Below are 144,179 nucleotides of genomic sequence, written 5' to 3'. Positions count from 1 at the left end.
CTGCCTATTACACAAAATGAGATTGTTCAGGTATTTTTGTAAATTAGATGATGATGAAGCCCAAGTCTCTGTATTAAATCCCATCAAGTGGATTTTTAAAAGGGATCTAATGGTTTTATTTGAAGATGTCAATATTTGCAACATGCTGGAAAATTCATTCTCTGTTGCTATTTAAACACATATTGACAGATTTTAGAAGTCAATTTAAATATTGGAAGTTTTTTGTTTACATACCCTCTAACAAGGTTTTGAAAGAGTTTTGAGTAGTTGCCTAAACAAAATTAGGATTCCGAGAAGGCAGAAATGAGGACAGGACGCTGAGTATGGCACCAACAGTATCTACTAGATCTCTCAGAGAGCTCATAATACATTACTCTGGAAGCTCTCGTACTGCTCCTGCCCTGTGGGGGTTTTGACTCTGCCTGGTTTCAGTGCATTTACCTAACTCCAAGTAGAATACAATTTATGTAACAAAAAAGATCTTTAAAGGAGAACACCCTGATCCAAGGTACTGAAGAACTTCTAGTTCTGAGAGAAGGGAATCCTATAAAAATCTCAAAAGTATAATGTTACTGGTCAGTTAAAAATAAAACAAATAAAAATATATGTATGTATTTAGGATTATGTGGTGAATGCATAAATGTGTCTCAGAAGGTAATAGCTAACTATAGTTTTCCCTGATTGGTAGTCTTTTTTCCTTTTAAAGTTAATTTACTATACAGTTAGCTTTATGTTGGTGTGTAGTTCTGTGAATGTTAACACATGTATGGAGTTATCTAAGCACTACTACATTTAAGGTACAGAAGAGTTCTATCACCCCCCCCCCAAACGTTCCTTCTGCTGCCTCTTTGTAGACATAGTCTTCACTAACACTAACCCCTGGAAACTACTCTTTTCTCTGTCATTTTGCAATTTCCAGAATATCATTATCAGTAGAATCATACAGTACGTCATCTTTTGAGACTGGCCTCTTTCACTCAGCAAAGTGTCTTGAATATACTGGTGTATATCTATTCTTTCTAATCTGAGTCATATCCATTTAATGAATAAACCAGAATTATTTTTTCCATTGACCTCTGCTGAAGGGCATGTAGGCTGGTTCTGGTTTGACCATTAGGAATACAACTTCTGTAAATACTTACGCACAGGTTTTTGTGTGAACATAAATTTCCACTCCTGTAGGGAGAAAAACACCAATGGCATTTCTAGTTCATATGATAAGGATCTGTTTTACTTTATAAGAAACTGCTAAATGGTTTATCAGAGTGGCTGTGAAATATTTGTTAGAGTAATTTATGAGTGTTTCAGTTGCTCCACATCCTCTCCAGCACTTGGCAATGTCAATTTTTTTTTAATAAACACTTCTTATAGGTGAGAAGAGGTGTCTTGTAGTTTTCATTGGCATTTCCTCAATAGCCAGTCATGTTGAAGGTCTTTTCATGTGCTTATGTGCCAACAGTATGTCCTCTTGGTGATGTGTCTATTCAAATCTCATGGAAGTCTATGTTGCATGAAGCAGAGTTTGGGAGTCATTTTCTCATCCAGAGCAGAAGGAACTATGTGCCACAAAACAGGGCAAGACACCAGATTTGGTATAAAGATCCCGTGGCACTGGTCCCAAATAAACTAGCATTTCCTCCAGGTCTTTTGTGAATTCTTTTTATGAATTTAGCACTTATCCAGGGAGAAGAGGAGAAATAGGGAGAAAATTTAAATAACACATTAGATTATAATTACTGACATCTATATAACTATAAGGGCAATCTCTAAAATTTATTGTCTTGTTGAATCTTCATTTTCCTAGTGAAAAATATTGAAGCCTAGAGAACCCATAGCTGGTTCAGGGAAGTCTTACCTTCTTTAGAGATACATAATAAAGAAGAAACAAATGCATAGTCTATGCAAGATACAAGTAAAAAAAAAATAAAAAGAAGAATTAGGAAAAACTATGGTAAAAATTTAAAAAAACAATGTTACCATAGAGCTAGTAAAAACTGTGACCAAAAGTTTATGATTTTTTAAAAGAAAGAGAAAGAGGTGTGTTGTCAAGACTCAGGAAGGAAGTATGCATGCATATGCTAGGGAGAAAAGACATAACTCATCCCAGAAATGCAGAAGAAATTAGAAAATTCACAGTAGAATAGACTGTGCTGAAAGCACAATTAAGGATATAAATAGTAGAAATAAAGAAAGTAAACAACATTAAGTTGAAATAGAGAGAAGATGAAAGCAAGTCAGAGAGAGAATGATAGATGGTGGGCAGGCAAATTAAATCCAACATATGTATGATGATTGTTTCCCCAAGGAAGAAGAAGGAAATAATGGCCAGAACAAATATTTAAAAATGCAATTCAAGAAACTTCCTTGAAATGAAACTTGAATTTACATAATGATATGACAAACTCTGAAGAAACACAACTTTGGCAAAATTATAGAAGCAAGAAGAAAATGTGACTAAGAGGAACTGACAAAAATGCCATGGGTGTGTGTGTGTGTGTGCGCATGCATGGGTGTGTGTTTCTCTTGCTGGTTGGAGGGTACGGGGTGATGTCCGTACTGTGCGGCAGACAACAACTAGAGGCAGCAGAGAAGGCAAATTGGAAAAAAAGCTTTTGAATTCTAGGCTTGCTCTTGCCTCTCCCCCAGATTATTTTGAGGCAGCCATAGCCTCCCCCTTTCTTAGACAGTCACCTGTTGATGACATTGATGGTCACTGTTGTCAACACTGGGATAATAGGAAGTCAACACTTTCTGGGGTGAAGAGTTAGAGGAAAGTTGTGGGCTGGCTGTCTTCCATTGGGCCATTTCTCCATCTCCTCTTCTTCTCGAAACCTTGGCCCAGTGTGCTCTACATCCAATGATAAATCTTCTCTCAATTTATCTCTAGTGAGTTTAAAAATCAATCTGTGGGGGCACCTGGGTGGGGGCTCAGTTGTTAAGCATCTGCCCAGGGTCCTGGGATCAAGCCCCGCATCCGGCTCCCTTCTCAGCAGGGAGCCTGCTTCTCCCTCTCCCACTCCCCCTGCTTGTGTTCTCTCTCTTGCTGTCTCTCTGTCAAATAAAAAAATATATATATAGGGCGCCTGGGTGGCTCAGTGGGTTAAAGCCTCTGCCTTCCACTCAGGTCATGATCCCAGGGTCCTGGGATCGAGCCCTGCATCAGGTTCTCTGCTCAGCGGGGAGCCTGCTTCCTCCTCTCTCTCTCTCTGCCTGCCTCTCCGCCTACTTGTGATATCTTTCTCTGTCAAATAAATAAATAAATTCTTTAAAAAAATATATATATATATATATAAAATCTTTTGAAACAAACGAATTTGTGGTCACAGCAACAGCTTGATTGAAAAGCAGCAAATTGGAGGGACCTGCAATGATTCTCCAGTGCTTGGAGCTGTCTTTCTCCTCTCTCTTTCACCTCATAGACTAGGGCTTGAAATTCAGCCACTCCCTTCTACACGTTACTGGACAGAGTAGTTGTTGTCCTAGGAGACATGAGCTCTCAGGCCAAAATAGCTAAATATTTATGGAGTATAATCACTATACAACAAAGACAATAAATGGAAGGACATATACCATAAAAACCAGTAAAGCCAGAATTATCAGAATGGATGATGCTTTGGAACCTGTTTCTAGAGCAAGTGCTCCATAGATTCTGGTGAATATCTTTCCGTGTCTCCCTGCTTACAACAGTGGACTGCCTGGACATCTCAGTGTAACGACCTTGGATATCCTACCTCTGTCTGCCATACCCCACCTGATACCCCTAACACGTTGTCTCACATTCACTACCCTTTCTTGTGACTCTGCCTTGACTAATATGAAATGTGTCTTTCTTCCATGCTGGCTCCTGGATGAGCATCCCTCTTAGTACCTGTTGCCAGGGGAAGCAGATTCTAGTCACTTCCCCTGTTTTGTTGGGGAGTCTAGGGAAAGGCTCTTCTCCAACTTCTTCCTGCAGTACTGCTAGTCTTGTGGCCAACTCCCCATCTCCCAGTCTTGTCTGCCAAGAACATGAGATTTTATGTTGCGTCAATGCCAGCTGAGGTAAAGGCTGTGTCACAGTAGATCCGTCTGAGGCTGCAAAGAGACATGGTGAATAAAGAATATTTATTTTGCATAAAACAAAGTCTTATAGTCAACACATACCAGAACTGAGCATCTTTCTATAGACACTTGGGATGGTAGAACAGCAAACCCAAGCCAAGGATGAGGATTTCTCCTCTACCCCATCTTTCTTTCTATTTTATGTCATAGCCCTTGACACGGAGGCCAGTCTGGTGGGTAAGCACAGGGCATGGGGACATGTGGTCACCAAAAGCATGGTGAATCCATGACAAACTGTTGGGGGTTGATATCAGTGGAGGCAGGGGAGACCAGGGATGGGTATCTGGGGAGAGCCACACCCAGACATCTAGGCAGGCAGGTGGCATCAGGAGGAGTAGAAGATAGACATGCTCTGAGGGCTTTGTATAAAACTTCCCTTGCTCGGAAGCAGTCCCTGATGCCTCCTTAGCTGTAGGTTTTTGAAAATGGAATTTACTCTTGGAGGAGCTTATTTAATTTATTTATTTATTTATTTATTCATTCATTCATTCATTCATTTATTTATTTATGTTTGCAGAACTTAGAGTTCATTTGATCAAATAATGTTTCATGAATTGCTGAGATCTATTACATGGAGCATGGGTCACTGTGATGGAGAAAAGGCATTTAAGGGAGTCATGGAAGAGATCAGCTGGTGGATATTATGATGAATTACAAGGATTGCGTGCTGGGCTTTCTTTCAAGCTTGTCATGAATTAATTCTTAGAGCTTGTGTGAGATTGGTGACATTTCCAGACAGCATAATTTGAAGCTGATTGGGCATCTCACATCCTTCGGAGGTAGGCTCTTCTCTTCAAATGTTAAAAAATGAAACTGAAGAGCTCACCCAGTGAGAGCAGTAGAATAGTCTGGCTGCTGACACGTACGTCCATCTTGCATCCCTCAGGATGAGCAATGTGTCTGTTTGAATTGGTTTTGAGACACAGACAGTGAGATGGCCAAATTGTCAGCTGGCAAATTGGATAAGCTTGTGATTCTGCCTCTTGGGAAGGATGACATACATTTTAGTACATCTAAGACTTGTTTTTTAAAATTCTTGGTGCATTTAAAATATCAAGCTGGCTGGGTGGCTCAGATTGCTTAAACAGAAAAGATTCACTAAGCAGTGAGCTCACCTTCCCACCTGCCAACTCCTCAGCTACCAGCACCCAGTGCCATGGGCCATCAGGCAGATGGAGGTCTTGGCTGCCCCATCATCATGAGAGATCATGACACATGCCATCCATGCTCATCTAGACCATGGTCTTCTCTCTTCTCTAAAGGTCTTCAGTTCTTCTCTGAGAGATGCCCAGAACCACTGTAAGAGCAGATGCACATTGTGGTGTTCCTGGGGCTGGGGAGAAGAGAACACCTCCCTTACCATCTCCTACTCAGAATGACATTCTCAACGCCACAGGCCGGAATCAGATCTCAGCGTTCGTTTGTCCAGTTGAGCAGTTTCCTGATGACAACCTTCTGTCACTCTTTGAAGGCTTTTAACGAATTTAATGAGAGGATAGAATTTCTTTTAAAGAAACCTTTGGAACAATTTCAGATTTATAGAAAAATTGCAAAGAGAGTAGAGAGTTCCTGTAATTACCTGATTTTATATCCTGTAACTCCCAATTTTTCCTAATGTTATCTCTTAAAAATCTATATTTGATTTGTCAAAACTAAGAGAGAGTTATTGATGTACTACTGTTAATTAAACTCCAAATTCTATGTGGATTTCACCAGTTTTACTACTAATGCCCTTGTTCTATTTCAGGATCCCAACCAGGACACTATGTTGCATTGATGTTGTAGGTCTCCCTAACTTCCTCTGGTCCTTATTAGTTTCTCAGTCTTTCTTGTTTTTACAGCCCTGACATTTTTGAGTAAATAGTTAGGCATTTGGTAGGTTGTACCTCCATTTGGTTTACTCTGATGTCTTCCTTGTGCATATGCTGGATTATGAAATTTTGGGGACAATACCACAAAAGTGATGTATTCTTCTTGTCACATTATATCATGGGATACATGCTAACAACATGACTTATCACCAATGATGACAATTTTGGTTACTTAGTTACTGTAGTGTTTTTCCAAGACTCTCTATTGAAAGTTACTATTTTTTCTTTTCCACATTCTGTTTTTTGGAAGTCAGTCACTACATTCAGTTAGGGAATTAAACTTCATTTTCTGGATAAGGGAGTATCTACATATATTATTTGGAATTCTGGAAAGAAGATGTATCTCCTATTTATTTACTTAGTTATTTATATTAACCTGGATGCATGTATATTTATTTTATACTTTGAGTTATTATTCAATACTATGGTATTCATTTGGTTGCTTAAATTATTCCAGCTTTAGCCATGGGAAATGCTTGCAGGCTGGTTCCTATGTCCCTTTGATAAGATCTCATCCTTTTCTGACAAGACCCCATCCTTTATGTTATTTTGAACACTTCCTTGCTTTCTGGCACCGTAAGAGGCTCTAGGCTCATGTTGTATTTTCTCTATCTCAATGTTAGAATAAATCATTTCTCCAAGCAGTCCTGGTTCCTTTTATTGGTGAACGGTATTAGAAACCAAGATCTAGGCACAGATGTGCTTGTTGACATCAGGGTGTGCTCCTAGGCGCTCTTAGGGACAAAGCCAGGAAACTTATATATGTATATTAACCAATGTATACTCACGTATCTGTAATTGTTTCTGTGTATGTCTATCTATATGTATATTAAGCTAAGTGTGAGTTCAAACTGATATTTGACTATTCAAGTACCACATGGTTTGTGCTCTCCTTTCCCCCTTATTTATTTATAACATCTTTCTTTGACAATAAGAAACATAGCTCAGAAGATGAAAGATTTTGACAGCTCTCATAGTTTCATTATTTGTATAGGGAAGAATTTTGAAGGCAGCTATGCTAACCACTATACCACCAACGCTGTATATGGAAGAATTTTGATTCTCCCTGCATATATCCAAGTATTAGCAAGAGTAAAACTATCACTGGCTTATCCCAAAATTCTGGCTCCATAAGAAAGTGATAATTTATATACATATTGGTGACTGGAGATACAATGAAGTCCAATGTGTCCTCTAAAATATCACTAGAAAAATTTATAATCTGGTCAATGGAATCTTTAGCATAGTTTACTATTCTCAAATTCTCTGAAAATTAGTAAATTCTTAAAGGATGTGTGAAAATCTCAGTCAAGTGTGGTAGAAAGTAGGTGTAAATATTGAGTGAGCATCTAATTTAACAGCTTTGATATACAGTAAACTGCATGTATATGAAGAATTTGATAAACGTTCATGTATGTATACATCCATGAAGCTATCATCACAATCAAGATTATGAAAATACCTTTTATCTCAAAAGTTACTTCATGGATCTTGATAAATTTTAGCAAGCTGGTGAATTTGCAAATAGGGAATCTGTGAAAAATGAGGATCAAAAGTATTCGTCCATCTTTATGCCAGTACCATTCTGTCTCTGACTACCGTTTCTTTATATTAAGTCTTAAACTCAGGTAATGTTAATGCTCCTATTTTGTTCTTTTTCAAAGTTTTTCAGAGTTTTCAAATTTAACAGTATCCTACACATTTTTAGCTTTAGCGGTATCCCCCAATTTTTAGATGTTGTGTTTTATTTTACTTCAGTTTAAAATACTTTTTAATTCTGTTTGATTTCTTTAGTTTATGGGGTTTTGGGGAATGTGTTATTTAGTTTCCTAGAGGGTTTTTTTTTTGTTTTTCCAAAGATCATTCTGGATATCACTTTCTTGCTAAATCCATTGTATTCAACAGATATACTTAATATAACTTAAACCCTTTATATTTATTGGGGCTTTTTTGTGGTTTAGAATGTGGTCTATCTTGGTAGATGTTCCATGCATGCTTAAAAAAATGTGTCTTCTTCTGGGGTTTGGTGGAAATATTTGTGTCAATTAGGTCAGTTAGTTGATAGAATTGTTGAAATCTTGTATATTTTTATTAATTTTTTTCTGGTTATTCTATCTATTACTGAGAAATGAATATTGAACTACATACCTACATCAAACTATATAAATATAAAATTGTGGATTTTTCTATTTCATCTGAGACTACCAGTTTGCTTCATGTATTAGGTGCTCCGTTGTTAGGTATATCAGTGTTCAGAATGGTTGTGTAACCTTGGTTAACTTATCCCTTTATCATTATGAAATGACTTTATTTGTGCTTGGCAATATGCTTTGCTCTTAAGTCTATTTTAGATATTAATACTACATGCCAACTTTCTTTTCATTGATGTTAGCATGGTATATCATCTCCCATCTTTGTATTAGACCTTACCAACTATTTGTGTACTCACTTCTGAAGTTTATTACCTGAAGGCAGAATAGAATTGGGTCTTTTTTTTTTTTATTGAATTTGACAATTTCTACCTTCCAAGTGTGATATTTTGAGTATTTCCATTTAGTGTAGACCTAGCTGTAATAACTATCACCTTGCCATTTGTTTTCTACTTATCTATCTTCATTATTTTTTCTTTGTCTTATTTTTGATTAATTAAATATTATTATCTTTAATCTTTTTTAATTGACTGGCTATAATATTCTGTTGTTTTTTCCAGTGGTTGCTTTAGGTTTATAGCTTACCACTTGGACCACTGTCTATCATTAAATGATATTTTACTACTTCAAGTTAGTAAAGTGATGGGTACCTTACAAGTATAACCTAATTGCCCAGAACCTTCATGTCAAGTAGGTATTCATGTCCTCATTTTAACAATGAAGAAATGGAAACTTAGAAGAATTACAGTTTTCTAAAGATCAATCAGCAATTTTGACATATAGCTAGAATTTAAATTGGGGGAAAGAGAATGAGACAGTGTCACTATATTTTACCTTGACAGGTTTATAGGCTAATAAAGAGGAAAATGGCTATGTGTAGCATCTTAGCTCAGGAGACTTGGCTTTAAAGCTCCCCATCTGTTTCACAAATCCCTGAAGTTCAGGGACCATCTGAGAGAGTTAGTGAAATGTGCTATTCATTCATTTTTAAAATGAAAAATTAAGTCTCTTGACTATAAAGATCCAGCTAGATATGAAGGTTTTCAAAAAATGCAAGAGTGAACTCCATGCTGCCTGTGATGTCCTTCCTCTCCTAGAAGTTCTAATTCTTAATTTCTTTTTCTGTTCAGTGCTTCTTCATCTAGGAGTCAACTTTTTTCTCTATTCTGTTTGATTGTGATGTGAAACATATTCCCTCTGGAGGATACCAGGAAGCTTCCATGGTGGCTGGAAGAGCAGCTGAGTGTAGGCAGAGGTGACAGATACTAGTGTGTCATGTTTTTTTAGGGAGAGAGGACATTTTCCAATGTGTCCCATTTATAGGAAGGAAGAGCTTATCATCAGTTAATTAATAAAGGACCTCTCAGCAAAATTTCAATAACCTAAAAAAGTTCAGTTAGCCTAAATTCAGTAAGAATGGTTTCTATGTGAGACTTATAGACCTCAGAATAACTATTTTTTACTTGTGCCATTTAAGCACAGGACCACTCTCTTTTATGAAGGGCTTAACCATTCAACATTGAAAGAAAATCTAAGCCAGTAGCCATTAACTTGGGGTCCCTGGAACCCCTATAAGCCTATGAATGTGCTCTGGGTACACGTGTACATTGTCCAAGGTGAAGGTCCACGGTTTTCATCAGCTTATTAAAAGGGGTTGTAGCCCAAGAGAGCTTAAGAAATTTTTATTAATAATCTTTTTCTCCAATTTAAGAAAAAAATATTCACAATAGCCCAATAAAGGGACAAGACTAAGTCAATAAATGTAATCCAGGCACCATTTCTAATATATCCATGTGAAACTGTAAAAATGGTTGGATATGAACTTGGACTTGACTGGTAGGGGTTTTTAATGTTAAGGTAACATCAGATTCACACAATCCAGGAAAATGGAATAAAAATTTAATTAGTTAGAATCTCTAAGTAGCCAAACTATTTTCTGGCACTCAATTTTTTATGGAGGAGGCAAGTGACAAGAAGGAAAATTATTATTGATCAGTCACCACAATGCCTTTGGAATGTTTTGAGGTCAGGTGACTACCGTGTTGTTGGTTCCTCTTGCAAAGAACTAGAGATGGTCAGAAAAATGATCCTGAGGCATCATGTGATCAAAGCCTTCAAAGGTTAAAGTTTCAGAAGCAGTGCGGAAATAAGGAGGTTTCTGGTTCACTCTCAGAGAATGAGAAAGTTTAGTCTTTTGCTTCCAGAACAACATTAGCTGGTGGAGTTTTCACAATAAGAGGGTTTATTTTTATAGCTCTCAATATCTCACAAGAGTCTTCATTTACTTTTTTCAGTTCTCTTGCTGGCCCTTTGAGGATGGAAGGCATTTGATGAGGAGGGGATGATCTCATTTTAGAATCGGAGGCGAATGATTCATGGTGGCCTCAATGTCAAGAGACAGAGAGATGGTTTGCAGCAGCAGCAACCACCAACACAATAGGATTTTCTTTCTTTCTGTCTTTCTTTTCTTTCTTCCTTTCTTCCTCCCTCCCTCTCTACCTACCTCCGGTCCTCCCCCCTTTCTCCTTTCTTTCCTTCTTTTCTTTCTTTCTTTCTAGATTTTATTTATTTATTTATTTATCCGGAGAGAATGCATGAGTAAGAGAGAAATGGAAGGAGAGGGACAAGGGGACTCTGTGCTGAGCTCAGAGGCAGATGTGGGACTCCATCCCATGACCCCGAGGTCATGTCCTGAGCCAAAATTAAGGGTTGGACGCTTAACCCACTGAGCCCCCCAGGTGCCCCTCAATAATACTTCTTCCCTCATGACAGCATTTCAAGTGTGCTTCATACCAGACACCATGCTATATGCCTTTCCTCTTCAACCTCTAAATGAGGTTACTCGGTTACCATTTCCTTCCAATAGGGGATAACAGGTGTCATCCCATACTTTTCTTAGTTGGGGAGCACTCCAGTGTATTGGGAAGTTGGGGCTTCCTATTTTAGTTACAGGATCCCCCCTCAGAAGCACACATACAACCCAGTTTTCTGACTTTTTTCTTCTGAACATTTCAAAGTATGTGAGCTGGCCAGAATCACAGCATTTCTGCACACTCACTCACTTTCCTCCTGACACTCTTCCCTGGTCAACTAGAATCGGCATGCTTACCCTTTCCTGTCCTCTCTGGACATGGAGTTTTCATAATATTAACATTTATCGACCATTTTCTGTGTAGGACATTGTCTGAACAATGATTCACTTTCATTGTGTATATATTTGCTCTAGGAAGTTGGTTGGTTGGTTTGTTTTTTTACCAACTCCATTCTAGATGAGAAAGCCAAGACTTAGAAGGATTATTTGTCTTGTCCAATGCAGTAGAGCCAGAATTTTTGATTCTAGGACCTTCGCTCTTGTTTTTCTTCTTTTATACCTACTCTTTGCATCTTTCCTCCCTTCCTGCCTCTTTCCAGCCTTCCTCCCTCCCTCTCTCTCATAATTTTCTGCTATGGCAAGTGTTAACATTTTACAAAAACATACTAATTTAACAAACCATGTACTCTTCACTCAGCTTGAACAATTATGAGTTTCTGGCCGCACTCATGTCATCTGTAGCCTCAGGTAGCCGCTACCATCCCAGGCAGGCATATGGCATTTCATGTATAAATATCACAACATGAGTTTGTAGTAGCTCTTGGTGCCCTGTGTTGTAGGTGCTGGTCCACCTCTGATTTCAGCTGCAGCTGTGGCAGAATTTCTGTGAAATCTCAGACTCTCACTGATTGTGGAAGTGTTATCCCTCAAGCGTGTGTGGTGCATGTTCCCCCTTTCTGCCTCAGAGTCTTCTCTAAATGTGGACAGTTATCAACATTGGAATTATCAGCTCATCTGATGGGAAACGGCAGTGGGAGAGAATGTTCTGGCCTCCTGTGTGCAGAAGGGTGATTCTGGGGGGCGTTCTGTACACTTTTCAGGGGGCTGCACGGAATCTAATCGCCACGGCTCACTGCTATGACCTCAATAACATGCCCTTTGACTGGATTCTGTTCCTTCTCTGTTGTCCTTTCCCTGACGACTCCCTCTTGCTTCCTTCTTCCCCCACAGAAAAACTGCTGAACCCAGGTCCCTTTCTCTGTCTCTGCTTCTAGGAACAGCTCAATATTTCTAGGCCTTTCTAAGTCTTTTTAGTGAACAGAACTGAGAATTGTGTTCTATTTTGTTTGTTTGGTTTAAACTAAAATACATCCTGAATTCATACCAGTGCTTTCTTTTTTTTTTTTTTAATATTTTATTTATTTGACAGAAAGAAATCACAACTAGGCAGAGAGGCAGGCAGAGAGAGAGGAGGAAGCAGGCTCCCCGCTGAGCAGAGAGCCCGATGCGGGGCTCGATCCCAGGACCCTGGGATCATGACCTGAGCTGAAGGCAGAGGCTTTAACCCACTGAACCACCCAGGCGCCCCCATACCAGTGCTTTCTTAAACCAAAAGTTTTTGTTAAGATATTCCAACTGGGGCACCTGGGTGGCTCAGTGGGTTAGGCCTTCGGCTCAGGTCATGATCTCAGGGTCCTGGGATCGAGTCCCGCATCGGGCTCTCTGCTCAGCGGGGAGCCTGCTTCCTCCTCTCTCTCTGCCTGCCTCTCTGCCTACTTGTGACCTCTCTCTGTCAAATAAATAAATAAAATCTTTAAAAGAAAAAAAGATATTCCAACTGTATCTTTTTCTCCCACTCTGAAAATCCAGTTCTCAAGGACACCTGAAATAAGAGAATTAGCATATCACATAATTACTTATTTGTTTTATCTCACAATATGCATAAATATCTCAAAATGGCAATTTCAACTACATCATTAACAATACGATTACTGTAAACAGTTTAAAACTTAGATATTTTTTTCTTAGCATTTCTTTGTGTGTTTAGCATTTATCCTGCAAGGGATGAGCCTTTAAGAAGATACTGGTTTTTTTATGTACAAGGGAGCATGTGGTATAGAAGAGTCTCACCAGAAACCAGGTCTGTGAAACACACATGGCTGCATCCGTTTCGTGTTCAGGAACTCCTCCCGATATGCCAGCAGACCAGAGAAGCTCAGTTTGACCTTGATCCAGTGTGAAGTCCCAGCCTTTAGCAATAGCTACTCCATGTGTGAGCCAAAGAGATTGCCTATCAGTGAGGTGGCCCCTCTGTCCCAAGCTTGACACTTCACAGCAGAATCCCAGCTCAAGGAATTAAGGAATTCAGAAATTCCTTGTGTCAAAAGGTGAGGGAAGAGACATTCTCTCCTTATCTATTACTTCAGAGCGAGTCTGCTCTTGGAAATAGTCTCTAATAGGAAAACAAGTCTCCTGCACAGCTGATGGCTACCTTTATGTCCACTGCCTAGGCCCAACTTCTGGGACCAGGGAATCTAGAAACAACCTCTTATCTCAAGTTGTCAGACAGCTCCAGGCTAAGGTCTGTATCACCACCATCTTCTGTCTCTCTCTGTCTTACTCATGAAATCTGAGAAGCAGAGAGCTGTTCTGAAATGAGTGAGATCCCAGAGCCCAACAACTGGGCATAACCGCTGATTATCTGAGCCTCCAGAGATGAGGAAGTCAGAATCACAAGTGAACGGAAGGACTTCGAGCATCTGAAGAAGAACTGTGGGCCTTAGTGACTTCACATGGCAGTTCCCCGGACCATGCTCATGGACCATCTCAACAGCATGTTCATCCCTGCCTCACCCAGGGTTCATTCACTCTTTCTTCACTGCATAACTCTGACAGGCCCTGAAAGGCCATGTGGAGTTTTATGCTGCATGTCTCAAGGCTCAGGCATCCAACATCTCTGCAAGGACCGAGGAAAACATTGGGAGCTGTTTTGAGTCATGACATCTGTCAGCTAGAGCACATATGGAAAGCAGGGTCTGAGAAGAAGCATATACAGATTTTGGTGCAAAAAGAAAGGAAATAGAGGATTGGAATTTGGCTCATTCTGGTCGCTGTAGCTGGGCCAGGCTCTCTGGTGAGTGTGTGCCACGTATCTGCAGATGCCTTCTGACAACTCCTGTTTTCTGGTCTGGTCCCCTGTGACTATGCCATCCAGGCTCTTCATCAGGGATGTTCTCTGTAAGACCACTTAAATGATGAAACCACATCCCTAACTCTGAAATAGAGCTAAAGGAAAGATTTGGACTTGCTGTCTTTCTCCCTTTTCCTTTTCAGTATCTCATCTTGTCCTGTCTCAGCTCAAGAACCCATATGGCTTTCCTGCTGCCTAGGGGGTAGAGCCCAGACTCCACAGTTAGGCACTGAGACTTTCCAACCCTGACTGCCTACAGCTCCCCTGTGTGATCCTTCCAGACCAGCCAGATGGCAGATTTGCCACCCAGACGCGCTCTGTTCACATTCTCCTGCCACCACACCCTAACCTTGGCAGTGATTCTTCACAGTACAGTTTCAGGCCTATCCTTTCCTGATCACCCAGTCTACAGTGTTTATTCTTCCTCTGAACCACAACATGGAGAGTGTGTTCCATGCTTCTAGAATTCCCTAAGAACTCATAGCCTATTGACTTGTCTTACTAACATTTGTGTACACGCCTGTGTGTGTGTATACATGTCTGTGTGTCTTGACTTGTAACTAACTTATAAGTTCTCTAAAGTCAGGGAGATTGTCTATCTTCTGAAAATTCTGCAGTCACCAAGACTATATGCATTGAGTATCAGGTTGCTAAATGGAGCTTTTCCTATTATCTGGAAATTGAAAATTAGTACTTAAAAAGGGACAAAGTTCTGTACCCCAAGTTCTATAGTGAGCCTGAAACATTTGGAAGGCAAATGCCTCCTGGGTTTTTTTTTTTTTTAAAGGTTTTATTTATTTATTTGACAGACAGAGATTACATGTAGGCAGAGAGGCAGGCAGAGAGAGGAGGAAACATGCTCCCTGCTGAGCAGAGAGCCCGATGTGGGACTCGATCCCAGGACCCTGGGATCATGACCTGAGCGGAAGGCAGAGGCTTTAACCCACTGAGCCACCCAGGCGCCCCGCTCCTGGGGTTTTTAATAGCTCTGCTACCACATCTACCACCTAGTCACCTTCTTCCATTTTGTATAAACGTATGTAAATCTGACAACTGGGGGTGGGGGTGTGATGAGGGAAAGGACTCAAGAAAAATTGTTAAGAGTAGTCACTTGTCAATCTTTCTTCCCTTAGTGGGAATGGAAAAGGACATAATCATGACCAAAGTCGTACCAAGTAAGGGGGGGGTTTTGTTCCAGAGGAATCCCTCCTTCGTTGAGGATATTTCTAAGAGGGAGATAGGTGTCACACTTTCTGTCTGGAAATCTACTAAGTGCGGTTGATGAACTACCCTTTGTGTCTTATTTGAGCAGTAGGACAAAAAGATGAGTAAAAGCAAAAGTGGAAAGGTTAACATCAATACCGAAGCAATGAGCACAATCAAGTGTATGTGCACTTAGCACAGATCAATGAAACAGGGATGAAAGTGGGGGGCGTGACTCAGGGCCTCACCCCTCACCTATTCAGAAATTCCTAGTTTTATATTCTTTTTTAAAGAAAGGATTTTGTGGCTAAAAATGATTAAAAGCCATTGACCTAATTTCTGTCTCAACTCTATATCCATACCTGCCTGTCCATGAAGCTGTCATCACTCAAGAAGACTCTCAATGAAAAACAATCAGCTCCTATAAGTCAGGCTCTGTGCCAGACTCTGGGATACAGAGAATGAGGCATGATTAGCAAGTTGGTTCATGTAGAGTTTCTCTTCTCCCTGCTTGATTTCCTCAAGTTGCAGAGGCTGTCCCGAGACAGAAGATTATAAAAATGTTTGGTGCTGTTCAGTGATTCCATCTCTTTCCTTGATTTGTAAAATGAAGGCTGCCAGTGTGGTATGGGGAGGAAAAAGTATTTCAGATTATTTGGATTCCCCTGGCTTGTTTTCTTAGCTATGCATTGATAAGTGTTTTTAGAGGAGGAGATAGATTGACAATTTAACACATTATGTAATGATATCTGAAGGGGGCAGATAATTAATACTCATATTTACCACCAGGTACAAATTCTTTTTTTATAATTTTTTTTATTATGTTAGTCACCCTACAGTACACCATTAGTTTTTGATGTAGTGTTCCATGAATCATTGTTTGCATATAACACCCAGTGCTCCAGGCAATACGTGCCTTCCCTTAATACCCATCAACGGGCTAACCCATCCCCCACTTCCTCCCCTGTGAAACCCTCAGTTTGATTCCCAGAGTTCATAAAATCTCTCATGGCTCACCTCAGGTGCAAATTCTTGGAGGCTCTGATTTGCCTTTGATGTTACCCTAAATTTTTGTGTACTCTCCAAACCTTGACAAAGCCTACAATGAAACTCCTCTGATTGATAATGATGGACTTTCTCTTAGGTGCTTGGAATTTATGGCAGGTGAAATTGTAGGACATGAGAGAGTCTATCAATTTGATTTCTTCTGGAAAAGTAGTCCTGCTTGGTTGAGCAACAGCCAGCCTTGAAGGGACTGGACATAGATCGACTGAAGGATAGGATCCCCTAGCCACATATTTTGAACTGTAAAGCAAATGTACTGAAAAGAAAATAGAGAGCCTGCACTGGGAACCAGACATATTGACTTAGCAGTGTGGTATTAAATAAAGAAAAAAGAAAAAAGAAAGAATTTTTTTTTTTAAGTTCCCATTTTCTCCTTTGTCTCAGGAGGTTACTCTGCCCAGGGATAGGCAGAAGGAAATTCAGGCCATAGGAAAATGAATGATGAACTGGCCATCATCAGCTTGAATTCTTTCTTTTCTGTTCTCTGTTCTTTTACAGAAATTCAGAAAATGTCCATAATCTACTTTGCTGGGCTTTTCTTCTAGCCCTCTTTGTACTGAAGCCCACACCATGGTCACACTGACTTCCTGAAGTGTTCCCCAAACTGTGTATCAGTCTCTGCCTGGAACATCCTTTCCTCCTTCTCACCTGGCTAATAAGTCCTCATCCTTTAGGTCCCTGCTCAGACGTCACCCCGTCTGCGGAGATTTCCTCTCTGGATTGGTTGTTCTTCCAGTCTGTTTAGTAGTCCAACACCACCTCAAGACCATAGGCTCCTCAAGGACAGGCATGGTCAAGTTTGATGCTCTATACCCCAATGCCAAGTCCTACACCTGGATCATAGGAAGTGTTTATTTAGTTCAATTTGTTGAATGAAGGATGAATTATGAGAGAATGAGCATATGTCAGTTGTGAAGGCTTGTCTGAAAACAAACCATGATGACTATGACTTAACCCTCTGCCTGTTGTCTTTTATACAATTCATTAAGCAAATCAATCAGGTAGGATCTTCCAGGCTGCGGTTTGATGTTGTCCGGAAAGAGATGTTCTAGTCAGACCTTCTCTCCCTTGGATTGGTTGGATTCTACCTGCCTCGAACCAGCACCCATAATAATCTTCCTAGTGAAATCATCTGGCCATGTCTTGCCCCGGATTACCATTCCCCAACCACTGCCAACTGATTTGTGTCTCAGTGCCTTAGTGAAGCATCCAAATCTCTTTGTAGTTGTAACTCAAGTGGTCTTCCCACCCCCACTTTGTGCCTCAGCTCTCCTTTCTCCCAGAAATGCTTCTTTGACTCTAGTCACAGGTATTAAGTTCTTTTCTGTGCTAGAAATCTCTGCCTTCTCAGCCCAGACAATTCCAACTCTTCCTTTATGAACCAGTGGAAACATCACTCTCTCTGAGAAGTCCTTGTCTATTTCTTCAGACAGCTCTTCAGTTACTTTTCTGTGCAGCCATAACAGTTTGTCATGTTGACCCTAGTCTAGCTGGGAAGGTAGCAGTTTTAGAAGAGAAACCCTGCACAGTGTAATTAGTGATGCTTTCACATACTTGTGTTTTAGCCATTGTAGTACTGTTCCTTCCTTACAGCTCATTCATCATAGGTCTGCTGTCAATGCTTGTTGAAGCAGAATGGCAGACCAGCACCACAGTCTAGAGAGTGTTATTCCTTAGGGTCTATTGTTTCTCTAGGAGAAATGAGGAACATGGCTGAAGTCAATAAAGAGGCAAGTCTCCTTGTCATAGCTCTGGTTTCTACTTAGAAGGCATCTCCTTCAAGAGGTCTTGGTGAACATCCTTCTAGAGTCATCCCATTGCCCTGACATGTGTCTTCGTGACACACTGTACCATCTGAACTCATCTTCTGTGTGTGATTGTTTATATGGGCATGCATCCTATTTCTCCCCAGAATATGGCTCTATGAAGGCAAGGATTTACTCTTCCTCATTAACCACAGTGTCCCCAGGCATGGAGGCACTGCATGCTGTGTGATCCCATCTTTCCCAATTGGTAAATATCTCTTGGACAACAAAACAGTCAAGGAGGAACATACTTCAGGAATTATTAGAGCCAATTAGAAAAGCAGCCTCCGGGGCGCCTGCATGGCTCAGTTGGTTAAGCAGCTGCCTTTGGCTCAGGCCATGGTCCAGGGTCCTGGGATCGAGCCCCACATCGGGCTTCCTGCTCAGCAGAGAGCCTGCTTCTCTCTCTCCCTCTGCCTACTGCTCTGCTTACTTGTGCTCTCTATCTCTCTGTCAAATAAATAAATAAAATCTTAAAAAAAAAAAAAAAGAAAAGCAGCCTCCTCTCTTAGGGAAGCTTGTGGGATTATGGAGCTCTACACAGGACCTAAAAGTGACTGTAGGTACCTACCTGGGCTAACTTTCTACCTAAACAGATGCATCTCAGGGTAAAATCTGTGATGCTTAGTCTAGCATCCAACCATTTGACTGATAAGTACATCTGCCATCTGAAAGAGAAGACCACCCCCATAACTTGTAGGTTTCCATAACCTGCAAATATTCCCAATTTTGTGATATTTTTCTTTTCCAAACAAACCCCCAAACACATTAACCTTAAACTCCTTAAAATGAAAAATAGGAGTAGGATTGAGAGCAAGGGAAGGAGGAAGGGAAAGAAGGATAGCTATTTAAAACAAATGTGACTGCACCTTTTTATGACTATGTAAGTGATGTTGCAGGACGGTCCTGTTGGGGGCATTTACCAAGAATAAGTGTATTAGCTTAGAGAGAGAGAAAAAACTATATTTTTCTTACCCACCAAAGCCCAGCTCAAACGAGACCTCCTTCACAGCCATTTCTGATTATTGTCTTCTTTGTTTTGCCTTTTTTCTAATCTGAATTCCCTAGGAAATTGGTACCACTAATTGGTCCTTTAATTGAAGACTTTCATTAACGCTATTTTTTTTTTTCTTTTTCTGTCTCTGCAGTGGGTTCTGGGTCACTATGGATAGCTGTGCCTTAGGGTTAACATATTTCCACAGCAATAGAATGAGGCCAAGCTTTTCCTTTCACAGGGATGGTTGACTGATCTCAGAGCACACAGATGGCCCTGGCCAGAATACGGTATATATGTGGTCTCACTTAATTCTTGAAACAATTGTCTAGGTTATAGATATTATTTTAGAGAGGGAACATTGAGGGTCAATAAGTTTGAACCATTTGCCCAAAGCCACATGTTTCATAACAGGTGGAACTAGGATTCTAGCAGGGTTCATTCTTTGCGTTTTCTCCTACACCTGACTTGGAGAACATGCTTCTGGCAGAAGAATCCTCAAAGCCAGGCTTAGTGGCTGTTGATGGTGGAAATGGAATCTTGTCTCTGCAATAATTTCCTTTCTTAGTTCCGTACCTGTGTTGGTGTTTCAGGCTGGCTTCCAAGTACTAGCAACGGATGGCATTCTAGCTCAGGGTCTGTTCGGGGACACAAGTAGGGGGACTGTGGGTCCCTGTGATTGTGCCAGAATTCACCGGCTAGGAACAGGACAAAGGCTGTTGTGCTCTGCTGTGTTCTATCTTGGGACTCAGAGGAGCAGGGGGAAGGGACAGGAAGGGAAGGCTAATGAGGAGTTTGAAGCTCCTGCCAGCGGTAGACCAGATATATTCAGTCCCTTTCGTTCATCGGATATAGCAGATTACCACCCCAGGGGGGAGAAAAAAACATATGTTCTCCTAATTTTAGGAAAAGCCCTTTATTTTTAGATATCCCCATTCAAAAGTTCTTTCTTGGTCAGAAAGATCAGGTTTTAAGGTGTTTATCTTTTTCAATGAAGAACTATAAGGAAGAAAAGAAAAGTCACTTGTATAGGAAGTCACTTGTACAACAAATGTTACTAATAGTTATCTCTGTTAGATTATTTTTTAAACAGAGCAGGAATCATGCTTTATTTATATACAGCTTTTAATCCTGATTTATTCATTTAACATATCATAACTTTCTTCTCCTGTCCTTAAATATTCTTCATGTGCATAAATTTCAGTGACAGCATCATAATTACTTTATGGATATATTGTAATTTGCTGCCATTTTTTTAAAAGATTTTATTTATTTATTTGACAGAGAGAAATCACAAGTAGGCAGAGAGGCAGGCAGAGAGAGAGAGAGAGGAGGAAGCAGGCTCCCTGCAGAGCAGAGAGCCCGATGCGGGACTCGATCCCAGGACCCTGAGATCATGACCTGAGCCGAAGGCAGCGGCTTAACCACTGAGCCACCCAGGCACCCATCTGCCATTTTTTTTTAAACGTTGGACATTTAAATTCTTTCCAGTGTTGTTTCACTGAGTGCCTAGTAGTTGTGGTGGTGTTATTGTTTCTATGGTGGTCACTGGGAGGTCACCAACTTACTTATGATCCTAAGGCCATCTTGAATAGCCTTCCTAAATTTCTGTGTATTTGTCATAAATTGATACCTGAGTATCAGTTGTGAGTGCTGTGTGTTGTGAGTGCTTGGAAAACTCCCCCAGGAGGTCATTATGGCTGAACAATGGTCCACAAGGACTTTAAACATAGTCTTTGCACATTTATGCTTTCCAGGAAAGAGTTACCCTCCCCCAACGAAGTTTTCTGAATTAATGCAGTTCTCCAGGGAAGCCTATGGGGAAACCAGGTTTCTTATTTAATGATGTGCCATCAGCTCACTTAATGCTGATTTCCACATCACCCCACAGAGGTTTGGACACAATATTCTTTTGCTATTGTGTGTTTTCCTGTGGATGATTCCTATGGAATAACGATGGTAACACCTCCAGGAGAGTTGACATCCAAGCCCAAAGTGGGGACTGTCATTATTTAAAACATCATGATTATGCAAATCTAATCAAACTTTTCTTTTTGGCAAAATTGTTACCATCCTTTTTAGTTCATTCAGTGCCTCATTCTTACCACCACTCGAATAGAATAGGCTGGTGTATTCACTGCAGTCACATTGAGGCAGGGTGTAGAGGCAAGTAGATTTTTAAGGAGACAGCTATGAGATGGGAGAGGTTTGGTTGAGGTACCCATGAGCCTGATTCCTTGGTCTTGCAGGTGGCATGCCTCAGTCCCCTCATATTTCTGGTCTCCTAGGCTTGTCATGGAGAAGCACCACGTTCTTTGGATCTTCTCTATACCTTACAATTCCAAATGGAAATTATGGAGCATTCTGAGTTCTTGGAGCCAAGAATTGACCTGGGGATGCTTTGGCCTCTCCTTCATCCCCAAATTCATCATAAGCAGCAGTGACACACTTTGTAAGAAAGTAACATTACCACCAACATGGACTAATAACTACTATTTTCTTTGCTTGAGGTAATGCATCTTTAGAAAATTCTGCCCTTCCTATTGATCTGTGTCATATGGTATAAATAAAATGATTGTGCTAGGGGGGCAAATACAGCTTGCAGATAATCATTCGCCAGCCAGCATGCTGCCACCAAGCCCCTCCTGTGTGCAAATTCTGGATTTGCTTAAAGAAGTGGCTTTTAATTGACTTTTGGATTATGGATCCCTTTGAGACTCTGATAAAAGCTGTAGGTCCCCTGCACAGACACCCACATCTGTCACATGATTTTTTGGAGTCTGCTTTAACCCTAAACAGGTTAAAGTAAAATAAAATAGAATAAAATAGCAAAATCCTTCTGAACAGGCCCAAACATTCTCTAGAAAAGAAAACCAAGGTCCAGAGAATAAGTAGTCCTTTTGGGTCCATTTTGCAAGTATGTAATAGAGCTGGACTAGAATGGAAGTTAGTCAATATCACTTCCTCTGCATTTTAGTGACTTTTTCTTCTTTTTTTTAGTGACACATTACCAGGGGTTATATTCAACATATTGATCAACCACTATAGCTTGTGAACACAGCTGATTTGATGAATCAGTTGGTTCTCACTGTCACCTGGGGTCTTTGTTCAAAGGAACATGTTCTCTGTGATGGATAGAGTCTTGGGAACTATTGAAAGACTTAACAAGGGGAATTTCTAATGATGGCAGCAGACTGATGGGGCAGGTGGGGCCATGACCCTGCCCAAGGCAGCGGCTTTGTTTCCTGCCCACGGAAGGAGCAGGCATCCAAGATTGAATGTAAGTGAGGCCACCTGGTGTTGACAGCTTGACCATTAAGAACTTGAGCTCAGAGACAATTCCCTGAGTAATGTATAGTTTGAGGTCTGCTGGGATACAGAGCAATTGATTCTGGTTTTCGGGGCAAGGGCTTCAAAGTAGACAACTGAGTGTTGGGTGTGGTTAAACCCTAACATCCAGAAGGCACTGTGCAGTCTTACCAACTGTACATCAGCGATGTGGACAGTGCTGTCTGGGACCAGTTGTGCGGTTTGCATAATCTCTTTCTTGGAAGGGGCTTCCCTCCACCCTAAGCGAGACTTCTCAGTCTCCTTTTCTTTGGGTCAGTGAACGTTAACCCCGTAATGGGACCCAGAACTCACCGAATGCAACCCCCGCCCCAACTCCAACCCCACTATCCACCCTCCTGCCTCCACTTTATAGTTACAGAAGCAGAGTCTCAGGGAGGAAAGACATGAAAGATTCACATTTAGTGCGGAAACTCATTGTCAACTGCCCCACACTCACTGTCGTTCACAATATTACTCATGTATTGGGCCTTTAAAACAAGATTGCATCTTTGTTAATTTTTTTTCTTTAGTAACTTCCTAAAATGGATTCTCTTCTATCATTCCATGTATTTTCTGGCAAAGCAGATTATCAAAAGTCTCAAGTCAGAGCAGGTTCCTTGGGGCAGCAGTCTGACAGGGACGTCAAAGTTGATGTAGGAAAGATGTTAGGGTTCAGAGCTGATGGCCAAGAAGGAATTCTTGAGATGTCTCTGGTGCAGAAAGGTGGGAATTAAAGCACAGGGATGGGTCCCTTGGGCAAAAAGAGCTGCAGTGAGTCAAGGAATGGTCCGTTATGTACTTTTTGGTTGGGAGGGAGTTAGGGATGGTGTAAGCCTCCCAGGTATTTTGGAAACGAGGTTTCCAGGATCTTGAGAGGGCTAGCTCTTGTTTAGGAAAAGGTCATTTATTACTATTGAGTAAACCCTCAGTCACGAGACCCTTCAGATGTATTTCTGTGGGTCATACATTTGGGGAATGTTTGGCAACTAGTATCTTGGATGGGACGTGTAGAGATAAAGGAAGTTTCCAAAAGAATTTTTAAAAAATATTTTTATTTAATTATATGACAGACAGAGATCACAAGTAGACAGAGAGACAGCCAGAGAGAGAGGAGGAAGCAGGTTTCCTGCTGAGCAGAGATCCTGATGCGGGGCTCCATCCCAGGACCCTGGGATCATGACCTGAGCAAAAGGCAGCAGCTTAACCCACTCAGCCACTGAGGTGTCCCAGCCAAAGGAATTTTTTTATTTTTAAAGATTTTATTTATTTGCCAGAGCAAGAGGGAGAGCAAGAGCAAGAGAGAGTGAGAAAGAGAGACAGAGAGGGTACAAGCAGGGGAGAGAAAAACAGGCTCCTTCTTGAGCAAGGAGCCCAATGTGGGACTTGATCCCAGAACCAAAGGCATTATTGTAAGTTAAAGTAGACTCCCTCACAGGATCCTTGGAGTCAGACTGAGATTGCCTTTTGCCCTTCACAAAGTATTACCATCAAGGCAGCTGAGTTCCTAGAGGCATATCACTCTGCCTATTTCGAGGACTCGTCAATAGGCTGGAGAGAGTAAGGAAATTGAGTAACTTTTCTTCCGCCTTTGCTTCCCACATCAAATACTGCTTCCTGCAAACCAGTCTAAAGGGATTTTTCCAGAATCTGTTACATACAAAATTGTTTGGGGTTGGAAGTGAGCAAAGCTCCTGTGCCAGGGGTGTCTCAGCTCAGCGATGGTGCAGAGGATCATTCCACAGCCAGAGCCATAATTTTTTCCTGTGATACATGCTGCTCTGTGGGATTCCAAAGCATTTTATTGTAGCTTTTCATTGCCCTAACCTTTCCAATACCCTCCATGCTATTCCAAAGTGGGAAAGGAAACATTTCCTGCCCCTACTGTTTCTCAATGGAAGTATTAGCTTTCAAGGTTTTTATTCTATCTTACCCTCCAAAGAAATCTATTATTGAAACTTTGGAAATGGGGATAAATGAGCTCATCCTCCAATCTGTTTACTGTGATTCCCTTAATTGCTAAATTACCCCATGCTGTTTGTCTTTCTATGATATTTTTGAGCCCCAGTTGGGCTCTGGAATAGGTAAGGTTCTTTGGGTTGTGTCAACAGGATTATCACAAATCCTCTTTCTAATAGCTCTGCATGCATTGGCATACATCAAAGTACTAGTTTCAGCTGCCAGATTCTCCATATTCATGAATATCTGCATATAAAGATGAGGGTTTTATTTGCATATGGATTAAAACAGGATGTGGGCTTTCCTACAGTTCCTGTTCCCTAGAGTAGAGGTCTAAATGGGCTACTTTTTCCTTGCACTTTCATTCTTTCATTTTTACTTATGTTTGAAAACATAGTTTCTTTTTAAAATTACATTTCTTCTGATTATGAAAATAGTATGTGCTTGATGTGAAAATTGGAAAATGCAAAATAAGAATGAAAATTTCTTCCACAATCTGACCTTCCAATTGTATTTTTTAAAATTTTTTAATTTTTTAATTTTTATTTTTTTTTAAGATTGATTGATTAATTGATTTGACAGACAGAGATCACAAGAAGGCAGAGAGGCAGGCAGAGAGAGAGGAAGGGAAGCAGGCTCCCTACTGAGCAGAGACCCTGATGTGGGACTCGATCCCAGGACCCTGATATCATGACCTGAGCTGAAGGCAGAGGCTTTAACCCACTGAGCCACCCAGGCACCCCCTTCCAATGGTATTTTGATGTCCTTACATTATTCTAATGTTTCTCCCCCCGAAGCTGTCAGCCTATGGTATATACAACTTATCCTTTCCTATATATTTTTTAATTTTTGTTTTTTAGAGAAAGATCTAATTCTTGTTTCCTTTTCTCATAGCCAGGGATTGTTTCTGTCATCACAATTATTTTATTTATTTATTTATTTATTTATTTATCATGTTATTTTAGTTACCATGCAGTACATCATTAGTTTTTGATGTAGAGATCCATGATTCACTGTTGGGGTGTAACACCCAGTGCTCCAGACAATAGGTGCCCTTCTTAATACCCATCACTGGGCTCACCCATCCCCCCACCTGCCTCCTCTAAAACCCTCAGTTTGTTTCCCAGAATCCACAGTCTCTCATAGTTCTTCTCCCCCTCAGATTTTCCCCCCTTCATTTTTCCCTTCCTTCTCCTAATACCCTCCATGCTATTCCCTATATTCTTCAAATAAGTGAAACCATATAATAATTGACTTTCTCTGTTTAACTTATTTCACTCAGCATAATCTCCTCTGGTTCCATCCATGTTAATGCAAAAGTTGAGTATTCATCCTTTCTGATGACTGAGTAATTAATATTTCATTGTATATATGAACTGCATCTTCTTCATCCATTCATCTGTTGAAGGGCATCTCAGTTCTTTCCACTGTTTGGCTATTGTGGCCATTGTTGTTATGAACATTGGGGTGCATATTGACCTTCTTTTCACTACATCTGTATCTTTGGGTCATTAACCAGTAGTGCAATTGCTGGGTCATAGGGTAGCTCTATTTTAAACTTTTTGAGGATCCTCCACACTGTTTTCCAAAGTGGCTGTACCAGCTTGCATTCCCATGAACAATATAAGAGGGTTCCCCTTTCTCCACAACCTCTCCAATGTTTGTTGTTTCCTGCCTTGTTAATTTTTGCTATTCTAACTGGTGTAAGGTGGTATCTCAATGTGGTTTTGATTTGAATTTTCCTAATGGCTAATGAGACATATTGTTAGTGATACATTAATAGTAGGAGACCTCAACACTCCACTCTAAGCAATAGACAGATCATCTAAGCATAAAATCAATAAAGAAACAAAAGCTTTGAATGACACACTGGACCAGATGGACCTCATAGACATATACAGTATATTCCACCCTAAAACAACAAAATAATCATTCTCCAATGCACATGGAACTTTCTCCAGAATGACCACATACTGGGTCACAAATCAGGTTTTAACCAGTACCAAAAGACTGAGATTATTCCTGGAATAGTCTCAGACCACAGTGCTATCCTTTCCTTTAAATGTAATATGATATTTACATTTTAAACATCTTTCAGGTATTTTAAGATGGTGGCAATATACTTTTTTAAAGGCTGCATAATATTCCATCATGTGGGTGTGCCCTAGTTATCTAGGGGCTAGTTAAAATGCTTCCTTTTATTATTTTCATTGTTTTTGCTGCTATGGATAATACTGCTTTGAAGATTTCGTGCAGTAAGTGTTGGGAAATTGCCTTCAACTACTTTTCAGAAGCGGTAGGATTAGTTCATAGGGTTCTTTTTAAAATTCTTGTATAAATGACTGGTTTTCTTTCTAAAACAGTATCACTAGCATATTATGAGAAAGTTTATTATATCCCAACTTCACCGGTTCTGATATTTATCTATATCTATTCATATACATATGTATATTTGTATATATCTGATATATATATCTATATATGTTACATATTTGTATGTATCTCCCCATATCTTATAGACAAGAGTAGTTTCTCACTGTTATGTAAACTTAAACATCTTTGATTACAATGGAGATCAAATTTTTTCCCTACGGTTGTTAACCTGTATTTCTTCTTCTATGAACTTTATCCTCCCATCGTTTCATGCGTTGTAGTTAGGACCAAAGCTGAGCACCAGGAGAATGCCCTTGTGTGACACTTGTCTATACAGAACAGAATTAGAAAGACACAAGTACCTTTCTTCATATCAAGTGGACTCTGCCAGTCTTCCTTGGAGTTGCATGAGCTTGGGGCATTTCCTTGTATTTAAGTTGATATGAATTTTTCTGCCTAGAACTGTGGGGAGTGAGTTTTAAATGAACCCCTACAGAAAAGCCAAATGTTGGTTACGGGGTCTCATTTGAAATGACTGAAATCATGTTCTGTCATTAGCCTGGGGTCATTCTAAGAGGTGGGCATTCACTGGAGATGAGGACTGTGCAGTGGAGGTGGTCCTGAGCAGTTTACACTCAACAGATGCCTGTAATGAGATGTCTGTGCCTGAGGGTTCAGTTTAATTGGTATCTTCCTCCTCCTTCTCTGCTCCCGACATCATAAGGCAAATCAATTTGGGACATTTAAATGGTGCCTTCTCTGAAGTCTCCTGCTTAGTGTTATCTCCAAGAAATGGAAGCTCCATCTTGAAGGGCTTAGGTAACTAGAAATATTTGACACTTGGCATTTCCCAGGTTCATAGAATGGAATCAAAGAGAGACGAGGGTGAAAAGTGGTGATTGTCCCACGGTCATTGCCACCTTAGTGGAACAACACTCTGCCCAACTGGGTGTGTATATTTTTGGTTGAATGAATTCAGTCATTTTGTAGAGAACCAAAAAAGGGAAATGATTCAATATTAAAATCTAGAAAGTTAATGTGATCATTTCATCATTTCATTGCTTTCTGACTTACCCTGAGTTAAAAACAAATGTGTCTTGCTTTTTTTTTTCTGAAGATTTATTTATTTGAGAGAGAGAGAGTGAGTGAGTGTGTACACATGTGGGCCCATGAGTGGAGGGAGGGGCAGAGGGAAATGGAAAGAGAGAGAATCTAGAGCAGACTCTGTGCTGACCATGGAGATGGACCTGGGGATTGATCCCTAGGACCTGAGATCATGACCTGAAATAAAATCAAGAGTTGGACGCTCAACTGACTGTGCCACCCAGGTGCCCTGTGAATGTGCCTTTCTTATTATATTTATGCTGCAAAAAGCGACCCAGACATTTGCTGTCTGTGTGGTCAAACCAAGGTCTGAGAGGAGAATTAACTGATCTGGTTCATAAGAGAAGTTGAACTACTGGTTTTTATTTTTCTTTGCAATGCATTTTCCTGTACTCCCAGACTCTATGACCCCCCCCCCCACCCCGGCAGAAGGAGACATCCTTTGAATGGGTTTTTCATCTTGGGATCTCATTTCCTTATCATTTGTCACCTAAGTCCCCTTATGAGCTAGGACATTGTGTATCTGAGGTGGATGGCCAGGTTGGGGGTAAAATCTGTGACTTGGGAGCATTTCCCTCTTTGTGAGCCCAATAAGCCCGTGCAGCTCCCAGATGTTTGTTTGTTTTTTTGTTTTTTTTTTTTTTTTTTTTAGTTTCACATGCTAGCCATTCTGCTAGCTCAGGTACAGTCACTGTCTCTTTTGGACCCCAGCCCATGGCTGTGTATTTTGGGGCTCTATAGAGCTTCCATCGGATTCTACTTTAGATTGGTACCCCACACTAAAAGAAGTTGAGATGGAATTTACCAGTAAGAAGTTCTAGGAAGAGGAGCCCCATAAAGAGCTCAGATGATGGGGGCAGGTCAAAACAAAAAACAAACAAACAAACAAAATCTATGTTCTTCCACCTAGAACCGCAATGTGTGTGGGTTGGTTTCTTATGGGATAGAGTGTAGATTAGTAGATTAAAGCAAACAGCACAGCTGAAAACAAAATACTAAAAACTATAAAAGCCCTACATTATCCTTGTAAGCAGGGAATGACTTTGCAAACAAACATACCCTCATTGAACAAATGCTCTTTTGAGTGTCTTTATCTGCCCACTGGCAGTTATGCCAGACTAAGAACAGAGAGGCAAGATGGTGGCATGTGTTCTGTTTGGGCTTGACCTGGGAACCACGGAATTAAGGTAAGAGCTTCAAGAATAGGATAGGCAGAGGAGACACCTGGGTAGTTTGATGGTACAGATGGAGCAGAATTCTAGGTAGAAGGTACATATATTAGTTTCCTATGGTGTGACAAATTGCTGGCACAAATTGCCACAAACTTAGTGTTTTTTAATTCTCTTTCAGCTTGGGAAGTCAGAAGTTCTAAAATGGGTCAAGAGGGCTGCATTCCTTCTGGATGCTTTAGAGAAGAATCAGTTTCCTTGCCTTTCTCAGCTTTCAGAAGCTGTTTGCATTCCTTGGCACATGGCCCATCTTCCATCTTCAAAGCCAGCAGCATCATACCTTCTAATCTCTCTCCATGTCCCTCTGCTTCCCTTACATAGCTATCTGTTTTATAAGGACCCTTGTGACTACATTGAGTTCAACCGGACAATCCAGGATCAAGTTCCATCCCAGGATCCTTGATCACATTGACAATGTCCCTTTTGCCATATCAGGGACATATTCCCATGTTCTGTGGATTAGTGTATAGTCATCTTTGGGGGGCCATCATTCAAGCTACTGGAACGTAATAAGGAAATGGGATATTTGGGACATGAAAGATGATCTTTTAGTTATTTGTCTTTGGGGTAGGAGCAGGGAGAAGCAGATAGTGACTCCTCTCATGGTCCCTCTTGGTGTCTTTCCCCAGCCCCAAAACAGAACACACATGCTTGTTTCCAATAAGATTGCAGAGAAGAGATTTGTATGGGAAGGGGTGAAAGACAGGAATGACCACTGATTTACAGTTCTTCTTTTTGGAAATGTCTCCAGTCAGTGAAAGTGCCGTTTTTGGCAGGTCCACCATAAGCTCCAAATTATTGTAGAGGAAGGTATCAGGTTGACTGAAGAAATATGGGCGTTTCCTTCACAGGATTACCTTTGGTCTTGCTCTGCAAGGCTTGGAATACAGTCATTCAGGTCTCCTGCCATCAGGTCTGTGAGGTTCCTCCTGTCACACACATACACAAACACACACCCATGTGTACACACTCACACTTATACACATACACATGTTGTTGCTTTTTTCTCGATATATATTTTTAATTAATAGGCTATCTTTTTTAAGATTTTATTTGTTTATTTGGATAGAGTGACATAGCAAGAGACAGCATACAAGCAGGGGCAGTGGGAGAGGGAGAAGCAGGTTTCCTGCTGAGTAGGGAACATGATGCGGGGCTTGATCCCAGGACCCTGGGATCATGACCTGAGCTGAAGGCAGACGCCTAATGACTGAGCCACCCAGGTGCTCCTTAATAGACTATTTTTAAAGTGCTTCTGAGTTTACAAAAAAATGAATGGAAAGTACAGAGAGTTCCAACATACTCCCTGCTGCCCCTTCGCTCAACTTCCCCTCTGTTGACATATGCATTGGTATAGTACATTTGTTAAAATTAATAAGCCAATATTGATATTATTAACTAATCCTAATTTACATTAGGACTCACTCTTCCTGTTAGACAGTCTGTGGAGTTTTCCCAAGTGTATAATGGCATGTATCCACCATTAGAATATCATTCAGAATAGTTTTATTGCTGTAAGCATCCCCCATACTTATGCCTATCATTTAAAAAATTTCCTTTTCTGTGAATTTAAGTAGAATCTTGGATGCTTTTGCACTAATCAATGTGTAGCTTCCCACAAACCCTACGGCCCAGTGTTCTTGGATGCGCTATAACTTGTCATGATCTCAGATGGGATTAGCTTATAGTAGAAGCTTTGCTCTGGAGCCAGTGGTATGCCAGAGTCAACCTATCAGGACCCATGAGACTCCATCGTATGCATCTCTAACTGAACTCAGTGAGATCCACTAGATAACTTGAAGTCAACTGTGGTGGAAGTATTTACACCATGGAAATCAGCAAATGTTGCATATCCGGTCCCTCCCTTCCACACCCTCTATTCTTCACCCTCAAGTGAACCAGTTACTAAACACTGATCAGTACACCACTTCCTGTATTTCTCCCTTTGCCCCCTTTTCATGTCTGTGGGATGGCAAAGTGAAAGCATTTATCTAGGATCTAGAGATAGAAGCCATAGGTTGGGCATGGCTTTAGTGGCTTATGTCCTTGATAACTTCACAGGGCGAGTTAAGTAAGCCCAGACTGCTCAACTGTGGACTTACACAAGAGAGAGATAAACTTGTATCTCTTATGAGCTACTGTATTGTGGGATCTTTTTGATATAGCAGCTTATCTTATATTCAATCAATACAACCAGTTTACTTCTTGCCTCTCTATTCTTGCTCAATAGTTTCTCACCTACTCCCACCCCAGATTTAAAATGAGAATATGCATCTTAGATGCATCCATTCTGACCCTCTATAATCCATTTTGCAAATAAAAGCCAGAGTGAACTTTTAACAGATCATGCCATTTCTCTCACTTAAAATCCTTCCAGTGACTTCTCATTGGACTTAGACTAGAACCCAGAGAATGTTGGACTTAGACTAGAACTCTATACCATGACCTAGTCCCTCTCTATTCCACCAGTCTCCTCTTATGTCTTTCTCCCTCTCATTTACCGGGTTCCAGTCATGCTGGTCTGCCTTCTGTCCTTGGAACATGCCAAGATTGCCCACCTATGGCACCTGTGCACACCATTGCCCCTGCTAGGAGTGATGGCTGACTCTCAGTCATTTACTTCTCAGTTCTTGGATGTCTTCCCCTCGAACTGCTTTTTATTTTCATACCTCATTTTATTTCTTTATAGTACCATATAAAATTTGTCACACCTGAAAGGGTCTCATTTGTTGATTGGCTTGCTTGTTTAGAATCTGCCTCTCTCCATTTAGAATGTAAGATCCATGAAGGTAGGCAGCCATCTGTTTTGTTCACTTTTAGGTCCCATGAATGTGCTGATGTGCAACCACCATGGATGCTCTATAAATATTTATCAAGTGAACACATCATGTATTTATCCAACAGAGCAACAGCAGCCTTGTGTCTGTCCTCAGAGAGCTTACCGTCCATCTGCTGATGCCCTTGTAGCCAGGCTGCCAGCCAAGTTAGAGCCATTGCACATGGCGCACTCTGGGACACAGTATGCAGGGACAAGCTCCTCTTTAGAAATCGAGAATTAATTACAATACCAAAGCAACTCAATGCATTTATGCAAATTAATTGAGTTTGACTTAATTTCCAACTAGACTGTAGTCCTTCTTTTCCCCCTTTGGGGATTTTCCACTTCATAAGGTAAAACAGAAAACATTGTTCAGATTCTCATCAAGACGTGTGTTAGCAACCGGAGCTCATTCTGTGGTTGCTGATGGCAGCGTAGGGAGGGAAAGGAGGAAAGTGACGTTTCTGAGCCGATATCTAGTCTAACTCTGTTGTGTTTTTGATCTTTCCTGGTGTTGCTGAAGAGGTCTTCTTGTTTTCATCAGCTAGAGGGGAGCTAGCTGATCAGTCAGAATGTGGGACTGTGGGCAGCTGTTTCACAGAAAACGTCTGTTCCATCTCTTCCATCTCAAACTGCCATTGAGACTTAGAGGCCTGAACCTTGGAAAGAGTGAAACGTCTTTAGAAATATTTGCACTGTCTCTATTACTGCTGGTCTCTGGCACTCTGGTCTCAGATGCACAGGGAAACCTCCCCTTGTCCTGAACCCATGATGCCTTTTCCATTAGACTGCAGATCCCCACACAGTGTGCAGAGAAGTGGTTTCTTGAGGCATTGACTCCTCTCAAGAAAGGGAAAATTGCCCGAGCCCTCTCTCAAGCTGTCAGTGCTGGAGAACAGTGCTGGAGGGATGGATTTGCCAAATGGCTGTCAGAGCCTAGGCTGGGGGCAGTGTCAGCAGGGAGCCCAAGTTGCCTTTGGGGACATGATCTTTTCTCCTGCATATCGCTTCCTGTTTCCTTTGTTCTGAACCAATGACGCAGATCTCAAGTCAAGTGTCAGGGAACAGGTAAGTTACTCACCAGCTGGTTCTTCCAGTAATTGGTAGGAATGAGCAAGACCTCTCTTTTAAGGACCTTCCTGAACCTATTGTGGAAATGGGGGTGGGTATTTGAAGTTTGCTTCAAGGCTAGTCTTACTTACTTATTTAGGGAGTTGCCATGAGCCAAACTAGCATTTACGTTTTTCTCCTTTATTACCATAAAATAGTTCCTCAACATAGACCTGTTTCTCTCACTGACAAACCTGTCACAATGGCTCTCATGAAAAGGAAACAGGGACTTGGAGAGCCCACTGATTTGACACGTTGAAGGAAGTGCTCTAACTTTAGATATTCATGTTTGTGATTTATGCTATTGTTGGCAATGAGAAATGGTAATTGAAAATAATAATGCAACAGAGCTTCATAGGTATGTCTCTACTTGCATCAGAAATCTCACTTGCTCCCACTATTCCAAGCCGAGGATGGCAAGTCCTTATAGTACAAAGGTTTCAGGTCCTCTGCCACAGTAGACATTGCCGAATGGTTCCAGCATTCTGTCTTATTGAGCTGAAATGCAACAGGAGAATCCTTTTGGATACTGTGTTCTCAGCAGCCACTATAACTGATCAGCAATGTTATGCAAAATAACACTCATTGGCCAGCCCTGTTCTATGGTAATGAGATCCACGGTATGCCCGTGAGTGCAGGTGCCACTTGGAATGGCCTCAAGAGAAATACTTTCATGTTTTTAATTCCATTCCAGACTCATCTTTTGGCAAAAACAGTTTCCTGCCCAAAATAAATCAGCTTTCCTGTTTTCCACTGTTATCAATATTTCTGTTTGCTTTCACTTGCGTGTGGATCAAAGAGAAATCTTTTTGGGACCACCTCTTCCTATTGCCTTTAAAAGTCAAGCCTTGATTAAAAAATGAGTCCTCCTAGGGGTGTCTAGGTAGCTCAGTTGGTTGAGTGTCCGACTCTTGATTTTGGCTCAGGTCATGATCCCAGGCTCCTTGGATGGGTCCCCGAACTGGGCTCTGTGTTCACTGGGGAGTCTGCTTGGGAGTCTCTCCCTCCCTTTCTTTCCCTATGCCCCTCCCCCCACTTGTGTGTTCTCTCTCTTTAAAAATAAATAAATAAATCTTAAAAAAAGTAAAAAGAAAGAAAGGAGTTCTCCCAAAGACAAGTACATTGGAGGTTGGGTCTGGTCCTAACTTCATAACGAATCTGTGGTACACAGATCTGTCCTTGAGCTATTTTCTATAATGTTCTCACTGCAGTGTCCCATGACTGATCTTCTTATTTCAGAGGATTGTGTGAGTTTTGCAGCAAATTACAAGGAAGGTCTGGTTCCTAAAATCAGCTGAAGGCCAATTAAGGTTTCTTGGGGCCCTTTCCTTCAGCTACAATGTTATCATAAATGACTCTCCAGTGCAGGAGAGGGTTGACATTTTGTAAGCTAATACTATATTTTGGGAGTGATTAAAATCTTCATCTCGATCACCTGCCTGACCAACTGCCAGTAGCCACAAAACAAAAGGATTACGGTCAATTCATATCCATTAGGAAAATGACTTGAAACACTATTGGTTTAGCTTCAGTGGGGCTTAATCTGATTTCAGGAAGAAAGAAGAGATGTACAATTAAAGGAGAGAGGAAAGCCAGAAAAGAAAATCAAATGAGAATTTTCTCCAAAGCCCAAGGCCTTTTTGGTTTGTTCATTTCCATAAGGATTTATTAAGGACCTGCCTAGTTCTTCCTACTATGGTAGACCCTGAAAGGGAAGAAAGAGAAAACACTAGCAATGCCTGTCCTTGGAATCTGCAGTGTGGCAGGCAAGAAATACTGCATACTGAGAAGGTAGCTAGAGGATTAGTGGATTCAAGTTAGTAGGAATTAAAAAAATTTTTTTTTAAGATTTTATTTATTTATTTGCCAGAGATATCGAGAGCAAGTAGGTAGAACAACAGGCAGAGGTAGAGGGAGAAGTAGGCTCCCTGCTGAGCAGAGAGTCCAACGTGGGACTCGATCCCAGGACTCTGGGATCATGACCTGAGCTGAAGGCAGACTTTTAACTGACTGAGCCACCCAGGTGCCCCCAGAATTTTAAAATTATTTTTTAGGTGCCTGACACTGTTGGAGAAAGAAAAGAAGAAAAGTGAAAAGTGATAGTTGAATGACACTTAATATGAGCTTTACATTAAGTTTTACACGTATTAACTCAGCCTTCATAAAAACCCTACATACCATTGCTATTCCCATTCTACAGATAAGGAAGCTGAGGCCCAGAGAAGTAAAGAAGCTCACCCGAGGTCCCATCGTCCACAAGAGGAGGAGTTGGGATTTGCACAGAGGTCTTCTGGTGCTGGAATCTGAGGTTTTGACCATTATTCTATGTTGCCTCCCGAGGTAATGGGGTATTCCTGACCTTGAGGCTTTTCATTCTCCCTGGGAAGATGAGGTCTGAGTGTGGGAATAATTAAGCTAGAGGCAGAGGGTGAAACAATAGAGGTAGGGAATAGAGTGGTGACTTCAGAAGAACGGGTGTCCTAAGTGAACTCTGGACATGGATGTGTGTATGTGGGGTGAGGCTCTGCACAGAGAGGTAGAGAGGGTTCTAACCCAGAAAAAGAGCAGGAGCAGAGGGGACTGAATGAATGGCTCCAATTGGCAGTTAAGGGTGTGCAGCCACCCAAGAAGAGAAATCATTAAATCAAAAGCTATCTTCTCATTGAGACAGGGGTTTATGGTACTGCAGATGGAACAAGGATGTGGGCTCTGACAAAGTAGGTTTAAAGTTTGATTGTGTCATATGCTCCTCATGTGACCTTGAGAAGGGCATCAAACCTCTATCAGCCAGTTTCCCCAAATGCAAAATAGGAAGAGTGGCTATAGAAGCATTGGGAGAATCTTGTACCTTGTGAAAGAGTTCATTTATTTATTTCTTCAAAAATAATCGTTGAGTATCAATTACATGCCCTGTGCTATGCTAGATGTTGGGACACTGAACAAGACAAACATGAGAGCTGCCTTCTTAGAGCTTGTATTCTAACCAGGGTGGCAACCTAATAAATAAGAAGACAAGTAATATTAGAGTATGAGAGAGATTTGGAAGAGAACACAGGGTTGGGGCCAAGTGGAATTAATGGCCTTTACTGTGCCAAGAACAGTGTTTGTCAGGTAGGAAGCCATCAATGCATGGGAGCTTTCAGTCAACGTATCAGGTAGAGCCATCTTGAAATTCAACATATGAGAGGAAGCCAAGGCGTAGGATATTCTTCACAACCCACCAGGCATTTCTCCTTTCCCCTCATTTATAGACCTCCATTTAATCCAAGATTCATCTTCCAGCATGGAGAAGTGTCCCAGCCAGGCATGGCAATCCTGCTCACTTTGCCAGGGATTATTGTGGCTGAGATGTGATGGGACTTTTGGGTAGTTTCCTTGCTCTAAAAACAATCAACCAAACAAAAGCACATAGAGGACACAAGCTGTAGTCTCTCCTCTGGACACTTGCATGTAAAGGTTGAAAATACAGTAGTCTTCCTGGGGCCATGAAGGACATGGACCTGGAGGGCAAGCCAGCATGTTGGGTGGGGCAGAGAAGAAAGGGCAAGAAATACATGTTCATGATCCTTGTTGGGACACGGAATTGGTCATGTTGGAGCCACCCCACCACACATTTCCTAGTGAGATAATGAATGTGGTACTTATTTTTCAAGCTGTTTGGGGTTGAATTTTCTGTTATGGGGAACCATCACTGACCCAAGAAAATGATGGCTTATCACTTTTCACAGCATAGCAACCACGAGAGATCATAGGGCCAGGGTTCTTGTTCTTCCTAAGAGTGTTGATAATAGGTGAGGAAGAGAGATTCTGTGACTGATGTGTGACTTTGGAAGATCCAACCCCAGATTTTCCAGCACAATCCTCAGAGTCAAGTAGGGAGGTCCTGTTTGTTTCCATGGATTGCCAGTCTTTCCTGAGAACTCTGCTTCTCGAATGTGAGGATGCGTGCCCCCAGGAACCCCCACAGGTGAGGTGCAGGGGGTATAAGAAACTCAAGGTGGATGTGCTGCATTTCCAAGGAACTACCATTTTTTACCAAAATGTGAGAAGAAACTCTAGGATGCAACTTCATGAGGATGAGGGCTGCCATGTGTGTATGTTCACTGCTTTCCCCAGGTGCCCAGAACGGTTCCCAGCATAGAACAAAGGCTCAACAGATATTTGTGGAATTATTAAATAAGTGAATTGAGACAAACATGGATATATTTTAGAATTACACAAACACAGCATGAATTTTAAAATCCAAACCGGTAAACAATCCTGGGAGCACACCTTTATGTTTTCTACCACTAGTGACGTTTGCTGGAAATGTTTAAGCCCCTGCCTCTTAGGAATATCCGACTTGACTTTAATTTGAGCCTTAGCGTATTTCATGAAGACCTCTCCTTAGTGCTCTTTCTGGTGCGTGCTTCTGTGCAGACACCCCTAGTCCTCCAGGCCAGCCGAAGCTCCAAATGAGAGAGAACACCCTAGCATTTGCTTCCAGACTCCTCGACCCTGAGCCGTATCAACCTCCTCAGTCTGAGACAACCAGAAGAAAATGGGATCTTGAATGGCACAGTTCGGCAGCCTTTGTTTGTGTGATTTTTCTCACCTGATCTGGCCTCTTTTTGCTTAGAGCAACCTCTCTATCCCGCAAAGCTTGCCTGAAAACCCATTCAGCTTTTCCCACTTCTCTAGGCCCCAGTGAGTGGACTTTCATGTCTCATAATCTGCACAGGATAGTCTCTTATTTATCAAATGGCAGCACAGGACAAAGCCAGGCAGAGCCCACATCCTGTTTCTCCAACAGGGCATATGCTCTATGAGACAGAGGCGAAGTCTTCTGCTGTTTTGTATTTCCTGTGGTAATATCTCTGGGTCAAGTCCTGGTGATGTTCCTAAAGCTTTTTGAGCCTCAGTGTCTCCGGTTGTAAAATGCACATCATACTAGTAGCACTTTCATAAGGGTAGCATAAATCTTAAAGAGATAAAAAGTTTAAAGAGTCTCTACAATCCCAAGTACCAGTTCAAATTCAGAGATTCCTCTACTGTCATTAGCACATGGTCGGTGCCCCCTTCTTGTTAGAGGGTTTATTGAATACCACACTCTTTGATAGAGGAGAACAGACGGACTCTTCTTGCCTTACCTAGATGGCAGCCCTCTTGCTGTATTCGAAACCTGGAATTTTCTCAGATCCTGTTCTGAAACTGCCATGGAGGAGAGATGTGGTTTCAAGGGACAGAAATGCAGGGGAAGCTGGGCCAGCCTCCACTCTCCAAAGGTCGTCATCAGCCCCAAGACTGACAAGGCCACAGGACAAGGAGACAAAGTGTCGAGTTGCCAGAGGCTATTGAGGGTGGCAAGGTCCGCACCATCAGCAGTGTCCTCTGGAAGGTGGGGTTACCAGAGCCCAGAGTCCTCAGAGAGTCACACAGTGAAGAAGTCTGAGAATCAGCAGCCCATGGGGCGCCTGGGTGGCTCAGTCGTTAAGTATCTGCCTTTGGCTCAGGTCCTAATCTTAGGGTCCTGGGATCGAGCACCGCATTGGGCTCCCCGTTCAGTGGGGAGTCTGCTTCTCCCTCTCCCACTCCCCCTACTTGTGTTCTCTCTTGTGTGGTCTCTCTCTCAATCTGTTGAATATTTTTTTTTTTTTAAATCGTAAAAAAAAAAGAAAAAAAGAATCAGCAGCCCTTTGGGGGAAAGTGACTGATCCACAGAAGCCAATCCCTCCGCTTTGGTCATTGTTATCAGCCTCACTGTAAGACGGCCACAGGAAGGATCAGCCAGGAGGCTCGTGCTCACTCTGATTCCCCTGTCTCTGCTGAGATGGAAACCAAACTCCTGAAATACCAACAGCCAAGAACTCCTGACCCTGTTCACCTCTCTAGCTGGAGTCCTGGGCCAGTGGTGGTTAATGGACTGTAGGTCATGTTGGGTGATTCTTTAAAGGCCATTGGTGCCACATCCTCCTTGTCCAGATGGAGTAACTGAAACCACAGAGGGAAAGGGTCTTGAACAGATCACATGGCCCACTGGCATTAACTGTGGTCTTGAGTCTCCATCGTATGCGCTTTCCAACCCTAAATGTCGTTAGGAGTCCACTTCTGCTCTGAAGACAGAGAACAGCCTCTGACAATAAATGCTGATATTAAAAAACCAACCTAAGAATAACAGAATGCCTCAGCAAGTCTTTGGCCTGGGTCCAGAGACCTCCTGGACTGGGACGGGTTGGCTGGCTTAACTCTTACCCTCCCATCCTGAGCTCTTTGAGCACTTTTTTCTTTTTAATCAACTATGAGGTATGTAAGTCTACACATTTGATCCTCTCCTGTGATGTGGTTTCCATAAGAACATGGGCCAGCAGGAGGTTCACATGGCGTGTTTCATCAATATTACGAATAACGGTGAGAGTATGAAAGGTTGCAGGCGTGCTGACTGCATCAGCTGCCGTTCTAGGTCCCTTGCACGTATGAACTCATTTAATCTTCACGACTCCTATCAAATCAGTTTATAAATGAGAAATCTGGGGCAGAGGAAGGCTAACTAGCCAAGATCACCTAGTTTGAAAATGATCGATGTGGGATTTGAGGATAGCAAGTCTGGATCCCAAGTCATGATGTGTTGCTCTCCTGATTACAATGCGTAGCACTTTAGAACAAGGCTGTACTGTAATTTAAAAAAAAAGAAAAAGAAAAGAAAAGAAAAAAAGAAAATTATTGATTACAGATTCTGTCTCCCTGTCCTCAGGGGCTAGAGTTGAAATGGGCTCAGAAAGGCAGTATCTTCCCCCCTCCATCTCCCCTGCTTCTCCCACAGAGCTGTGGTCATTAAAACCCTGTCTTCCCTGCCCCCACCCCTTTCCCCCCCAGGTAATTGTCTGCTTCAGCACTCTCAGAGGCTCTCCTGCAGAGGCAGACGAGGTCATGACTAGCCTGAGTTTTTTATATTCCCTGGGGGCAAAATTTATAGATTCTTCATCTTGCAGTGAAAAACAGCCATGCGATCTCTTTCAGCTCCATATGAATCTTGTGAACTGGTCTTTGGAAGCCACTTGCATGATAGGAAAGGGGGTTCACTCCTCTTCCCCAGGGGAGGGGTCAGAAGCCAGGACTAATTCATCATGGCCCCCACCCCTGCTCACACACACACACACACACACACACACCCCAACCCTCTACTCTGCCAGTGGAACATTTGTGTTGCCTCTGAATTATGTGCCTTTGATTAATTTCTAAGGAAAATGATCAGCTTTGCCAGAGCCTATGTTGTGTTTTCTCTAAATCAGGGCAAATAACATTACTTCTGCAAATGTTGCCATTAGAATAGATTTATATTTACCTAGAGAGGCTGCTCCTGAGAGAGATGCAGGGAGAAGTTTATGCTACAGACAGAATAATCTGTCTTGCCGAAATGTGATTTGCTGCAGAGGGCTGTTGGGGGTTTGGATAAATGAGAAAGATAAACACTATGGCTGCTGGTGGTTTTCAGTAACACGATTACCCCTGGGGAATAGATCTCTCTCCCTCTTTCTGTGTCTCTCATCTTCTCTGCTTGTGAATGGACCCCAAACAAAAATTTTCCAAAACGGAAGCTTGAGCTGGTAAGGCCGTGACAAATGCCCAGGCCCACAGCCACACGGTTGCGCATGCCCACGGTCACGCCCACACGGCTGCGCATACCCACGGCCACACGTGCACACACACACACGCACCCAGTGGCTGTTGGACTTCAGCTTGGGCAGCCTGCTGGGCAGAGAGACCCTTTTTCTCGCCAAGGTCCTCTTTCCTCCACCACCAGGTGGAGCATATTGGGCCCTGGGGAAACTACCAATATACTGGCAGGAAGCAATTTGTCCCACAAGATGAAGCTGTGAAATTCAGACAAAGCAAAAGCCAACTTAGCTATAAAGCCCTGGAGTGCACAGAGTTTCACTTCCATGGTTTCAGGCGATGGAATGAAAGCGTTCCGTGGGTGTAGTTGGCTTTGCATTGGCCCTGCGTGTTTTGCAACTCAGAGTCAGAACTGAGCTGTGGCACCATGAGTTCTAGATTCAAGCTCGGTCCCCTGTCTCACCTCTGTGGCGCTCTCAGGCATGGGCGAGGTGGTTCTGGGTCTCTGAGGTGGAATCAGATACAGTCTCTGTCTCAAGGAGCATCAGAGCATGACCCCGGAGAAACTGAATAGAAGCTCAGAAAGTAAGAGGTACCAAGTGAGAGGCCCAGGGAAGCTGATGAGATGGGAAGACCCACCTCTGCCTGGGGCAGGAGGGGAGAGTGCTCATCTAACCTTTGAGTTGCTCATAGACAGGTTGGGAGACTTGGACAGAAGGTGAGGGAGGCAGGGAGGGCACTTGGAGCAGAGAGTGCAGCATAAAGGAGTGTGAGGAAGGCTAACAAGCAGGTTGCTCCCGGATATGGGATATGTAAGGATGTAGACGGGAGGTAAGTGAGTGGGCCATGAAATATCTGTTCTGTGCTGCCTTTCCTCCCTGTCTTCAGCCACTTCTCTTCAGTCAGTGGAGTTACCCCCAGACTGATCGGAAGCCCCTTTCCAGGTAACAATCACTCTTGCCAAGTACGGAACATAAGGGCTCTGTGCTCAGAACAGGGCACCAAAGTGGAGGGTTCTGGAAGGATGCCTGGGGAAGGAATCATGTCTTCCTTCTCCCTCCCTGCTGCCTTTGCCGAAACTCTTCTTTCTTTCCATTTCCATCTGTTCAAATTGTACTCATCCTCCAAGATGCAACTCAAATGCAAATTTCATGGCAAATTCCTCCTTAATGTTCCCAGCCAGAAGCAACAATTCCTTCTCTGGAACCTTGAAATCTTCTGGGATGTTGATGGGATTCTCCTGTAAACAGTGGAAACCCCCAAATGATTAGCTGTGCCCCAGCTCCCAGTTTGATATGATCTCTGTGTGTCGATTCCTGTAAAAAGTTCTTATTATGGATCTTAAGTCAACTGCCAAACTGGGACTCAGTAAAGCATAAAATGTGTAAAACAGAAGACTCAGGGGTCAAACACTGGAGCTCTGACCTTTGAGTCAGCTCATTGAAAATGTGGTCAGCCGAGTGAGAGCATGAAAGCACTGTCCCAGCTCTTCTGATCAGGGTTCTGGGAAGGGTCCCATCCATCCTCGGTCTCCAGGCCCTCCAGGAAGGCACCAAGAACAGGAGGTACTACCACTTGGGAAATGGGAAGTGAGAAGTCCTCAAGTCTCCTTGTTGATGAACCAGAAGGCCCAGCGTCTGTAGCCCCATCTGGATTTTTCCAACTTGCTCAAAACCTAAATAATTATCTTCCCTTTCCCAAAACCTGGCTTCCTCTCTCTCCTTGACTCTGAAAGCTGACACCAACACCATCCACACAATTGTGCAGTTCAAAACTAGCAGACACCCTTGGCCCCTTCTTCCCCTCACCCACCAGTCCCAGTTGGCTTTATGATTTCAAGTACATCATTCAAAACCATCTCCTTCTTTCCACCTTTCCCATCAGCACCCCAACCAAACCATAGTCATCACCCCCTCCCTAGATAAGTGCAGTGGCTCCTAACTACCCTGTGCTATCTGGCCCCACCCATGTCCACACGTCAGCCAGTTGGATGTCAAATCTATGGCTTGTCCTTACACTCACTGCTGCAAGCTGTCCAAGGGTTCCCTGCTGCTCAGAGAGGCCAATCCTGCAACCCAGTAGGTCGTGGCAAGGGACTGGAAACCAGTCACCTCTTTAGGCTCATCTTCCATGACTCTTTTTGTCTCTCTGAACTGCAATGTCCTGGTCTCTCTTCCTGGCATCTGTAGACTGCATTTTTCTCTGCCTGGAATGTGCTCCTAATTTTCCTTTTAGCTTAGTCCTTGATTTTCAGCCTGCCTTCCTTCATCCAACAAACTAGACCACAGTCTTGCCTTATGGGATCCAAAGGGCCCTGTGCCTCTTGCTCAGGCCTGTTGTCATGGTTTATAATCAGATGATAAACAATGGCAAAAATAAATCTTTTCAATCATAAGGTGATCTTTAAGGCACTTGCCAGCCTCATCATGCTGTCATTCTAACCTCAGGGTGTGGCAATGAGAACTCTTTCTGGCCTCTTCCTACTTCCCCAGTCCAACTGTAGCCAATCTGGCTCCCCCCACACACCCACTGCTGGGGGTGGGGGGCTTTTCTCTTTTCTGGCCCTCCAGCTTCCCATATTCACCTCCCCCATACAGAACTTCTGAGGCATAATTAAAATCCCAACCTTTCTTTGGTATGTTCTGCTTTTAAATGTGATCAGGTTTCTACATTAGTTAGGATGGGCTAAGTTGTGCTGCAACAACAACTGTTGTAACTTTGTTACAACAGTAACAAAGCCACCTCAAAGTGCAGTGGCTCACACATAATAGAGTGATTTCACCTCCATAATACATACCCAGTGCAGCTCAGCAGGAGGTTTATACTCCTCAAAGAAACTTAGGAACACAGGCTGACAAAGGCTTTATAACCTGAACTGTTTCTGGGGGAAAAAAGAGGATGTGGGAAGTTCATGTGTTCTTCTTGTTTCAGTCCAGAAGTGATACATGTCCCCTATGATCACAACCTCTTGTTCAAAATGAATCTCATGGCTCTGCCTAAATGCAAAGGGCCAAGGAGTTGTGGGCAGCATCTACGTATTCCACGAGCAGCAAATGCTTTCACCAAGGCAAGTACAACATTAGTATGTACTCAAGTCCCAATAAAGGGCTGCTCCTAGTACACTGCAGAACTAATTGATTTTCTTTCTATTCTGAACACAAACAATATTTTATGCTTGGAGATCTTATTAATTGATTAAAGGCCAGACTTTGGCCTTGCCTCGATATTAGCTCTGAATTATGTTTGTCTTGTTTTCCTTGCCAGAAGACAAATGCCTTTGAAGCAGGGACCCTTTCCAATATTAACAAATAACTTCCTCAAGCAGCAGGGATAAAGGAAAGAGCTCTGGTGTGAGTGGAGCTGTACCTCTGGCAATTTACATGATGTTAGGCTAATTATTTAACCTCTGAAGACAGAATAGCCTTGACTTTCAGAGCAAGAGTACAGGACTTCCTTTTCTTTCTTTCTTTTTTTTTTTTTTAAGATTTTATTTATTTATTTGACAGATAGAGATCACAAGTAGGCAGAGAAAAGAGAGAGAGAGAGGAAGAAGCAGGCTCCCTACTGAGCAGAGAGCCCGATGCAGGGCTTGATCCCAGGACCCTGGGATCATGACCTGAGCCGAAGGAAGAGGCTTTAACCCACTGAGCCACCCAGGTGCCTCAAGGATATAGGACTTCCTATGTTTAAATACCAACTGCATCACCTACTCTGTCTGCAACTTTGGGAAACAACATAATCTCTCAAAACCTCAGCTTTCTCATTTGTAGAAAGGAGATAATAAAGTATCTAACTTGTAGGGTTGTTGTAAAGATAATGGGTGTGGACCTCTTTGCCAGGTGCCTAGCACAGATTGAGCACCCAATAAATGTTCGCATAGGGGCTGATTCTCTGAACCTTGGTATCCTCAACTATGAAACAGGCATAATGAATCCTGCCATGCTTATCCCACAGCATTGTTTGGGTTCCATATCAAAATAAGCAGAAGAGAGCAAGACATTGTGAATTGCAAAATGCCACATACTGTTAGTTGTTTCTACTATTATTGGGTAACTCAGGCATAAATGAAATAAATTTCTAATGCAGGCATGGACACAGAATAGGTGACTAGCAGGTATTTGTTGAAATAAATTAAATATAATCATTAAGAACAGGAGGCTTTCGTAATTGCTTGGCACCCCAAAACCACCCACTCCCGGCCCCGTCCATACATTCCTGTTTGCATTTCAAGTGGAAAGTGCTCAGCACACTTCTTGGCACACACAGGGATGTCCCTCCTGGTGGTGTGGGACATTCTCCAGACCTAGGAAACTACCACCCTTTTGTCCCCCAGTGGTCATGCTTCTTGTCCCCCGTCCCATGATAGTCAAACCAGTGGTCCTGCTACTTGCTTGGTCCCATTGGGGTCACTGGAGAGAAACTACAGAGAGTGTCTTTGAAGGAGGAAATGACCCGTAATGTCATTTTTCACTTAAAGACAGGGCAGAGCAAATCATATTTTTCTCTGAAGTCTTTATTTTCCTGTCAATAAAAATCTTGTTAGCTGCCTGGCTGGGCAGGGTTTAACATTGGCCTGCTTATCTGGTCAATCCTGTCTCCATTCCTTTATTAATCCTGCTTTGGTGTCAGACCGTTGACATGCAGATACAAGCACAGTCAACACGCCAGTGCCATTACTTTGGTTTGGAGTCTTGTCCTCTCATTTACTTGACATCTAGCACTGATCCTACAAGGAACTGCGAGGGACTTAGAAACGATTTCGAGGTGTCTGGGGATATTCATAATGGGGAAGGATGTGGGTAGGAGTGCGTTCTCTGGAGTCAGATCTCCTAAATAAGAAATATGTCAACATCAACTTAAGACATTTGTCTGCCTACTGCTGCTCCAGGTTCCCCATTCCTCTTTTTGTTAAAATAATGAATGTAGAGTATTTGGCACAGTTCCTGGAAAGAAGTAGGCATAAGGTTCTAGCCTTGATATCAGTTATTCAATTCACCAAGGATTAAAAACATCTGTTCTGTGCCAGGGCTGTTTTGAATGCTTGGAGTGCATTGGAGAACAAAGCAAAAACCCTGGTCCTCATGGAGCTTACACAGTGAGGATGAAGAAGATGATTTTATTGAAGATGAAGATGAAGATGGCTTCTAACGCTGGGAGCTTAGAATCTATTGGGGGAAATAAAATGACTTCCCATGTGGCTATGGCCTTACCGTGGAAGGCTTGCAACCCAATAAATTTCCCCAGCTACACAGTGAGACCATTGAGAGTCCAACGAAGGCTCTACTCATTTCTGTACCTCTACTTTCTGGTTTTCTGAGAGTATTAGTGAGTCTCTTGTATTAACTGTTCAACCTCATGATAAGGTGTAGCCTATCATAGGTGAGAAGGATGGCTCATGGAGGCTCCATTAAAGCAGAGAAAATATGCGGGGCATTGTAGGACAGAGTTCATTTACTCATTCATCCATTCATTCAGAAATATCTTCTGAGCACCTGCGAGGTAGCAGGAGCAGTGCCACTGAGGGGCACACCAGAGCCAGTGACACACATGAATGACTGTTTCCCTAAGGTCAGTGTGCAGCACATGATGTCTCCATTTCTAGCCTGCATCCCCTTCCTCTACACTGGGACCCCTCCCTTAGGGAGGTGGGAGAGCCTGCTCCTGCTGGAAGCATGTTGGTGAGAGAACAACCCACTGGAACACAGACCAAGGAAAACTGTTCTGTCCTCTGCCATCTGACCGGAACAGCATTAACAATGTCAGTGTCTCTAGAGAAGAAAATCAATTATGTGAATAACTGACCTGTAATTCAGTGAGAAAGATCCCACCCCAGGTCAATTCCATCTATAATCAATGTTTTGAGAGTTTGTCGCCAGTGACAAGGCAGTGTTGATATTACAGCAATTCCAAGATCAATTGGTCACCCTGACATACCGTGTCTGTATCACGACCAACTCCTTATGTCATCTTGTCAGGCTCCTGCTGTGAAATACAGGATGAGGTTTCTGGGATGGAGATGACCTCCTGAGTGATGAGCATATGAGAAAGAAGAAGGAAGAGGAGGAAGAGAGGAAGAAGAGATGGTGGAACTGTACTTTTATAGTGCTGTTTGTTCTGTAGGCAGCTCTGCATGGTCCTCCAGACAACCCAGTAGAATGGACAGGAAAGGCATGTATCTCTTAGGTGAGGCAAGAGAGATTCCCAAGGTCTCAAAACTGGCAAGTTGTCAGAGGCATCTCCAGACTCCAAGCTTAGTGCTTTCCTACCAAACTAACTAGCTCTTGCTTGTAACATGAATTTGACCAGGGAAACTTCCGAATGATTAGATGCTTTCTCTAGAACACTAGTAAGATATTATTAAAGATATCATACACATGCACACAACAAGCATTTCTGTCAAATATGTCAGTGAGCTACTAGCATGAGGAAAGTTAAGTGGGTTTATTTACTGTAGGACTTCTCAGTGCCTTTATAGGCTCACAGAACAAGTGACTCCCTGAGATGATTCAAGATAGGGAGAAAGGATACAGTGCCTTCCCCAACAGTGGAATTCCTTTTTCATGGATTATTTTGTAAGGACTAGTTTCCTAAGAAATGTTTGCAGAAGCTCTGCTTCAATTTGTAATTTTCTTTTTTGTTCTCTCTAAAAACCTCAGAGAGGCACTTCTATAGTGGGACCCTATGGTAGCCCAATGATCCTATTTGTATATAGCCTAGGTAACCATCACATCCAGAACTCTGTTTTTACATGGGTCTGTCCTAAGACCTAATTTCCCCTTAGAGGAGGACTGACCTGGAGGTGAGGAGTCCAGGTACTACTACCCAGTGGTGTGACCTTAAGGAAGTCAAGTTCCCCTTTTAATCCTCAGATTCCTCTTCTGTAAAGGGTGCAAGAGAATCACCAGGACACTCTGTTAAGATGCAGAATCTTGAAGCCATTTCTAGAGATTGTAGTTCAGTGGCTTTGGGGCAAGGCCCTCAAAACTGTGTTTATAATTGCTGTGCCTGGTAATTTTGGTGAGAAAGTCTGTCTACACTAGGACCTTGGGGAGATTTATTGAGATCAGATAGGATCTCAGAGAAGCCTCTGAACATATGAGAGATGAGATGAGCCTTACATTTCAGGTGTTTGTGTCCATCTGTTGTCTCACTCACCGAGAAGATGGACACCCCCCAACCCACCTCTTCTTAACTGGACTTTTTTTCTTTTTTGATTCTCTCTAGTTGGTAATTTTTCACTAACAACATTCTTAGGGGAGAGAAGAAGAATCCTTTTGTTTATCTAGAATTCACTACTATATAAAGCATTAAAAACCACCCATAAATTATGTCACACTTCCAAGTGTATGTGCTGAAAATAACACCCATGGAGGTAAAAACCACTCACAGTCTTCTTAAAAGCTGTTTTGAAATGATGGTTTCTACCCAAGGACCCAGCTGTAGTGAAAAGAAGGGGCCCTGCCCCTCAATGTTTATAGCAGCAATGTCTACAATAGCTAAACTGTGGAAGGAGCCAAGAGGTCCTTCAACAGATGAATGGATAGAGAAGATGTGGTTCATATATACAATGGACTATTACTTAACCATCAGAAAGGATGAATACCCACCATTTGCATCAACATGGCTGGAACTGGAGGGAATTATGTTAAGTGAAATAAGTCAACCAGAGAAAGACAACTATCATATGGTTTCACTCATATGTGGGATATAAGAAATAGTGTAGAGGATCTTCGGGGAAGGGAGGGAAAACTGAATGGGAAGAAATCAGACTTTGTTGCTGGAGGGGAGATGGGTGGGGAGATGGGTAACTGGGTGATGGGCATTAAGGAGGGCACATGATGTGTTGAGCACTGGCTGTTATATGCAACCGATGAATCATTGAACATCACATCAGAAACTAATGATGTACTATATGTTGGCTAATTGAATTTAAATTCGAAAAAGAAAAGAAAAAGAAAAAAGAAAATAAATGATGGGTTCCAGAAGAGAAGTTGGCCGTTTTAGAAAGTATTTTTTTTCTACCAAACTGAGAGTTACATAATTCCAAGGTCTCTTTGGAGGCAAGTTGCCAAAAGTTTTGGTTGCTGAAAGAACAATAATTTTCCAATTTCACTTCAAACCAGACATGGTTAAGGACTTTAAAATTAGGGAGATTTTTAAGTGAACATAAATTTCTTTGGTAATCAAACATAAGTTATTGAAAAAAAAAACCAAAAAACAAAAAACTCCAGAAAAATGAAGCAAGGTTGGGAATATAAGACTATTGAAATCCTTTCCCCACAGGGCAAACTGGCAGAGGAAGTCTGCTGAGGAAAAGTTCTTGGTGGAAGTTCCCACTCCTGAAAACAAAATGTTTCTCCTTCACCGTCTTCACAGCTGGCCGAGGGAGAGGCATAGAAAGAGCCCAGGGGATACAGGTATACTTCTAGTTTCTTGTGTTTATTGTCCAGATACTTGTGTTCAAATTGCTCACATGCTCTTTACCTTGCCTTTTCCCGTAAAATTGAAACATAATTGTTACCCACATTGCTACAAATCCTTGTAACAGAATATACAATGGCTGCTTTGTTTCTACGGTACAAAAATACATTGTAACTCATTTAACCATTTAACTCATTTAACCATTTGCCCTCTTATAATTTGTTGTTTTCTTCTCTCTCTCTCTCTCTCTTCTTCTTCTTCATTTTTTTTTTTTTTTTTTTTTTTTTGCTTGTAGGAAAAAAATACTGTGATGAACTCTCCTCCGTATTTGGAATTATTCTCTTTGGAGAGACTCTAACATAGAGTGAGTTCTAGTACCACAGCAGTGTTGTGAACCTCTATTTTTCTTTCTTTGATTATTTTCTTCATTTCTCAAAATGTTAGGAAGAGATTTGAAGACAAGGTGGTCCGAATTCACAGCCTGGGAGAGGTATGAATTCAAAATAAATATTTATGTCCAGGAAAAAAAATATCTAAGCAAGCCTATATGTAAAATCGGGATGCTACTGACTACTAATTCATAATATTTGTGGTTTAATAAGAAAACTGTAGGTTGAGTTCTGTTTAATTCTTTCAGTCATTTTCTGCATAATAGCATGCTTTTTACTCACTTATTATAAAGTATCTGAGGTAAGTCACCTGTTTAACAATAGTCAATTTTATATAATACTGTTAAGTTTCATCATATTGAACTTGCACATTAGAAGTGAAAATATACAGAAACCTGTAATTTCTCTGTTACCATTACTGCCCATTAGGAAGTTGTTCAGTTATTATTTGGCCATTGTTCAGGCTGAAGAACCAAAACACAGCCCAGAGGAGGGACTTGTCTAAGTTCATGAGGCCAAGTAGAGACAACACCAGTCCCGGGGGCTGTGTTTTATGATTCCCAGACCGGCAGTTAATGGGAACACTTTATCACACTAAAGTAAATCAGTCTTCATTCTTCCATGTATCCCTGCACGTGGTAAGGGACTCAGTGATTGTACTAAGAGGGGGTTGAGATCTAGATGCTAGAAATAAAGCAGTGAAAAAAAAAATTGATTCCATTCTCAAAAGCCACAAAATTAGTAACGGGAGACTCATAAATGCCAAAGGATTACTCAGTTTGATTATGCATAGCTGTTACAGCAGCTAAATGCTGAGGGTATACAGAAGGCTTGTGACTAACAAGCGGGGAAGTGCTTTCCCAGGGCAGGGACACCTGAGATCATCCTTGACAGAAATATAGATGTAGAAGGCACAGAAGAGGTGAGTGCGTTGGGCAAGGACATTCAAGGGGGAAGGCAAGAGAAGGTCATAAACAGAGAAGTGTTAAAGGGTGTGGGCTGTTCTGGGAATGGTGATGTAAACTCAGTGCCATCGGGTCCTGGGACTTGGAGGGTGGTGACTGGATGCTAGAGGGCTTGTGGGTCATTCTGAGAAGCCTGACTTGGAGCATGGGCTGAAGAGACTACATAAATTCGTACAATTTATGTAGTGTGTGTGTGTGTGTGCATGCGTGTGCGTGTGTGAGAGAGAGAGATGGTGGGGGGCGGTTTGCAGACAACCTCAACTGTAGACGAGGGCAGGTCATATACTGGAGAGGTCGATACTTAAAGCCGGGAGATCATTTTACGAAGCGGTTGCAAGGCAGCAGGTGCAAGACAAGATCTAGTCGGAGCCGGTGATGGCCCCGTGGCAGGAGGCAGCCGGATGTGAGGGCCACCGGCACAACTGAGTGTGTGTTAAATGCGGGGAGTAAGAGGGAATTGGCAACCGAGGATACTTTTAAGATTTTTATTTAGGGAAAGTGAGTGGAAAGCGAGAGCTGGAGAGAAGCAGTTTGAGGGACGGAAGGTAAGAGCGTGAGTCACCTTCGTGGTGTTGGAAGGGAATCCAAGCAGAGGGGCAGGAACAGGAGGTGTGAGCCGGGGAGTTAGGGCAGGAGGCGGATTTGGAATTCGGCTCAAATGCAGTTTGTGTGGTTGAGGATGTGGAGTGGGGTGGGGGTGGGGGGTCACCCAGAGAGGACAAGAGGAAGAAAAGAAGAAAAGAGAAAGGAGCACATCTGGGAAATGCTGACCTTTATTAAAAAGAACTCAGCAAAGGAGACCAGAAAGAGCAAAGGGGCAAGAGAAAGCAGCAACTTGGCAACCAAGAGAGGAGGATTTGTTGTTTCTCTGCCTAAAAAAACTTCGTGTTGGAAAGAGGGGGGCTAGTTAAGTGTCACCCAGTTAAGACTCCGTCGTCCAGCCAGTGCTCAGCCGGACAGGACGGGGACCAGGTGGTAAGCCCTGCACGCTTGGGGAAGCCAGGGGTGTGCCGGGCCCAGCCCGACATCCAAACCTGAGGTAGACCGACTGTGTGGCCCTCAGGGAAGTGTCTCAGGAAGCTGCTTCGGAGCTTGGCCTTCCTCGTTTTCCAAAGCGGGTTGGTAGAGAGAGAAGAAAGAAGAAGAATCACCAGGGCGTTCTCACTGTCTCTCTGGGGCTCCATTTTCTTGATCTTATTTATTTCACCAACCCCACAAGGCAGGTAGGGGAGAGAATGGTATCTGATGGGGGACATCTTCCTCTGTCCTCATGTTTCCAGGCTTCCATCACAGACCCTTCCATCCTCTCTTTTACTTAAGGCCATAGGGTCCCTGATCCTCAGGTGACCTGATCTCCCATCTGATGCCCATCATCCTCTCCTTTGTCTCCAAGAGTCACTTTGGAGAGTGTAAATGGTTATGACTGTGGTGCTTTTGGCCGAATTTGGTTCAGTTTTGTTAAGGGTGAAATACTAGAAATGTTAGGAATTACCGGCTTCACGTGAGTCCAGGCTGCGTTCCCAAATCCTGATGTGCCGGTTATTAAACTCATGTTGACCCCTCAATTCGACTCATGTCTATTTTTATTTTATTCAGTTTCTTACTTGGAGGAGAAGAAAACCTTATTTATTGACCTGTTCAAACCCCAACATAGGCCCACTTTTTACATGGGAGGAAATTGAACTCATTCTGTTTGTAAATGACAGAGCAGGGGTTCAACCAGAGTGGACACCCAGCATTCAAGCCAGGCTCCTTGTTCTATTTCTGTCCCTCCACGCTGCCTCTTCAGGTTGAAATTATATTGACAGAAAGAAAAAAAGTATGCTGGTCATATTACGTGACTCCAGTTACAATGAGTTACGAATTACTTAAGCCAGCTTTTGATGTCCTGCTTGCTCCCAGGCCATGAGTTCAGGAAACACTTCCTGGTATATTCCCACGAGGAATGTTCTAAGATGGTCTCCTCATCATCCCTGCTGGGAAAGAACTGAATGCTAACACAGCAAACCCTCTTCCTTTTCCCAAAGATTCCACTTCTTTTGATCATGCCAATTTTCCTAATGGGGAAAAGGGAAAGGGTCCAGTTTCTGTACAGGACTGTTCAGGCTCTTTCCCAGGGCAGGCTGATCCTTGTGGAGAGTTAGGGGAGTTTCCCTGCAGGTTCTACCATGCTCCGCGCTGTAGAGAATTCTTGACGGTTTCCTCTCAGGTCAACCACTACCCCAGCACCCGCTTTGTGCCTCCTATCTCAGCAAGGGCATGCCTGTGAGAAGGCTTTGCATTTATTCCCCAAGTAAGACTGTATTATTTCATTTGCTCTCACAAGATCTCTGCCACTCTGTTTTCCCAAATGAGGAAACTGAGGCACGGAGAGGCAATGCAGCAGTGTCCCAGTGTCCCTAACTGGACATAGACAGGAACTAAGCTGGTGCTAAACACAGGTTTATGTCTCCTGACTTAAGGCCCACTTTATAAGTTGTAAGAGTGGGTGTATTTAAAAACTGCACCCCAACATATAAAACAGAAAGGAGGTGGAAGTGACTTGGAAAGAGTAGAAACTGGGAACACCTCGGATTCGGCTTCCCTTTTACTTCCTGGGGGTCTCTGGAAGCCCACCCCTGCAGCAAGCACTGACTCAGATTAGATTCTGGTGATATATTTTCTCATTTTTAGAGTGTGGATGTTTGGGCCAAGATAAATGCCTCAAGACTAAGAATTGTGGTGTACTGGAAATGTCTTTGGACTATCTCAGGAGTTCCAGGTTCAAAATTCTGTCTCCTAGCCTTACTTGAGTTGAAGCAACATAGTGTGAGAAGTAGGAGATTTGGAATTGAAAGACCTGAGTTCAAATCACGGCTCTGCTGTTTATTTGATGGGTGCCTTTGACATACCCCTTAATCTCGGAGTCTGTTTTCTCACTGATGAAAGGCACTTATTCCTCTCCACTTCATGGAGCCACAGGAAAGGCTGGAGATGACATATGTGGAAGTTTTGTAAAATGGTAATTATTCACATGGAGGTGTTATTTGTTACTGTCATGGCCACATCTGTCCTTTGAAGTGGCTGAGTTGAAGATATTTACAGATACCACCTCTCCTTCATCTATGTCCTTAAACGACTGTGTACCTCTGCATGCTAGGTACTGATCTAGTTGGTCTTTAGTTTGCATGATTCAAAGACAATTTAGAAAATAATGAAAAGCAATCAAAAGCAAATGGAGAAGGATGACAGGTATAAAGATTGTCACTGATCAAAGGCAAGAATCTGTGGGGTTTCCATTACTATTGTCTTTTCAGATATTCAGAAGTCAGAACAACTTCCACCCTCTTTGAAGGGCAATGAAGCTCACAGTGGAAGTGAGATGATGAATCTGTGATTACCCCAAACTCCCCAAGTATAATGAATATCTAACTTCACCCATGACTTGTTGTCTATGACAGATAGGTGCTTTCAGATCTGTGAGATGGGTTGAGTTGGGGACCATAATGACCCACAGCTGGTGGCTTGTTGATGAGAGAATGCTGAAGCCCTTGAAGCTGTTGCAGGGGCCTGGTCAATGTTCACCAAACCTCCTGGGCACAGGTGCTGCTATCCTACTTAGACTGGGGTGAGAGCTCTAGGGGTGGGAATAGGGTGAGGCATAAGGTGAAGTACTTAGTGATACCAGGGGAAGTCCTATTCATTCTGATACATTTTTGCACGTTGATAGATCTTTAAGAAATAAACACAGGCTAACAACCTCCAGCCAATATGATGTTATATTTGCATATCTTCATAAGATAATTTGAATATACCTAGGCCAAAGTCTAGTGATAACCCTGCACACTCTGTATACTACCTTGAGAAATAGATCAATGTCACATAAAATGTATTTTTAGTTTTTAAAAATAGTATTTAAAATAACCCAAATTTAAAATATAAAAATAATAACTTTTTAAAAAATAAAATTAAAATAAATCATGAGTGAAATCCCCCTATTTCTCCCATGCAACTGGAGTTCAGGAGAAAGAGGCAGACCTGGAATTCTCTACAGGATGATCAATGCACCTTTTTCATCTTATTTTTAATGACTATATTTTTCTTTGCTTACTTCCAATGTGGAAATGCTTGAAACACAGAATGTTTGATGTGAAGATAAGGGGTAAAGATTTAGTTTGGTTTGAAATCTAAATTGTGGATTCCTTGGCATTTATTTGTTCAAGTGAAGATGTATGGCCAAACACATTGTTTTTCAAACTAAGCCTTTATAGGAACAGAAACTTAAAATATAAATTATCTGGTGGAGAATATGTGGTTTAACAACTTTTCAAATTAATGGAATAAATCTGTTTCTTGATTATTAGGAATTTCCTCATTAGGATGATTTTTTTAAAAAAGAAAAAGTAGAAGAAAGGAAAGAGAAATCACAAATCATCTATAGAGGTGGGCAGACAGGTAAACGCTGGACCCTCCAAACCTATTTTACTTTCTTATTATTCAAAGGATGACATGAGGACCAGCCCCATATCCCACCCCCAGTCACTCAGAAGTCCACTGGAAACGCTGAGACTTAGACTCCGGCCCAGAACTTCGGAACCGGAAGCTGCTGTTAACAAGATGCCCAGGTCATTTCGGTGCACGTTACAGTTTCTGTGGATTTGGTACCGTTAGTTCTCAGGGCTGAATCCGGGGACAATCCTAAATTAGACCCCTAGGGCCACAGGGAGAGAGACTGCTGATGTTCTGAGTGACAGTTGAGTTCCCAGACACAAGGGAGACATATTTCTGGGAGTGAGCAAGTGTCCTTTGTATAAGTGGCTGCCTCCCGCCCAGGGCTGTGGGTGAATCAGAGCATGTGATTTAGTGGATGAAGGACATATATTTAGAAAGAAAATGATTGCCAAAAGAAAGGCGGGTAGGAAGAAATAATATTACTCATATCTGTTTTTCATTATAAAATAATATTGCTGTTTTGCATGCTTTCTAGATTCCTTAGGGTATTTTCTTGCCACTTGGAGCTTTTTTTTTTTTTCCTTTTTTCTTTTTACATATTTAGAAGCTATTTAATAGAAACGTTACTGCATGGGAACAAAAATATTTTTCTCACAGAATGTTCCCATTCAATAAGTTGCCACATACTTGTGTTCCGTATGGTGCTTCATAAACTAACAGTGTCTGTAGGTAATGCAGTTGGCATAGCAGCAGAGGGGAGAGTTATGTTTCAAGCAGCTATATCAATCCATGTCCAAGGATTTTTTTTTTGTTTTGTTTTAGACAAAAGATAACTGATGCTTAATTAAAACAAAACATAACAAAATATGTACTGTTAAAGAGTAGTTCAAGCTAAATTTCTATTAAAAAAAAAAGCCGAAAAAGTAAATTCATTTATTTATTTCATTCATTCATCAAGCATTTACTGATATTTTACTAGAGATACAGAGATGAATGAAAACATTGTCCATGGCATGAAGAAATGTCCCCTCTAGTGGAAGAGGTAGGAAGAAGACCCCACAGGGTGACGAGAGATTTCAGAGACTAGGTGTGGGTTCCCTGGGACCATATATAGGGGTTCTTAGTAAACCTGATAGGTGGGGTAGGATCTGAGGGAGGTCTTCCCAGAAAATGTGACCCCTAAGTAGAAACCTTTAAAAAGAAAGCCAGAAAGCTACTCCTTCATCGCCACGTCTCTGCTCTGTATCAGAGAAGTCCTCATTGACCATTTGTATTAAGAGCAGTTAACAGTCATCCCAAACCCCAGCCTTTCCTATCCTTTTACTTGGCTTCATTTGCTCCACTGCATTTATTACCATCTGTGGTAGCCAGCCTCCAAGACAATCCCCGAAATCTCTGCATCTGTGATATTCTTGTCATTGTGTACTTTATCAGGGTCGGGGCAATAGAATATCACAGAATCAGTGGGAGATCACTTCCAAGATTAGAGTATTAAAGATACCATGGCTTCCATCTTACTCACTCTCTCTTTCTCTTGGATCACTCACTCCAGGAAAGCTACCTCCCAAGTTGTAAGCAGCTCTGTGGAGAGTTCCACATGGTGACAAACATGGTGAGAAGGTATGGAAGCAGATCTCCCCAAGTCAGGCAAATCTTCAGATGAGACCACGACCCTCCTGACAACTTGACTGCAGCCTCAAGACAGACCATAAGCCAGAACTGTGCAACTACTCTGCTCCCAGATTTCTGACTCTTAGAAACTTGCGGAGGTAATAAATCTTTGTTGTTTAAAGGTCCTAAATTTGAAGTAATTTGCTACACAGTAATACATAACTAATAGGCCATCTGGTACATTAGAGGTTTACTTATTTATTTCCTTGTTGTCTCTCTTCCTAAGCAGGATGTGACCTCCATGAGGATAATACCTTTGCTTTGTTCACTGTGATACCTCTAGTGCTTAGAACACTATCTAGATCATAGTAGGTGCTGAATATATATTTGTTGAATAAATGACTGAAGACTGCTGACATTCAATCTAATGATTTGATTGAGTACTTATAGGATTTTCATGTATGTGGGGGGTCCTTAGAATGAGAAGGACTAGCTTTATTTCTTTTATAATCTAACCCATTGGGTGTTCTGTAAGTGATGAACCCCAACATTAATAGAAAGAACCCCATCAGGCTTGCCAGAGAGCAAAAGCAGAAGCATGAAGGCTGTCATTTTCATTTGACCACACCTCACAGGGTAAGAGAATTTTCCTGTTTAGGTTCTCATCAAAGCCCGCGGCAGCACAGTGCCATTGGGACTGGCCATCAGCACCAAGATCTGCTGCTTCCAGGGATGTCTGGTCCCTGAAATCATAAGCCTGAAAAAACTCCATAGACGTCAAAGTCCAACCCTCTCCTCTTATTGCCTTATTTTGGGTCCTGCAGGGCCAATGGGCCCGGAGTTTTTCAAAGCTGGGAGAACCCATGGACTAAGGCTAAGCCATAACTGTGAGAACCCAAAGGTCAAGAGTCCAAAGGTGCACATGGAGACCAAAGGAGCAGGCTGATTATAGGCAGGCTGACCGGAAGACTGGGATAAAAACAAAAGCAAACCGGGAATGCCTGGGCAGAGTCCTAAGTCATAATTTCCCATAGTCAGTCGTTCTCAACACTACTTGCCCCATAGAATCACCTAAGGGACCAAACCGTGTTGGTTTTTCCTTCTCATTTCTTACCTCAAACCCACCCTTCTGTGCAAGGGCTGGGATTCTGCCAATGACATTTCTCCTTTGCCAGATCCGCTGATAGGAGGCACTACAGGAGACAGAGGATGGAATACAGAGAAGGGAGTTTGCTCCCTCCTGTTCACTCTGGTAGGAACAGAGTCACCTGGCCATAGCAGTTGGTTCCAGTAACAACAGTTAGTTTAGTTTCCAGTTTTTGGCAATCCTAGAACCATTTGTACCTGAGATGCAAGCTCCAGCTGGCGCCTCCTCCTCCAAATTCTGCCCCCATCCACCTCCACAGGATCCCTCCCCCGAGCTCAGACACCAGAAACAACTGGCAGCATACCCTCCCCCACCAGAAGTTGAGGTCTCTGCTCTGTCAGCCCCACCCCCACTCTGTTTTAATACCAGTGACTTCATTCCTTTGTTGTCCCACCCTTACAGACCGAAGCTGCTTCCTGCATTCCTCAATGACTAGTTAACTTGTTAAAAATTACTTTAATTAAATTCTTTGTTTCTGGTTTTTCATCCTGACAAGACCCTGTCTGTAGGCACATAAAAAATATGCAGATGTCTGGATTCTCCCATAACCAAATGTTAATTACTTGGTCTGCTGTGATCAGAAACAGGGCTTTTTTTTTTTTTTTTTTAAAGATTTTATTTATTTGTTTGACAGAGAGATATTACAAGTAGGCAGAGAGGCAGGCAGAGAGAGAGGAGGAAGCAGGCTCCCCGCTGAGCAGAGAGCCCGATGCGGGACTCGATCCCAGGACCCTGGGATCATGACCTGAGCCGAAGGCAGTGGCTTAACCCACTGAGCCACCCAGGCGCCCCAGAAACAGGGCTTTCTAAATGGCCATTGGTGATTTTAATGTACAGTCAGGGTAGAGAATCAGTATATAAGAGTGTCCCTGTTGATCTCTATGGCAGGGTCCAACTGACTTAAAGAGAGAGGATGAGATATAACCCGAGGACCCTCAGCTGTCCCCGTTCTATTTTTAAAATTTTTTAAAAAAAGATTTTATTTATTTATTTGACAGAGAGAGATCACAAGTAGGCAGAGAGGCAGGCAGAGAGAGGGGGAAGCGGGCTCCCTGCTGAGCAGAGAGCCCGATGCTGGGCTCTATTCCAGGACCCTGAGATCATGACTAGGGCCGAAGGCGGAGGCTTAACCCACTGAGCGACCCAGGTGCCCGCTATCCCCAATTTAGACAATTCCTTCAGCTGCATGTACTTGGCATTTAGCTGAAACCACTTTCTTTTGAATGTGAACAAGCTCACTCATCCACTGAAATGTAAGGGTTCTTTTGGCCATTCACACTTCTAACACTTCTGCAGATGGTACCAACCATTTGGGCTGGTTGTACCCTTCGGCTTCCATATTTAGAATGTCTCAGGACTTTTAAAATCCCTCTGGATATCCCATTTTGCATGGGAACAACTGAGGCAGGAAATTACCAAATGGATGTCTCCTTATCACCAAAAGCAAAATAAGGGACAGCTCTTGGATATTTGCAAAGATCTTTGGGGGAATAAAAGCTTGCTACTGCATTCAGAGAACATCCGTCTTAACACAGGTTCTTTGTGTGCAAATTCAACTCCCCAGCTCCTGGTTTTCATTAAATATTTCATGTGTGTGCAGGGAATATTGTCAACATTACTAATGGGGTTTCTGTTTAATTTCTTGATATAATTTATCATCAAACCCCAGGAAAGGAGTTCTGACCAACTGGACGAGACCTCACAGAGAAAGATAGGTTGTTTCTGTAAAGGGAATGATTTCAATTTCCAACAAGAAAGAGCCCAAGAATGTAGGAACCTGGTGACTTGGCAGGAAACATTATGGAATGTAGTTAAATGGATGTTCCAGCACAAAGGCTCACTGTTTCAGGTTTCTGCATAATGTAACTCCTTAAATCAGTCAGGGAGAGGTACATCCTAAAAATTGCCTCTTTCCCTTTGAATGGACTCTTCTCTGCTTGGCTCTCTTGCACCAGACTATGGAATTATGCTGACCTAAGGTGGCATACATCTTAACAGAGAGGATACGTAGATTCCACTTACCCCTCCCCCTCAAAATAAACCACACAACTGTTCAGAATAAAAGGCAATGAAAGGGAGTAAGCAGACTCACAGGAAATTGGTAAAATGACAAAAGATGCGTGCGTACATACAGACTCTAAATCATGCCACCTGACAATTTATTTGCCTGCTCCTGTTCTCCTCTCTCAGAGCAAAGCCTAGATCCAGCATTTCTTCTACCTGTTATTTCTCTAAGGAAATGAGATTTGAGGCCTGATAAACTATAAAAGAAGTGTGTTTAAGGAAACTGCGTATGGCCTTCTAAGTGTTTCTAGTTTCTGCTATAGAGAGAAACATGGGGAAAATTCTAAGAAGTAAAGAGAAAGAATCCTGAAGTGGATTTGGGACAGAAGAATGTTTTTTTCCATCTTTAAAATGCCTTCTTTGCCTTGTTTATAATTCACGAGAAGTAGCCATAAAGGGGAGGGGTTTGTAGATTTCTAGAGATAGGAAGAGTGAATGGACAAATTGTTGGCTTGAACTACTTCTTTGGTGTCTTCAATAGGAAGTTAATCAGGAAAGTTTTCACCATGTTCTACTATTTGAAAACAATCAGTGACTCTCCAGCACCCACAGGTAAACTTGGATTTGGATCCCACCACAGTTTTGTACCAATTTCCTTTGTTTGTTTGATTGTTTTTATCATCTGGAACTGTGCAGTGAAAATGCTTCATTTTGGCTAAGGATTTGGGTCTTGCCCTAGTTCAGAGCACTCTGTTTCGTATCTCAGCCCTCCATGTATTAGCACCTGTGCAATCTTGGATACATTCCCCTGCCTTCGGACTTTTCATTCCAGCAAACTGAGGGTGATTATAGGCTCATAAGGTCATTGTAAGGAATGTATATAGGGTGACCAGAAGTCCCTGTTTGTCCAGGACTGAGAGACAGCCTAGTGCGCAGGATTTTTAGTGCCAAAGCAGGAATATCCCACACAAACTGAGATGAGTTGATCACGCTATATGACATACAGGAGATAAAACTTTTAGCAATGTGCTTGGTGCATAATAAATATGATAATAATCATTTTATAGCATTTTATAGTTCACTCTTCTTTCCTAAACATGCCTTGCATTTCCTGCCCACCACCCCCACCCATTGCCCGTATGCCCCTGACCAGACTGGATACCAGTGATGGTGGGCTCCATTTTGCTCAGACTTGAGAGACTTCCGCAGCTCTTGGAAGAGTGCCTGTCACATGGTCAGGGGCGACCTCTACATGTTTGTTGGAATATTAACTAATGTCCATTTTTCACTTTAGGGAAAAATTCATGTCTGTAACTATCAGATATGCAGAGAAAAACCCTTTCCCTGAAGATATTTGCAGTCAAGGAAACAAATTCATGACAAAGTGGTAAGATCTGATGCTAAAGTGTCATATAATATACTTATAGTTGCTGTATATTCACTTTCACAATTCCTACTGAATTGTTTCAATATTTCCTCGACGTCACGCCTAAAGGGCCATATCATTTAGAGAAATCAGACTTCCCTTTTAGTTCCTTGTAAAATTGCTCAAGGATTTTTGTTGGCATCACCAGAAGAAATTCTGACACTGAAGGGTCATGCTTTTGCATTCAGTGGAATGTTTTAGAATGTTCTTTTTGGAAGAGATTGTATTTCACTATTTCCTTTGTGTAAATATAACACTTAATTACCAACACAAAGAAACCATTCTCTGAGAACTAAATTGCTTATTAACAAAAGATTTGAAATGGACTTGAGTTTCAAAAGGGAACAGAAAAAATTGAAGACATGTATCTTTAAACAATAATTACACAGTTGAAAATAATATACTGAACATAATTTTGCAGATTCAATTTACTTGTTATTGGAGGAAAGACAGAAGATTAATTCTATAAATCTGAAAGTGTCTGGATTTTTTTTTTTCTTTTCAAAATTTGACTTAAAATGTGAGACTTCAGCTGTGGAAGTTGTGTTGCCTCTCTCACAGTACAATGGGCCATTGTTCGAAGAGATAAGTCCACCTTCAGAGTGACAGTCTCAGAAAAGCTTATGAGCAAACAATCCTTCTGTTTTGCTTATGTTTTTCCATCTATATACAATTGGAACCACATGGAATGCTGATTATTCAATTTTCAGAATCATGCTTATTATATTTTCCATCTCATTCCAGAATTCATTGAATCTGAGACCCAACCGTAATACACAGAAGCAATTGCTCTTGTTTTCTCCCATTAATGCAAGCATTTGTCATTCCCCCGTTCCAGTTCCTAAAATAACATTTTCATTAATAGGATCTTTAAATCTGAATCCAGAATGACTGACGGACTCTGAAAGCAATATAGAGAGATGGCCGTTCACTCTGACAGGACTAAGAGAAGAAAAGTTCACAATAAAGAGAAGCTTCTGACCTACCAGCGCAAAACAACTGGGTCAAATGGGCTACAAGGATTGTCTAATACCAAGCCCTTTTGCAAAGAAGATATGGAGCCACAGCCTCCCTAGGTCTTAAAATCTTGATTAAAGGGCCTGCGGGATTCATCATGCACAGAAGGTCTTAGTAATGAGGGTCTGCTGTAATCTGGAAAGATCTCCCACACCATCCTCATCTTCGCACCCAGGCTCTCTTTCAGAATAAAGAGGTCAAAGAGCGACAACTCAAGTGAGACAAAACAAACAACAAAAATTTCACATATTAAAGAAGAAGAACAAATTTGTCTTATATACTCTGGATTTGATGGACATTTAGCATAACTGACATGTTTTTCATGTAATATAAGGCAAAATTAATTTTTTGACTGATGGCATAAAAGTGTTATGAAATAAAGGTTAAGAATATGGACTTGACCGTTGAGCAAATCTGGTTTTGAAACAGGTCCTGTCCCTAATTAGCTTGGTGATCTTGGGCATGTCCCATCAATACACTGGCCCATTAGCCTTGAAGTCCTCATGTCTGTTGTGGGGATAGAGGTCCTAGCAAGGGAGCTTCTTGGTGCTAAGAGTCCCCATGACCCAAGACTCTGTGATGCTTGTGTCACTGGGATTGCACAGTGTCCACACTAGCTCAGGTCTAGAAGTTACTTGTCAGCCACAGCCATTAAAGGTGGTGGTGAAGACAGGTGTTAAAATTCCCGTTTCGTGGATAAGGAGATTAGGAGATAATCTCCTAATCTATATCTATCTATATCTCTATAGATAGATATCGATATTGATATCTATATCTCTATAGATAGATATCTCCTAATCTATCTATATCTCTATAGATAGATATCGATATTGATATCTATATCTCTATAGATAGATATCTCCTAATCTATCTATATCTCTATAGATAGATATCGATATTGATATCTATCTATAGAGATATAGATAGATATAGATTAGGAGATTATCTCCTAATCTCCTTATCCACGAAACGGGAATTTTAACACCTGTCATATACATATATATATATGTATATTCATATATATATATATATATATAATAACTTAACTCGTAGTGAATATTTACCATCTGCTATGTACTGTCCCGCAATTTTATATGTATTCTTTCTTCAAATTCTCCCATTTTTTACATATAAGAAAACTAAGATTTAGAGGTGAGGTAAGTTGTCCAAAGTTCCAGAATAGGTAGGAAACAGTGTTGCCTCTTCCTGTGTTAGTGGTAATAAGAAGCTTTCAGTAAACCTGAACTTCCACTTTCTACATATCTAGTTGAGCAGTTCTGTTCTACTCCAGAATAAGGAGCACTGAGGAGGACAAAGCCCAAGGCATGCCAGGAAGGACATTTTTAATCCAGAGCTGGGCTGAAAGGCAAATCGCACCAGGTCTTCGGAGCTCTGATGTTCTAATCCTTGACTTAGATCCAGGTGCCAGCAATGACACGTAGGACGGCAGGGCCACTCTGTTTTCAAGGCTCTGCCCCTGGGAGACACTGTGAGGCCCCAGGGCTTGAGTTAAAATTTCTTGATGGTAAAGAGTGGCCGCCCCCAAGAGAAATCCCTGTCCATTCTGCCAGGGGCCAGGAGCTGTGAGGACAGCACCTTGTTAAACAAAAGGGAAAGTTTCCTAGGGACTGAACAGACTGCTCGTTCTTAGGACTCAGCCGTGGGTCAAGGGCAGAGCCAAGAAAATGTAACAGACAGGTAACCTTGCCTTGAACAAGGAAGAGAAATGAGCACTCGATACACACATAGGGAAAGCAAGGGAACACTGTCCATCTTCCTCCTGCCCAGCCAGGGTAGTTGAGCTCAGCAAGGCAGTTAGTGTTTGTCCTGGCTTGGAGGGCTTTAGGGGCTGAACTTGAGTCTTGTCTGGCCCTGCCAGTGGGCTGAAGGAACTGTATTGTTCCTTGTCTGACCTTCCCACCAGAGGGAGGCCTCTGTGACTCACGTACTAGGTCTGTACTGTACCAGGGGCTGCCCTGTCTAGTCCTACCCCTGCTACCCTCTGTGGGGTCCTGACCAAGTCTCCAATCCTTCTGAGCTGGAGCTCTCCCACTAGTAATACAAGGAGTATGTCATTGGTGATATCTGAGAGCTTCTCATCCTAAAAGAGGATGACTTTTTTTTTTTGGCAAGTCTCACTCTGAGTAGTTTCAACTTCATCCTTATAAGTATTTAGAGAATTTAAATGATTCTACAAGCTGGATATTACCTTAGTAATGAACTCCAGGATGAACAAAGGAGTAGACTTTAGATTCAAAGATTTAAACTGATAACACGTTTCTGCCATTGCTTTTGGGGAAAAAAAAAAAAAAACCAACACAAAACAAACCCATTATTTTAAAAAGGACTTTTGGCTTGAAGAAACAATTTCAGATGAAAGTAATTAAAGATAATGTATTAATTATCTTTAATCCAACCAATGCTATATAACTATTATTTTCATTTTGCCTCCTCTTCCAGTTGTGCTCATCTACCCAGTTATGCTAATATAGTTGCAATCACAATGCTCATATCATTCAGTAATTTTTCTCTCATTTGATACTTTAGCTTGAACATTTTCCATGTATCCAAGTCTTTCTAATTATCATTTCAATGAACGCATTATCTTTCATCAGAGTCCACACACCATAATTTACTTAGCAATTTCTAGAATGTTACACATTACACATTATACATACAGCTTGTTTCCAATTTCTTCTTGCTAGTATTGATAATGTTGTTAATTAACACTGTATGTGTATAGCTTTTTTTTTTTTTCCCCTGATGAGTTATTGACTAGTAAAGGCGGACAAAAGTCTTCGTGTATTTTGAAACTAGCTGCTGGAATCTGTAAAGTCGTATTACATCATCCAAGAATAGTTGTATTATAAGCTGCAGATCCTTTCCTGTTGCCAGCGAAAGAGGAAGGCCTAAGACATGGCTTTTACAGCTGTCCCTTTTGAAGGGACCAGGAAAACTGTTCAGTGGCTCATGGGTAAGCCCATCTATGTTATCATCCCTCTCTTTCCTTTTCTTCTTTTAAAAATTATGTTACAGGGGCACCTGGGTGGCTCCGTGGATTAAAGCCTCTGCCCTTGGCTCAGGTCATGATCTCAGGGTCCTGGGATCGAGCCCCGCATCGGGCTCTCTGCTCAGCAGGGAGCCTGCTTCCTCCTCTCTCTCTGCCTGCCTCTCTGTATACTTGTGATCTGTCTGTCAAATAAATAAATAAAATCTTTTTAAAAAGTTATGTTACAGGAGCATGAGACCAAAATAGCTCAGTTTTATGTAGATCATTAGGTTCTCCTAATGCCCAGTGCAGGAAGCAAGGCAGTGGGACCTTCCTCCACTCCCCATCAGTCCTTACAAACAAGGGTTTCCTACAACTTATCACAGTGCTGCTTGGCTAACTACCCGTTCAATTAAGAACTCAATTCCAAAGCAAAGAGAGAGCCATTTCTGTTTAAATGCAGTACATCAGACATAGCAAATATGACACTTTGAATCAGAAAGGGCTGTGAACAATTTCAGCCATGCTTAGCAGCACCATCTTTAACACTGTGGCAAACATTGTCAGTTTCAGGCACAGGGTAGACATTCTGGTGCTGAAGTCCCCGAAGTCTCTATGGTCTCAACCTAGAAGTCACAAAGAGTCAAGTGATGTCATTTTATGAAAGACCAGAGTTATTACTAAGTGCAAAAAATTAAAATTAAATGACATCAAAGCCACACATGCACTAATGTTCTAGAAGGAAAGACCGGAACTCTGAAGCTATTTACCAAAGGCAGCATCAAGCTTGGGCAACTGAGCAAGTATGGCCTGAATTCATCTCACGAAGCGAAATTTAGGTCATTTTTATTCATTGTGTTCTGTAGTCACAGACCTCAGAAAAACACACTAATAAAACATCACGCTCAGCTTAATGGTCTCCCCTCATTCGGCACCATCATGATAAATGAAATGCCATTAGCATAAGGCAAGTCCATTTCTTGTAGTCTGTGGAGCCCAGGACGGTGACAGAATTGGAATGTAGAGAATGGATTGTTCACAGTTCAAAGGAAAAATATAACGTGTCTCCTAACCCCACGCTGAAGCCGGGATCGAAGTCTAAGCCCTGAGAAGGGTCAAGAGCCCCATACCGCAAACACAAAGTGCTCAGACCTAGGGGTGAGGGTGGGAATGACACTTGGAAAGATTTGTTGAGGTTGCATTTGAGAAAGACCAGAAGAGCGGGAAGTTGAATGCTTCCAAGGCCTCTCCCTGGTCCTGAAAGTTCCCTCTTGCTCAGTCATAAAAACACCTCTGTGTTAATTTCTTGCCATGGGCCAGGTATGTTGCCAATGCCTGGGAATACAGATAGAAATAACACCGACAAGATCCTGTTCTTGTGGAATGTATATTCTAGGCGGAAAGACATTATGATAAGTAATATTAAAAAATGACACTTCCATAGTATTTTTCGCTGCCTGGAATTATTTAACAGAGTAACAGTTGGGAGGGTGATTAGATTGAGTGAATTAAAAAACAGGACATTCAGTTTAATCTGCATTTCAGAAAGACAATAAATACATTTTTTCAGGAAATGTCAAATATCCCAAATATTGCATGGGATATATTTGTACTAGAAATGATTCATTACTTGTCTGTAACTCAGATTTAACTAAGCTTCCAAATTTTATCTGACAACCCAAGGAACAGGTAGTGAGTGAGTACAACATCAAATAGAGTCAGTAAGGAAGGCTTCTCCTCCAAGACCTTTTCAAGTTGGGAGCAGCCTGCCTTTTAAATGTCCCAACTGATAGTAGCAACACACATGCAGACCTTGCCCATGGCAGGCACTGTTCTAGGTAGTTTACATATATATACTTATTGAGTCTTCCCAACACTGTTAGACAGTTAAGAAAACTCAGGCTCAGGCAGAGTAAGTGACTCACGCAGTAAGTCATGGTGAAGTAATCAGCTAGTGCGGCCGCAGGTTTTGTGACTGTATCCACTACTGCCTGTCACATAGCACCCCAAGCATTTCATTTTACCCAAATCAAGGAGGTTCTGCAGGACAAACTGGTTCCTCATTCCAGCTGGGGAAGGAGGACACCATCTTTCTTCCCTCTCTCAGTACGCGCACAGCCTGCTTCCACTGCTGACATCTAAGGGGTTATCTCACAGCTCACTAGTACCTTTACTTGCAATCACTTTTATAGACATTTTTATTGACATACGATCTAAGTCCCACAAAGTAAATTTTACTCTGTTCCCCAATTTTACAGATGAAGAAACTGAGGCTTGCAGAAGTGAAGTCATCCATGCAATGGTGATCTCGTGTGATCCGTAACAAAACACAGAACCAAGACCTGGCCCTAAAGCTGTAAGAACATCGTCCTGGCATCTGGCCACATCTAGCAGGTGCTCAATAAATATGTGTTGAATTGAACTGAGTACAGTGTGCTGGTAGTGTTAGCGCCCGACAATTAGCATTTTTGATTGTAATGTAAGTGCTTGACATCAAGCTTTTGATTGCCGAAGCAGGCATTTCAAAAGCATCCATCTTGAATAAACACTTTCCCAGCTACTCAGGGAGATAAAGAGCCAGGCTGCTCCACCCATGAAGTTCCCCTTTTAGAAGGCCCTGGGTGGGGGCGCCTGGGTGGCTCAGTGGGTTAAGCTGCTGCGCTCAGGTCATGATCTCAGGATCCTGGGATCGAGTCCGGCATCGGGCTCTCTGCTCAGCAGGGAGCCTGCTTCCCTCTCTCTCTCTGCCTGCCTCTCTGACTACTTGTGATTTCTCTCTGTTAAATAAATACATAAAATCTTTAAAAAAAAAAAAAAGGATATTTAGAAGAAGAAAAAAAAAAGACCCTGGGTGCCCTACAGAATGAATTGAGAGAGAGCTTGCTTTTCCTTTCCAGTGCTTTAATTCCTGCCCTTCTGTTTTAAAGTCACTACTAAGGAGTGATCCCATGCAACAGTAGGCACATTCCCTGGACCCCAATTAAGGCAGAACTCTTGGTCAGAGTTCTCTGTCTCTCTTTAGTCCTGTTCTATGGCCCCAGGTGTGATGTGTACTCTCTAGCACTTGTGAGTAATAAACCTATCTTTTCAAAGTTCCCTGATGGTTATTGCTGAGGTATATGTCTTGCAATCATAGTAAGAACCATAGTAAGAACCATCCAGCCACAACACTGGTTCTGGTTGGGAAAATGTAGGGTTCGTCTTGGGCTCAAGTGTGTGCCCACAGGTATGACATCACTGTCAGTAGTAGGCTGAGACCCGCACAAAACAGTGCTTCCACAGTCCTTTACGGGGTATCCCCTTTGCAGAGAAGCTTAATATCTCCCCTGAATATGTATTTTGTCCCCTCGAAGACCAGTTGTTCAGATGGCTTCACAAACTCATGGCATATGGGCCAGAGCTATGAACGCTCAGAGCACGCATGGAAGTTCAGTTATGTCAGGGCAGGAGTGGTACTGTTATGTTTCATATCAGTATGAATACTGTAGTCCTCTGCCCTTTCTTAACCAAATGACTTTAGAGCCATGAAATATGGTGCTGAGCAAATAAACCAAATGTGAGGCTGGATGTCTGTCCATCATAATCCTAATCCTGTGGGAATGAGATTTGTCATGCCGGTGGCCCTTTCCTATTTGCCTCCAGAGAAGTCAGCCTTGGTCTTGTGGAATGGGTTGGCTTGGTGGTCACTGAGGAAGATGTATTTGATTTGGTGCACCTTGAGGGAAGTGCTCTTCAGAAGCAGAGCCTCTTTCAAGGCTTCCATATTGGAGTGAGGCAGGGGCAGATTTCGTTCCCTCAGGGACCATAGAGTGTGATTTCAAGAGCTGGATTTTGGATGAGTGAAGATTTTGAGGGGAGTTGGTAGAAAGGGAAGGGTAGAACATGGGACATGGGGACTTTTAGTACTAAGGAGTGGAGGGAGTGAGCTCAGGGATGAAAGGGTACAGATGGAAAGATGGAGATGGACTCTCTACCTGCCTTGCCTCCATCATTATATCCTGTGAGTTGAACTGCAGAATGGGATCCATTAGTATAAGAACCGCAATAATAATTACTTTCCCTTGCATAGGTCCGGTTCCACGGATCATCTGAATGGTCTCCATGAAAGGTCTGAGGTAAACAGGGCTGGGGAGCTGACCCTCCAACCATATGAGAGGAGGATTCTGAGACAAGAAGTTGTGAGACTTGCCCAAGGCCCTACAGCAAGGAAACCAAACAATGCTCAAAGGGTAAGTGTTCTGACTCACAGTCTAGGGCTATTCATTTCTACTTTAAAAGCTGAGTATGCTTATGTAGACACCTGTCAAATATCTCCCCTCACACACTCAGTTTTGTTCCACAGAGCTACCAGACACTCCCCCAGGGATGCCCTGTCCCCCTTTATGAGATCTCTGTGCAAATGGCACCCCGCTCCCACCCCAACTCTTTGCCCCTTGATTGCTCATGTGCTACCTTGAATTTTGGAGATGTCATGGTGCCTCTATTCCAGAAACCTTGGCCAACCATTCCCCGGGTGGCAATCTTGGTTGATTCTTTCTCAAGGAGAGAAACTTCCTACCCATGTTCTGATCTGGGGTGTGGTAGACACCTTTTTCTACAGGCATAAAGGACAGAAATGTCAGATGCTTGATGAGTGGTAGGTAGGCATCCCTTGATAAAAGGTAGAGGCTGTGGGCGGGATCTTCTTTGAATGAATGTTTTCTGTTGATTCAGAAGAGTCATGGGGGCTGAAAATACAAACATCTAGGTGTTAGCCATACGCCATCAAAAAAAAAAAAAAGGCAGAGTCTTATGTTTAGGCATTTATCATAAATCTGAAATGTTGTTAGCTGCTGGGGGCGGAGGCAGGGAAAGAGAAATGAAACAGAAGACAGTGAGTGTGGAAAAGCACCAAGTTTAGAGTAGCGAAGATTCAGGCTTGAATGGAGCCAAGCTCTGTGGCATACTGGCTGTGTCACACCAATTACTTGACCTCTCTCAGGTGGATTTATCCTCATTTTATAGATAACTGAGAGGAATATTCATTCACTCAGCAAATATATTGAGTATCTACTATGTGCCATGGATCCCATGAGATGGGATACAAAAAGAAATAACCTTCTATAGGGAGCTTACATTCTAGGGAGGAGAGAGACAGTCTAAAGAAATACACAGATTATCAGACATTGACGGGATACAAAATTTAAAAGGCTGGTGTGGTAGAGAATGGCTGGGAAGGCTTCTCTGAGGAGTCAACACTCAGGGTGCTTCCATCCATGTGGAGAACTGCACAGGAGTTCTTAAGCAAGTCAGCAGCGAAGACAAACATCCTGAGGCTGCAGAAGTCCTGAGGGGAGGCCGTGGAAGAGCAGAGTGCTGGGGCACGAGGTTAGAGCAAGGGGTTTGGACTTGGTTCTACGTGAGATGGGAGCCATTGGAGGGTCTTGACCGGGGCTGTAACCTGATTTGAACTGTGTTTCTAAAAAAAATCTCCCTGGCCACTCTACAGAGACAGATCATAAGGAACAGAAACAGGGCACCTGAGTTAGAGGTGACTTGGACAGATACGGTTGTGAAGGAGAAAAGAAGTGGATGGATCGGGCATCCCATTTTGGAGGTCATGCTGGTGGATTAGACGTGATGGCTGTGGGCAGAGAAACCAAGGCTGGGATCTGAGTTGGGAATTGCTGGTGCCATGTATTGAGGAGGACAGAAAATGCAGTGGGTGAAGCAGTCCAGAGAGTGTCTCAGGTAATAGGTGCCTCAGTAAATATTCAGGGGAACGCACTGGCTAAGCAGATAAGTACTGGGCCCAGGGAAAGACCCCACACACTCGAGGAAAGTCTGCCCAGGGGTCACAAGAACAAATGCTGAAGTGCCTCCTTGGGCTGACTGAATGAATTACTGTAGCCAGACTTGATTCCCTTATGTACTGGATGTTGGGCGAAATTCTTTCTTTCAATCAATTAATTAGCCAATTAATTAATTAAGATAATTTCAATGCCCAACGTGGGGCTCGAATTCACGACCCAGAGATCAAGAGTCACCCGCTCTTCTGACCGAGTCAGCCAGGCATCCTGACTGGGAGAAATTCTGTGGAGAATTAGGAAATGCCCTGATCAGTGAGAAGCAGAGGAGGCGAGGAGGCTTCTGGAGCTAAGGGTCGAGCAGGAAATCGCCATGCACATGAATAATGTCGGGGGGAGGTATTCCCTCTACAAAGCAGACAGTCCCTGCACAATCATGGCCAACTCTAGTCCAGTGGCTCTAGGAAAACTCATGAGTTTTAAATGGGAAGGGGGTAGTCATATGACCCTGTCCCACAGTTCCAGGTCCTCCTCTAATCCAAGCCTGCTTTGAAGTGCAGCAGAATTGCCAGTGGAAACAGATTGGAAACTAGAGGCTAGACTCATCTGGAGAGAATGACTCTCCAGTCCCAGCTCTGCTTTGTGTTGCGCAAACTACTAGATGTTGACATCTTCACCACAGCACTGTGAGATGAACATGATTACCCCCATTTTATGGATAAACAAACAGCTTCAGAGAGGTCACCTCATTTACCCAAGGTCACACAGCTTGAGTGCCCAGTTTCTCCGCTCCTGGAGCTTCTAGCAGATTATCCTGTCTTATTCTTCACTGAATCCCCACTGTCCTGCACACAGCAGGAGCTTCGTAAACATTTGTCGAATGGATTAAAAGTGGCTCCAAAGCTTGTGTTTAATCACGAAGCCACACTATTCTCCTTCAAGTGTTGACTAAGAAGCTGCTTTCACCTTAAGTTTCTTTATGCGGTGAGGGGACAAAATCTGCTCCCTGGAAGGCCACCTCCCAGGGCTTGGAAATGTCTGGGAAGACAAATTGCCCTGGGGGGTCACTCTCAGTGGCCAGGGGGTCTCATCAGTGAGTGACCAGGGTGGTGGGTGGGTGGGGGTAGGGGGGGTCAGTGACGAGGTCTTATGAGAAAGTTAGGTAGGGCTCACTAGCTCCCAGAGCTCACCAGGGGATTGGCACCTGCAGCCTTGGTGTTTATATTTGGATTACATTTGATGGCACGCTGAATTGGTGACTAATTACGGCATGCCCAAATAAGGTACTTTAATTATAGCTTTTTTAATTCCAAGGAGAGCTCTGCTTGCAAGACAGAGGGATGAGTGGGATACAGATCTGCTTGCTCTGATCCTTCAGCATGGCTTGGAAAACGGATTACCAGGAAAGCCAGTGGCTTATTCCATGAGCTCCAGACCAGGCACCGCTCTGTGAGTGCTGGCGGAGCTTCCCAAGGAAAGGGCCACTTGCAATCTTTGCAGCCTGGTGACTATAGCTGGTGGCCTGGCCAGCTTTGGGGATGCCAGTTGATGTCCCGAGAGGCTGTCCCTAGCTTGAGTTCACCTCCCTACTCCTTTTTGGAAACAGCTCTCCAGCTGCGGTGAGCATTGCTGGCGGATTGGCTCAGGCAGCTTGAAAAGGCAGACTCGCCGATTTTGCTGTTTTCTGTCGGAAATCATTTACTGATCTCTGCCACCTCTTGAGCTGCACAAATCCAATTCAGAGCTTTTTGAATGGGTTTCTGATGGGGCCTTCTGAGTTTTACAGATCCTTTTAGACAGGTTGTCTATGTAATGGGACTCCTGTCCCCTGCTGCTAGGCCACAGATGTTCTCAGGAAAACTGGGTCAGTTTGAGGAGTAAAGTTTAAATGTTGGTAAATATCTTATTTAAATCACTTTTAACTCTTTCTACAAGATAGATTTGGGAAGGCCATGAATTTTAGCCACCTTCTTTCCCATCACCCCCCCCCCAATCCTGCAATCATGGCCTTAAGACCAGCAATGTTACCTTTAGATTTCCATTGAGGACAATGGCTCTTTCCATAGTCCTGGTTCCTTCTTGTCCTCTGTCTCTTTAAATGCAACTTTCCTCCAAAGCAGAATTGTTTTGGAGTTTCCTTGGGACTTTTCTACCTGTCACTATAACTGTAATACGATGATGAGAAAACCGTACTGACAATGTCTGTCCGACAGTTTCATTGAGGTGATCTCACTCACTCCTTACAGCCAACTCTGAAAGGTAGACAAGGCAGCTATTGACGCTTTTACAGTCTAGCTGAGCTCAGAGAGGTGAACTCATGGCCAAGTTATCCAGTCCAAACAAGGGTCTGCATTATCTGATGCCATCCTCAGATTCTTTCCTCTGATGCTTATCAACAGGTCTTGTTTCAACAATAGCACATTGGTTCTTATTGGCGCTGGTGTACACCTCAAGCCAGTGTGCTCCTCCAGCTGATGCGTGCTCCTTCGTTTCCCAGTGTGCATACTGGGTTAGAACTTAGAATGATTTAAGTGAACACGTATCTATCCAACACCTGTGTGTGCTTGGCTCTATGGTGGGATTGAGCACATAAGAGATCATTGAGAGAGCTCTCCCCCAACTCCCCCCCCCCCTCCAGGGATTTGGACTCTAGACAGACCCAATTCAGACCATAAGGGATGTTGAGCACGGTATATAAACACTCAAAATCTCGAGCTGAAAGGAGATAATAGAACCAGGCCAGCCCCCTGGAGAGTGCTGAATGAATGGGAGCCATGCTCCTTTGTACATCATCATCTCTTTAAGCCTTACAAGAACCTTTAGGAGGTGGGTCCTATTCTTATCCCCATTCTATAGATTGGTCAGCTGAGGTGATTGGCCAATGGTTACACACCTGTATTTTGCTTGTTGGTCTGTCCGGCTCCCAACATAGCCGGTGCCCTTCACCACCGTCATGAGCTCCCTTCCCAGATTAAGACACAGAACTCCGGCAGCTGCTTGTGGTCAGCCTATGGTAACAGGGCATGAGCTTTGATTAGGGACAGGGATCTCTGTGAATTAGACTCAGCCCAGCCACACACCAGTTGAGAATAAAGAGAGAAGAAAGGCAACCATATCTGCTGTAGCCCCGTACTCCTATTTACCAAGTGCCTGCAGAAGCTTGGTCATCATTAAAGCCCAGATTCACTGGAGAGAAGGCCTGAACTGAGTTCCTTTTGTCCGTATGTGCTCTTCTCCACAGAGAGACTCCAAAATCCCAACTATCTTTTGAGGGAATGGTTAGAAAATTTAACATTAAACGGCCAGATCTCTCATGAAGAAAGACTGAGAGCCACTGCTCAGGATGACATTTGTTTTAGTTGTTTTTTTTTCAGTCGTACCATCTAACCAGAGAGCATGGACCTTTTGAGGGGATCACAGGTGCCTTTGAGAACCTGATGAACTCCTTGGTGGTTCTCTTCACACACAAAGCCTATTCGCACGCGTGCGCACATCTACAACTTGGCATACAATTGCAGTCCAGAAATCTGGGGTTGAATTTGACTCATTAGCTCCTTGTCTGGGTTTCAGCATCCTTCTCTGACAGTCAGGGAAGGAGTGAGGATAAAATGAGATGATCCCACAGAGAGCTTGACGCCCTGACCTGCTCAATGTGTACTAGCCCAGCACAGCACAAAGGCCACCACCATGAAGAAGGAGACTCCCATCCCCAAAGAAGCTACCACTCCCCAAGGAAGTGCAATTTAACTGCACATTTTATAGGCTTTTTCATTAGGCTCAATAACATGTATTTTGTGGTGCCTCGAGTGAGTGTGGGGAGGACTGTTGGGGCGACATGTAAATGTTAATGGCCCCTGAGACCAGCTTCCTTCTGGCTCTTTACTGGTGGGAAGTTATGAGCCACCAGGCTCCCCACCTACCCCTCCCCCTCAGACCTGAAGCTGTTGCTCGAAGATACCAGTCCTTCTGGGTTCTGCTCCTTTTCCACTGAGGCAGGGAGATCACCTATCCGCCTTACACGCTACACCTTGATTTAGAGCTGAGTAGGGCTCTCTGCATGGGAAAGGTTGGGAAAAAACCTCTACTCCATGGACAGAGGGCTTTAATGCCTTGCTATTCAAACTGTGGCCTTTAGCCGGTAGAATTGACCATGGGGCTTATGAGAAATGCAGACTCTCAGGTCTCACTCCAGACTTAGAATCTGTGCTCTAACGGGCTCTCCGGGGGGTGATTCCTGCGTGCATGAGAACTTGGGAAGCAGCAAGGAGCATTGCTCTTATAGTGGAACTGCTCCCTCCCCCGCCACCATGCTCACATGGGTGCTTGGAGAACTTCACATGCCTCATGGAGAAGATGTGACTCTAAGAATAATGCAATAGGAATACTGAGGACCAACAGGTTTTCCCCATTAATGTGTCAAAATCTACAAAGCGCTAGGGTAGAGGCAGGGCTGACTCTCTAAGTGCTTTCAATGCACTCCATACTCTTTCTAAAATCCATCCAGCCTCTGCTTTCCTGGATAACATCTGTTTTAGGAAGAAACCTGTTGTGAGGGTGAGTCCTGGCTCTGCTCCACCCCCATTCCATAACCTTATGGAAGCTTCTTATCCCTCAAGCCTGCGATTCTCATCTATAAAATGGGAATGATAATTATGTCCTAGGAGCTCTAGCTACGGTGAAATGAGATCATGCTTGTATGACCCTTCGCTCCACACCCGACCTCTGGTGAATCCTCCCTACATGGCTGTTCCATGGTTTTGTTTCTCTTAGTGCTGCTGTCAGTGTAAATTCCCACTCGACCCAGCTCTGCAGGGGCAAAAGCTGATGCTGTCTTCTGACTGCCCAGTATGTGGTAGGCGTCTTAAAAAGTGTGGATGAATGCTTGATCTGCACAACACCCAGCTAGGAGAAGCAGGTAGTATTTTCCCCATGATTTCACTTAATAATCTCAAGAACCCCGGGACATAGATTTTATTTCTCCACATTTGTAGTTGATGGCTTGGAGGCTCTGGATCAGTAGGAAATTCATTCGCGGTCATACGGTGACTAGTTACTGATCTAAGTCTACTTCTCCCCCTGCCTGATGCAACGCTCTCTGTGTTTCATTGCACTGTTTCCTTTCAGGCTCATTTTATTGTACATCTGTAAGGCTTGGAGACACTTGAACATGTGTCAAAGTTGGGAAAGAGGAGATTCTTATTGTTTTGTTTATTGACCACCAAGTAGCAGCTAACATGAGGGAAAATAATTTTTTACCATCTACCCTAAGTCCAGCTTGCTGCTCTGCAAACCCATCTGTCGAGAATATTGTTTCCCAAATTCAAGTTTTGGACTCAATACTTGTACCATTTGGGGCATGTCTGAATACCATCCATGCTATTTGATTTTCATTTTCCATACCGGCTCACTTTTTTTTTTTTTTTAACTTCAAGTGTTTTCAAATGAAACTATATCACTGTCATAAGTGGAAATCTAGCATCCCCTTCCAATAATAGAAAATTGCTATAAAAATAAATACAGTGCAAGCAAAATGATATCCTTTCATTCTCAGTGGATGTTGTTGACTGCAGAAGCCCTTTTCTTCCTTCAAAGTGAGATTAACAAGCTCTGGTTAGTTCTAGGATGGCCTTGACATCCAAGCTTTCTTTCTGACATAATCAGAAAGTTTGGGAAACAAAGAGAAGAAAACAATGAAAAGGAAATGCATACCACAGTGGGATTCAGTGCTATTTAATGCTCTTAAGGAATCGCTAGGATCACTTCCAAAGCCTCCAGGAGTTTCATTCCCTGGGGAACAACATTCTAGCACACGCTACGCCATCAGATCCTGTTGTTGCACAACAGCATCTCTTGTCAGCCGATGGCCTCGAATGGCACCAAGACATGTATGTCTTGATTCTCCAACCAGTCTGTCTGGTGCACAGGCAATGAACGTGGACTGGAACGGAAGGCCTGGGGTTCGTATTCCAGCCTGGACACTTAATAACCATGGACCTCAGAGAAGTTACTGTATCTCTTTTTGCCTGAGCTTTCTCATCTGTAAAAAGAGGATACTGACTATCTCAAAAAGCTGTTGTGAGGATTAAATGCATGGTGGTGCACTTAAAACAGGGCTTGGCACATGAGAAGGGCCGTGTAAGTAAATATTAGCTTTGCTGCTGCTACTGTTCAGATGTGCTCAGGCCAGACTAGGATGAGGAGGTCCTGGCCTATACGATGCCCGGCAGAGCTCTTCATCTGTCTGAGGATACTCAGGAGTCCTCCCTTCTGTGTCTCCAGGCTAAGTCATCTCCACATCGTGGTTTCCTTCAAAAGGAAGGTGGTGGGAGGAAAGGACTCCAAAGGGCAGGGACATTTCTCTGGAGGGAGGTGGCACATGCTTGGCTCCTGCTGTGTACCAGGCACTTTGGCATGCCCTCTGTAGACTCTTTCCCATAGACCTATAGTTGGTGCCATCCTCCATGTCTTTCCTGTTCCTGGACTTCCATGAGAAATTGGGCATATCCCCGTGCATGTAACTTCTGTGGCCGGTGAAATGCAGAGGTGATGTGTGCCATGGCTGGCAGGAACTTCCAGAGCTAATGGGTAAGTCGCCACATGCCCCTTTTCCAATTTCAGTAACTGTGAAACTATGGAGCGCCTGAGTAAGTAGAACATGAGCAAGAGTGCCCAGCCAATACCCAGTGGAAAGTGTGGCAGAGAGAAAAATAAACTTGTTGTTTCAGCCACTGAAATTTTGCTTCATACTCCAGCAAAGCCTACCCCTATCTGGCTAAAACAAACTCCTAGATGTTGACACATACTTGAATTTTTGCATCTAGCAAGAATTTGCAGATCTTGGATTCCAAGCTAGAGCCTGGGTTGGGTATAGTAAGGGTGGGCACATCCTATTTTAACTGCTCTCACTTTTTACCTCCTTCTCACTTCCTCTCTCCTGATCAGTATCTAGTAAAGAAGGGGAGGAAACTTGCACTCAGGACTCTTCTCCAGCTGGCATAGTCTTGCAGAAACTTGAGCAACTATTTCCACTCTGGATCTGTTTCTTGCTAAATCTCTGATTCTTGCAGAATGTTGGGGGAAGAAGGAAACCCATAAAACCACTGTCTGGTCTCTGTTGCTGGCTGAATCCCCTTTACCTCGTCTCCTTATCTACTTTGCTTGAATCACTCTAGGGACAGGAAACTTACCAGCCTCACCATGAATGGACACAGAGCTGGGCTATGAGAAGTGACAGTCCCTATGCTACTAGACTTAGGGTTTGACTTACCTGAAAGGTGAATGATTTTGAAGATCCTTACTTTGTAGGATGGCCTTATAGTTGACCATCCTAACCAGGACACATGTAAGAATGAAAGTTGGTGCTAGTAACAATCATATTGGAACAATAGGTTTAAAACCAAACTATCTTGGGCAAACTGGGAGGTACTGCTGCTTGGCTTCTATGATCCTGTGACCACCAACAAATGGTAAAATTAAATTCCATGGGCAGGACTGCATCCCAGTTTTGGTCACTAACTTTGACTTTTGGTCTATTCCTTCCCCCAAATCTGGATGATTTCCCATTCTTTAAACCAACTCTCTTGTAAGCATGTTGGTCCCAAAGCCATTTCAGAGGGGAAGGAGTTACATAGGACTATAATTTCAAGCAAATTTCCCCCATAGGTGCTTCATTCCTAACTACTATCTTGATCAAATGCATATTTAATGCCTTTTGATGGAGACACAGATGCAAACTGCTCAGCCCTTCCTGGAACTTCAGAGAGCTGCCAGGTCCCAGTACAGTTCTGTGACAGCCAGTGGAATGCCTGAAGCTACGCTCACTCGGTGCCCTCACAAGACCCGGACTCTCAGGAAACTTACTCACAAGGTAATAGAAGGAGAGGCAGGGCTTATTAAGTTTCCTTCTGCAGGCTGTTTGATTGCAATTCTGCCCTGGGTACAGGCTCATTTACATAGCTGATTTGTAGCTTTCATTTGAATATTACAGTGACTTCACATAAACCAATACCCTAGTCCCTCTTTGGATTTTTATTTTGACAATCCACTCAATACCACATGAAACCCAAAGAGACCAGGAGCCGCTAATATGAGAAGATTTACATTCCCCCTTTCCACTGGGAGAGAGGAATATAAAAAGTGAAGAACGGAAAATGAACAAACTGCTAAATTTCAGAAATGCTTGATTTCTACTCAGGAGTAGACTGACGATTGATTACACACAGCACATGCACATTCAGATTCAGGAATCTTTGATCATTGTGGTTTATTTTTATATTATTGCATCTTTAAAGGGAACTTTCCCTTAAAGTTGCCTCTTCTCTTTCTTTTCTTTGTTCTTCCCAAAATACAGTTAAGATTTACTGAATGAGTACTATATGCCAAGCACTGAGCTACTTAATCAGATTACGGTATTACAAAAGCAATTTTGTCTTATAATCAGGAAGATTATACTCTTGACAGACATTACAGATTTCAAGAAAGATATTATACATTGTGTTAATTAACTATGTATTCTAAGCATCTGCTTTTCCAACTCCTTCAGGGTTAGCAGCCCCTGTATATAGTGAGTGAGTGGTCTGTGTGTGTGTATCATATAGGAAACCACAGGGAGCTTTTGATCTTACATAGTCTGTTCTATGTTGGGCACTTAAGTTCTTTTTTAATATCAGATATACTGCTGTGGCTCAGTGTAGAGTTCTTTTTTGGAGTCCTAGAGCAAATACATATGGATGGCCATAAGAGGCTGTGCCCTCCCAGTATAGAGCAGGGACCAACGGAGCAGGGAGCCTAATGTGAGACTCTATCCCAGGACCCTGGGATCATGACCTGAGCCGAAGACAGACGCTTGACCGACTGCGCCACTCAGGCGTCCCTGGTGTGGATTTTTTACTAAAGGTTTTAGATCATAAAAAATAAATATGATATGGGTATTTAGATGATTTATAGCAGATCAATATTCTCACCAAGAATGGTGGAGAAGGTTGGGTAAAATTTGGAAATATACTTGAAAGTACTGGGGAGGGTCACCTGGGTGGATCAGTGTGTTAAGCCTCTGACTTTGGTTCAGGTCATGATCTCAGGGTCCTGAGATCGAGCCGTGCATCGGGCTCCCTGCTGGGCAGGGAGCCTGCTTCCCTCCCCCGCCTCTGTCTATTTGTGATCTCTCTCTCTCTGTCAAATAAAGAAAAAAAGAAAGAAAGAAAGAAAGCAAGCAAGCAAGCAAGCACTGGGGAGATCCCAAGTTTACCAGAACTTGAGGGGCCCAGATGCAGTAAGGCGAGTCTGACATGTAGAAACAGAGCAGAGTGGTTGAAAGGCTAAGTGGCACTTCTAGCAACCCCACACTACAAATGAGATAAAATAATAATAATAATAATAATAATAAACTTCAGTACTCCAAAGGATAAAGGATCCTGGAAATTACTCAAGGCCCTCACGTAGGACCCTTCAAGAACTACAGAATAAAAGTAAGTAGCATTGAATTAAAGCTAGGCAAACCTTATGATGTCTAAAACTGAGCCTCAAAAAAGAGAATCTCTTCATTTGAGTGAGGTATTACACCCCTACACTAGCTACCTACTGACAGTTAAAACCCAAAGCACTACAGCACTAAATGCTGGGGACTATGTGCTTCCTCCATAACTCAAAGAGGTCTACCAGATGCTGTGCTTCTTTGGGGGTAGGGGATGTAAGATGCAGCCATTTGTCTTTTGCTTTGGGGGATATCCTCTTATACCCCTGATCAACAGGTCCCTAGAAACCTTTCTGAAATGAGAGATCCCTGAAATTCAAAAGTTTTCTCTCCTATCCTCCTTAGCGATGTATCTTACAAGGTGCCACTTCTTGTTTGTACTGCTCAGGCAGTGGCTTCAAGTGTAATGGATCGATGGGACATCCTGTAGGATATCCACAAGGTCTAGACCTCTAGATCTTAGAGGACTATAACTGGGCTATATTATTATAGAGGGGAAAAGAATTAATGCAGGCCTAGGGCAAAACTGTAAGGGAGTGTCATTGTCTACACTTCCTTGCAGTAGATAAGAACCTCCATTAAGCTGCCAAGTAGATCTCTTGCTCTTTCACTCTTAAACTGGGTCTTACACTGAGCCTTTAGCTGTGGTTGACCAACTTTAGTTTCTCTTTATCTCTCTGTGGAGCATCAGTACAACTGACCAGCATCTGGCCAACTCTGCTATCATTTTATGCTTGGTTTCTCCATGTCTTCAAAGTACCTGAGTGATCATATTGGTAAGGAATGTTTCCCTCCATTCACATGACTTCTCAGGTTGTTTCAGTGAATTTTTTCAGCTGTATGGCAACCACCTTGTGGCTAAAACTCTTCTTGTCTCATGTCCCACTCATTACCAGTGAATGTACCCATCCTCAAGTTTTCTCAGACCACTTCTAGTACCCTGGGCCCATGCAGGTCTTCTGAGAAGCAGATACTAAGATGGGATCAGATGTGCAGGAGATTTGAGGGAGGAAAGAACTATGAAGAATCAAGAGGGAAGGGGCAGCAGAGGACCGGAAAGACCTTTGTGGCTGACATCTAAGAAAGGAGAGGGAAGAAGGGGAGGACTTAGACAAAAGAGTACAGACCATGCAGTTCTGAGAAATTTTTAGCCAGACCAATGAGGATTCCCTAAGGAAGGTTGCCTCTTAGAAGAGTCCTTGCCCAAGGTTACTCAGCCAGTCACTTTGGAGTTGAAATTCAAGCCCATGGTCTCCGAAGTCCATGCTGTTTCCATCCTCCCATAGCTGCTATAACTTCTCAGCTGCTGGTTAGAATTGGGAGTCCCTTGACGTTTGGGGCTTCTCTCTTTGGTTTCCACGAGGACTGAATTCAGGTATATCTTTATCTCCTCTCAAGTTTGCTACTGTTTATGAAATCTTGGATCTGGAGGGTTACCAGGCTCTTGGCCATGTTTTTTGTTTGTTTGTTTTGTTTTGTTTTGGCTTTTTTTTTTTTCTTCCAGTTCTCTTGGCCTCCTGTGGATAGGATCCTCTAGAAAACTTGGACAAAGACGGTTGCCAACAGGAAAGGATGGCTTAACTCCATTTGAGTGGGGAAGGACCTCACTGACCCTGAAGCAAGGAAATAATATGGAACTTGAGTTTTATTTTCTCTATCCAGGGACACATGAACTTTCCTATATGCATCTCCACTCATTCTTTACTCAGTGAAGTTAGGCTCTGGCCACATTCTGAGTGAGGGTAGATGACATATAGATTCTAAACCTCTAAGTATCCCTGTAAGGTGGGGGCAGTGTCTTGAAAATCACAGAATGCTTAGAGATGCAGAAATTGAGGAGGAAATCAGATAGGTTAGTAACTTGCCAAATTCACTCGGCTCCTAAATGGTGGTTCTCAAACCTAGGGCAAATGGACAAATCAATAAAGTGAGACCCTGGCCTCGAGTGTCCTAAGCCAACCTCCTTCCACTTTGTGGAAGGTGGTCTCATAGAGAAGGAAGGGCATAAGCTTTGGAGTTAGGCAGGTTTGGGTTATGAATGACTGTCAGTTTCCAAATGTGTATCCTCAGGCAAGTTAAGTTCTCAGCCCTGAATGCCCTCATCTGTAAAGCAGAGTTAATTATACCTAATTTATAAGATCAATAAGATATTTAAATTTGTACATACAAAAGCAGCTGGTATCGGCAAGCACATGGTTGGGGCTTCACAAATATTCATTCCCACCTTTGGAAGATATTATTATGATGGACAGAATCACTTCCTCAGTCTCCCAGGGCAGCAAGCAACTGATCGACAGAGGCCTTCCCTGACCTCACTGAGAAACTGAGGCCTCACTGTGCATCAGTTTCGAGGTTGCCATTTGGAAGGCAGTTGTACCAATAGTAATTAATTTCCTCAGTCCTGGCTTTCCTGTTAATTATTCTGAAAATATACTCACATTCTGTCAAAAAGGCTGCATTCAAAATTGTAGCCATTTTTCATCCTTAATAAAGTCTCTCTCCTGTCTCTTCCCTTCTGTTTCACAATGGAAAACATCTTAATCCTAGGAATTTAAAGAATATGGGAAAATAAAAAGTATAGAACTCCTTTCTCCACTCCCCTAAAAGACAAGCTGACCTCTCCCTTGCCCACAGGATGCAGGGACTTCCCATTCTCTGCTTTGCTCAATCTTCACACCCAGGCTCCATGTCAGGGACTGTGAGGTTGTGATTCCCACTTCAGACAAGAGGAACCCGATGCTAAGGAAGGCGGCTGAGGTCACATGGCAGATGTTGTCGAGCTGATATTTGAGCCCAGTCTAGTATGAATATCCATGCATGTGTTAGATTATGTGCTGTTTCAGCCTAAAATTAGACACACACACACACACACACGCATGCATCATACCACACCACTCTTGTACACGGACACACGCACGGTTTACTGCCTATTTCTGGTTCGTTACAGAGAGAAGAAAGTACTTCTCTGGCAGCTTCTGTTCTCCATACTTAAAACCATTATTTCCCACTGATCCCAGTAAATGTTAAGGAAAGAGTAGAAGCGAATTAAGCTTCTTCCTTTGTTGAAAAGGAAGATGTTGCGTTAAATACCATCTAAAGGGTTCTCCTCAGTGGGCTAGCTCAGAAAGAGTGATGATGTTATCTCACGATAATTAGAAAAATCAAAAGCTCTTTGTGTGTGGGGCTCTATCCTTTACTTTCTCGGGGTCCACGTAGCACTGAGCCCTTATGAGCTAATGGAATAAAAGACGGTAAATCCTGGTGCTGAAGTAAGACCTTTGGAGGAGATTAGGTCATTCTGGGGCACCTCTCAGCAGTGCTGCTGACTTGCCACGTGACTTGGAAAAGTCCCTTGTCTCCCCCGAGTTGCCATTTTCTCATCTCTAAAATCAGACTTTGAGCAAGAAAGAGAACCCTCTGGGTCTCTTAGTCTCTGTGTTTACGGTATTCCGCCATGTTTGGGGCCTAGGATGTCTCCCTTGTTGGGGACAGGCTGCTGCCCCAGTAAGCTCTCTCACCAGGCTTCTCTGCTAGAGGGCAAAAATACCTTTCCACCTATTTGGAGGATAGTGCAGATTTTAAAATTTACAAATATCTTTCCTCATTTATTCTAATTGCAAACAAGTCAGCCCTTCTGTACAAAGAAGAGGAAGTTTAAAACATTGCAAAACATCTTCCTCAAAGATAACAGTGTATAGTAATTTTCTTAAATATTTCAGAATCCCACCTCTGCTGCCACATAGCCCTTCCTTTAAAGAGCCCTGGTGGGCAAGGTTGAGTCGATACTATTCCAGTCAGAGCAAGGTCTGTCTTCGGGTTCAGCTGTAGAAGAAAAAGGTGTTGAGAGGCAACCTTTTGTTTTCCCTGTGGTTTTAGTTCTGAAGTTGAAGGAGGGACTACTGGTGCCTTGAGGCCATTGTTGCAGCTGAGAATCATTTCTCTGGCCAGTGAAATTATTAGGAAAGTATGCAAATGTCTCTTAAACACTTCTGTTTAAATTGCCTTTGGATCAGACATGGAGCCAAACTCTAAAAAAGAATGCAGTGTATCACAATGCCTCCTCTTTCTGAGGGGGAGAATAAGTAATGATTCCCAGTATACATTGTGAAGGTTGTTCTCTAAATGGTAATGAGGCATCACTGGGTAAATGTTGGCTGGAAATATTAGAAAACAAAATATTTCCATGCAGTCCTACCCAAGGGCATGGATGACTTCAGGGAAGTGAGGCTTATCTGAAGGCAGGGGTGCCGAATGCACCCAGTCAGGATAAAGTCTTGGGGAGGCAGTTCAAGATTTGGTTAGATCTGGTGAGCCTTCAACCAGGCAGAGGCTGACAATATCATGCAACCTCCCTGAACAAGCCAACAGAGAAAGATGCTTCTAGGGAAGCTCTTGCTTTATTGTTCTTGTCCCAGTCGTTTGCTGATCCACCGTGAAGAAGAGTAACGATGGACAGGCTTGATAGTCCTGTCCATATGGAGCCAAATACAGGAGACTCCGTGTGTGAAGGGCAGACTCGTGCCCCGGCAGCCCTCAGCCCTTGCTCCTTGGCCCAGTGCCCTTGTGCAGGACGCAACCTACACAACTAGGCATGGAAGGCCTGGACCCTCACAGTCCCCCAGAGGTGCCATGTTTCTGGTGAATGAGGAATTTGTACCAGGCTGGAGCACTCCCTACACCTTCCCAGGCCCTTTGCTGTGTTATTGCATCTTCCCCTCTTAAGTGTCTGCTTCCACGTCACTTCCTTGGACTGCAGCCTGGATTAGATGCCTGTTTCAGTGTTCTGCCCTTTACTGCCTGAAACTGAGTTGTCGTTGCCTTGTTTTTGGATCTTCTCCAGGAGTTGGGAGCTCCAAGAGGCCGCTGATAGTGTGTTCCTCTTTCTTCGGTGTTCTCCATGGGGCTGGGCACAGAGCAGACGCCTGTCCATAGAGTGGACACCTGCCCTATGGTTGTGGCAAAGTGGAAGAGAAAGGTGCGGGGAAGGGAAGGAGGAAAAGAAGAAAAAAGGAGACAGAGAGAAAGAGAAAGGAATAGAAAGTGGGAGGGGAAGAGAGACTCAAGGAAAAGGAACTCCAAAGGAAGAGCGCCAAGGGAAAGGAGAGAGGGGAGAGAGAAACTAGGCACGTGGGGGGAAAAAGGAAAAAAAAAAAAAGAACTCAGATGCCCTGGGGATGGAGTGGGGCTTCCTCGGGGGCCCTGCCTGTCTCTCTGGCCCTCTGTCTCTTCCTCATTTCTCACCACCATCAGCACACCCTACCTCATGAAAGTCTGCCTCTCTAACAGATTTGTCTGGACCCCAAACTCTTCACCTATGAAATGTCTTGCTTTCTTCCCAGGGTCTTGCTTCTCTCCTCTCCCAGAACTGTGTTCTGAGATTTCCAACAACAATGTCAAGGCCCATATCTGGGGAAAGGGCTCAAGCCAGCTAAGACCCTGGTTATGGAGGGTCTCCTCAATCAAGTTTCGTAAGATCCTTCACATCCATGGGAAGCTGGGAGGCTGCGGCAGTCTGTACGGACCACAGAGTAAATGGTGTTCCAAGCTTATTAAAAGTACTTCTTCGGGAAAATACCTTGTTTCTGCCAGAGTTGGGGCTCACAGTCTCGTTCTGGGGCTTCCTGTTTAGTGATATGTTCCAGAGAAGCATTTGGGGTCTGAGATTTCCTACCAGGCTGCTGAAAGAGAAATGCTTTTGGTTGCCGGGGGGTGGAGAATTGCATGTAGGTTTTCACTGAAGTTTGTGATTTTTTTTTTTTTTTAAGTTTGTGATTTTTAACGTGGCACAGCATTACCTGGGGAGCGCGTGTAAAATGAGCAGCCCAAGGTCCCCACCCTGAAGACTCTGAGTCAGTGGCTTGGAGAAGGCCCTGGGGCTCTGCCCATTTAGCAGACATTCTGGTGCGGGCCTCAGGGCCCTTAGGCAGGGGCCTGGCCAGGGAGGCTGTGGGCTGGCAGCTGGCAGTGGCGTGGAAAACTCTGGAAGACTTGGGTCCCACGCAAGCAGAGAAGAGGTTGGTGGAATCCGCATGCATGTAGTTTCAGGGAGGGGACGCTGACCATTTCTCAGTTGGTAGCCAGCTCTTGGTGGGTTTGGAATTCCTTGTTTGGGCCTTAGTTTCCTCTTCTCCAACAGGATTCCTTCTTGCTGGGGGCACCGTCCCTGGGAGTTGGGCCAGAGTGCTTTCTCGTTACTTTCTCGGATCGCTCCCCCGGGGCTGCTGGCGGCTGCCTCCAGGGAGGGCGCAGATGCTGGGGAGGGAAGTAACAACTCCGCACCCTGCTGGCTTCTTCCAGGGAAGCTACAATCTCGGCAGTTAGTCAGCCATTTTGTTGGAGGAGGGGGTTGGATGGTTAAGATGCCCAAGATCTCCCTGGCAGGTCATCATGGCGCCCTGACAAGGACAGACTAAGCAGGGCGGGGGTGCTGGCAAGGAACGCAGGGAGGAGGGAAGACGGGGGAGTGAAGCGGGAGCAGGAGTCCCCACGTCCCCATCTTCTCTCAGCTTCTAACCAGCTTTTGCTGTCAGGGCTTGCCTTCGCTCTAGCGAAACAGAGTACCCATCCCTGGCAAACTCTCAAGAATTAATTTTTTTTTCCTACACTTGTCTCCTCTAAAGCCATGCCTATTGCCCATTCTCCTCCCCTCCAGCTTTGTTTCCCATTTCCTAGAGACTGAGATTGAACTAAAAAAGAGCTCTCTTTTTAAAAAAAATCTTTTTTAGAAGTTGTATTTTTCCACAGCGTATTCTTCAGTTAATTATTTATTGCGTCGCCTCTTTACAAAAACCGAGTGACGTGATCATCCTGTAAGGACTTGACTTCAGGAAAGCGATAGAACATTCCTCTGAAATACCGCCTCTGTGGTGTGGGACACTCTTCCAACACTTCTTCTACCAAGTCTGCCCCTGCTGCCCCAGCCCGTTCTTTCCCTCTGTCCTGGTTCTTCCCTCTCTGCTTCTGGTGGCGGCAAAGCTCTTGGGCTTCATTTAGATCTTAGCTCAAGCATTTCCTCAGAAAGTCTTTCCTTGCCTGCAGGTCTTACAGCTCTCTCATTGTTCTAGAATCGCCCATCCTTCCTTATGTTTCCTTCAGCGCACCTTAACCACGGATTCTCAAACTCAGCTGCAACTTAGAATCACCTGGGGAACTGGTCAATCCTGTGAATTCCCTAGTCCCAATCCTGGGTTTAAGTGGTCTGTGGTGGAGGATCTGGCATTTTTTTTTTTTTAAAGATTTTATTTATTTATTTGTCAGAGAGAGGGAGAGAGAGCAAGCACAGGCAGACAGAGTGGCAGGCAGAGGCAGAGAGAGAAGCAGGCTCCCCGCCGAGCAGAGAGTCCTATGTGGGACTCGATCCCAGGACTCTGGGATCATGTCCCGAGCCGAAGGCAGCCGCTTAACCAACTGAGCCACCCAGACGTCCCTCCTCTAGGGAATTCTTAATGTAGAACTGGATTTGAAAACTTCTGCCTAAACATTGTTATATATTTGCTGTTTGTCTCAGCTACTGACAGATACAGTAAATTGGGAGAAAAAAAAAAGAGGGGAGACAACAAATTTCTTCCCAAGCTATATACATTCAAGTTGCATGTATCTTTGAAGCATTTCCCATCAAGAGATGGGGTACCCCTTACATTGGAATGGCCTTGTGACTGGCTTCGACCTATTGAGTATTATAGACATAACTTTGTACAGCTTCTGAGGCGAGCCTGACTGGAGGCAGAGAGGCTCTGTGGAGCAGACCGAAGCTGTCCCTGAGATCAGACAGCTGATAGCTATATCACCCCCTGCCGCGGCGGGTCAGGCCATCTCCAAACACACTGCCCCAGTCGAGGCACCAGATGACTGCAGTGACGTGAGTGACCCCAGATGAGACAGACAGAACAGCCCAGCCGAGCCCAGCCCAAACTGCTAACCTACAGAATTTAAAGCAAATGGTTATTTCTCTAAGCCAATAAATTTTGGTACGACTTCCTATGGAGCAATAGATAATACAGAATGTAAGCTTCAGGAGGAAGGAGGGCATGATGTGTTTTTGTTGTTTGGTTGTTTTTGTTACTCTGTCCTCATTACCGGTGTACATCATTACCCAGATGCCTATCAAGGCACATAGTAGGTGCTCAGTAGATATTTTCTAAATGGATCAATGATATCTGATAGGCCTTTACAAAGAGCTGTTTTGCAACTCTGCTAAAAGTCTGGTTGGCAGCATGGAGACTTCCCGAAGTACTGAGAGTCGGATAATGAGACAGAATATAACTTGTCTCTTCCCCCACGATATTGCTTAAACTGCCACGGTGAAGCTCTCCTTTCTCAGTGGGTTGTTTTGTAAAAGGATTATTTAGCATAAATCTTTGCTGATTCAGGAAATCTGTTTTTGTTTTTGTTTTTTCCTAAATCCTCAGCTTAAACACTCCCTAGTTCAGAAATAATATAGACACTGATTGCTTTCTCCGGTCCTCCCCTGAGAAGAGCATCAGGGTAACCCGGGGGTGGGGACGCCATGCCGAGCAGGTGATCAGGGTGGTGGGGGAGTTGGGGACAGTGGAGAATGAGACATTTGTGAAAAACTGGTAATCTGGCTGGTGATGCTGATTCAGTTCCAGTCCCTGCTGTAAGCAAACTGGGTGTTTGGGTAATAAGTTATATTCAGAAGCCAAAAAAATCTGTCATTACAAGTCCCAGTGGGAAGAGGAACTAAGAAAGGGTGTCATCTTATTTGAAGTCACAGACAACACTTACTGAGTACCACATAGGCACTGAGCAAGGATTATGTCATTGAATTCCAGCAATGTTGTACGAGAGATACAGTCATGAAAAAATAGTTTGTGTCTGAGAGAACAGGCACAAGAAGATGATATAATTTGCCTAAATCACATAGTTAGATGAGTTCAAATCCCAGCTCTGTCCCCGGATCCCACCAGACTCTTGACCTTGACCGCATGTTGCCTCCTTGTGACTGGGAAAGTAACAAAGGGTTCCAGGCCAGACATGAATTGTATTGTGGGCGGTCTCTGGATAACTGGATGACTTCGAACAAATCATTCAACTGCTTTGAAGCTGAGTGTTCTCATCTATAAAATGGGTGTAAGAATCTCTCCCAGCAGGGCTTGGGAGGAATAAGTGAGAATGTGTGATTTGGTGGCTGGGACACAAGAGGTCCTCCATGGAAGCACGCTCCCGTCAGCCTCCTATGATGCAGCCTCCTCTCAAGGGAACGTCTTTCTTATTCTCATCTGTGGTGTTTAGGGGGAACCCCTTGCCCTTACGCTGCTTTGGGATTTTTTTTAAAAGAGATTTTATGTATTAGAGAGACAGAGAGCGAGCGAGCGCACAAGCAGGAGGAGCTGCAGGCAGAGGGAGAAGGAGAAGCAGACCCCTGCGGAGCAGGAAGCCTCACACAGGCCTGGATCCCAGGAACCTGAGATCAGGACCTGAGCTGAAGGCAGATGCTTAACCCACCCAGGTGGCCACCCAGGTGGCCCTGCTTTGAGATTTTTGATCCAAGATTTCATGTACATCTTACAGTAGGCAGTGTGCTTCTTGAGGCAGGAAACTAAGTTTGACCTTTTGTTCCCTTTTGCCCTTATATTCTCTTGAACATGGGTTTAGCGCTGACACCTAGTGAGTACTTGGTAATGACTACTGGTGCCTCTTTTGGTTAAAAAGAAACTTAAATAAGACTTTTGAATGTAGAGAAGTGTATAGACAGACTGAGTCTGGTACCTCTGGATGGCACTTTATGGCTATGCTGAGCTCTGCACCAGCCCTCAACTTAAGTGTTTGGGGATTGTGATCAACATTAAGGACTGCTGTCGCCAAGCTGAGTTCTTGTCATACATGTTAGTCAGTCTTTGCAGTTAACTTGACGAATTTCACCGTTTCTCTGCAACCAACAGCTTCATCAGTAGGGATGAACAGTGAGCAACAGTTACTACAGCAGACGCTTTATAGGAACTTTTTAAATGAATACGGCAAACCTAACATGCAGGCAGTATTATTACAGTCGAGGGAGCTAAACTACAGAGAAAGTAAGTAACTGGCCCAAAGTCACACAGCTGGGAAGGAGTAGAGCTTGATTTGAAATATGTTTCTCTTACAGTATTTTTTTTTTTTAATGGGCTCTGCTTGTATTGGGCTCTTGTAGCTCTCCCTTTTCCATTCTTTTATAACTTCCCAACCCCCTTGAGCCTGAGTGGATATCACCTTCAGTCCTGGAGGTGAAAGTGGGAGCTAGTAGAGCTCGGAGATGTCCATTCTTCTTAGGATGACTTTGCCTGTCTTTGCTGACAGGCACTGGATCAGCTCCTAACTGACATCTACATATTTACACATTTCTTTGCTTATTTTCTTTCTTCCGAGAATGTAAGCTCCAGAAAAAGTTTGTTTTGTTCACTGCTGTATCCCATTGTGTAGAACAGTTCCTGCCATATAGTAGGTGCCCTGTAATTATTTCTTAAAGGAATCCGTTGTTTGTTGATTTCATGGTTTAATTGCCAGAGGAGCCATCTTGTTTCTGAGCTGTCTGGAGCCACTTCGTTCCTCCCCGCTGTCTCCCTGCAAATGCACATCACCACTATGCTTTATCCTCGTGAGATTGTGCTTAACTGGTGAGATCACATACGTGAAACCATGAAGCACGATGGACCATTGTGATCCATCCATCACAAAGGCTGGGTCCTTAAATGTCTCAGTCTCTGCAGAGCTGTAATCTGAGAACCCAGTCTAAAACATAGAATATTATAATAGGAAGCTCAACTTTTACCTGTGTCCCTTGAAGAGCATTGAATTTGGCCCAATTCATAATCTACAGCAGTGTTTCTGAAAAGCAGTTCTTCTCTTCCTAATTCTTTCCTACCTGCTGTTGCTCTGGCGTCCCTGGAATATTCCTTGATTCCCAGCCCATTTGGCTTTTCTCCATCTTCCGTCCTCACCACCCCCAGGCCTCTGGTTTGTGGCCTGAGCCTCCTTGCCTAAGTCTTCTGATCTTCCCTCCAGCTTCTTGAGCACAGTCATCACTTAGGAGCTGTGTGATCTTGGGCAGGTAGTATAGACCATGCCACAGTTTTTCTGTATCCGAAGTGGAAATTTAACCCTGTAAGAATTAATGAGTTCATACTCACCAAGTACTTAGAACAGTGCCTAGTACACAGTAAGCACTCAACTTTAGCTGCTATTGTTATTAATAGTAGTAATGGTATTATCCAACTCCTGGTTGTGCAGAGCTAAGTATCTGAGAATCAACAGAATAAGATGGAAACTCGAGACACAGCAAAAGGAAGGTATAAATCTTAGTCAGCAAGGTCAAATTTCTCTTTTTGTTTCATATATGTATGGGAAAGTGGTATACAGGGAGAGGTGGGGACATGTGGAAACTTCATTACAAAACCCTGTACCTGTCAAAGTATTGTAAGCATTTAGATACTAGAAAAATGTCCTTTTTTTCCCCCCCTTGCAGGAGTAGCTCTACTTGTAATTTTATCTGTTCTTTAAAATTGTTCCTCTTTTTTTTGGACCATCCATCTTCAAGTTTTAAGTCTTCATCTCACTCTCTTGAGACTCTCTGTTTTTACTGTCTGACCTTCTCTTTTGATTTTCTGCTTTCATTTTTATAGCTTTCCTGCTGATCACAGTGTTGAGTCTCCCAGCAATTGCTGAAGGTCTCTTCTTGGCAATTTTCTTGCCATGTGATACCAAGAACATCCTGTAAGCCTTCTGTGGCACTGGAGAGAGGTAGGATGAGGCCAAGTCAGTCCGTTTTCTTGTCACCTGTGTTCCGTGTCCTAGCAATGACAGGGCACAGGTCAAGCCACATGGAGATAATTACCAGAATCGAGGCAGCTGCCAATGCCTTGAGCTAGCTGACCACATCTGTGAAGCCACCAGAGAAATGGTGTGGTTGCTGTGTGCATAGGGAGGCAGGGCTAGGAGACCCAATTTAGTCTGAGCCCAGGATGGAGACTAGATAAATCCTAGTACAAGAAGGACTGTACTTGAGTCTGTCTGGGCTCTGTTTCCAATATATAAATTGGAAGCAATTTAATGGAATTTAGCATTTCAGGTTTTAAAGATGTGGGCTAGGATTTTTGTATGATGAACTTGAATATCCTAATTATGGGATTTCTTTTTCCAAATCACATTTGTCCCATAACTCGAAATCAGTCCACATTAGAAAGAGTCATGATGTTAGAAAACCCAAAGTTATAAACAAGATAAAATCAGAAAGTGTTTGATTTGCTTTTTCATTTTATTCTAAATTTTATTCTAACTTTTCAAAGCCACGAACTCTCCTGGGTGCCTTGCAGATCTGTTTCAGAGCATTAAGTCCCTGTTCCAGTCTTATAGGAATTCGGATGGTGTGAAGGAAGGAATAAGGAAACTGAAATCTGAGGCAGTAGTAGCCACTGCCAATAGAAGCTTAAGGTAAAATGAAGGGAAAATGTGCCTCAATTTTAAGCTAATGTGAGAGGGAAACCCAGTGAGCTCTGGGGGGATTTTAACACACATCCTTGTTAATCTGGCAAAGAGAGGCACAGCCTTAAGGCTTGTGCTGCTAATCTGATGAATTTGTAGAGAAGCTCACATCTTCTTGAGGTCTGAGACCTGGTGGAGACGATGATGGTAGAGAACTTGTTGAAGTGACCCAAGGATACCCAACTAGGTCTGTTTCCAGAGTCCTAAGCATGATGGGTGATGCCACCCTGCCCTTTCTTGACACATTCCCAGATATTTCCTGACCCTTTAAATGCATTGCTATGCCCAAGAGGCAGTAGAGTAAGGTTCTTAAGATCTTAGGTTCTGTTGCCAATGTGGATTTGAGTCTTACATACCTGGATTATAGTTTGTATTGCCTTGATCAAGTCATTAAAAACCTCTGTTCAGGGGGGCTCAGTGGGTTAAGCCTCTTCCTTTGGCTCAGGTCATGATCTCAGGGTCCTGGGATCAAGCCCCTGCGTGGGGCTCTCTGCTCAGCAGGGAGCCTGCTTTTCCCTCTCTCCTGCCTGCCTCTCTGCCTACTTGTGATGTCTCTGTCAAAAAAATAAATAAAATCTTTAAAAAAAAAAAGATATCTGTTCAGTAAAATGGAGATATTAAATGCCTCAAACTGCCCTTGTGGAAATTCCATGGTTCATATAAAGCACTTATATGAACCATGCAACCTGGGACTGGGAAAGTGGTGTCATCATTTAACGATAATAATGTTGATTATCAATATGATTTTTCCCTGGAAAACACAAGAGGATTTCTTTTTGATGAGCAGAAGTTTCAGTGGCGAGGTCTAAATTGGCACTCGGTTTGCAATCCTGTTGACCTCAAGTGGTGTGCTTGCATCAAATGGAAATCTGAGCTGCAAAACCCCAGCTCCTCAGCCTGCACCTGCCTTTGGCAGGAGGGGGAATCTCTGTTGAGATAACGGGCACCTTCGCCGCCGCCGCTGAACGAGAAGCAAGTGACTCACTACTGGTCATCTGCCGCTCACTCACTTCTGCTGCAGAGGAACTGCAGACAGTCTTCTCCAAGCTCAGGGCAGCGGGGCCTGGTTGGAAAGTGAGCTCAGTGGGGTCAGAGCAAAACCTGGTGAGCCCAGCTCAGCAGGAGCCTGTCTCCAGGCCCGCCCCGCCCCTCCCACCAAAGAGTGCCTGCATATTCCCTCCTCTGCTTGTCTATGTGCTAGAGTCAGACCGACAGGGCCTCAAGCCCACTTACTGGCTCAATGAAAGCCATGAGTTCATCTGTGAAATGGAGGTAATAATGGTATTTATCTTAATGGCTTATAGTGAAAATCAAATAAGATCTTGGCACAGTAAAAAAAATTTCAGTTAATAGTAGTAATGATTGTGTTGGTCCTTTGGCCTAGTGTCCCCTTCCCCCCTCTTCTCAGTGTCCGTCTGCGTCCTCCCCAGATGACACTGGTCACAGCGAACACCCCTCCCTGCACTTCACTCTGTCTGCTCGGGTCTGTCATCAGCATTTGTGGACCTTATTGCAGAAGCTGTCTTGTCTATGGGTTTTATTAAATCAAACATTAATTACTAAAATGTATATTATGAAAATATTCATAAATAATGAATTTATTAATTTACTCAAAAGTATGTGTTGAATATTGGCTGTTTATGCAGCCTTCTAGATGTTGACGATCTGGCAATAAACAGGTGAATCCTTGCCTTTGTGGAGCTTACATTCTAGGGAATGAGACACCTATGAAAATAGGTATACAGTTTAAAGAATAGGACAGGCATTTGATACCTACTTCTCAAGTGAAGACACAGAACATTTTCCCCTAGAAGGACCCTGTATGTCCCTTCTCAGACACATCCTTATCCCTCCTGCCTGAGCCCAAAGGACCCCATCATCCTGGCTAGTGGATTGTATTGTCTTGCCTTATAGTTTTGCCCCCTACATAATGGACACTCAATACTATTTTATTTGCTTTTTTTACATTTCAACGTCATATAAATGTATTACCTACATTTTTCTGTGCCTTACTTCTTCCACTCTATATTATGTTTTGGGGTTTATCTTCATTGGTACCTAGAGTTATAGCTCACTCAGATGTCACTGCTGCATAGTATTACTTTCCCACACTTTATGTGTACATTCTCTGATTGATATATATATTTGGGTTATTTCACTTGAAATAATTATTATCTTGCTTCATCGACCATTCTTTAGCCCACTGAGCCACCCAGGCACCCCTTCGTTGACCGTTCTTGAAACTGGCTCCTGGTTCCCATTGCAAGAGTTCCTGCAAAAGGTAAATTTCTGGATCATTTGATAAATGGATAAATTTCTAGAGGATGGGGCCTCTTCTCTTGGGTGCTTACCATTGCCTCTCATAGAGGGGATGGTCAAAGCTGGTTTAAGGGACAAATTGGAAGGAAACTGCTTAATGTTGAACTTCATGAGTTTCTGGTTGAATTTGGCCTTTATAGGAAAAAGTGAAACACAAGGTAAAGCATCCAGAGATTTCATCTTCTGAATCAGAAGGAAACTTTCAGAGGAAGGGGATGTGAAAGAGGTAGGTCTTCAAAACAGGTGGGAGAAACACAATTCAGTGTGGTATTAAAAAAGAGTATTAAAAAAGACTGCAAACTTCTTAAAGGCCAGAACCATATGTTGACATTCGTGAGAGCAATAATTATGAGGGGGGTGACGTTCGTCTCAAGGGTGAGTTAGGAACTGAAGGGAACGTGCACACCATGCCCTAGTCCCATGTTGCTCATCATAAGTGCCGGGTCCAGTCTTGTTTCGTCCTTGGCTTGCCGGCTCTGCCACCGACTGGCTCTGTGACCTTGAATGAATCCCTTCATCTCTCTGTGTCTCAGTTCCTTTATATGTGAAATCCCACCCATGCAAGCAATTCAGGTAGCCAGGTACCAAAGTTGAGAGAGGAAATGAAGTTCCTAGGTATCTCAACATCACTATCATTGGTAGGAAGGTGTGGGATTCAGCAAAGCAACCAGAATTTCCTGTCGACATGTCAGCATGGGCTCTCAGGCCAAATCAGGAGCAGGGTTTATACTCCATCAATGGATTCCTTACTGTTGGGCTATTCAAAAAGCTCTTCAGAGTTCTCCGGTCCAGAACAGCAAGGCTAAGCATCCCTTTCTGTCCCTCTCCGCCCAGATGGAGAGCTTCAGAGTCCCTCCTGCCCTGGGACTAGCCTGGGGATTCTGGCACAAGCAGTGGTAACAGACTGCAGGCTTCAGGCAGCTCGGAGGCAAGCTAAGCCATCCGTGCACCCAGGCAATAAGGAGGGGATTACAAGGATTGATGGAGTGTGCAGAGAAGGCCTCTGGCAGAACAAAGTGGAATCTAGAGGACTCGCCAGGCCAGGCAGAGCATTTCACATTCGTGATCCAGGTCAAACAGAAGGGCTGCCAAGGTCTGCTGTTGTCATGGCCGTGCCAACACAAAGGAGAGAGACCTGGCTGAATGGCTGCCTGTGCCCACTAGAGTCTCCCATCTTGAGGTCCGGGGTTGATCAACTCTGGAGTCACCACTGCCCTTGCAGAGAGGCCAGCAAATAATTCCCTCCCAGGAATGGGATTTCTTCAGGGGAATCGTGTCCCGGGTGTGTTACAGTAGGTGACACCACTGACCAGGCTGTAAAAAAAATGCGGCATGTTGGGTCAAAGGGACTTCAGAGGGACTATGCTCAGAGGATGGGTCAGAAAAGTCCTTCTTGGACTTTTCCAGAGTATCTTAGGAGGTTCACAGATGGGATATCTTGGCTTCACAGATGCTCTTCAGCCACTTGCCCTGTTTGGAGTAAGCAACAGAACAGGTTGGCTTGCAAAGGGCAGCTGAGACCTGGTGGAGAGGCTCTCCAGATGGTGGCAGGGTAGCCAGCAGCAATACCAGCAGGAAGCTCTGGTGGCTCAAGCAGCTTGAATGTGCCAGATCACATAGCCCCGAGAACACCAACCTTCTGTTGCCTCTGCTCTCTGGAAAGTTTAGATGGCTTTGCCCTTTAGCGGGGGGGGGAACTTCTTCTCCAGAGCCCATACTATAGAATGGGGCAATACTTCTTTCATCAGATGGGCCAATAAAATTTATAGAAGGCTAACAGGAAAAATCATTTTCAGTGAGAGAGGAAGCACTCCTGTTCAGCTTTAAGATCTCTCTGGCCTTTGGGTTTGCTCTGTAAGGTGTCTCCTTTACTTCCAGGGCTCAGCTCAATGGGACTTGATTTCCTCAGTCCAGAATCATCCTTCCTTGACCTCTCCCACACTATAGCCATCAGAGAGGACCTCAACACTCAAACTCTCACACCTTGTCCCTACCAAGAATTGGCTCCCATGTTGCCCTGAGGCTACTTCTAGAGGGGCAGTTAATGTGCATTTGGCATCCTGAGTCATGTGTGTCTGACTCTGGGATCAAGGGAAGATGGGGTAGGTAGACCATGATCTTGAGGGCTACAGAAGGTGGAGAGAATTCAGGTTCTGCTGCTTCTTAACCATGTGTCTTGGGCAAGTCACTCAATGATAAAATTAGAAAAAGGACTTATGAGCTGCAAAGTTGTCATGGGGAATTCAGTAAGATTTTCTAGAAAGAAGGGATGAGAGAGAAGAGACAGAGAACAAGCTAAGCAGAGTACCTAAGTGCCTAGTTGGTAGTTAAATGTTTGATAGGAAATGCTGATAATGCACACATGCAAAACTTTCAGAGGTTTTAAGTCATTTCTAGAGGATTCTGAGGATCCTGATCACAGGTTGTCAGATCCCATGGGTATTTCCCTTTGATTAGGAAAATGAGGAAAAGCCCCAAGAGAAGTGACTTTCCCACAGTCACTTAGTTACTTAGGAGCAAAGCCAGATCTCGGAGCTGGAATTCCTGACTCCAGTGCTCTTTCCCTGGACATTTGACTTACAAGGAGCCAAACAGGCCTCACAATATCACCTACCATCTGCTAAATGACAGTGGTTGGCAAGAGATTCTCCTTACACTGCAGGGAACAGAAAATTGCTCAATTCATTTCCTTGTAGACGGTGAAAATCTCATTCAGGAGAAAAATGGGAGTATGTGGGTAATCAATCTGATGCCACCCTGGTGTACCTAACAACCCTCACAGAGGACAGGCCCAGTGTACTAGGCTTTTGGTAACTTTGGGCTCCATCTGTGCTGGACATCTTCTGTTTGTCCCTCCAGATCTTTTCTCCACTGCCTTCACCCTGTTCACTGCCTCTGGAGGCTGACATGTGTGGACCACACCAACAAGCATCCTTGCTCTTTGGTCTATGGGTCAATGCAGCCAATCAGAAGCTCCAGTAGGAAATCAGAGAGAAAGGGAAGTGAGGATAGTAAATTACTTCCACTCTCATCTTGACCCATGACTCATGTTGGGTTTACTCCATTTAGCTATGTCATGCAACACAAGATCACTGTTCTTCACATGGTGACCAATTCTAGATTACTCTTCCCTTCTGGATTCACATAAGTCTTCCTTCCCCTGGTCTCTTTGGGCTTAGGGGTGGTTACTCTCTTCCCGTATTAACCTTAGGATGTTGTACCATCCTTTGTGGTTTTCCCATGCCCTGTCCACATCTTTGTGAATAATCTCTTTGTACATGAACTATACTTGAACTATCCTGCATATGCCAGCCATTTTATTTTGGGACTCTAACTGATATACTAGTCTCAAATTGTTCCAAATCAAGATCCAGCCACAGTTCCCCTAGTCTTGGCTTAGGAGAAAATTCCATATCAAATAACACTTAACTTTCAGACTGTGCCTCTATTCTTGCTATATCCCCTTTAGGTAACCCCTTTTAGGAGCCCAGCTAGAATTTTGCCAATTGTAGCAATGGGGGTCTGATTCATCTTCCATGCCATGGGAGATATGTGTCAGAAGTGACAGGTAAAGGTGAATAGAGGGGGTACTTGGTCATCCAGCCAACTGCCATCTTTTATCTTGTGAACTTCATGGGACTTCTTTTGGTTTTCTGACACGAGTTCAGTTTCACAAAACAACCTGGAAAGCCATTAAATATGGTGACTTTATAATATAAGCCTAAGCCTAAACCCTATCTCAATAATTAAGATAATTATTAATTAACTGAGTTCTTGAGATATGGAAATATAAACTCTCATTAAAGTTGGTAGAAAGAGTTGATGTTGAGTGAAGAACTAACCTGGAATCCACAATCCAGGATCTTTTTGTTCTTACTCTACATTTTCCTGTTTTGGTCTTCCACAAAAAACGAGACGGTAAGCTGAGGACAAGAAGTATGTTTTTAACCTAATGATTTTTTTTTTTTTTTTTGCCAGTGTTTATTTGGCACTTACTATGTGTTAGACGCAGTCTTGGTCCTAGAGACACAATGGTTCCTAAGAAAGATATGATCACTGTAGTCAAAGAACTTATAGTCCAACCCAGAGCAAACCATGGCTGTAGGCTGTTTTGTTAATAAAGTTTTATTGGAACACAGACATACTGATTTGTTTATGTAGGGTCTATGGCTGCTTTCCAGCTACAAGGCAGAGTTGAGTAGTTGCAATTTGCCAAGCCTATAATATTTACTGCCTAGCCTTTTACAGTAAGTTTTCTGAATCCTGACAGAGCCATATACCTTCCTAGTATGAGGCACTGCCATAGACACAATGTTTTTTTCTCAACAAATACCTTGAGGTCAGATCAAGAGACTCTTTACAGCTAAAAAGCATTGCCATTGTCTTGATAGTAGAAAATAATCTTCAGTGGATTATTTTTAATCTTTGCATCTTAAAGAATTTGCTGAAATTTCTAGAGCTGTTGACATATGAACAATTTTTTTTTTGCCTTTTTGTGTGTGTGTGTGGATCAGTGTGAATTCAATACACCTGTGCAACTGTGCAAGAAGTTTCAAAGGGGAAACTATTCTGATGCACGGGGGGTAGGGGGAACGGATTGAATAGAACCTTGATTGCTCCCATTCCAGAATGTGTCATCTGGTTTTCTGCTGCTCTTAGCCTTCTTCTAAATGTACTTATGCTGTGAATTTCTTTCCAACTTTTTGTTCATAAATACTTGAAGAAAAGAAATGAACTCAGAAGTTCCTTTTAACCACTTCCCTTTCACTGGTATTTCACAGCACCAATCTGTGGTTGTGGGATTCTCTGGGATTGGTGAAGAGAATAAAAAGCCATGTAATGGTCCTGGAGTGCCCATCCTCTGTGAGGCATCTCTGAATAACATTCAGAATAACATTCAAATGGGTGCGAACTGCTCTCTCTGAGCCCTTGTAGGTGCAGGATGTTTATCTTGTTCTGGGAACTCATTGGGAGTATTATTGAAATTTGAAAAGAAAAGAAATGCAACTGATTCTCCAAATGAATATGCGGGTTTTGTTTTAATTAAAATTAGAATGCCATGGAAGAAGCTGGGACACTCTCCGAAGATAAGGAAAGGGAAGGATACTGTTGTAGTTTATTCTAGGAAAGAGAGAGAGAGAGAGAGAGAGAGAGAGAGAGAGAGAGAGAGAGAAAAGATAGGTCCAGGCACACTGTTGGAAAAGCTGACAATTCCTACTGTGATTTTCTCAGTGCCTAAAACTAGCTAATTAATACATAGTCCTCCAGACCATGAATGCAAAATATTATACGTGGAAGTTATCCCAATCCAAGGTAGACTTATGACCTCTGATCATCTCATTTTATTATCTAGCTTGATCAGTTCAATCCAAAAGGAATTTACAAAGGCCCTCCTGTGTTGTAGGAATTGTGAGCACTCCAAGAAAATACAGCAATGATGCAGGTAACAATGCCTTCCTCAGAGTTTACAATCTAGGTAAGAAGGATAAGAAATATGGCTACACATAAACAGAACACAGCACTATAATTTATATGCCACACATAATTTAACGGGTGTAAAAACCAGTGAAAGGCAGTTAATGAGAGATGGAAATAATGAGTTTTTGGTTTTTGTTTGTTTGTTTGTTTGTACTGAAGCTAGGCCTTGGATAATAAAAAGAGTGGAAGATATTCTAGCAGATACAACAGTGTGAGCAGAAGTAAAAACTTCATTGAACACTTATATTGAACACTTACATGTGGTTGCATTATAGAAAACCAGCTCTTGTTAAGAGGTAAAAGAGGTCACCAAGGCTTTTAAACGCAGTGTGAAAATAGAAAGTCATTAATCCTGAGAAGAAGACTGGCATCCTTGAAGCTTCTCTCTAAGCTTGAGATGGTAGCTGTGTCTCAGGAAGATTGGAGAGATGAGAAATTGAAGATGGGGAGGCCACTTAGATGAGGACTGAAATACTCCAGGTGAGGACAAATGTGATTATAGTAATGAATACCCTATAGAGATGCCTTAGGCAGATGTGGCACCTGCCAGGATATGATTGAGAAGGAGATATGGGTACGTGTCTGATTATGTGAAACTGATTTAGAAACGGCTTCAATATGGGGAGACCAGTGACAAGGTGTGCTCCAGTCCAGACTGCAACTAATGAAAATAAATTAGTTCAAAACCAAACACACTTTAAACCTTCTGTGCTGACCTATGTCTATTAGGCCTTTTAGGACCTAATTCAAGAATGCTTCTCCTCCAAGAATTTCCTAGCTACAGAAATTGGTCTTGCTTACAGTTCTTCTTTTTTTCCCCACTTTGGGATTTATTTACTTGTTTTTAAAGAAAGAAAGAGAGCAAGTGAGGCGAGGGGCAGAGGGAGAGAATCCCACAAGCAAAGGGTCTGCTGAGCATGGAGCCAGACATGGGGCTCAATCCTACAACCCACCAAATCACCATGTGAGCCGAAACCAAGAGCTGGACACTCAGCTGACTAAGCCACCCAGGTGCCTCTTGACCCTTGCTTAGAGTTCTTATGCAATTACAATACAAGCAATTGTGGGGAAATTTTAGAAAAAAGTGTCTTTTATGCCTTTGTTACCCAGTAAATATTCTAGTATAGTGCCAGGCATACAGTAAGCGATACTATATGGGTGTAGAATGATTTGCTTGATAGACAGCTTCTGCAAATACAGGTCACATACACATCAAAGTAGCTGCTTAAAATGGGGAGATGTGGAAAGGAGAGGTTCTCCAGGGTCAGGGAGATAACCACCAGGCCCATGTGGATAGAGCACAGGAGAAGTTGAAAAATTTAAGTCATTATTGTGGTGGTAGAGGGATTCTTAGGGGATTGGGAATGGTGCTTGGAGGGGCTCATTCACAGAGCTGAAGTGGTTACAGAATTGCAACCTAGAAGGAAATGACACAAAGTCCATCCTGGTGATTTTAATCAAAGGGGAATAATTTTTACTTACCTCTTGGCTAATGTGAAAACAATTTGAAACCTAATTAGGGCACTCTTCACAAAATGCTTTTGAAAACTCCTTAAATGGATGTGACTGAAGGTTAGGAAAATTAATTATTTTCTAATACTTTCTGTAAGACTAAAGCCTGCACACACGTGTGTGCACAAACGCACACACGTTAGCTTTTTCTTGTGCAATACAAACTATATGAAAACTTATGTACCTCAAACACACATATCACTTAATGTTGAAATATAAGAAGCATTCTTACTAAAATCAGGAACAAGAGAAGTATGATCAATACTATTCAACATTTTAATGAAGATACTAGACAATGCAATAAGACGTGGAAAATAAGTAAGCCACTAGACAGAAAGAGACAACAGCTGATAGTACTTGAGATTTATCCAAAAATCTAAGTAGTTTGTCAGGTATTCTTTGAATTTTTTAATAGAACTCAAAAAAATTCCGCAAATTTGAGGGATTCCCTCTCCCTATCATCTATTTCTGTATACCAGTGATAGTTATAAAATATCATTTCCTGATATGAACATGAGGAAAAGTATTAAGCTTACTGAGAGACAGAAAAGAAGACTTGATAAAATAGAAATGTTCCATGTTTGTGTTTTAGGAAGACTCAATAAATTGTTCATAAATTAATCTAAAAATTTAATTGCATTTCCAGTCAAATTTCTCTGGAATCTGACAGATTAATTCTAAAATCCTTGTGGAATGGAAAATGTACAAGAGTACATCAATTTTTTAAGAAAAAGAAAACTGATGGAGATATGGCTTGTTAGACATATACTATAAAACTGCAGTAATGAACAGGATATGGTATTGGAATGGAAGTAGATAAAAAGGGATCAGTGGAACTCAATAGAACCCAGACATAAATATAGTCTAGAGATGGCATTTCATGTAACCAAGGAAAGAACTTAGGACAACTGGCTAGATATCTAAGAAAATAGAAAATTAGATTCAGAGTAATCCATGGGTGGCAGTGATCCGTGGGTGACTCACCAGCCCTCTGGTCTCCTGGGCTCATGTGCCTGAGTGTAAGCCAAGCGGACTCAGGGCTCTTGGGCCAGAATCTGGATTCCTGACTCCCAGTTGGGGACTCCACCTGGCATTCAGGAGGGTGTAGGACAGCTCTGTATTCCTCAGCCCTGCCTCTAGTTTCCTCCTTCCTTATGCTACTGCTGAGTAGCCTGAGGCTGGTGGGGGCGGGCCCCAATCTTGGACTGGCAGAGGAGCTGCTGCTGAACCCTTGGCAGCACCCTGACTGCTGATCCATGGCCATTTGGCCCTACCTGGCCTGCTCCTGAGCCTGCTACAGAAAGATGAACTGGGCCCAGTGTAGTTCCTGTATACCTCCGCCCTGCTCACCCTAGCTGTTGGGCCAATAGCTGTGCTCTATGGGTCCAGGGCAGCTGGTGGCTGGCCATGCTACTGCATTTAGGTTACCAACCTAGACAGCCCCAGGGGATACTGTCATTGTGGTTGCTGCCTGGATACTGCTGCTCAGCTCTGAGCCATCCTTCCTACAGCTCTTCTGTGGCCTCCTTGCTGGCCTGGCCTATGAACCTGGGTCCTTCCAGTGGCTGGAGCTTTCTGAGTGGCTTTCTGGAGTTTTTTGAGCTGGATGGGGCTTTTGGAGCAGCTATGGGCAATGTAGGAGGGTGTCTTTTGGAGGACTCTGGTGAGGGGCTGGCCACTCAGACACCTTCCTACTGAAGGGAGCCTAGCTGAGCTATCACTCATCTTACCATCCCGGACCTCCTTACATGGCCTCCCCTAGCCTTTGGTTCTGCAGCAAAGGCTCAGCCTGGCAGTCCCCAGGCCTGGGGCTTGTGCAGTGGACCTGAGAGGGCTCCTCAGAGGTTAGTCTGGCCTGGGCACAAACTATCTAACAAAACACATTCAGCTATAATAACATTTATGTTGTAAATATTTTCTTTCAGCCTAGCAGGTAAGTATTTTAAATATATAAAGACTTTTTATTAACAAATAAGAAAAAGACAAAAATAAAAGCAGGTAATTCACAGAAAAAGAAATTCAAATAGCTAGAACTATATGAAGAGACATAAAACTTCAGTTATAATCAGAGAAATACAAATGAAACATCAATGAAATACCAGTTTTGCTCCCATAAATTTGAAAGACAAGGAAGAAGATGATAATGAGGACATATATACTGGTGTGGGTGTTGACATTGATTGATACAGCCTCTTCTGGAGAAAAATTTCACAATGTTTATCAAGATTTAATATTTATATCCTCTTATTTGACAAGCCATTTTAATAGCAGTTTCTGAGAAAAATATTCTCCTGTGTCTACAATATGACATACACATCACAGTGTTGTTTATTACAGTGACAAGCTGAACATGACTAACTGTCCATCAGGTGGGGGTACAGTTAAATGAAGTACTCCATCTGTTCTGTGGAATATTATACAGCAATGAAAAAGAATGAGGTAGATTTTTATGTACTGTCATAGATCTCTAAGATATACTGTCACTTCAAATAAAAGCAACTTATAAGATAATACACAATGCAATTCCCTTTATGTAAAAACAAGCAAAACACAAATGTAATTCTAAATATGAACATAAATACATGTAAATGTACAGAATAGGATCTGGATGTATATACACCAAACTGTATAAAATTATATCTAGAGAAGGCTGTGAGTTTGGTGTAGCAAAGGGGATCTTTTGATAGAATTATTTATCTGATGATTTTTTACAAGAATGTATGAATTGGGCACACCTGAGTGGCTCAGGCAGTTAAGCCTCTGCCTTCAGCTCAGGTCATGATCTCAGGGTGCTGGGATCCAGCCCTGTGTCAGGCTTCCTGCTCAGTGGGGAGCCTGCTTCTCCCTCTCCTTTTGCCCCTCGCCCCACTTTAGCTCTCTCTCTCCCTCAAAGAAATAAATAAAATCATAAAAAGGAAGAATGTATGAATTAATCATGTGATTAACAATAATAAATAAGAACTAAAACAAACAGGGGAACCTGGGTGGCTCAGTGGGTTAAGCCTCTGCCCTCGGCTCAGGTCATGATCCAGGGGTCCTGGGATCGAGCCCCGCATCAGGCTTTCTGCGCAGCGGGGAGCCTGCTTCCCCCTCTCTCTCTGCCTGCCTCTCTGCCTCCTTGTGATCTCTGTCAAATATATAAATTAAATGAATAAAAAATCTTTAAAATATATATATTTAAAGAACTAAAATAAACATATATATAAAGAACTAAAACAAACAAAAATCCAAGCATACAAGAAAGATTACACCTTATGTGCACAAAAAGCTTGATCTAGATATTTTTCTTACATTGTATAATTGCACATTCCTCCTTCCCAGCAAACTTCTTATTTCCCTTTTAGGATTTATCCTTGGAAATGTCAATGCCAGAGACCAGTCCATTAGCTAATTAGGCACATTTCTGAGTTAACAATTACCTTAAGGGATAAAAGATGTTGCTTCTCATGCCCAGACCTTGGCAAATACGGAGATCATTAACTCAAGCCTGATTCATTAAATTTTGTGAAGATATAGGAGAGCCCTTCTTATTGTTTTTAAATAAAGTGCTAAAAATTTCAACTCTTCAGTGATGTGAATTTATTGGCTCATATCAGCTTTTCACCAAAGGTTTAAATTATCCTGAGTTCTCTATATAATATTGCTCATATCACTGACTAGAATCTAGCCTTTAACCATAAACAATGGAAAATAAGCCAGAAGGAACACTCTTAAAAAAAATATTTTTTTTGCTCAACATTACATTTTTCCTGGAAAACAGAAAAAATGTGAAAAAATCAACCATGGTGAAACTTAGATGAAGGAAAAGGTATTTTTTTTTAATGGATATGGATGTCTTCTAAAACATCTTGGTGGGTCACCTCGAAATTCCCACTCCGTATTTCAACAACTATGTCTTAAGCCTTTATGTGTCAGGCAGTATTGCTAAGCCCTGGGCACGCAGCCGTATCCAAGACCCTCACGCCATCATGAGCTTATAATCTAAAGAGGCTGAAAGACAAGGAAAACATGACAATATCGTGATATGGGCTGTGATGTACTGGACATACAGCATCCTAGAAGGCCTTGGGAAGGGCAGCAGATCTGTATTCTATGGCATCAAGAAAGGCTTCTTTGAGGAAGACAGGTTTAAGACATGCAACTAGGTGCTTGAAAGATGAGTAAAACTTTGTAAACCAAAGGAGGAGGGGTAGAGGAATCATGGCAGGTGTGCCCTGTGCCAGGTACTCTGCTGGGCACCTGGGCTCCCCACCTTTGCAAAGGTTTGTCTTCCTGTCTCCTCTTCCCTGGCTAGAATTCTGCATGTCATCTCCCTCGAATCTCTGGCCACCATCCCTGACTCCTGCACCAGCTCCAAGCAGGCTCTGTCACCCATCCAGCACAGCAACAGACCCCGGACTCTCTTCTCAGTCTCCCCATTCTACTCTTAGACCCTCGCTCCCCCTCCCTCACCTAACACTGACCAAATGGTGGCAAAATAACGACATCACTCCAGGTTTAGGTAATTCCTTTTCCAGCTACAGATTCTTGTGTACCAAACCTGCCCTTGTAAAAGCAAGGGTGTTTATCTTCCCAGGCTGTTCTGAGATGCTAAATCATCATAATAGCCCCACTTAACTGTCCTTGCTTTCAGTAATGCCACCGTCAGGAAAACCCTCCCCCAGCAGCCCTTTTTCTCTTGTGGTCTAATAGACTCTTTCTAATTTGCAACTGAATTTGTCTTAATCTGCACTTCTTAAGGGCTACACTTCACTAGGGAAAGTTTCTGAGTTTATTCTAATAACCTCTTATAGTGAATGGTATCTATTATACTAAGGAGTTTTCCAGAATCTTTACTTATGTGATAAGCAGAACTCCCAACCACCCTTCCCATACTCAACCCCTGTCAATTAAAATAAATACATATGCATAAGCAGAACTCCCAACCACCCTTCCCATACTCAACCCTTGCCAAATTAAAATAAATACATATGCTGGAATTTGGGTATCTGCCTCATGATTATTCAGCAACATGACTCAGCAGTTTGGAACACTGGTGGGGGAGGGGAGAAAATTTGTCCTTGTCAGAGGGAGAGAAGGAAGGGAGGAGCTGAGGAAACTTCCATCTCTCCCTCCTCCCAACACTAGGAGTCCTTCTGCCAATTATTCTGTCAATTTTCTTCCTATGTGTTCACTAATGGTTAAGCTCTTCCACACCCGTGGCTGTGCTATGCACCTAATTGTCCCCAAATATCATCAAACATAAAGCCTTATAAATAGGGCACTAGCGAACGGGTTTTGTTCACAAAGGTAAGAAAAGTAGAGAAAAAAATCTAAGAGATAAAGAGATAAAGAGATAAAAGTATATGTGGGAGGAAAAGACAAGTGCTGATGCTGAAAACGGAGGTCTTCCAAAATGTACCAGAATATTTTCTTTTTTTCTTTCTTTCTTTCTTTCTTTTTTTTTTTTTTTAAAGATTTTTATTTAGTTAGTTGACAGGCAGAGATCAGAAGTAGGCAGAGAGGCAGGCAGAGAGGAGGAAGCAGGCTCCTTGCTGAGCAGAGAACCCGATGCGGGGCTTGATCCCAGGACCCTGGGATCATAACCTGAGCCGAAAGCAGAGGCTTTAACCCACTGAGCCACCCAGGCACCCTACTAGAATATTTTCTTTTAAAATAAATAGCTAATACCCAGAAGTGGCGTGGCTGGATCATATGGTAGTTCTATTTTTAATTTTTTAAGGGGTCCTTTCCACAGTGGCTGTACCAATTTACCAGTTGTGGGTAAGGGGTAGGAAAAGTCCTTTTTCTCCACAAACTCACCCAAATCCTTTGGTATTTCTGATAATAACCAAAATCCTTTCATTTTTCTGATAATAATAGTGAGCTTCAAGATACAGTACCCCTAAATATCTTTACCTTGGCATGTTGAAGATTTCAACCTGAATTTGAGAAATGGTATGTGTAGGAAGAGCTCTTGGACCTTTCCCTGAAGCAGGTCATAAAGGCCTTTAGTGAGAGGTACCCTTCTAGAGAAAAGCAGCATCCTTATCTCTGACAGGGATTAAATAAAGGACAGAGGGGAATCTGAATGAACAGGACTTGCTAAATTCTCTCCAGTTTACTATACTTAGCCTGCTTTTGTCATATTTCCACAACTTTTCATCAAACCTAGTTTAGAAACTCAGGTTTAACCATTTCTTCGGGTCTTCATTTCCTTAGGAAGCTTCCCGGTTCATGTAAAAATGCATTTTAAATAATTTGTTTGCTCTTTTCTTGTTAATCTGTCCTTTGTTACAGGGCTCCCAGTTGAGAATTGAAAAGAGTAAAATAAAAGATTATTTAAAGAAATGTTTTTTTCCTTCTCTGCAATAGCCATCCTTGCAAATAGGAGGTGATGTCTCATTTTGGTTTTGACTTGTATTTCCCTAATAATAAGTGATGTTAGGCATCTTTTCACATTCTCTGGATAAATGTCCATTTTAGTCCTTTGTCCACTTTTATATTGAGTTGGGATTTTGGTTTGTTTTTTGGTCTGTTTGTTTTTTTGTTTTTTGTTGATTGTTTCCTTTGCTGGTCCGAAGGCTTTTAGTTTGATATTGTCCTACTTGTCCATTTTTGCTTTTGTCACCTACAGTTTTGTTGTCATATCTATGAAATAATTTTCAAGACCAATGGCATGAAGCTTGCCCCACTTTCTTCCAGGAATTTTATAGTTTGGGATCTTATGTTTCATTCTTTAATCTATTTTGAGTTGATTTTTGTGTATGGTATAAGATGGAGGTCTAATTTCACCCTTTTGAGTTTGATTATCTTCTTCTGGGTATAAATCCAAAAGAATGAAAATCAGGATTTTGAAGAGATATCTGTACTCCAAATTCCATTGCAGCATTATTCACAATAGCCAAGATATGGCAACCATCCAAATGTCCATTGGCCGTGAACAAAGAAAACATGATATATAGTTATAATAAAGTATTATTTAGCCTTAAAAAGGAAGGAAATCCTATCATTTGTGACCATATAAGTTAAATTTGTCACAGAAAGACAAATGCTGCAAGATTCCACGTTTAAGAGGTATATAATACAGTCAAGCTCACAGAAGCAGAAAATAGAATGGTGGGTTACCTGGGAATGGAGGGAGTGGGCAATGAAGAACTGTTATTCAAAGAGAATAAAGTGATACAAGATGAGTAAGTTCTGCAGATCTGTTGTACAACATTGTGCCTCTTAGTTAGCAATATGTCTTCGTGTACTTAGAAATTGAGATAGATCTCATGGTAAGTGTTCTTACCATACACACACAAAAGACAAAGGTACAGAAGAAAACTTTTAGAGGTGATGGATATGTTTACTTCCTTGATTGTGGTGATGGTATCATGAGTATATGCATATGACTAAACTCATCAAATTGTATACATTAGATATATGCAATTTTGTATATCGATGATCTCAGTGGAGCTATAAAAATTAGTTAATATTTTTCACCTGTAATTTAACAGGAGGAAAAAATAAGGAAGCATTAACCTAAACTTTGATGTAGGCAAAAGCACTGTAAGAAAAGACTCTCAGCTAAGAACATAAATGAGTATTATATTCTCTTGTAAGAAAATAATGTGTTTGGGGGATTGACAATTAAATCACATTAAATGGTTATGTTATTTGGTCTAGGAATTCCATTTCTATAATTTAGCATAAGAAAATATTTGGCTAGTATTAGCGTTTGGCTAGTATTAGTATAAATAATACTGAGAAAGTATTACTAGTCCTAAAATATTTATCTCACTATTATTTATAATTGGCAATATTAGAAACAATCTAACTGTTCATCTTGCTGGGAATGTTTGAATAAACCAGAGAACGTCTAATTGATTATGCATTGTGTAGCAGAGTAGGGTAAACAGACCCCTTGTGGGTGAATTCCATAACTGCCCCTTCTAGTTTACAACCTATAGGTTGCTCTCCTGCTTATGTTTCTTTATCTGGAAAATAGCTATAAAAACTTGTTTACTAGGGTCATTGAAATATCTAGGACTGGCACCATGCTTGGAATATGGTGGACATTTCATAAATGAGAACTACTATTATAGAGTCATTAAATATTCATAAAGTCTGCATAAAAGCAAGGAGAAATATTAATGCTATCTTAAAAGTGAAATAATGTAGCATTTCACATTAAAAATAGCAATTGTAAATAGAAAGACTAAGATTAAAGAATATACAAAAATATTAAGTGAAAATAATATTAATAGAATGATAGTGAACTATGTGTTTATCTTCTGCATTTTCTAAAATTTCTTTAATAAGTATGCACAGTTTTTAAAATAAAGAAAAACTGCTTAGTTTGTTGAAAATAATCCATTCCTATGGTGACCTTTCTAGGAACTCCATTAAATTAGTGCTACTGGTAGAAGTAAAACATGAACTGTAGGGATCAATTATGAGTGGTAGAAAAAACAGCACTTAGAGCTGAGAGATTTGGGTCTCCTCCTGCTCTGTGACCTTGGAAAAGTCCCTCAACTTCTCTGACCTATATTTTTTCCTGGAAATGGGAATAACCATATTTGTCTGATCATCTCATAAACTAATAAGAATATCATACAGGATTACATAAAGACTTTGAAAAATGTAAAGTGTTTTAAAAAATGTACATGACTTTGTGTTTCAGGCTTTCACCTCTTCAAAGATTGAATTCTGCTTTTTGCCTCTTTCTTTGCTGATGAAGCCAAGTGAAGAGAAAACCAGGTGTCTTTATGTACCATGCCCACTTTCAACTTTATACTTTTCTTTATCTTTTACAAAGAAACTCAATACATGGGTCTTATGGAGCATTTGTTTTCTATTTTTAATTCTTTATAAGTGAATTTCAACCAGAAACATCTGTCATATTAGGAGTAGTGACTAAGCTTGATGTGACTTTCTCAATTTTGATTTTTAGGGTGATCAGCTTTTGCTTTTTGGATCATTTGCCTTTGACTGGTCTTACAAACCCAAATAAAGGGCAGAAAAGAAGATTCTCCAATATGCCAGTGGCCAAAGGAAACATTTCCCACTGACCCACAAATGTCCAGGTAGTAAATTGCATTTGTGTCCTGGGTAAAGTTGTAAATAACACTGTCAACGATTGGACAATCGTTTCTAGATGTTAGTCTATACTTCCATGCCACGAGCTACCAAATAAATACTCCTGACATGCTGGTTATCTCTAGAAGCCAGACACATAGCTTTGTTCATCAAGAAAACATTTGTCCTTGTTTTTAAAAAGAAATTCTAATTGCCATCTCAAAGGCACCATATTTTTGGGACTTTGAGTATTATGTTTTCATTTCCTTTGCCTGGTACACCTGCCTCTCCTTCATCTCTGTACTTAAATGATTCCTCACTCTTTGTCCAGGCAAATCCTCTGATGTCAGTTTCTCCTAACTGATGTCATACCCGAATATCTTCCTTCTTTGAATCCTCAAATGAGACAGATAGTCTGATCTTTTCTAAATTTTATTTAATTAGCAAGTAGAGCTTCTATTTTTTAAAAAGATTTTATTTATCTTTTTGACAGAGAGAGAGAGAGAGAGCACAAGCAGGCAGAGAGGCAGGCAGAGAGAGTGAGAGAAGCAGACTCCCTACTGAGCAGAAAGCCTTATGTGGTGCTGGATCCCAGGGTCCTAGGATCCTGGTCTGAGCCAAAGGCAGGCACTTAACTGACTGAGCCAACCAGGCACTCCACAAGTATAATTTTTTAAAAGAGGAGGTAGTCGCCATATTAAAAAAAAGTAGTTCCTTTTTGTGTGCGTGAGAATACTTTTATGTCTATATTATACATATGTCTGTATAAGTGACATTTATATTTCTTTAAATTATCATTTAGTAAAAAAGTAATCACTTCATATTTGAGTCCTTACAAAGTCTCTGTTAAGATCTGTCCTTCTTCCAATTATTTTATTTTGAATAATAAGAATTGCTTGGGGACCATAGTAGATCTCAATCTTGGCCACACATTTGGACTGCCTAGAGAACTTTTAAAAATTTCAGCATACAGGCTGCATCCCAGACCATTAAATCAGAATCTCTGGAAGTGGATGCAGGCATCTGTGTTTTTTAAATGCTCTCCAGGTGACTCTAATGTATAGCTACATCTGAGAGTCACTGATAACCAGAAATAAACATAGCAGTTAGTTGTGTTTGATATTTATAAAGTTTGTCTGTAGAAGCAAGGATTCAACACAGACCAGATGAGTATTCCTCAAGGGAACGTCTTCACAATTACAAATGGCAGGTATCATTATAAAAAGATTATCTTCAATGTCATTAAAAAAGATACATCATGGGGTGCCTGGGTGGCTCAGTGGGTTAAGCCTCTGCCTCTGGCTCAGGTCATGATCCCAGGTCCTGGGATCGAGCCCCGCATCTGGCTCTCTGCTCAGCCAGGAGCTTGCTTCCTCCTCTCTTTCTGCCTGCCTCTCTGCCTACTTGTGATCTCTGTCTGTCAAATAAATAAATAAAATATTAAAAAAAGAAAAAGATACATCATCCTAAGGTATGAGAAATGTCAAATATGCCTCTATAGGACAAATGAAAAGCACTTTTTTTCCATTATGGGTTCTAGTGGCACAGGACAAAATTTCCAGTGACAGAATTATGCACAGAATCAAATAGCGCTGAAGTTGAAACAACTTAGTCAGCAGTGAATACCGTATTCAAGAAAACTTTACCAGATGATTCAACAAGGGGCTTTAGGGATGATTAAGAGATTGACGTCAAAATTGCATGTGAAAAGTTTGAATCAAATTGTTCCACGAAATTTGAGTGTAGAAAAAGTATTATTTCGGGATCACTATATTAGGTAACATGAATTTAAATATCTACTGTAAGTAAGTTAAAAAATTAAATATCTATTATTCCAACTCCCATCTCCAACCACGCATAGGTAAAAATTCACCAAAAGAAAATTTCCAGTGGGAAAATGGACCGAGTGCTTTTTATTTGGGGTCTGCTTATTTTGTTGCATTTATGCTATTTTTTTCGCTTGTTAACATGAATCTCAGATGACAGAGACTACTTTCTCTTACGATTTGTTTTTAAATATACGTACATAAAGACATAGGTTTGGTGGGAACAGAGGCATACTCAATGTGGGTAGCTGTTTTTGCAGAGAAAAATACAGAGTGACCATAAGACATTGCTAGGACTCCTCCCGAGGCCAGGCGAGGAAGGGACCCTGAGGCTTAAGGGAAATTCATGTCTGCATCCACCTTCCTGCCTACCAGCAGGGGCTGGCTTCCCCAGGCCTTGATCGGCTGTTTTTTAAGTTGCATTGCTTTCATTAGTCAAATCATTCCAAGATGACTTAGAGCATCCTTTGCTGACCAGTTAGCACAATGCTGGCAGAGCACTAAATGTCAAAGATGGATGCAATTTCTCTAATGAAATTTGAGCTAGAACAAATGAAGACACTGCATCTGAAGGAAGGATGTGGCAAGTCATGTTTGGGCTTTGGAGCTCCTGGTATGGAGTAGAGGAGCCATGAAACATCTGGCAGTATAAAAAGAATGGGGTCCATCTCTGTCTGGAGATGCCTTTCCCTTGTAGAGTCAAAGAACTCATTAAAAACTGAGGACTCATTGTTTAAACCACTGAATTCTGTGTGTACGCTTTTCAGGCAAGGGCGTCATCTCATTCATCTTGGTGTCCCTAGCATATGTCTCATGCCATCTGGCTGACACTAGGATGTTTATTGAATCTGCGGCAGAGACCTCTATGTAGTCATCGAAGATGGTATCAGTATGAATAATCAGATTCTGCATGTTAACATGACATGTGAAATTAATTATTGGGCATTCATTTCCTTATTCTCTCTTCAACCAAAAATCCCACTGAAGATGAGGTAGGAGGGAAGATAGTCCCTGAGAATGGGGTGCCCAGATAGGATTCCAATCAGACCCTAGCCCAGGAATACATTTGCTGGGGCAGAAGAATCTGCCAAAACTTCAGAGAAGTTCTTTCATTTCACTCTTTGACCCTTGGGGCCTTTTGGCCTTTGGGTAGAACTTTAAATTTCTAACTCAATAAACTGGAAGTATAAAAAAAGAAAACCTACCATCTTTCATACACATAAGAAGTTCCCCTAAAGTAAGTACTTGAAGCCACTTAAAGGTGACTAAGATTCACACCGAAGATGAAAACGGCAGAGGTGATAAGCTAGTGAGGACCCATGCAGCCCCAGAGAAAGGAAAAGGGACAGATAAGAAGCAGCAGCACCAGAAGGAAGAAAGATCAAAACATGCTACATGGGGAGCAGCAGGAAACACTAATGATATACAGATCCAAGGATCCCTCTTGACATTTTGCAGCAGTCCTCAAACCAATACACAACATCCTGTTAGGAAGAATCCTTTCAAAAGCTTCAACATGAAAAGAAGGCAAATATTCTCCATGCTGGGCAAAGAGAGAGGCTTTGGGGAGATCTGGGGTATATAACTTAAATCCCAAGATTAATTCTGGTGCATGCACAGAGAACATAGCTGCTCAAAGGGAAGGGACAGAGGGATGGGCTCCATTTCAGTCCCAGGTGATAGGAAGGCTTAGGATGATTTCTATTTACATTACTTTCTAGCAAGGATGGTTTTGTGGGTAGGACTTCGTGGTCTCCCTTTTGAAGTGAAAATAAAGTAGAACACTAGAGATTCCATATATATACAACTCAACAGGCAAGGAACTCGATGAATTCTATAATCTTGCTTTCATAAAACTATAATGACAGTGACAGCTGCCTCAAAACCCTCAGTGACATTTTCTGGAACACAGGCTGCACTCTGAGTCAAAATTTCATTTGACACATTTTAGGCCTGGTGGTTTTAAATGAGGGAGAAAAAAAAACATGTTGTTAAATATTACTGCAAAATTTCACTTTGCTTAATGGCCAATAAAATAACACAGTGTGTTCAGGTGGCTCACACTTCCGGTTTGACCATCTGGCCTGGTGAACATACCCAGCATCTTTCATCTTTTGCTGGCTTTCTCTCTACTGTCTACTGATGAGTAGCTGGCTGTCAGCATAATTAGCTCCTGCCTGAAATCTGCTTAAAGGAAATGTCCTGATACATATCCAGTAATACTCTGGGAGTAAAACAAAAACAAAAACACACCATAACAGAAGAGACTTCAGGCAGTCAAAAGTGTTGGCCTTGTAACTTGAAAAACCGCTTCAAGAATATTGGTATTTCTTATTCAAACAAAATGCTCGAAAGAAATAGCCACTCATTTCTTCTCCTACAACATTCTGGATTTAATATTCAGGAAGGAGCACTGACATCTTAATAAGAGGACCCTGAATTATCAAAAAGGGGAAGTGTTATTAAAAATCTAAGAGAAGCTACAAAAATAGTAAATCTGGCTGGCTTAGACCAATGGAATAAAATTTCCAGAGAACACTGACAATTGAAAAAAAAAATGAGTCACTATATGGAACACTTATAGACAGCCTCGCCTCCCAGGATGGGGTACACATATAGAAACAGAGTCATTTTGCGGTTTAAAGCCAAAAATATTTCTCAGTTTCTCTTTTTTTCCTCTCATAAGAACATTTTGATCATCTCATGGTTTTTTAGAGTTTATGTGAAAACAATTTGAAGAAGTAGATAGCAAATGCATAACAATTTTTATTTGGAATGCCTTCTCTAGACACAGTTTTCCTTAAAACACACACACACACACACACACAGAAAACTGAAAGACATATACAAGGCAACTCTTTTCAAGCATAGGACAATAGGCATAAAAGATGGCAATTCTTGAGATAAAGGAAACTTACAAGATGAGCCCCCAAATCACCCAGCTGTCTGCCTGGGTACAATTTTCTGACCTCAACAAAATGAGCAGCTGTTTTATTGAGGGGGAAAACTAAAAACAAAAACAAAAAACCCCAAAAACCAAAACAAAGTGTGCGTGCACGTGCGCGTGCACACACACACACACACATACACACACACACAACTTAGAATTCAGGGCAGCTAGAAGATCTTTAACTCTGAAAGAAAAAAAAAAGATCTTTATATTCTGTAGGGTAAAACATCAGAGAGAGGAAAGCTGCATACTGCAGGGTAGTGGTGAAAAAATTTGCATGGAGGTTCCTTGTGAGTCCTTAGTTGAGGGCTAGCCTGCACATGTGAAGGGTGAAATTCTGTGGACTGGAAATTCCATGACTGTTAATGGCATTGGGAAGGAAACAGATTCTAGATATCAAAGGTGTCGGAAAACATTGGAAGTCCGGCCCAGTCAGACTGGATAAACTTTATTAACACTCCAACTCCAGGTAAGACACAAGGAAGACTTTATCATAAAATTAAGAGTCAGACTTTAAATAAGTCTCTTCCTAAATCTACCCCAACAGAATCTAAAAGAAAAGACTGAAACAAAATTAGCAGCACATTAAAAATTTTGGAATAATATTGCACACCTTATCAGATATATAATTAGAGTCTCACAAGGATGAGAACAAGAAAACAGCATAAAAACCTTGAAAATTAGTAGCCAAATACTTTGTTATTTGATGAAAAACATTGACTTATAAATCCAAGATCATCAGGGAACTCACAAAAGAAAGAATTGAAAGAAAGCCACGGTTAGACACATTAGACTTAAACAGAAGACAAAAAAATAAAACATCTTAAAAGCAGAGAAAACCTAATACATACAGGGAAACTCCAAGTATGATAGCAGTCTTCATCAGAAACAATGAAAGTAGGAAAATAATGGAATGGCATTTTTTTAAGTGCTGAAAAGAAAATCTGATGTCTCATATTCTATATTCAGAGAAAATATCCTTCATCATTAACAAGGGTGAAACACAGACATATGACAAACATAGCACAAAGAATGTGGGAGTGGATAAATGTATTATTATTATTTTGAAGTGTGTGATGTGAATTGGGAAGAAGAAAATGTGTGAAATGTGACCAGATACGATATCAATTTGTAAATAAACATTGATACATTAAGGTTGTATATTTTTAACCCTAAAGTGATCAATAAAAAGAGTAAGTTACAGCCAAAAACCCAATAAAGGTTACTAAAAGGCTCACTACTATAGTTGATTATAAGAAAAAAAAAAGCAGGAAAAGAACAAAAGAAAAACAAACACACTGGGAAAATAGAAAACAAATAGCAAGATAGCAGAATTTACTAGAACTGTATCAATAATTACATTATATGTGAAAGTAAAGATTTGAATTAAAATGCACATACTGTCAGGTTAGATTAAAAAGCAGGTCCCAATTATATGCCATATACTAAAAACATTGTAAGTATAAAGCCACAGATATGTTGAAAGATAAAAAATGGAAAAAGGTATATCTGGCTAAAAGTAAGCATAAAAAAGAATGTGTGGCTGTTACTTTTTGAGCAAGTAGTTATCAAGATTGTCTTACGAAAGAATGCATAAAGATGGACATTTCATAATGACTAAAGTTACAATGCACCAAGAAGACCTAATAATTTGACAACATTAACGTACCTTAGGTACATAAGATACATAAATGTACCCAATAACAGCCACAAAATTAGAAGTCAAAAATAAATAAATAAATAAATAACAAATCTGTCAACACAGCTGGAAATTTTAACATACTCTTTTAGGAATATTGCTATACTTGACATAACAGGTAAGTTAAAAAACAAAAACAAAAACAAAAAGCAAACATGGGGCCCCTGGGTGGCTCAGTGGGTTAAAGTCTGCCTTCAGCTCAGGTCATGATCTTAGGGTCCTGGGATTGAGGCCCGTATGTGGGGGGAGGGCAGGGGAAAATCTATGCTCAGCAGGGAGCCTGCTTCTCTTCTTCTCTCTCTGCCTGCCTCTCTGCCTACTTGTGATCTTTGTCTGTCAAATAAATAAACAAAATCTTTAAAACAAAACAAAGTGTTAAGAGTATTTAAAAAATCTAAAAAATACTGTCAGCAAACTTGACCCAATTGAGAAATTTGCAGAATATAATATGCAACAATCATAAGAAATATATTCTTTATAAATGCACATGGAATATTAATAAAAACCATATTCTTGGCCATACAATAAGTCTCAGTGGTTTTTAAAAGAAACATTACAAATATTTTTAAAAGACAGAAATGTTATAAAATATGTTCTCTAACCACAATGTAGTTAAATTAGTAATTTGTAACAATATCTAGAAAAGTTTCTAAATATTTACAAATTAACCTACTTCTAAATAATCAATATGTTCAAGAAGAAATCCTAAAAGAAATTAGAAAATATTTTTAGTTGAACAGTAATGAAAATACAATATATTGAAAGGTCAAAATCAACTTGATTCAGGGCATCTATGAAAAACTTGCAGCTAATACCATCTAAAAATGGTGATAAAGTGAATGTTTTTTCATTAAGCTTAACAAGGCGAGTATGTTCATTCTTACCACTTCTATTCAACCTTGTATTGGAGGTCTTAACCAGTTCAGTGGGCAAGAAGAAAGCATACAGATTAGAAAAGAAGAAATATAATTGTCTTTATTCACATACAATGTAAATGTCCGTGCAGGAAATCCTAAACAGTCTTTAGAAATAGCCATGTGAATGAATGAACAAATTTAATGAAGTCACAGGACATAGGTCATAATAGAAAAATCTACTAATTTCTACATATTAATAATAAAAAATTAAACATTAAAAAACTTAAATTATATTTAAAATACCATAAAAATATCCAAACATGCCAAGAAATCTATGTTCAAAATTACAGAACACTGTTTAGTGAAATTAAAGAATTTTTAAATAAATGGGGAGATAGATCGTGTTCATAGGTTAGATGATACGATATTCCTATCATAAATTAATCTATAGATTCAACAAAATTACAATAGGAATTTTACCAGGCTTTTAAAAAATTAGAAGCTGATTCTAAAATTTATATGTCAATGCAAAAGACCTAAAACAGCTAAAATTGTTTGGAGAAAGAAAAATGAGTTGGAGTACTTACATTATATGATTTTAAGAGTTACTACAAATCTACAGTAATCAAGGCAGTGTGATGTTAGGTAAAGATACACATTTAGATCAGTGGAACATAATAGATATTCCAGAAATAGACCCACACATATGGTCATATGGTGATTTTCAACAAAGGCACTAACGTAATTCTATACGGAAAGAAAATTTTTTATTTCTATGGGAAAAACACAAACCTCAGCGACTCCCTCATACCACGTAAAAAGATCAATTCAGAATGGAACATAGACTTAAAAGCTAAACAAATAAATGAAGTTCAAAAGTATCATAAAAAGACTTTTTTTAGAAAGATTTTTTTTTTTTTAATTTATTTGAGAGAGAGCATGAGAGTGAGAGAGATTGAGAGAATGAGTTGGGAGAGGGACGGAGGGAGAAGAGACTCCCTCCAGAGCACGGAGACCGACATGGAACTTGATCCCAGGACCATGGGAACATGACCTGAGCCGAAGGTAGCTGCCTAACAGACTGAGCCAACCAGGTGTCCCAAAGAGACTCTTAAACAAAACCCCACAAAACCTTTTTGTTTAAATTCAATTAGCCAACATTATTAGTTTCAGATGTAGTGTTCAATAAAAACGGACTCTTAAGAGAACAAACAGGGTTGTTGGAGTGGAGGTGGGGGGGGATGGGCTAAATGAGTGATGGAGATTAAGGAGGGCACTTCCTGTGATGAGCACTGAGTGATGTATGTAGGTGATGAATCTCTATATTCTACACTTGAAACTAATATCACACTGTATGTTAACTAACAAGAATTTAAATAAAAACTTGGAAGAAAAAAAAGTATCATGATAAGCCAATGTGGCATGCTACACGACAGTCCATACGATTTCATTTGTATAAAGTGAATAATTGGCCCCAAACAGGCAAAACACTCCAAAATAGAATTCAGAATGGGTGTTTCCTATGGGGGCAGGCATTGTCTGGAAAGTCATTCCAACACACTGCCAAGGACTAAAAAATTTTGAGATGGTGGGGGGGCAAGTCTGGGTGGCGAGGCTGGGTGGCTCAGTCCTTAAGGTCTACCTTGGGCTCAGGACATGATCTCAGGGTCCTAAGATAGAGCCCTTGCCTGGAGGGGGTGGGATGGGGGGGAGGGTCCCTGCTCAGCAGGAAGCCTTTTTCTCCCTCTTTTACTCCCTCTGCTTGTGTTCCCTTTCTTGTTGTGTCTCTGTCAAATAAAGAAAATCTTAAAAAACAAAAAAAGTTTGAGATGGAAATGAGAAGTGTTTTATATCCTGTTTTTGCTAATGGTTGTTTTCCTTTCTATATTTTTCAAAGCTCATTGATTTGTGAATTTCAAATGTGGGCTTTTTATTGTTTGTAAATTACATCTCAATAAAGCTGATTTTAAAAAGCTGATTTAGAATGTTTCCTGTGGAGGAATACAAGTGAACCTTACTTTTACAAATTTCTTTGACACTTCGAAATCCATTTCATGTTGACACCAGAATTCACTGAGACCATTGAGCTTAATTTTGTGTTCAGTGTAGTTTTCCAACACACTGCCAATGATTATAACACAAGATATAGATAGATGATAGATAGGTAGATAGATAGATAGATATAGATGATAGGTAGATGGTTGATAGATGATGGGTAGATAATTACAGAGAGATAGATAGAGATTTGTTGTTAGAAAAAAAATGGAACATTGTAAAGAAACCAGCGGCATTAGGTTTGTTTGCCAGAAGTTATTGATCATTGTTTACATGGGCCTAGGGTTGTGAAATAAAAAAAATAATACTTAAATTTTTTTTTAAAACTTTATTTATTTTAGAAAGTTGGGGGAAGGGGCAGAGGAAGAGAGAGAGAAGCAGACTCCTTGCTGAGCACAGAACCTGACGTGGAGCTGGATTTCAGGACTCTGAGATCATGATCTGAGCAAAAACCAAGAGTCAGTTGCTTAACTGACTGTGCCACCCGGGTACCCCCCAAATAATACTTTGTATTAGATGTGTTCCATGGCTCCTCTTTGGTGGAAAGAGAAGAGAGAATCATGTTTGGGAAATTCCAACAAAAATGTAATCGTACTATATAGTTACCCTCTGATGATAATATAGTCATAGCAATATGAAAGATGGCCATTCTAAGCCAGTTTGGTATCACAAGAAACTGTGGAAGCAAATGCATTCTAGTTGGTGAGGTAATATATGACAACGGAAGCCAGGTTGAGAGCTGCTTGAGGGAACTGTTGTCAATACTATTTGCTTTCTTCATTGACTTTAACTTTACCACTCACATGCTGCTTACAAATGATTAAAATTACTTTGGACGTGGGATAATGGTGGCTGGAATTGTATTGTGGTTAGTGGCTGGGCTGTTTGCACTTGAATGTCAATTCAATTCCCACCAAGACTTAGGGAGAAGTGGATTTAGTGACAGATCCATCATCTTGGGAACAGACAATGGCAAATGACAGTAACAAATATCTGATAAAAAGTTCAGCAGTTTAAAAGGTTTGCATTAGCAGAGAAAATAGGAGGAAAGGGGTGGGCAGCTCTTTATTGAACTGTGTTCAGGTCTCTAAGTATAGGGCAGTTACAATCATAGGACAGTGATGGCGAATGAGTCTCAAAAACCAAGTATTTGGGTGGCCTTCAGCAAGGGGGAAGATCAAATGTTTATCTTGCAGATTGTTTGCCTCATCTAAAATTCAAGCCTGAAAAGCAGGCCTGGATTGTTTTGGGAGAATGGTTTGCAGCTGAGATTTTTCAGGCAATCAGAATTACAGTTCATTTGACCATTTGGACTAGAGCTCAGTGTGGATGAAGATGAATAAAAGCAGAAACTTTCAAATTCCTGTAATATATAATTTTCAAAGGCACATGCTTCTCCTTCAGTGAGATATAAATATTTTTAGAACTATTTCTTGGTTAATTTGGGGTGAGGGGGTGGTAAAGTTCAGGTGTGTAGGCATTAGGAATTGGGTGAAGATATGATCTAGGCTTTGCCCTGGAGTTAGTTTCTCTGCATTATTTCTTGGACTAGATCCCTATGTATATTGTTATATGTTTTGAGAGAAAGAATATCATGATGAATAAATATGAGAAATGCAACATATGTTTTTCCATTTTGGGATGTCATAAAAGAAGTCAGCATAGAAGGCTCTCTTTCAGAAGTCCCGCAGTAAGGAAATCTGTTTCCTTAACACTTGCCACCATTCTCGAAGGCCCCAATATCTGTGATAATTTGTCATCCAACTCTTAGGCTGTTTATTTCCTTAATCTTCTCATCTCTAGTGACCTTTTTCCTATCCTGCCTCATTTACTAACGTTCAAACCCTTGAACTCCCTATTCAAGCATGCCATTCTCTGTCCACTACCTCCTAGCCATCAGCTCACCTGCTTCACGACACCACCTCCAAAAATTGTAAATGAGGCTGGGTCATTAGTGCGTTAGTGTAAACTTTGCAACTGTGATGTCAGGCTTCTAAAGCAACATTTAATAGCTGTGGGGGTGCTCACAAGTCCCTTAAACTTTCTGTCCTTCAGTTTATTTGTCTTTAAGTGGTAAACAATAACAATACATCTCAGGGTTGTTATAATGATTCAATAACTCACTATATATAAAATACTTCAAATAGTGCCCAAAACATGGCATTTGCTCGATTAATGTGAAGGCTGTCTGATCCTTGGAGTTCAATGTGTCATGCTTCATTACCTCTGTTCTGCATGTCCTTACTTCCCTACTGTAAATTTTACTGTCCATCTTTATAACTGGTCCCTTCCAAACATGTAGACTTCCTCGTTTGATTATTCTCAATATATGTGTACATATGTTGCAAAGCTCCAACCTAGTTAGAACCAACTATTAAGTTTATGCCTTCACCTAAACAATTTCTGGAGGATATTGCCAGGGGAAACCACTGAGATTGCTGATGTTTCTTAATTGCAGTTAATAACTCCACACCTCTAATGAATTCTTAATACCACTTGGCAATCTAACTACACTTTTCCCTTCCCAAATTATCTGTTTCATACAATCTCCTTTCTTCTGCTACCTTCAGTGTCACCATGGGCTATTTCTTTGCTGAGCAGTTCATTTCATGGGTCACTGAGAAAGTAGAATTGATCTAAGGGAATGGTATCTTCCTTTCTAGTACCAAGTCCACTGACCTACTTGCCAACTTTTCTTCTCCTCTCAAAATTCAGAGGCCAGATTTTTCACTTGGAATTGGTAGAGTCTTCTGGTCTCCTTAGGTACTTAGAACCATGACTCTTCCCTGTCTTTCCTGTATCATCTCTTTCTCCCTCTCTCTTGGATCCTTGTCATCACAGTGTTTCTTCTTTAAAGAACAATTTAAAAGCTTTCCTCAAAGATCCAGATGGGTTTATTGGTGAATTCTACCAAATATTAAAGGAAAAAATTATACTTAGGCTTTATAATTTCTTTCAGAAGACAGAAGCTGAGGAACTATTTTCTAACTAATTCGAGGAGGTCAGCATTACCCTAATGTCACAACTGGAAAAAGACATTATAAGAAAGAAAACTATAGACCAATATCTCTCATGATCATAGATGCAAAAATCCTCAAAAAATATTAGCAAATCAAATCTAACAATGTATAAAAAGGATAATACATAATCTCTCATGTATGCAAGACTGGTACAACATTTGAAAAATCCATTAATATAATTCATCACATCAAAAAGCTTAAAAAGAAGACCCAATGATCGTATCAAAAGAGTAAGAAAAAGCATCTGACAAAATCTAACACCCATGCATGACAAAAACTCTCAGCAAACTGGAAGTAGAGGGGAACTTCTTCTACTTGATAAAGAATATATAAAAAACCTACAGCTAACATCATATGTAATGGTGAGAAAGTTGAAGCTTTCCCACTAACATTTGGCATAAAGTATGTTTGTCTCCATTCACCACTTCTTTTTAATATTATACAGGAAGCCTTTGTTAATATGATTAGACAAGAAATGGCATACAGATTTGATAGGAAGAAATAAAAGTGTCTTTTTTCTTTTCTTTTTTTGAAGATGACATGATAGTCTATATAGAAAATCTGAAAGAACAGAAAAGAACACTCCTAGGACAAATCCATAATAACAGTAAGGCTATAAGCTTAATATACAAAAAGAATACCTATAGAGCAGCAATGAATAGGTGGAATTTGAAATTAAAAACACAATACCATTGGGGTGCCTGGGTGGCTTAGTGGATTAAAGCCTCTACTTTCACTCCAGTCATGATCCCAAGGTCCTGGGATTGAGCCCCGCATTGGGCTCTCTGCTCAGCAAGGAGCCTGCTTCCCCTCCCCCCACCTGCCTCTCTGACTACTTGTGATCTCTGTCTGTCAAATAAACAAATAAAATCTTTAACAAAAATTAAAAATTTAAAATAAAAAAATAAAAACAATACCATTTACATTAGCACACAAATAAATGAAATACTCTGGTATAAAGATTGTACAATGATGTACAGGGTCTAAATATGAGGAAAAGTACAAAGCTCTAAAGTAAACAAAACCAAAGAACTAAATAAATGGAGAGATATTCCATGTTCATGGACAGTAAGACTCAATCATGTTAAGATGTCAGTTCTTCCCAACAGATTGTTCAGTAGATTCAGTGCAATCCTAATTAAAGTCCCAGCAAACTATTTTGTGGATATTGGTAGACTCATTCTGAAGTATATATGGAGTGGTAAAATACTGAGAATAGTCAACACAATATTGAAGATAAACAAAGTTGGAGGATTAACACTACTGGACTGTAAGACTTACCAACTGTAAAGCCATAGTAATCAAGATAGTATGGTATTAGTGAAAGAAGAGATAGATCAGTGGAACAAAATAGAGAGCCAAAAAATAAGCCCACATTTGGTCAACTGATTTTTGACAAAGGACCAAAGGAATACAATGAAGCAGATTTTTTTTTTTTAATAAATGGTGCTGGAACAACTGGACACCTACATGGAAATTAATAAACCTGGCACCTTACCTAAAAATTAACTCAGTATAGATCATAGACCTAAATGTAAAAGTCAAAACTATAAAACTCATAGAAAATTAAATAGGAGAAAGCTTAGATGATCTTAGGTATAACAATGGCATTTTTGATACAATACCAAAGGCATGATCCGTGAGAGAAATCATGAATAAGCTGAATTTTATTAAAATTTAAAACTTGTATTCAGTCAAAGACAATAGCAATTAGCAGAATTAGCAGACAATACATGGACTGGGAGAAAATACTTATGAAAGGACACATACCTGATGTAGGACTTTTATCTAAAGTATATAAAGATGCCTTAAAACTCAACAATCAGAAAACAAACAACTTAATTAAAATATGGGCAAAAGAGCTTCCCAGACACCTCATCAGAGAAGGTATACAAATGGCAAACAAACATATCAAAAGATGTCTACATTATGTGTCATCAGGGAAATGAAAATTAAAATGACAGTGAGATATCCCTACATAGCTATCAGCAGGACCAAAATCCAAACACTGGCAATACCAGAAGTCGATGAAGCAGTGTGGAATCTCATTTGTGGTGGAAATGCAACATGGTACGACACTTTGAAAGACAGTGATTTCTTACAAAACTACCCAGACTTTTATAGAATGATCCAGCAATTGCACTCCTTTGTATTTACCAAAGAAGTTGGAAATTCATGACCACATAAAAACTTGCACATGGATGCTTATAGTAGCTTTAGTGATCATGGACAAAAAGTAAAAACAATCAAGATTTATTTCCTTCTGCAGGTGAAGAGATAAGTTGGTATATCCACACAACAAAATACTTTTCCATGATAAAAAGAAATGAGCTATCAAACCATGCAAAGACATGGAGGAATCTTTAAAATATATTATTAAGCGATAAAAAAAATCTGAAAATGCTATATTACAGTATCATTCCAACTGTAAGACATTCCAGAAAGGCAAAAGTATAGGGAAAGTAAAATGATCAGTGGTTGCCACAGGTTGGGTGGAGGGTAGAGGGATGAATAAGCAGAATACGTATTTTTAGGGCAGTAAAAATATTCTGATATCCTAGTAATGGATACATGTCATTATACACTTGTCCAAACCCAAAGAATGTACAGTACCAAAAGTGACCCCTAAGGTAAACTTTGAACTTTGGGGTAATTACATTGTATCAATGTATGCTCATCAGTTGTAACAAATGTTATAATTCTGGTGGAGGGAAGTGATAATGGGGGAGGCTATGCATTTGTCAGGGCATGAAGTACATGGGAAATCTCTTCACTTTCAATTTTCTAATGAACCTAAAACTGTTCTTTAAAAAGAGTCTTAAAGAAAAATCCAAATTTCCCTTGACCTACATTCTTCTCTAGCTACTGTCCTATTTCTCTGTTCTCCCTCACAGTACAACTATTTTGTGACATTTATTATGACAAATTTCAAGGATACTTAAAAGTAGAACTTTATAATGAGCCCCCATGTACTCCCCATACAAATGTAAAAATTATTAGCTTTGGTCATATTTCCTTCATCTCTCTTTTCATTTTTTGTTTCAACATTTTAGAGCAAATATCAAACCTTATGACATTCCAATTCTATGTATTTCAGTGCATTCCTTAAAAATAAGTGCGTTTTATTACATAACCATGATAACGTCATCACACGTAACACAATTCACAAATATTCCTTAACATCATCTGATACCTAATTTAGATTGACATTTCCTCAATTATACCCAAACTGTCTTTTCTTGTTGGTTTAGTTGAGTAACAATCCAAATAAAGTCTCTATGTTGGAACTGATTTTATCTTTTACATGATTTTGCCTTAAATGGAATTCAGTCTGGAATACACACACACACACACACACACACACACACACACACATTTTTTTTTTCCTATGTCATGGACTTGTTAAAGATTAGGTTAAGCTATCTTGGAAAATGCCCTCTAGAGTGTAATTCCTGAGAGAACTCCATTCCCCCTCATCTGCCCTTCTCCCTCAAACACCCTCAGCTGGGTTTCCTGCTTTTACATCCCATGAAGACAACTCCATGATGTCCATATTAACACAACCAATAGGCGTGTTTCCTTCTTCACTTCACTCTCAGGGTCACTTGGCAGTTAACCACTCTTCGCTTCTTAAAACCCTCTCTTCTCTTGGTTTCTGAGATCCATACTCTCCTACAGTTCTTCCCATTTCAGGAATAGCTCTTTCTGTCTTTCTCTCTGCCTTCTTATACTATGCGCTCTAAATACTGGAGTGCCCCTGGGGTTCATCCCAGGCTCCCTTCTCTGTTCTGTCTTCCTTCTGTACTTAGCTAATCTCTTTTTTAGACCCATCACTGTAAATATACAGGGGAAAGATACAGAGTAACTGGAAGACAGTAATATCCTTGGGGTGGCAGAAACCTGGCTTCTATGACCAAGAGGGGTATATAATTTTCTATGAGTTTCTATAATTTTCTATGAGTTTTATAGTGTATGTTCCAGAAGAGGTAGGGTCTTGACCTTGGAAGTTTTGAACGTTGAGAGGAGGAGTTGGGCTTTTATTTCATCTGCAGTTGAGATTCATTGAAGGTGACAATGTTGGCAACTTTGGTTACTCTAAGGGGGTTATGTGGGGGTTCCTAAAGCGGGACAGTTTTAATAGGTTTGTGTCATCTTTGGGAGCACTTCCAGGAATACTGAGAAGTGTATGTACTGCTGATCCTGTTCACATTCCCTTTGCTCTCGCTTTCCTCACCCAAGGCTCTTCCTTGATGCTTTCTACAGAATACGTGGGTATGCTTTTTATAGATAGGTCAGTCTCTGAAGACAGACATTTTGAATGTTCTGTGTTGGGTCTAACATAATGTGTTTTCTCTAAAACTATTGCATGTCTTAGCACTTATCTTCTGAGTTTTCTCCCTTAAACAGAAGTGCTAAGAAGAGGGGGGAATTTTCTCTCTTGTTTATTTTAGAGATTTTTCTTCTAGAAGAGAGAAATGTGTATTTAATGTGTATGCCACATTTCAGTGAACAAAGAAAAATAACAAATGAAGGGAATGCAAATCTCCTCCTGCTCCCCCAGCACACACAAGACACACACACACATACACACACACACACACACACACACAGACACACATTGGATCTACCACCTGGATCCCCCAAATTGTTTTAGTTCAGTGAGAGTTGCTTATATTAAGAGAGGAAGAGAGATGCATACATAAATAATACATAAATGCTCTGAAATCATTTTGAGAAACACTGTATGCCACTTATAATATTTTGTAGTTGGAGGCTCTTCACTTTCACAGGAAACCCTGCCTCGGTCTCAAAGATGAGACTTTCATTAAAGAACCTTTATTAAAGATGACTGGGAAGTCAATTTCCAGGACAGAGCCTGCAGAGGGGAACCCCTTTGTCCCTAATTGTGTAGATGTGAACTCTACTGTGTTTAGTTTTGCTATGGGCTATGAGCATGTTTCTTTAAGAAGAAGTAGGGAGGGGAAGAATACCCAAAGGCTCCAATAAGTGACTAAACCAGGAAAACTGTAAAATCAGAGTATTAAGTCACAGTGACACTGCTGGGGCCTGGAAGCAGCAGTCTATAAATTCATACCTGGAACTGAACTGAGATGGGTTAAAAGCAATGATGTGATTTCATCTGTGGAGGGAGTATGTAGTGTTCAAGACTCCTGTAATAAAAAGCCTCTCTGCAGAACTCAAAATCATCCCAAGGGCAGGCATGGGGCCTTGTAGGTTTCTCAAAGTTATTCAGGGGACCTTGGCTGGTTCCTTTGTTTCAGAGAATGAAAGTATGTCAAGGGAAAAGAACAGAAATTTCCCAATGATGCCAAGAGCATGAGAAAGGCCTTGGGGTTAAAAGTATAGCATTTGAAGATACCTATTTCTGGGTATATCCAGAAATATACCCAATATTTCTACATGCTTACCAAGTGTTAGTTGATTATTTTATTGTTCTTCTCACCCCTACAAATGTAAGTTCCACAAGGAGGGGGATGCGAGGTGTTTTATACACTGCTATATTAAAATTCTGAGCTTTTATACAAAGCCCAGAACATGTTAACACTGAATATATTTATGCTGAATGAATAAATGAATGTATGAATAGGGTCGCTCTTTGTGTTAAATGAGCCCACTTTAAGTGTCTAGTAAAGTGCCTGCCACATACTAATGTCCAATAAATGGTGGCCTAACCTTTTGCCCTACTTATCTCTTCTCCTTTTTGGAAAGGGACACAGATTCCTGGCTAAATACTTTGGGAGAAGATCTCTATTTGCACTGCTTAACAGTGGCTGAATTCTCTGATCAAAAATGAAGACAGGGACCCAACATTTTCTTAGAATTTCTTTTTCCAAAAATATTTATTTATTTATTTTAGAGAGAGAGTGAGGGGCGGGGCAGAGGGAGAGAAACAGACTCCTGCTCAGACAGGAACCTATGGTGGGGCTCCTTCTTAGCACCCTGGGATCATGACGTGAGCCGAAACCATGAGTCGGACGCCTAACTGATGGAGCCACCGAGGCACCCCAGGGACCCAACATTTTCTATGTATCACCTAGGGAAACACATTTTCCCATTTCTTTTGAATCTCACATCTTTTTCTTATCCACACACTCTGCTCAGCCTTGCCTTTCACTTCTGCTCTGACGCTGGATCCTGCCAAGAATCACTTGCTTTTTCTCTTCTCTTCCAAGTCCTAACTCCGGAAGGGACCATCTCAATCGTTGCCTCCCCGGTGAGGTCCTCCCTGCCATATCCCTCTCCCGAAGCTTCTCTCTTAGTTTGTTTTATTGACACATGTTCAGTACAAAGCATACATTCCTGGGGCCTTTCAGGGAAAATCAGCACAAACTATGAGAATTGAGGTCTGACCTACTTGGAATGGAGAACCTTCTATTGACCAACACTTGCTGAATTCCTACACAATGTGCTGCTCAGTGCAAGGTGCTAGAATAGAGACAGACAATACGTTAGGAACAACTCTGGGAAGACCAAGTACAGAACTTAGCTGCTCTGGGTTTGGCTTAAAAAAAGAGAGAACTCCAAATCCTAGAGGCTTAGCCTTTAATTAACTGAATCTGTGCATTCTGTTCTCTACTGCAAAAGCTTTAGTGATGCACTAGTCCAGACAGATTGTGAAATTTCTTCACAAACATGCCAAGGAGCTTCTGCCACCTGGTGTGCTAAGAAGACATTGCAGTGTGATGGGAAATAGGGATTTCTTAACTTCACCTTGTGAACACGATGAATTTTCTAATACAGTAATAGTAGTCAATTTTTCTTTTTAAAGCTGTGTAAAGTTTTCAGTAGAAATATTACATAGAACCCCAATACATAAAATAGACTAAAAGTGAGTTGCTCCTGATAGTGTATGTTCCAGGAGAGGTTGGAGGTCTCAGAACCCTGCCTTTTGACCTTCCTTCTTTTTCCTCCAAAACATTGTTGATGCCTTTTTATACAACCCAGAGCTCATGATCCATAATGGAGAATCCAAGACAAAAAAAAAAAAAAAAGTGTGGGGGGGGTCAGGTGTAGTTTCTTTTAAATTTGTTTTTGTTTCTTTGTTTTTTAGATGAGCTTTACAATCCCTTTAGGGAAGAAGGACTCACATTGACTGAATTCTTCGTTTATGCCCAGTCTTTTACATGTCTTACTTCATGATGTATTCACAGCCTTACCCTGTGAAGGAGGCTCTGATACACCCATTTCATTGATGAAGTAACCGAGCCAGAGACTCAGGATTTTACCCATGGCTACCCAAGCTGTAATGAGTTGAGGTAAGATTCAAACCCCGGACTTCCTGACTTCAACATCAAAACTTGTCTGCCCCCATCAATTCCCACTTCAAAATTGTGTGCCTCGGGCAATGGGCAGTGGCAAAGCTATTAACAAGAATGAGGAGGACAGAGAATGTCTTTAAGATCACAACCATTCCTAGTGGTCTCTTTTGTTCCCTAAAGGCCCTCTTATGACCCTTTTGTGCCAAATCTGAAGACCAATTTGTTTGGTAAAGAACAAGTCCGGGGCCATACATGCAGGGTATGAGTGGGACACTGGCAGGGGGAGAAAGATGGAAAGAGAGGTTCTAGAACTTTCCAGGTCATTAGATCTGTGCCAAAAGACATTACACTTCCCACCTCAGAACTCTGGGTCATAAGATTGACTCCGGTGAGAGTCTCATGTCTTTGGGAAAAAAGTGGATCTTTTGCCTTTACCAGAGTCTAAAGGCTTGTATGTGTACCACAGATGAGAAGTCTGGAAAATAACCCTCCTATGGGAGCTGGTCATCTGTGGAAGGTGAACAGAGGATGCAAAGCCCGGCTCTGTACAGTTTCTGCTCTCCAGACTCGAATCTGCCAAGTGCAGAATCTGTTCTCTGATAGGTGCCCTGAGGAATGGCACCAATCGGGGTCTCCAGTAATGCAATCACATTTAATCAGCATTTAATGAGGCTATAAGCAGCCTCAGCTTACCTCTGTTGCAGAGAGGCAACTACACATAAACCTCAATTACTCAGACATTTAAAAATCAATTTCAAATAAAACGTCCAGGTGATGGAACTGAAGGGATTAGAAGGACCAGGATGTGTGCACAGGCCTGGCAGGTCTTGTCAGCGCAATTGAGGCAGACAGCTCCCATAATGTAATAACGGTGGCCAATCTTGTGCCCCTAGGGGTTAACGGGAATAGGTCTTATCTCTCCACTTCCCCCAAAGCAGAGAAAGATTCCGACAACAGAAAGAGAACACAACAGTGATGTCTGGACACTCAAGCTGTGTTGGAAATGTTAGCTTTGTCTCATTTTATAGTTGTGAAGAGGAAATGTAGCCTCAGGCTACCATTCAAAGCCCTCATCCCAACCTGGCCTCCATCTGTACCACCAAAATCAGATATATTGCTATTTCTATAGATCTTGACTTTTTTTTTTCTTTTTTTTTTTTTTCGCTAGCCATACGTACTTACCAACCCCAACAACAGGCTGGTAATTTAACTCAAGACATTTTTACTGAACATGTACTAAGTGGCAGGCACCATGCTGAGCAACATGGGGATCCAAAGGTAAGGAAATTATAATCTCTGCTTCAGTTTACAGGGTAGAAGAAATGAGGCCAATTCCATATTAGATCAGGGTTTACAGTCCTGTGAAACCAAATCACTTGCATCTCTAAGGCATGGCTGGCTTTCTCACCTCTGAGCCTTAGCCAATGTGGAGAAGAGGTGCCCTTCCTTTGATTCTATGAGCACAAGGTACTTACTCTAATAACTTCCTTTATAAATTTTGTTTGCTCATGCTAATAGGAGTCAAACGTCTATTACTTTCACCTGAAGAAACAGGTTATATACAGGATAATGCCATTAATAATAATAATAAGAAGAAGAATTTAATGAATAAATATTAAGCAGTAAGTATTGTGCTAAATACTTGACTTGCACTATCTTTTTTACCACCAAAAAATACCCAGTGAGATGGGTCTTGCTATTACCTTAGTTTCCCCATTTTTGTAGGTTAACATACCTTACAAGGTTGTTGTGTGCATTACATGAGGTACTGGTTCTCCAGTATTACCATCCCCGTCTTGAGACTTAGCACCCTCTCCATTCACATTGTATTTGAAGGTGTCCCTTGGAGTTGCCGAATTAGAACTTCCCACACGTTAAAAACATGACTCATGCAAAATAGAATGAACATGGATCAAACATCTCTTCAACTTAATATTAGTGAGGGGATCCTTGAGATGGCAAATCTGGCTCAAAGGATAAATTTTTTTTTTAAAGATTTTATTTATTTATTTGACAGACAGAGATCACAAGTAGGCAAAGAGGTAGGCAGAGAGAGAGAGAGAGAGGAGGAAGCAGGCTCCCTGCCGAGTACAGAGCCTGATGCGGGACTGGATCCCGGGACCCTGAGATCATGACCTGAGCCGATGGCAGAGGCTTTAACTCACTGAGCCACCCAGGCGTCCCTCAAAGGAGAATTTAAGGAAAGGAATTTATATAGTCAGTAGGTCAAGGGGAATACAGAAATGAATTTGTTGGAATGTTCTAAACTGGTTAATATCTTACAGAGCAATAAAGCTATAGCCTTCTGGTTATGCTTTCTAACTTGTAGAAATCAACCAGTAGATACGTAACTTTTAAATATCTGGGGTCTAATTAAATAGTAAATGGCAAATTCAAACATAAGTACATTACCCCAGGCCAGGGAGCCAGCAAATTTTCCAAAGTGTGTTGGGATGTGTTTTGGGATGTGTGCACACATCCCAAAGGACCAGACACTAATTATTTTTGGCTTTCCAGGTCATATGGTTTCTTATGAAGCTCCTCAATTCTGAGATTGAAGGATAGAAACTTTAGATTATACATAAGCAAGTGGATGTGGTTGTTCCAATAAAACTTTATTTACAAAAACATGTGGCTATGGGTGATAGTTTGCCCATTCCTATCTTAGATTAAATAATACTTGGGTGAGCCAGTTAATGCATAAGGGTAACATTAACATTGACAGGGTATGAAATTATCTTACTGCTGTATCTCTATCTTTAAGTCTATTTTTTTTTTTTTTTTTTTACAGCACTAAAATGTGAATGGGGCCTCCTGGATTTGCCGATGCAATGTTCCTGCCGCCACCTCCGGCCCCCAATTCCCTCACCCTTGCCATGTATGTGGTTAACAGTGGAAACTTCATGTTTATTCAGAGACACCATTCTCTCCCTGCCTGCCTTCATTATTATTGACTAGATCACAGCTAATACTTGACCCAAACTCCAATTTGAAATGGCTCAAATTTGCTGGTTGCTTTCTTCAGTGGAAGAGACAGAAACTCGGGCTGATGAAGGAAGTTGTTTTCTACCATTTGACCTGGAAAGCAGTGGAGCTGAGGTCAGAAGGAATCCACTCACTGCCTTTCTGTGCCTCAGTTTTACTAACGACACCATGGGACGGAGTGCCCCAAGCAGGACCTGGGTGTGTAAAGGACACAGCTTGATACACAGCATGTGCCTTGTGAAAATTACTTCTCTTATTTTGAAGATTCCTCTTTCACAAGTGACTCCAGTGTCAAATGGCTTTCCCCTAATACAGGAATTATGCCGATACCACAGCTCTGTCTCCTCTTTGCTTGAGCTCCATGCCCTCTCTTTTCTACACTGATGTTTTATTTCACTGGTGGCATCTAACCTTTGAATTTTACTCAACGGCTTCTAGTAATCTCATGCTTTATAGTTAAAGAGCCAAGCTGACTTCTTTATTTTCTTCTGTGAGTGAGGAAGAGTTGGGGGCAGACAGGATCTAGTGCTGGTTGGGCTGTAGTGTGGCTGAGTGCTTTATTTTTTATTTTTTGAAGATTTTATTTATTTATTTGACAGAGAGAGACAGCAAGAGAGGGAACACAAGCAGGGGGGGGGGGTGGGAGAGGGAGCCTTACCGCTGAGCAGAGAGCCTGATGCGGAACTCGATCCCAGGACCCTGGGATCATGACCTGAGCCAAAGGCAGCCACTTAACGACTGAGCCACCCAGGTGCCCCAGCTGAGTGCTTTAAATAGATCATCTTTCATGCTCACAACTGTCCATTTCTAGGGGACACTGTTATCCGTATTTATAGATGAGGCTCACAGAACTTTAAATCACCATACCAAGACTTGTCATCCTGAAAAGAGTTGGAGGGCTGGATTCCAACCCAGGCCTAAATGATTCCAAACATAATAAATGCTTTTATCTACCGCAATGCACTTTCATCAAAGTACTTTTCATTTAGCTGCTATTTTGCCTTTTAGCTATCTCTCTTATTCTGGCAAAACTAATCTTCTGTGGCCTGAAATGAAGGGAACAAACAAACACTGTTCAGCACTGAAAGTCAAACAAGAAGCTTTTAACATGATGTCTTCAAATACCTCAGCAACTCGTATTCCAGTTTTCATGTTTGAGCGTAAGTCAACATCAGTGTCTCCATCATAGATGTCTCACTGCATGGATATGCTCACTGGTAATCTTACAGGGCTCCAGAGAAATTTCACCACTGAGTGTGACAAAATTTGGAGGCCAGACTCAGTTAAATACAGGGTGCACAGCCAGATCATCCTAGAAAGTTTATGTCTGTCCAAATGCAGCCATAGCCTTTCAGAGAACACATTTCTATGTGGGTTCATGAGAGTATGAGCTATAATTGACACAACATTGTATTAGCTAAGTGTACAGCAAAATGATTTTGTAGATGTATATGTTGCAAAATGATTACCACTCTACATTTGGTTAACATCCATCATCTCACATAGTTACAAATGTTTGTGTTGTAATGGAAACTTTTAATATCTACTCTTTTAGCAATTTTCAATTATACCTATATATTGTTAACTACCTACATATTTTTAAAGAATCATGGTAGCTTGAAATCAAAGTCCCTCTTCTCTCCCTTTGCATAACTAGGACATGAATCTCAAGAATGTAGCCCAACTATACAGGAGTAAACAGAGATTAATTATGGTAGCTCTGCTAGAACTTAACATCTTCTCAAAAGTGTCAAGGTTGGTGGCATCAGTCCACAAAGACTGTTTCTGCCACAGGATCTTAATGGTGCCCAACCTCCCTTGTTTGTTTGTCTTCCCTCACCCCCCAATTTCTGACCTTAGTTCTGTTGTGAGCTATCCAATATCCAATCTAGGGGATTTTTGTTACTTAAATTAGCCTAATTTGTCTTCCACAGCTAGCACCATGGTACCCACCAACAGGCCTGGCCTTCTTCAAAGGAGATTTCCCCAGAATAGGCGGTTAGAGTTCCCACTTAAGTGGAAGAAAAAGACATAAAGCCTCAGAACTCAATTTATTTAGAACCTTAGCACTAAAGGTTTACGTTGGCTATTATCCGAATTTTCACTAATCTACTAATCTGAGATAGATGTGCATGTAGGATTCAAGACAAGGACTTCCCTCCTGTAATCAAAAGATAAATTTCAATAATCTCATATCAAAGCCCAAGTTATTTCTTTCATAGAAATAGAAGATACACAAAATAAATCAGGTCAAATTTCTGCTCTTGTGGTCATTAAATAAGGAAGCAAAAACCAAGTTATGTAGGGCTTGCATTTGTTCCAGCATGTCCTAGATGATATGTAAAATGCATGAATATAAAGTGATGAGGGAAACTGATATTTCCCTGCCCTATTGCATTCATCCTTCAGCTCTGCATAGTGAGGTAAATCCTATTACACTCATTTTTCAGTGGAGGAAAGAGGATCACACAGACAAAACAACTTACTCAGCCACAGAGCTGGTAACTGTAGCCAGGATGAAAAGTGACTCCAGAATCTATGGACAGTCCACTCTACCATCTTTGGAGAACCTGAAGCCATTGTAGCTGGTGAATTCATTCACAGATGAGACCATTCTGGCCAAAAAGAAAAGAATCTACTTTTTTCAAATAACGCAGATGCATCATAGGGATGGTTTTAATTAAATTAGACTTCATTTCAAAAGAGTTCTTTTAGTGGGTATACAGACTGCCTATCACATAGTAGGTGGTAAAAGAAATATTGACTTGGATTCAGTAACTTCTGACTGGTGAAGAGGGAAAACAGTCACAGACACAGAAATAAATTAATTTGGGCATTTGTGTGGTATTTTCCACACTTTTCAGTTTGTTTTGCTGCTTGGCAAAAATAAAAGTCCAAATTCTTTCTGGGCTGTTTCATAATTGATAGATGAACTTGGTCTAATTGTTGATCCATAGAGAATGGCTGGAAATACCAATACCCTTGGGGTGAAATTTCCCAACTTTTGTTGTGGAAATATTTAGTCAACTAATGATCTCCTCTATCCTCTGCAGTTAGATTTGGCAGGAACTGCGCCCTTTGCTTTTAAAGCAATGTGAAAATAATCTTCAAAGGAGATAAATACCTGTATGAAGCTTCCAAAAAGCTGGAATAAGGATGGCAAAATATGGAGAAGGGAATTTAGATTCCTTGCTAAAAGAATAATGAAAAGACAACCTATAAATGCAAAAGTGGGCATCTATGATTTGAGTGAATTAAGCAGAAAGAAAAAGCACATCCAGGGACCCAAAGGACTGGTTGGAAACTTTTAAAACATGGTTTCTACCAAGGAAGGTCTAAGTAGCCTGAATAAATTTTTATATGAGGCTGGTCTCATTGATGGCTACAGTTACTATCTCCATAGGATATATTGGAAATCTAATTGAGGAGAACACAAAGATGTGAAGACAGTCTGTTACCTTCAAGGAGCTCAATGGAAAAAACTCAACCTGTTCCTTCTGTGTTTATTTTAGCTAATATTTACTTAGCATTGGCTATGCAACAAACACAAATCTTAAAAACATGACAAATATCCCAATATATCTCACAATTGTATGAGAATATTGTTATATATTTCTCCTTTCAGAAAGCAGATGTATAGCAAAGTTAGACAACACATACACATACAGTGGGCTAGTGGAAGATCTAAGCCTCCAACCCAACTCCTCTGACTCTGAAGTCAATGACGTGCTTTTACATTATTTACTGTAATGCCAGTTTATACAAGAGACAAACTCAGATCATGAATAACATCATTGTCTGAGGTCTGGTGAATAGTGAGAATTAATATTTAGAGTATGAAAATTACAGTTGTTATAAGGTGTGTGTGTGTGTGTGTGTGTGTGTGTGTGTTGGGTGTGTTCCCTGAGGGATTGCTTTAAACTCTGGGATAGTGGATTAAGGAGGGAAAACATGGGTCAAGAAAGGCTTTATGGATTCTTGGCCATAAATTTGATCCTTAAAATATAGATCAAAAGAGAGTATCTGGTAAAGAGAAAAAGCCTGGAAAGAAAGTTGTGCTTTAGGAGTTCAGAAAGATAAAGGCCATACAGGCTGTACTAATGAGGAATAAATATCTCATACTCAAATAATTTAACTCTCAGTTGCCAGAATCCAAATCCACCACTTTAGAGAGATTCCTTTTATACATCAGGGGATTATGGTCTTCATGCATTACCAAGAACAATGTCCTATTAAGCATCAGAACTCATGGGAGGGGTGTTAATCTAAGCAATTTGTTCTCAACTGTAAAATTAGGGTCCTGCAGGGAAGAGAGGACGCAGTAGAACACTCGACTGTGTTACAAATGTATGAACAAAGTTAGGAGGAACCAGCAACCAACCCAAGTTGGTTAAGCACCCCTGGGTTAATAACAAGGACGTCTCCAAGTCCCCTCTTTCCTTACCCCTGGGGGAATGGAGGAGGGTATCATTCTTGGACACTGGAGAGAGCTGTAGCTACAGCGAAGGTTGCCAGTATGGAAGAACGCTCCCTGCCAGGAGTCAAGTGGCCTTTGGAAGAGGGTCCATGGCCAGCAGAGAAAGAGATGAGAACAAATGCAATAGCTTCCCTTTTCTCCAGGCAAGATTCTGATACTGTCTCCACTGGCTAGAAGATAAAGAAACAGAGGAGAAGCAGATCAAAAAGATCTTCCCAGGGCACAAAGTAGAATGGGAAGGATGGAGAAACAATCTGGAAAGGAAAGCCAGCATTAAGAGTTACAGTGGTAAAATGTGACAGAAGTAATTTATCGCTAATTACATTTAAAGTAATGCAACATGCAAATTATTTCTCTTTGTACATTCAAGAAGATTCAACATTATCCCTGCAGTAGCTTTCTCTTAATTACCTGCATTTAGATTTTTGTCTATGCTTGTGAGAGAAAAGGGAGGAGTTATCACTGGCTGGGGGCTGGGAATTATACATGCCCCTTTAGATCTTCAGCAGGTATGTCTGGCTTGTGAGTGGCATCCATCACGTGTGTTGTGTGGGAAAATGCGGAGTATCATTGCTTCGAGTCACCTCTACAATGGGAACTGGTACTTAATCAGACCCCCTCCCAGGCATTAGTGATGGAGGAGGGGAGGGAGAGCCATGAAGTTGGGGAGTGTGTGATCAGAACACTGGGAAGGGGGAAAGAGAAGAAGCGATAAAGATAAAAATGCAACAAGGTTAATATGTGCATGGAGCTAACCCTTGGTTAATAAGACTCCTGCCTCTTGACCTAGGAACATAAAGCCAGTTGTAATGGGAGGAAATGAGCAGTATGCCTTATGCTTTTTCTCTGTTTTTTTTTTTTTTTTTTTAAGATTTTATTTATTTATTTGACAGGCAGAGATCACAAGTAGGCAGAGAGGCAGGCAGAGAGAGGAAGAGAAGCAGGTTCCCTGCTGAGCAGAGAGCCTGATGTGGGGCTCAATCCCAGAACCCTGGGATCATGACCTGAGCCGAAGGCAGAGGCTTTAACCCACTGAGCCACCCAGGCGCCCAGGTGCCCCCTTTTTTCTGTTTTTGAGTAGAAGATAGCCTCTCTCTCTCTCTCTCCCCCTACCTTCTCTCTCTCTCTCTTTCTCTCTCTCTCTCTCTCTCTCACACACACACACACACACACACACAAGTAGATTTTTAAAGTAGGACAGCAATGCACCGAACTTGCCATTATCATTAGTGGAAGATAGGGAAAGGGTTGTTTGAAGAATGATTCTCTCCCTTATCTCAGAGTCAGCCTGTTATGCAGAGGGCATGCTGAGTGGGGGTGGCAGAAATCTCCCTCTGGGCTCTGAGAACATATGTTCTCCAGGGAATCTGAGAGACGGAGTCCCAAAAGTACTGTGTTCATGCTCATAATTATCTCCTTCCCTATTAAGAAATTGGCTCTCATAGACTACTACCGGCTGGATATTGAGTATCTTCTTGAGGCAATTTTGAAAGAGTCTCTCTCTTTCTCTGCACACACATGCACCCACTGCTATACATGGCAGTAGGCATAATGAAATTTGAAAACCGAACTGAAGCACATGTTGGTAAATTACATAACACAGACATATCCTTGGCAAGACTTGAAAAAAATGCTAGATTTTCCATAGAAACAAACAACTCCATAATAACAGAACTGAAAAAGAAAACAAAAACAAAAACAAACGGAAACTTCAAATCTGTCTCAGTTACATGTTAAGTCCACTAAAATTTTTGTAAGAAGCTGTTACCAAAATCCTAAAAATCCACTCTGAATTCCAATGATCTACTTTCCATTCCAAGTTGTTACTTACTGGTGCAGCATTGCTATTATCTTTGTTGAGCAATGGCTTAGAGATGAATAAGAAATTTAGAATCCAGTATTTGAATTCAGCAGGCTGTTTCCAGTAAGTAATTTGAAACCCCAGGAAATGCCAAAAACATAATTACTAATCCAAATAGCCTTTTGTATCTGCATAAATAAAAATGGAGATCAAACTCTGGTTCCTATCATGCTCATATTTTTAATGTGTGACATGGACTGTAACAAAGGCTTTTTACCATTATATTGTCACTGTCTTGAAACACCCAAGAAGAGAGATGATTGACTTGAATTTGACTAGCAAGGTAGATAGTCTTTCTCTGCAAATACATGCCTAAGACTTGGGAACACACTGGAGACTGTTGGAAGAGTATCTCCCTGACGATTCCTAAGGTTTTCATTCAAACACCAGTGCTTTCAGAAGGCACTCTTGATAGGAAAGAAACTAGAGTGTTCATCAAGACCCAAAGGAGTGGGGAGGTACAAGGATTCTTGCTTTATCTCTTACTTGAACTAATGATGTGATGACAACCAATTCTGATCCACTCACTCTTGATTTCCTCAGGGTAGGGGTGATTTTGTTCCCTCCAGATAACTAGTAAAGTTCTTGAAAGAATCAGGAAAACTGAACTGTACTTCAAAATCTCAGGGACCACTGAAAGGGCTGTGGGTCAAAGGAGTCTGATTCTGCAAATACAGTGTGTGTGAACCAAATCTGGCTCTACACCTTTCCCAACAATGCCAACTGTCTCTAAGAACCCAAACGCAGAACTTGAGTCTGCTTTGCCTTTTTATCCTCTTTTTAAAAGAACTCAGTTATCAAGTCCATATCACTACATTCAGCAGCTTGCGGTAGATCTAAACCAGTGAGCCATGGGATGCTGGGGAAGCATTGAGAGTTGTCCATAACACTCATTTCATTTCTCTTCATTTTTGCTGAATAATCATCGCCTACTCTAGAGGCTGAAAGCACCACACCTTCTAAGGCATGGACATAAGACACAGCCCTTGTAGCTAAGCAATAGGCATGAGACCAAGCCACAACCAATATATTAAGTCTGCTGGAAGGCTTCTGGAAAAGGGTTTTGTCCTCCTAACACAGAGACATTGTATATACACTTAAGAATGGTTAAGTTTAGAAGGATTGACAATACTAAGTATTGGAGAAGATGAGGAATAACTGTACCTTTTCCACTTAGCTTTGGAGAACAGTTTTTCAGTTCCATAGGAAATACAAATATATGTTCATCAGGAATATTGGCTGATAATATTCTTTTCTTGTGATGTCCTTGTCTGGTTTAAATAGCAGGATGACACTGCTTTTATAAAATGGGTTTGGGAGTATTCTCTCCTCTTCAGTTTTCTGAGCGTTTAAGAAGGATTGGGATTAATTAAAAAAAAAAAAAAAAAACCTTTTGGTAAAATTCACTAGTGAAACTGTCTGGTCCTGAACTCTTCTTTGTTGGGAGGTTTCTGATTTCCAATTCAATCTCTTTGTTCATTATTGGTCTGTTTAGACTTTCTATTTCTTCATGATTCATTGTTGGTAGGCTGCAGTTTTTAGGAATTTATCCATTTCTTCCAGTTGATCCAGTTGTGTGTGTGTAATTATTCATAGTAGTCTCTTATGATTCTTTACATTTCTGTGGTATCAGTTGTGATGTCTCTTCCTTCGTTCTTGGCTTTATTTATTGTAGTCTTTCCTTTTTTTTTCTTAATCTAGCTAATATTTCTCAATATTTCTCAATTTTGTTTATCTTTAAAAAATCAGCTCTTGGTTTAGTTGAAATTTTCTATTTTATTTCTGGTCTGTGTTTCATTTATTTCTGCTCTGCTCTGATCTTCGTTATTTCCTTCCTTTTGTTAGTTGTGGTTAGTTTGTTCTTTTTATAGGTCCTTGAGTTAGATTGTTCTTTTGAGATCTTTTTTTCTCAATGCAAGCATTTATTGTTAGAACTGTTTTTGGAGCATCTCATAGGATTCAGTATGTTGTGTTTTCATTTTCATTTGTTTCAGGATATTTTTTTTATTTCTTCTTTGACTTATTGGTTGCTCGGGAGTGTGTTGTTTAATTTCCACATATTTGTGAATTTTCTAGCTTTCCTCCTATTGTTGATTTCTAGTTCCATATTATTGTGGTTTAAAAAGATATTTGGTATGATTTCAAACTTAAATTTGCTAAGACTTGTTTTGTGATTTATCCTGGAGAATATTGCCTGTGTACTTAGAAGAAGGTGTATTCTGCCACTGTTGGATGGAATATTCTGTATATGCCTTAGGTTCTTTTAGTCTAAAGTATGGTTCAAGCATCACAATTTCCTTGTTAATTTTCTGCGTGGATGATCTACGCATTGTTGAAAGTGGGGTATTAAAGTCTCCTACTATTTTTTTTTTTTACTTTTGTATATATCTCCCATCAGATCTGTTAGTATTTAATACATTTAGATACTCCAATAATGGGTGCATATATACTTAGGGTTATTATATCTTCTTGATGAGTTGACTCTAAAAAGAATGTCATTATTATCATATCTTGTTATCATATTTGGCTTAAAGTCTGTTCTCTTAGATATAGGTATAGTTACCACAGCTCTTCTGGCTTCCACTTGCATAGAATACCTTTTTTTTTTTCAATTCTTTTAGAGCCTTGTGTGTTAGTAAAGCTAAAGTGAGTCTCTTAGAGGTGTTATATATTGAGCCATGCTTTTTCTGCCTTTTGACTGAAAAATTGAAACCACTTCCATTTAAAGTAATTATTTTTGGATAAGAACTTACTCATTTCATCTTAGAAACTGTTTTCTACTTTTGTAGTTCCCTATCCTTTACATTCTTTCTTGCTATTTTCCTCTGTGAACTGATGACTTTCCATAGTTGTGTGCTTTGATTCTCTTTTCTTTATATTTTGTGAATCTTTATCTTTTTTAGATGTATTTATTTATTTGAGAGAGAGAACAAGCAAGGGAAGAGGGACAGAAGCCAACTCTGCATTGAAAATGGAGTTCTATGGATGTAGGGGTCCATCACACAACCCTGAGATCATGATCTGAGCTGAAATCAAGAGTCAGATGCTCAACTGACTGAGCCATCCAGGAACCCCATGAATCTTTATCTTCTGTGATTTTTTTTTTCCTTTTTACCTTTTGTGAATCCCCAGTAATTCATATATTAAAGCCCTAATCTGCAATATAATAGTATTTAGAGGTAGGGCCTTTAAGTAGGTAATTAAAGTTAAAAGAGGTCATAAAGGTGGGGCCCTAATCCAATGTAACTGGTGTTCCTTTAAGAAGAGTAAGAGACACCAATGATTCCCATATACTAGGGGAAAAAAGCATGTGAAAATACAGCACAAAGACAGACATTTACAAGCCAAGGAGAAGCAAACCTGCTGACACTTTAGTGTCAGACTTTCAGCTTCCAGAAATGTGAGGAAATAAGTTTGTGTTATTTAAGCAATCTGGTTTGTGGTATCTTGTTATAGTGGCCCTGGAAGCCCTATACAAGGCACAAGTATAATATTTTCAATAAGAGTCAATACTCATTGCTGTTCTCAAAGATACTCCCAGCAGGTTACCCACTATGAACACAAAATACTATAACAAAATACTATAACAAAATACTATAAAAACTGTCAGAAAATAAATTTCTGTTGCTTAAACTACAGAGCCTATAGTATTTTGTTACTGCAGCCTGAGCAGACTAAGACACATTTGTTCCAAGAGAATATTCTGTTGGGTCCTAGATTCTTGATAAAAGGAGGAAGGTTTCTAAATTCAAGGCCTGTCTACTAACATTGGGCTTGTTGATTTTCAGTTGATGATCAGTAGCTAGTGATAGCTTCTGAGGAAATATCATCTTAGTTGATCTGAGCATGTACTGCTCATATTTTATTACCTGTAGTAATACACACCCTGGGAGGAGAGAAGATGTATCAACATGAACACTCGGGATGACATCACAACATAAGACACTGGCCCATTTAGGGTGACCAGCCATTTAATTTG

General features: G+C 41.5%; 3 long non-coding RNA genes across 12 annotated transcripts; all 3 read left to right on the top strand.

Moving 5' to 3' along the window:
- Positions 1 to 48,991: 48,991 nt before the first annotated feature.
- On the top strand, positions 48,992 to 62,516 carry LOC101690776. 10 transcript variants are annotated; one of them, XR_006603176.1, is made up of 9 exons: positions 48,992 to 49,121; positions 49,421 to 49,489; positions 49,570 to 49,615; positions 54,962 to 55,083; positions 55,890 to 55,952; positions 56,463 to 56,679; positions 60,214 to 60,284; positions 60,967 to 61,059; positions 61,843 to 62,516. It is a non-coding gene; the product is annotated as an uncharacterized LOC101690776 (long non-coding RNA). The 10 variants fall into 10 exon arrangements; XR_006603174.1 differs by having other exon boundaries at positions 55,890 to 56,679; XR_006603171.1 differs by having other exon boundaries at positions 54,962 to 55,952.
- Positions 62,517 to 65,333: 2,817 nt separating this feature from the next.
- On the top strand, positions 65,334 to 96,522 carry LOC123388700. Its single transcript, XR_006603192.1, has 5 exons — positions 65,334 to 67,498; positions 69,174 to 69,333; positions 75,661 to 78,757; positions 95,039 to 95,120; positions 95,299 to 96,522. It is a non-coding gene; the product is annotated as an uncharacterized LOC123388700 (long non-coding RNA).
- A 34,154-nt stretch (positions 96,523 to 130,676) lies between these two features.
- LOC123388711 lies at positions 130,677 to 134,379 on the top strand. Its single transcript, XR_006603213.1, has 3 exons — positions 130,677 to 130,874; positions 132,046 to 132,155; positions 133,669 to 134,379. It is a non-coding gene; the product is annotated as an uncharacterized LOC123388711 (long non-coding RNA).
- Positions 134,380 to 144,179: the final 9,800 nt, after the last annotated feature.

This window comes from Mustela putorius, unplaced genomic scaffold, assembly GCF_011764305.1.
Source record: "Mustela putorius furo isolate JIRA1106 unplaced genomic scaffold, ASM1176430v1.1 tig00003909_pilon_pilon_pilon, whole genome shotgun sequence".
NCBI classification, from domain to species: domain Eukaryota; kingdom Metazoa; phylum Chordata; class Mammalia; order Carnivora; family Mustelidae; genus Mustela; species Mustela putorius.
This window is presented reverse-complemented; position numbering and strand designations above follow the sequence as displayed.